Genomic DNA, 102,433 nt, shown 5'->3' on the forward strand with positions numbered 1-102,433 from the left:
AATCTGTCAGGCTTTACTTACCATAAAGCCCTAGTTTTTTTTCTTTATTAGTCACCAATATGTTTTCCAGGTTATACCCCAGAAAGTTATTCTTCTGAGTAGCAAATGATAGAAGGAGCTTTTTTGTTGATTGTGTGTGTATGAATGTGTGTTCCATCAGCTGTTCAGTGCTTCATTTTGTGTTGTTTGATGCAGCAATCTTTCAAACTTTCAGGTACTTTCATAGTATTTACAGAGATCTTGGATTTTGGATTTCAATTGTTACATCTAACAGAAGAAATACTATCCTTAAATTACTGGTTATAGTCAAAAGAATAATGAATATTTTTGATCTTTATTTTTATGAAGCTTTAAAATACTGATGGCATATGTAGCTATGCATCTGTGAATACTAACTTGTAGTTGGAGAGTTAGTTGTCTTTCTAATTGCTGAGTCAGTGTTTGTGGCCTGACAGTACATGCCTACACTAGCACATATTCATGGAAGTTGGAAGTGGTCAGGGAGGAGGTGAGCTGGGGTCAGTAGTGGGTATCTCTTGCCCAGTGACTTTCACTTTAGTATTCATGAAAGTCTTGAAATACATTTCAGAAAACATAAATGGTGGGATTCAGAGAAGTAATGGGTATTAAAAAGTGGGTGTGAGTTCGGTGATCAAAAATGAGGTTAAGAAACTGTTTTATTCTAGATATCTTTCTGGATTGATGTTTTTTTCTTAGTTTAAATACCATTTGTCTACATCCCAAGAGAGCTGTGTATATATATTGTACTAAACATGGCTCAGTAGTCAAATTTCAGAAACTTTAATTGGAGAATTGGCTGCTAAGAATGTGTTCGTATTGCTGCTGCAGCTCCATTAGGGATTTAGATTCCTTTCAGCCAAGCATATTACGTTGGTTGCCTTGCTAAATGATGTTTCCTAACATCTGTAGAGTGGCCCCAGGCATTCAGCCTTACCCTTATCAACCATCTTACAGCTGCAGAACCGTTCTGTGGCAGTGTTGTCTGTGCTAGAGTAGTACTGTGGGTCCACTGGCTTGAGGATATCGAGACCCACTCCAGGTAAGTTGCGGAAGCAGGAGGCCAGATGGATTACCACTTGGACTCATCCACAGCATAAATGTAAAACTGGGCAAGCATTCAAAACGGACAAGGAAGTGACTGGCAACTGAAGTTTTTCAAGATAAGTTGTTCACATGCATGCCCTGCACCTGCTCTTCCTGTTTTCTATTTCTGGAATCGAGAAGAAATCAAGGGTCATAGTTCAGTCCGGACAGGACACAAGGCACATGAACGTGCTTCAGGTACACCGAAACCTTTGAAGGATTTGTAAAGCCTTAGTTCAACTACAGTCAGAATGTAAAGTCTGCTATCGTACAAAGAAGACATAACTTGCTAGGTTTTAGGAGGTGGCTGACTATCTGGCAACTTCGTATCTTGGTTTTCATATTGCTCTACTTGCAGTCATATTAATTGGAGCATATATGTGTGTTTTTAAAAAATATAAATTTTAATATGTGGTTTTTTAAGTATAAATTGAAATCAATAAAACTGTTCAGAGCTGGAATGAAGCCCCATGAACTGATTAGAAAAAGGCAATTTTTAAAAAAAGGATGGAGGACATGCAGTTTTCAGTATGCCAAGAGTATTTGTGAACGATGTAAAACCAATATAACCCAGTGGGTAGTCTGAAAAGCACGCATGTCGAGTGATACTGGCAAAGGGCTGAAATGCCTCCTGATGTACAGTGATTTCAGAGCTATGCCAGTAGTCTCACTGCTCTACACCCCCAGAGGTGTAAGGTACCAGGCTGCCCCTGGATTTTTCTGAAGTGGTTCAATGCAAGCAACTCTGTGTGATTTGGGTTCAGACCTGGAAATTATTTGGCATTAGGGTGGAATTATGCTTGCAAACTCTGAATCTCTGTATACAGACTTGGGGTGATTTGGGCTGAATAACATTGATTTTGATACTCTGCTCATAAGCAACTTTAAATGACTTGTGTAAAGGTACTGTGTCTGGGCTGTCCACATACAAGGATTCAGAAGCATTCAGTGGTCGAGTTTATCTCTGCTGGTGGTGTTCTGGAAGTCTGCATACTGGAGTCCCAATGTTATGCTGATGAATTTTGAGATGAGTTTAGTCCTTTCTCTTGTGGTTCAGATGTATATTTTATTGGCTGAAATCTTGGAAATTTAAGTTTAATCTACAGTTACTAAGACTTATTTTAAACCTGCTGATGTTGAGTGGCCCTTTGACAGCAGTGTTGTTCAGGCGGGAGGCTGATGCTGTTACCTTAGAAGGTTCACTGCAGCCTTCCCCCTCCTGGGACAGAATTAGGGCATGTCCACTCCGTCACTGCACTGATGCTGAGTGGTTAAGGATCCCTGAAGGAAGCTACGAGCAGGGCTGTGCAGTTCTTTAGTCTCTCCATTCAGCAGGATCTGATCAATGTTGCGTCTGAGGACATGGAGGTAATTGGAAGCAGCTCCTGAGGAACCACCCCGTGGAAGTCTGCAAACAACAGTGAACATCTGGGGGGGAAACTAAAAAACACTTCCAATCTGCTTCTAATCTACACATCTGAAAACTGTGTTATGTTAAATCACCTTATCTTGAAACAAGCTTGTTTCCTTCCTGTGGCTCCCTCCAGTCCCCAGAATTCTCCCCACACAAAAGGAGCTTCCTCTGCTGCTGCTGTCATCAGGGTTTTGCAGATTAGCCCAAAGAGCTGGAAGCTGTGGTTCTTATTAAAGAAATAACTGCTGGGTAAAACTAACAACAGAGCATAGCTCTGAATGTATCTGAGTATATTAGTGTGTATGTGTTTAGCCTCAAAATGGAAATAAATCTTCTACCCCTCTAAGGTGTAGACTGCCTGCACTTAGAAACAAGGAAGAGGTAAATGAGCAGGAGAACTAAATATAGCAGCTGACAGTAGAGCAATACTAGTGTCTTTCTTTAGAAGTTGCTATATGTACATGATCTTTTTATAAAGAACTTTTCAAGTTTTCTTAGTGTTTATATAGCCTGCTATAACCTTAATCTAAAGATCCAGGCACTAGTTCACCTGTAGCGTGCGCGTTCCTTTGGAACCACGCGTAGAGAAGCATGTATTTTGTAAGACCAGCTGTGTTGTGGGATTTCTTTTTGTCATCCATCAGGTCCATACAGATGTTCTCCACTGCAAAGTGAGAATGACCGCAGCCCTCACTATCAGTGTACCTGACCATCTGACTTTTTGGTCGGTTTGGTGAATAAAATGGCCTTTCTCTATTGGGGCATTCAAAAATCAGACCTCCTTCCTGGGAGTGAGCTGCTTGACTCTAGTGACCTAAGCTAGACTCAAGCCTCTAGGATCTGAACTCCACTCCTTTAATATGTTCACCTTTCCTGATTAAACAGTGTTTAATTCATGTTAGCTTTGTAGTAAGAAAGAGCTCCGTTTGCATGGCATCTTTGTATGCAAATTGTTCTGACAATGCTTCAGCAGAGGGAGATGTGACTTTGGCTACGTTGTACGTAACGTGGTATCTGAAGGAAATGGCTGGGATAGTGGTGGTTGTGTGGAGCTATGAGCAATTCTTTGCAGCCTGTTGCCAATATAATGATGTTTGATTGCAACCCCCCAAAAAATGCATTCCTGCCTCATAACCTGGCAACACGTGGTGCCTCATGGCTTTACAGGGAACTCACTTCAGTCCCTTGGCCCTGAGTGCAACCTGGGACAAGTTCTACCCAAGTCACCGCCCAGGTATCCTTTCTTTTGACACCTAATCACTGCATTGCTCTTCTGCTTTTTAAGACAGACTCAAGGAGGTCAAGATGGAGGGAGACCACTTGCATGGCAGAAGGGAGAAGCAAGGTACCGTTCCTTGGCTATCCAGCTGCGAGAGGTGAGTTATTTTGATGTCTGCAGCCATAGCTGCTTTTTCTATCCAAGAATTGGATGGACCTTTTCCTGACATTGCTGTGAGAATTAAGGATAGCAGAGCTTCATGGTTGCATGCTAGACCTGAGGACAGCAGGCTAACAACAGAATCTGTCAAAAGACCAGGGACCTTTGTATCGCCAGGCAATTGTAGTAGCCCCTATGCCATGTTCTGATGGTTTTGTGATTGACTGCAAGATCTCTTGGTTCTTTTCATCACAACACATCACAACAATGGCAGAAATTCTACAAAAAGAAATTTTTTGATCATATCATCCCTAATGAAATTAGAATGTCACAGGCATCAGTAGATTCTAACAAAACACATTCATCTTTCAATTTATATTCACAGCAAAGCAATGCTACTCAAACTCAGCCTCACTATAGATTACATCATGCTAGAGAAAAATAAATGAAATACATGCCTAAATATATGGCAGCTCTTCAAGGGATCCATTACTTCAGGAATGAGGGCTGTCTGCTTAGAACACTGCGAGTGTAGTGACAAATTTCCAAGAATTGTGGAAAACTAACTCCTTTTTTTTTATGAAAAAGATTGGCAAGCTACTAGCGATGAATAAAAACTAGCCAAGGAAAGCCAGATGGTTGCCACAGCGCCTTTGGAAACTTCTTGTAGAGCTCTGAAATCACAGCCACAGATGGTTGTGATGGCAGGAAGAAAATCCGGCTTTTGAAATCCAGAATAGATTGTGCATCTAGGCTTCCACTACTGCAGCAATGATTGTGGCTCTTTTAGGGTGCTGCTAAATGTGTCTGGCAGCTTGTAGTATCCTACAGTCCTTTGTAAAATATTAGCAAAGAATGGGTAGATCAGGTGTTGAATGTGTTGAAGTCGTCTTCTGTGTTTCACAGAATGGCTGAGGCTGCAGGGGCATCCTGGAGGTTTTCTTTTCCAACCCCCCTGCTCAAGCAGGGCCTCCTAGAGCAGGTCTCAGCACATTAAGTCAGTGCACATGATACATAAAACATTGATCACCTATTTGTAAATTTTCACATATTCTTGTAAAATGGCTATCTATAGCCTGTTCTTTAAGGTTATTATTGGAAAACCACATTTTCATGCCTTCTCTCACAATACCTCAAAATGGGAGGTTTTTATTTCCTTAGTTCCTGCAGTTCTTAAAATTCTTCCCGTGCCTCACTCACACAAAGTGAACTCAGGGTGCTGTCTGAGCCAGTAGCACAGCCACAAATTTCCTCATTCCTGATATTGTTCCCTGTCCCAAGAAACAGCTCTCCTCTTGGTAGGTATCTGAGATGGTGCTCCCAGCCTACTGTCAGCTACCTCAGCACCTAGGCTTTGTTAGCTTCTCCTCCTTATTTCTTGCACATGAATTTACTTTTCTTCAGCTCTAGCGAGTCTAAGTACTTTGCAAAGCTGCTTATAAAATATTTGGTTGTGCTTACATGTTATTTTTACCTGGACAAAAATGACCTCAGTGTAGTTATTGACAGTCTTTAATAATTTAAACTCCAAAACAGCAGGCTGAGGAATGAACAATTCCCTTAGGGCTCTGGATCTTCAAAAACACATTTATATTTATAAGGGCATTGGCTAGCAATGATTGAAAAGAATTGATGGTGATGATTTGAAAATATTTTCTAAAGTGAGTGAAAATATACTTTCAAGTCATCAGTATTAAATCTACCCTTTAACATCCTGAAACACTGTTCCACTTGACATATTTTAGTTCTTTCTTTACTTCCCCATTTCCCCTTAGAGTGGCCAGTAACAGTCCCTAGTTTGGTCCTATTGGTTCTTCTGCTTATCTTGTGATTCCCAGTTAATGCTGCTGGGGTAACTCCTCTTTCAGCTCCTGCAAAGAGAGAAACTGAGGAACATAAACAGCCATTACCTGCCTCAGTTATGTTCTATGCTTTGATGAGAACCCAAGTTTTTGATAATGCCTCCAAGCCTTTAAGCAGTTATTTTGGTCCTTGCCTCTTCAGTAATCACCGTCTCAACAGATCGGGCCCCATTATGACTTTAAAACCTACTAAACACCTTTCCCTCTCTGCTATTACTTAAAATTACATCCTTGCTGATTCACCAGATGTGTAGCTTGCATGTTCCAGCACACAAGCCCACCACTGTGGACCACTAGTACCAGCCTTTGTGTCTCATGTCACTTCAGCTTCTAACTTCAGTGAATTTGTTCCATCCCCTTTCAGGTTCGTGAGCGCATTGGAGCTGCTGCTGTGGCATTCATTGCCTCCTTGAAGAAGTCGTGTCAAGGAAGTTACACCATCATTCCTGCATTTGCCTTGGGTGTGAGTACTCCTCTGTTGCTTTCTAGTTCTTCCAGAGAGAGAGACCACTGCTGTTTCTTCATCTCCTCCCTGTATCTTTTGCTCAGTTATCTTTATTATTTGCCTCATGCATTTAACTCTGTATTTTTCTAGGGACCCAGACATCTATGAGATACCCAAAGTCTCTCCTCTTGTATTTTGGATTCTGTGTTATGCTAATCCTGTCAGGAGACTATGCAGCTGGCCTAAATTTCAGCACTGAATGACCATCGCACCCTGTACCAAAGGTTAATGCTAGGTTTTCTGGGAGTTTCTCTCTGAATGTTTTCTTTCAGACCCCAGCCACCGAGCCTCAGTAAATCACCACCACCCCCCTGCATTCAGATTGATCTAAGGCACGTTAGCAAATATTGCTGGGGTTTTGTTTATGTTTTGTTAGTACAGTTTTGTTTCTTTTTAATTTTCATTCAGATTTTTCTAAGACAGCTTTTTTACTAGCTGTCACCAAATAAAATGAACAAAATGGAAAAGCGTATTTCAGAATTAGATACTACAAGGGCCAAAGCTATCTCCTGGCCACCTTCCTTTTTCCCTGGCACCCGTTGTTTGCAGCTCCAGAGCCTATTTAAAGTAAACCTGCCCCACAGCTGAGAAGTTGGTTGACGAACAGTAGAGTCATATTTACAAGAAAGCTGCTTAACGACAGTCCCGAGCAAAGGAAGAGAAAGAAGCCCTTTCCTGATTACCATGAGTTTAACTCCCGTATTGTAACCCTGTAAATTCTGTTATTCCCATCCCTCGGCAACTCGGGCTTCCGAGGGCGGTGAATGGCGGAGCTTTGTTGGTGGCTGTAGTGGTTGCCAGGGGACTGCCTGCGGACGCTGAATCACGCCATTTACAGTCAGCCTCGAGGAACATTTGGAAATGCTCGAGCTTCAAAATTTCCCTCTGTGGTCTGCGCTGCTGAGAGTCGAGTGCTTTGTGGCTGTGAAGAGCGCTTTAGAAACACACACCGTGATAACAGGGGCGTTAAAAATTCTGGTGCCTCTAGCTGCTAGTACACTGATGGTGCTTTAAAATGTGCTGGTGCTTCTTGCTCCTCCGATGCTTGTGTTTTGAGTCAGTGCGCAAGTGGTGTGAAAACAAGTTGTTGCAAGTCACATTACATGCTACAAATGCGTATTTTCCACACTTGTTTGTAAGAGGCATGGTTCTGAAATACAATTGCATTTGTGTATTTGAATCTGAGCTTTCCTGGATATATTAATTGGAATGTAATTTTTTTTGCCTGCTGTGTGAAGGCAACAGCTTCAGGTGCTCCAGAAATGAGAACTCAGCCTGCAGTGGGAGCTTTCGCAAGGGGTCTTTGATGAAAGCCAAGTAGCTAAAAGAGAGCTGACACCAGAAACCAGGGCACGGTTTGAAGGAAGCACCGCAGGCCGGGCTGGGGCTGACAGGGAGGGGACACAATTCCTGAGGGGAGAAGAAAAGCATTCGGCCTGGGGGCTATGAGCGAGGGCGTCTCCTGGGCATGGGCCTCCCGGCGCTTCAGGGCAGGCTCCGGGACTCGGGCCCCACAGCCGGGCTGGCCCTGCTTCAGGCCGCGGCCCCCGCTCCCCGCAGCGCCCGGCCCCGGCCCCGGCCCCGGCCTGCAGCACCCGCGGCGGCCGGCGGGGGGGGCCGGTGCTGCGCCCAGGGAACGGGAACGGGCCCGGGCCGGGGAACGGCACGGAGCGGGGCCGGGGCTGGTCCCGGGGCTGGTCCCGGGGCCGTGCCCCCAGGCCGAGCAGGCAGCGTGCGGCTCCCGGCCGAGTCCTGCGCAGGGTGAGAAACCGGGGCTGTTGTAACTGTGCTCCACGGTGCAGGACAATCCCCACACCCCTTAACTGTCTCACGGTTTGTGACCCCTACATCTGACAAAGCAACTGTTCTGTGATTTTTAGGAGTTTCTGGAGGCATGCTCCTACAAACGGGTCTGATTCAGGCTGTGAAAAGGAGGAAAATGTTCTTGCGTTTGTATTCTGGCTTCTCTGAAGGGGTTGTGTATTTTTCAAATATTATTAAGTCCTTTTTCTTTTGACTATTCATTAACACAATCATCCTCCGCTGTAAGCACCACAACAGCTTTAAATTTTATTTAATGAAATATATTCACAAGACAGGAGATCACAAGGCCTGGAGAAGTTAAATTATAGCAGTCTGTCTCTCTGAAGTGTTGAGAAATAATTAATCATTCCCCTTCTCACCATACCTGAGCAGTTGTTATGCTTAAAAGCATGCTGCTTGTCCTTCCAGCTGCAGCAAACAGTGTCCCTGCAGCCCCCTTCTTTTTGGGGGCGAAAAGCTGAGACAACATGGTTCCCACAACACGAGGTAAGTGTGATTTAACTGTTTGTACCCGCTGGTACATCCTCTCAAGGACCGTGGAGAGAAGTGGCTGCACCAGGTTGTAAGGGGCAGCTCACAGAGGTCAGGTCCCTGGTATCGTGTTGGTCCACAAGGTTAAGGATCAAAACATGCCTGATTATTAGCATGCTTAAATAGCACGTTCAGGAGCTAACTGAGGGCCGTTCCTGTATAATAAATGGGATCCGTCCAAATGCAGACCTGGAGGTTTGGGCTACCCCTGGTGTCTTTAATAAGGGCAGGGAGGTTTTCCCCCATGAACACTTCCCCCTGTGGGGCTGGGCTAATGAAGCAGGCAGCGAGCAGGGGTAGTGCAGGCAGGAAGGTGCCATCTTCCCTCGGGCTGACCTCGCCTCAAAATGGCTGATGGGGGGTGACCAACTCGGGGCAACCCCTGCGCTCCATTGTGGGGGAAGTTTCCCTTTCTCAGATGCCCACATAAGGTCTCACCACCCTCCCACTAATGTATCTGTGATTTATTGCCATGTTTCCTGATTAACACTGACTCTACCTACACAGCTGCCTACAATAAAGATCCTTGTGAAGCAAATCATTAAAACTGATCTTACGTGGGACAAGCAGGCTGCTGCAAGGAACAACATTGTCTGTCACTGTAATGGATTGCTTACAAACCGCTCAGTTCCTACAGGCAAAACAACATCTGTCCCTCCTGACAGAACGGAGCTGCGCACACGTGTGCCCACATCCCTTCTCGAAAATAGGGGTGGGAGATCCAGTGGTCAGTAAGAAAAAGAACTGCAGATATGATTTGCCTGATTTGGTAAGATCCAAAATGCATTTTGTGAGCTTGCTGTGATTAAACAAGGCATAGCCAAAATGCATTTTGGAGTGATTGATGCATAGAGAAAGACTTGTGTGTGACAAATAGAACACGCTTGTTCTGGGGATAAATAAAAGGGTGTAGTCATCCAGATACAACTAAGAAGCAGAAAAACTCAATTAGAATTACGGAAGAACCTCAGATTACCTGGAATTATTATTTTTTAACTAAAATAAAGTAAGTTATTGTCTCTCTCTCCCCCCACCCCACTGGGAAACAATTTGCCTGCTGAGCGATTGCTGGGGGTGCTGAACAGCAGCGGGCCCAGGGGCTGCTAGCCACGGGCTGTAGCCACTAGCCACGGCCCACGGGCTGTAGGCACGGGCTGCCAGGCGCGGCCCCGCCGTGCTCAGCCCCGCCGAGCAGCGCTGTCCCCTTGGCAGCGCTGTCCCTAACAAGCCACCTGATGCTGTGTGGGGACAGCGGCGAGGACCGAGTGCTGCTTGCCCCTCGCTTCGTTTTACAGGCAGCGGGCGTGAGCTCGCGCACAGCCCCATTTTTTCCGAGATTTCCCCTTTTTGCCCGCCGGCGCTGAGCGGGCACCCAGCCGCCCCCGCACCCCCCAAGCGGCCACCTCAGGGCCGGGCGGGGGCACCCTCCGCCTCGCCTCCTCCCGCCCCCTCCCGCCTCCCATTGGTCCGCGCCGGCCGCTCGGCGGCTCCCATTGGTGGCGGGCGCCGCCCGTCACGGCGGCGGGGCTGTAGTGGCCGGGGCGAGGCCGCGCCCCGCCGCAGGTAGCAGCGGGGCCGGGACGGGGCCGCGCCGCGCGGGCTCCGGGAGCGGCCCCGCAGGAGCCTCCGCGCCCACCCCCCGCGGGCGGCCGCTGCCTTCCCCCCCTGCCCCGCCGCCATTTCCCGTCCCCGCTCCCCTTCGCCGCGCTCCGCCGGGCCGGGGGGCGATGAGGCGCGGCTCGCCGCCGCTGTAGGCGGGCGCTGCCCGGCGGCGGGGCCATGGGCTCGGCGCCTTTGTCTGCCGAGTGAGCCGGCCCCGCTGCCGCGCCCTCCCGGCGACATGGACGTGACCGTGTCCGAGCTCCTGGAGCTCTTCCTGCAGAGCCCGCTGGTCACCTGGGTGAGTCCGGGGGGCAGGCGGCCGGCGGGCGGCTCCCGAGGCACCTGCCTCGGCCGCGGCTCTGCCTTGCCCTCCTTCATCCTTCCCTCCCCGGCAGGTAAAGACCTTCGGCGCCCTGGCGAGCGGCAGCGAGGACAAGCTGGGCATGTACATGGAGCTGGCGGACGGCGTGCTGCTCAACAGGATCATGCTGCAGATGTGAGCGGGGCACGGGGGGGCTGCCTGCCTTCGGAGGGGGACAGAAAGAAAGGGGCGAAACGCGACCCTTCGTCCCCACCGGGTGTGCTTTTGCTGCTTCAGCTCGCCCTGGTTTTGCAGGGTTTTAGGCAGCTGCCCGGTGCTGAGCGTGCCCCTCGGGGGAGGCTGTGCTGCAGGGTAAATAAGGAAACGAAAGCGCCTCATCGGGTGAAGCTTTACTGGGGAGGTCGCAGCTGAAGCGTGTCTATGTGGTCTTGTGAGATTTGGCGTTAAAAACAGGTTGGCAAAGGGAAAACTTCACTTTGGTAGCTGCTGTATCTCTCAGGCAGCGCTGTAGAGATATGTCTCAAGGAAACTTACAAGTAGGTTAAAAGCCCGAACTGAAAATAACTCTTTTCTCTTAACACTGAAGTAAATTGTCGCTAAAGCATGCATTTTTAACCACATCCTTTCCTGCCACTGCTTTGCTGCGCGCAGATCCTGGCTGTTTCTGTTTCATCTCTGTAATTGCTTTTAATACTCTGAAACGCATCTGATGAAGAGCTGGCAGGGAAAGGTATTTGACTCGCAGGGGAGGAAGCTTACAGCTTCACCCAGTTCTGGCACTGCCCTCTTCACAGAATGAAACCGAGTAAGGCTCACCCAGTGACTTGTGATGTTAGGCCAACTTCAAGCACATAAATGAAGAGCGCATATTAGGTATTAGGGTCTTTAAATGTTTTGTTTTTTTTTTTTTTGAAAAGTAACAAAAAAAAGTGCGAGAATCTGTGCCCCACCTGCTCAAGTTGGCAAGTTCTGTTATCTTCTGGTACCTGGCTGCACCAGCTCTAAAGACAATCGAGCTTTCTTCTGGTTTCGTTATTGCTAACGTTGGAAATTCTGTACTGGAACTTGGACAGTGAAGATTTGAAGGTGCAGATTCATGATTCAGAAAAGGACCCAGATCGGTCACCCCACTTGGGGTTGATGCAGTAGTGGTGTAAAATGGAGTAAAGTGCTAGTTGTAAAAAGAAGATGCAAATTCTAGCATTTCTGAGGAATAATTATGCTTCCAAAAGAGAACTTTCTGCAAATTGGAGCCTTGAGCATGAGCATTCAAACGCAGATTTGTACCTTTTCCAAAGTGTGGGAAACAGAACTTTGCACCAAACGTAGTGGTCATATATCAGAGCAAACCAACCAAAGTGTCAAGGACCCACAGTGATTGTGAGTCTGCTGCAGATTTAACTAGACTGTTACCGTTCTCTAATGTGTGAAAGAATTAATTATTTCAAAACAAGGAAAATGAACTTAGTCACTCCCAATTTTGGTTACTAAATGGGCAGAAGATTTGTGATATTTAATGACTGTAAGATTCTGAAGCGAGTGATAGATTTGAGAAGTGCTTTATCCGTTGACAAACACAATAAACAAACTTAAGTATTCTGTAATTGGCCAGTTGTAATATCTAAGGTGACATGAAGTTGTTCGGGTCTGTGGAGCAACATAATGGTGCTCTGGGGACAGGGAGTGAGCAATAAAAGCTTCTTGAAATGAGGAATTTAAGTGTATCGACTAACAGGGACGCTAGTTGGAGTTTTCTGGGTTATCATGTTGGTGAGAAATGCCCTGGCATGTTTACTTGCCTTAGGGAGTCAGGAAAGTAAGTCTGTTTCTTCCAGAAGATAGATCTCTGCCAGCAGTGCCACAGTGTTCTTGAGGGAAGCACAGGCAGGACTGAGTAGGAAACTGACCCATTATTCACAATTGAAGCTTTTTTTCCCCTTTTTAGGCAGCTTTGGCAGTGTTTCTAATGATGGCGGGGGAGCTTGAAATTAAGACGTTTCTACTGAGAGCCTGAAGCTGTTTAACTAAGGAAAGATCCTGGCTGTATTTATGTATTCTGACTGAGCAGGGTGCTGTCTGTGACCTCCATTTGTTCTGACCTAACCTTTAGAACTTGCGATGCAATTACTCCTTACCTGTAGATTGGGAAGGCTTTTCGAGGAGTGTTTCTGCCCTTCAAAGTTTTCAGAATAAAAAAAAACAAATGTGTTTTTAAAATGCTTGCTCACCAGTTTGGCAAACCTTGGTCCCTGAGGATGACTCTTAGTGCTTGGCTTGAGATTTGTTCCTGGTGAAATTGTATTAATGAGGGCCTTTAAGAAATATGATAGAATATGGTATGCCATGATACCCTTCATTGCCTGAAAGCACGTGTGCCTGCATACATGTGCGTGCACGCAGAGAGTCAAATAGCTGCCCTCATGTTGTGGTTAGCTGTATTCTTGCCTGTGTGTTGTTTCAGTTTTAGTTATTCAGGTTACTCTGTTTGCCTGCTTACTGCAGCACAAATAACACGGGCATATGACCCTACATCTAGACACTGGGTGTGATGCAGTGCTTTGCTGCAGACCAACAGGTTTCTTCTGATGAAGGTTTCAGAAGCCAAATTCTTTTGAATTTCCTTATTAAAACTAAAATGCTTGTTGTCCTCCAGCTAAGCAGAGTTGAAGTTTCATACGTGGCTAGAAAGTCTGGTGGCTCTGTGAAGAAATCCAGATATACCTGTTGAGAATGAGTTCACTCAAAAGCAGGGCTGTTTGAGGTGCAGGGAGGGCTGTACTAGTTCAGTCACTCTCCAGTTCCTGTTGTAATAGGTTGGATTTCTCCCAAGTCTGGCAACTTGGAATGGGTGGAGAAGATCCCAATGCTGTGATGTTGTGGCGTTGATGTTTTTAGATAGTGGGTTCATATCAGCAAGGCGACCATGTCACTGGGGAGGTGGTAGGTGACGTTTGTCCCTCTTCCTGCCTGTTGGGTCCCTGCTGTGTGGAAGGAGTGAAAGCAGGGCTGTGTCTTCACCCTGTTCTCCTTAGAGATGAAGCAGGCTCTGGCCATGCCCTGGTCAGTAGACAGCCAGGTGCAGGGCTCTGCTGCATGGCTTTTTTAGATGACCCCTGATGGCGCGAGACCCTTCTAAAAAGGTAGCTAGAGATTGCATCGCTTTGAATTGTGGTGTTTATACAGGTAAATCCAGTAGGAAGAGGCATGCAGCAGCCTTTGGATTCCCGCTTGTATCTTAAAGACTTAACTTTTTCAAGTCATTTTGCTGTAAATGGGTGGTTTCCTCTTCCTGTGTTCAGTCCACGTGTCTACCCCAACATGTTCGTGCATGGAGGCCGCGTTGACTTTGCACATTTACAGTGGCAGGTTAAGGCTCTGTGTGCGGAAGTGCTTACGTGAATGTTCATAGGGGATCTGCTGTGTTTCTGGCAGATTTGTGTGTGTCAGGTAAATGAGCTTCTCTGTGGGCAAATTTTAAAGAACTATCTTAGGTGGTTGTGTATCACTTCCTGGTATGAACGTAGCACGTGGTGACACTGAATAGACTGCCTTCAGCGTTACGGTTGCAGCTGTGGCATAATACCCCTGAGTGTAAGCAAATATTTACCCTGTTTAACTTCTTATTGGAAGCTCTATTTGGGAAATTATGTGAGGGGTTTATACGTTCAGGCATCTCAGCGCTCTAATATTGACTTGTTCTAATCCCTCTGACTGTAGGTTCTGTGTTCCTGTTAAAACATTCAGGAAGCAGAAGTGTGCGTCAGGAATACATCTGATTAAACCATTTGTATTAAAACCACATAAAAGTTCACAATAATGGATTTCTTGATTTCATTTGCAGCTGCCTCGGTGTGAGGTAGTCACTCTGCCTTCTTTAATTTAGACCTCGTGACAGGAACAGCCAAGGGGCTGGTGCCTGCTTCGTGTGGTTTGCAGCAAGCAGCATGAGGAATGGGCAGCTAAAGATACACATCCGTTCAACTTAAAATCACGTTCGAGCTTTCTTCCATTTCTCAGGCAATTTAGAATCCCCTCCAGCCTTCAGTGTCCTCGTTCCTCCTTAAGTTAGAGGAGGAAACAGAATTATATGAGAGTTGGGCTAACGCAGGCCTGGTGCATTTGGGGTCAGCGAGCTCCCTGCGGAAGGAGGTGCAGGTGCTGGCTGGGGACAGGGATGTGGGACACACCTGGCATTCTGATCTGTGCTGACATTTAATGACCCTCCGGCCTTTGAGGGCTTCCCCATTAATTACCTTAATTATTTGTCAGAAACTGCTTAAATAGGACTGTCATTTTGAATTCTAGAAACAAAATATATGTTTTTTCCCTGATTTGTTGCTTTTAGTTGATTAATTGTTGGCTTAAAGGGGGTGAGCATTCAGGCACTGGTGCTGACAGCCCCACATCCTCTGAGCCTCACGGTTCAGCTCCCACCTCCCTGCCCTTCCTTTCCTCTTCTTCAGGCTTTTTATAGGGGTGAAGGCATACAGATCAGAGGACTTATTTGAAATGCTTGTGTATACAGTGAGGCCCGAGACCTTCCTTCTGGTGGTTTGGCTTGTTTTTTTTACTTGTTTGGTGAGGGCCGCCCATGGTCACGCCTGTCACACTGCCTCCGTCCTATTTAGTGAAGATCTTTGATCGTGAGGAGTAGGTGGTTTTTAAAAAAAACATCAGGGCTGCAATTTTTACTTTTGCATAAGGGAAAGATGAAACATCAGAACTGGAAAAAATAAAATCTCATTGAGGTTGGTTTCACTGGTTTCCTTCAGATACATTCAGACACTGATTCTTTTGGTTTATCTGGTTACTGCTGCCAAATATCCCTCCTCAGTTTTCAGTGTGACTGCTGGGAAGAGTTTCTGCCAATGAAGCTCATTTATGAAGGAGCGTCACTAACTGAACAAGGCTATAATATGTACAGTGTGGTACCAGCAGCGCTGTGTATTCGAAGATAGAAACTTATTTAAGCACAGAATTTGCCCCTTGTGTGATTTTAGCCAGGCACTTTTACCCATTTCGGACTTTGTTTCATCTTCCCACCTTCCCCTGCTGTAGATCAGGTTGTGTAGTCTGTGGTGTTTTGAGTACGTTGCTGTCTCTGGCTTCTTAGCTTCTCTGTCTCGTGCACTGAAGTCATCTTTGCTTCTCTTGAGGTTGTGGCTGTGGGATGCTTTTGGCACCTCATTCCTTCCTAGGCTTTCTCTCACCATAAGCAGGACACCTCAGACCTGCTGTGTCAGCGAGTTGCCCCTTCTGATCCAGGGTTTAAAATAATAATTTGAAGAAAAGGATGATTAAGAAGCAGTGGGATGTTGATTGATGAGAAGGAATTGTTGGTTTTCCCTGTGGAGACAATAAGCCATGTGGTAGTTTGAAGTATGCACAGTGCTGGCCTTCCATAGCTTGTGCAAAAGGGTCCTTTCTGAAGGCGTCTGAAGGATGAATTTAGCTATACAGCCTATTCAGAAATCCCAAGAGTCATTTTGACTTCTGTGTCTGTGAGAAGGCGGGATGCCACCCGGACTGCGCTTGGCTGCAGGTTAAGAGAACCCTGAGGTCAGGGCATTAAAGGCTCTCAGGGCAACTGATTACCTTTAATGAAGATGATGGGATAAAAGCCGTAGGATTGCTTCTGAGGGCCCTTGCTTGTGTTAGTGAAGAGATGACCAGCTTCAGTGCCAAAAGACAAGCAGGTCTCGTGTTGAAAGCAGGATTTTTCTGTCTTACCTACTTCTGAAAGCCAAGTCTGTAACTGCTGACGAAATCGCCTCTCCTTTGCTGTGTCTGGTGGGTGTGTTTTGTGGCTTTTGCCATGTTTTGAGAGTGTTTGGGGAGCGTTGTGTTTTTAAACAAGCTTTTTCTGGCTCATCTTCCAGTCCTGCTGGTGCACCTTGGGGCTGGAGTTGTGGCTGGGGTGGCCCAGCAGGAGCTGCTGGGTGCACCATCTGGCTTTGCATGGCATCTGAGGGGCAGGGGAAGGGCAAGGGGGGCTTGGAGGCTGAGGCAGCATTTTAGAAGAAATGAATTTCAGGGCTGGGGAAACTTAGGGGGAAGAGAAAGCAAACCTTAAGTGGTTGAGTCACCGGAACTGCTGTACAGAGGGGACTCGGAGTTAACCGCTTAGTACTATCTCCAATATGTGTATGAAGTGTATTGTTGTGAAATTGTAGGATTTTATTGTTTAACAAAGTGCTTTTTAGCAGATAATGTGTGAAAACAGCAGCATTTTCTTTCCCCATTGTTCAGTACAGCAGCTGCTGCCAAATAGTTGAGGCTTTCTCTTCCTGGCTGTAGACCTGGCTCTGCTGCCTGCCCGTGGAACAGGGGAATTTCAGTTTGCCCTTCTCCTTGGCCAGCTTCTCTCTACTGAAAGTTTCTTCCCTTTTAGCTTCCTGGTTTGTTGTCATGACCTTGCCTAGAAAGGCTAAGCTTCCAGCTTCCTTCAGGATCGAATTCTGTCAACATCTGCTCTGAGAGGGCTTGGAGACACAGTAATCTCCAAGCCATTTACACTTCCCTTGCTGTGTTGCTGAAGACACAGACATTGCTTGGCAATACTGGTATGGCTTCCACGCCCCTATCTGAGCATCAGTGAAATGGAAATGTTCACACTTCTGGTGTGTGAAAACCAGAAACTATTTGGAAATCCTTAATGCAGATTTTACTCTAAAAGCTTGCTAGGCTTGCCTCTGTTCTCTTTTTCATACTTGGTTACAGTACCAATCAGCACCCCAAATCCTTTCCTGGTGTAAGGGCTGTGGAGAGCCCTGCCAGCTTACATCAGTAAACTGTTTGAACCCTGGTACATCAACTCTGTCTCTGATTTTATCTGCTGCCAAGACAGTCTTCTTTCTGTCTCTGGAATCTCCCTCTCTATATTTATACATAAAGCACTGCTTTCACTAGAGGAGTGCTTTGGGATAATTGTGCATTTGAAAAGAAATGTAAAAGCTCTCTGACATACTCGTGAACTTCGAAGGATAATTTTTTAAAATAAATATTGGATCAATTCCTCTCTTATTTCCTTGTCAGTGCTAGAGTTCAGTATTTGGTCCTGGAAGAGCTGTGAATGGCTTAATTAACAGCCAAAGCAGGGCTCTGGGAGGCAGGTGTTTGGATTGCGTAGGAGTTTGCTGATAAGAGCCTTTATTATGGGTAAATGCTTGGCTTTGATCTGTGGTATTGGCAGATAAAGATTTTCAGGTTTTCTTGCCAACGTGTTAGGGTGCGCACAGAGGATCTGACGTACATATATTAATCATTTGCAGCCTTTTGCCTTTTTTAATGTCAGAAGTAAAATTGCCTTTGGTACAATTTTGACTGACTTCCACTAAAATCTGACAAAAGCTTTAGATCTTTCCCTTATCTTCACATGACTTTTTTTTCCCTTGTCCTAGAATCATATGTCTATTTGAGTCAATATTTATTTGAAATATAAAAACTTCGAAGCCTAGAAAAAGAAGAAGACTTGAAGACTAGAATTAGAGCTGTTATTTATGGCACATGATATATGAGAGAGAATCTAACATGATGATTTGGATGTAGTAAAAGTGCAGTGCTCCTTTTTCCCTCCAGTTCCTTAGTGTGTGTAATATATATGCGTTTTACAGTTTGCAGGGTGATCATTGATCAGGGGTTAACACCCTCCTCTAGTCCTAAAACCCTAAAGCCAAGGTTTAGTTGTCTTCTCTAGGCTTCCCTTTCTTTGGATAAGATAAAACCATTATTAACAAAGACTGTTTCAGTTTAGTGTGCACACACTAAATATGCTCTATGCTTCAAGGAAATGTAGGGGAAGGAAGGAAGCTGCCCTGAATTGCTGTGTGGGTTAGCTTAAAGTAGGTGACATGCAGGAAGACTTCCCAGTTAGAAGACTTTGGACATAGGTCCAAAGGTAATGAGCTTTCTGTATCATGAATTAATATATACGTGTCACACATGCTTATGTCAGTTCACTTAATGAACAAGTATTTTAAGGGTCTTCCTAATAGTGCATTAAGGAGATGTTAAGTTTTAGAACCAAGAAAACGAATAATAATTGATTTTATTTTTCTTCTGTTCCTAGAGATCCTCGGCCAACCAACCAACGTGTTAACAAGCACGTGAATAATGACATCTATCTTCGGGTTCAAAACCTGACCATTTTAGTCAGAAACATTAAGACTTACTATCAGGTAAGATTCCTGCTCTTTGCTCCTTGATCTGTGGTGATTGTTTTATTGTTTCAGTTAATGCAGGAGCTGGTGGCTTGAAAAGAAACTTGCCACGGGAAACAAGAGGAAGTTATGTTAGTGTAAAAGTATTTTCAGCCATGCTTTCCTTATCAAATAACACTGTGCCTACCTTCTGTATCCCCCATGGCCATAGGCTGTGCTTCTGACCACACTCTTATCTCTTATTTTTTTTCACTTTTTTTGTCAAAAGAAGGTGTGCTTGGAGGCTGTGATGCCTCTTGGTGATACGTGTAGTAGAAAGACTCTTGTGGAGGTGGGAGAGCTTTACTGAAATTGATAGTGCTTTTGGGTATAAAATGTGTATAAAACAAGTAAATTTCTCTTAACAGAATTGCCACCAAAATTCATTGTGCGGGATTATCTTCAATGCTAGATTTATATACAAACACAAATTCATATATTAGGAAAAATGAATTTGATCTAATCTTCAAGACAGACTTCATGCACTGCACTTTTTTTTTCCTTTTCCTTATCTTCAAGCGTTAAGCTAGTTGTAAGTTCTGGCCACCTTCTGCTTGATCAGAATTAAATGCAGTAACAACTGTAAATTCTCACAAATAGTGCGCTTCTTAGGTGACACCCTTGAACTGACAGTCAGTGTTCCTCTACTGTAACAGTGTTCTCCTAAAGCCAGGGTGGTGACAGCTGAGCAGTTCTGTGGACTGAGATACATGTTGGGGTCTGCTGGAAAGCCATAGGAGTGAATTCAGTTGCTCTAAATAGAATTTCAGCATGCACACTGCTGTGTATATTTTGGCTCCTTGCTGAGAGAAGTAACTGTTCTGCTGTTGCCTTTTATACAAGTTTTGCCAAATTTGAATGTTGCATGGTATAAACCAGACTGGAAAAAAAACAAGGATTGTTGAAATGCTCCTGTAAATATGCCTCAGTGGACATTTTGCCCTATAATGGGCAAAACTAAACTGAGTGTGCTAATCCTGGACACCTTGCTTTTTCTGTACATACAGAAGAGATTGTGTACTCTCTGTCTTCAAAATACAGAAAAGATGCAATGCTTAACCACAGTCATGTCTTTTGATGCGACTGTCTTCCAGAGCCCCACCTACTGCTTCCCATGTTACTGCCACTCTGCTTCTGGATTTATTGCAGGAAGCCTAGTGGAGAGAGAGGGACTTGTGAAAAAGTCACATGGATGAGGAAAATGGAGCGTGTAGCTTAGTTTTGAGGTGTGGGAGGACACTGTATTTCTGAAGACATCTGACCTGTGTCTCTGTTGTTGAGAATAGGAGAAGCTGATACAATGTGATGTCATTCCTAAGGCTTGTGACTTCTAATGGGAAATTCCATTTGGTCATAATCAGAAGCTGAAGCTTATTTTTTCAGTTTCTCTGCTACCCACTGAACAGTGTTGGTGTATACAGAGTCTACAGTGAAAAAGGACTAAATGTGGGGACAGTAGACACGACTAGGTTCTCTCCTTCTTTCCCCATCCACTCAAGATTTACGTTCTGAGAATCTGGTTCTTCGGGTCTTGAAACTCTAAAGTTTTTTATTCATATGAGTTCTTTGTCTTGATAATCTGACCTCTTCTAATAGTATATGAAGAGAGAACAGATTCAGAAAAAAAGAAATGTGGTTCACAATTGTGTGATATGTTCTTTGGTGTCTTGTTGACCTAGCTGTTGGACTGTGTAATCATAATCCAATAAAGATAGGAACTGCTGAAATAGGTTAAGATGCAGAGTTTTCGATTAAAAACAGTAGTTGAGGCTTTCAGGAGGCAAGGAGTGATATACCTCTTGTAGCCCAGAAATCAAGTACTATCAGTCTTGCTGCCTGAAGACTACGTATACTATATGTGAACAGAGCAGTCATGAGAGCTGATCATTATTTGCATTTGCTCCTGAGAATGTGTGATTACCATCCCTGGAAGTCTTCAAAAGATGTTTAGATGTAGAACTTAGGGATATGGTTTAGTGGGTACTGTTAGTGTTAGGTTAGAGGTTGGACTCGATGATCTTGAGGTCTCTTCCAACCTAGAGATTCTGTGATTCTGTGATTACAGCAGTGCTTCAAATAAAAATAGTCTTTCGGTGATGATGACACTGTATAAGAAATTTATTTGTCCTTGTCACTGTCAGATGTTCAGGGTCTATCCAAGATTTCAGTGCCAATCTGAGGTTCCCTTTCTTGTGATGCTGTGTGTGGCCTTCAGCTCGCAGTAGTTTGGGAGGAGTTAACACCATCTATATTGTAACTGAGTTCTCTCTGTGATTGATGTAGAGTACATCACGTATGTACTAATGTTAGATATTTAGAGGGCTTCTATTGTTTTAGAATTTGAGATAAGTAGTTTTGATTAGTGTTCTTTCAACATGCAACTAAACAGTTTAATATAGATGGCTTGGAATATCTATTGTTGGGCCTTTTCTAAATATTACAGATTCTTTTAAAACGGGTTGAAGTTGTGTGCATTGTTTGCAGTAATATTGATATATTAGACAAGGTTAAAGTGAAAATTCACACGTTGTGAATTTTTGTTGCAGACTAGAAGTGGGAGGGAAAAGTTCCTGACAAACAATGGGAACATGAACTTGCTGCTTCCTCAAGGGAAACGAGCTCTAAAAATACAGTGTTGGCCTTGACACTTTACATTCCCTTTCACTTAACGGACCCGAGTCAAGTTTATGGCTTAGTTACTGAATTTGATAGGCTGGGTCTCCTAGAATGAGAAAATGTCTCTTCATGCAGTACAGAAGGACACTGGTAGGAACGAAGGAGTATTGGTCTCTGTGTGCTAGGCAGGAACAATCAGAGAGATGGCATTAATCCATGGTACTGGAATCCATGTATCTGAGGAAGGTGACATCAGTGGCTACGAAAATAAATGTGATATTCAGAAGCTAAGTGACGCTTCAGATCATAATTGCAATGAAGAAGCGCTTTTCCAGTTCAAATAAACTCTCATTTTTGGAAGCTCGATAGCTGAATTTGTTCATTAATAACTTCTTAGAATTACCTTGTTGGTTTTCACGTACACAGAACCTGATTGTTGATGGCTGTGAAGATAAATGTTAAGTTTTTTTAAAATGCAGAGACAACTTTGGTTGCTACAGTTGTGTGTTTGTATATATATATATATATATATATATAAATATATACACATAATAAATATATATATTTATAGCCAGGTATGTAAGAATGGTTACTCTTGGTAACAGGCAATAACATCTCTGTGTTTCTTGCTGTTTGAGCACTTGCGCTTTGCAGGTTTGTTGCTGGCCTGAGAGCCTTCTCTTTGGAAATGAGGCAAATTACTCATTTTGCTGTGGGATTTCTTGAGCGTTCAAAGGAATCTGTCATTAACTGTGTTTAATAACTGCTAAAGCACTGGGCTGCTGGAGAAATGGCAGGCCATAAAACTTCTGGAGTTGGTGCCGTGCCTTAGCAAAGGGCTGAGCAACGCAGAATGTGTCTGCTCACAGTATGAGGTTTATGTGTCTCGTCTTGTTCAGACTGAATTGAGGCCCTTTAAGCCAAAATTGAGAACGGTTTTGTGTGGAACAGTGTTGTAGAATGAGAAACAGCCCCTGCCTGAGACTGCAGTGAGGATTTTGGTTTAAAGGGTCACCAGAGAGCTGAGTGTACCGGAGAAGGGACACTTGCCCACTTTTCACTGGGATGGATGTGCATCCTCATCAAAGGGTGAAACCTACCCCATAATACTGCAGCTAACCCGTGTATGTGGAACTGACTGACCTGCTGCCTTGTGCTGGTAACACGATTGGGAACAGCGGTCTCATGCTCACACTGGCATGCCTGGCGTGACAGAGGTGAAGTTGCCTTGCTATTCCTGAGCGTTCTCTTCACCTTGAAATGTTTCTGTTGTGGGCTTCCCTAAGGAGCCACTGCTCCAATTAAATTGGCTTGAAAACAGTTCAGGTGCGAGTATCACAAAACCTAGCAATGTTTGGCCTCACTGAAATACATGTGCTTGACCCAGGTTCACACTGAGTCGTGTCCTTAATTGCCCCAATACCTTCTGCTGCTTTTCTGGAGGTTGATTAATCCCAGCTGTGGCAACTGACTTCATTGTGGTGTGCAACTGTTGCTGCTTCTGGCAGAGTTTGTTAGCAATGCTTAAAAACAAAATAAATAAAACCCACAAACTGCAACAGCCTGTGCAGGAGTTATTGTTGCTGGTTCTGTCCAATCCAACAAGGAAAGGAGAAAGCTCAAAAATTGGGAGTGTTGACCCATCTCTTTGCCATGCTGTAGAGAATGTATAAAGCCTGTGGATGCTGGTACTCAAACTGTGTGTGAGGAGCTGCCCTGATCTCACAGTGCTTGGAGAACATGCTCATGCTCCGTTTTGGAAGAGACTTAGGCAGGCTGGGGGGGAATCTTGAAGTGTCTGTGTTGTGCTTCCTCTGTTCCTGTGTCAGTGCTTGGATTCAAGAGTTTGTTTTTTCTAGCAACTAAAAATCACTTTGATACCAGTTTGCTTAAAAAATAAAAGAAAGCTAAATTAACAGGATTGATGTCAGCTAGTTTCTTAGCCTTCAAAAATGCCAGTAATCCCTCTAACTGTATATGCTGTACTCTCAAGCAAAAATTCCTGCAATTTACATAAAAACTTGAAGCTAGTGGAGAAGAGAGGGGGGCAAAAAAAGAATGTTATCGTCCTTTGGCTCAGCCCATTCATGGGTATGATGACCACAGACAGAGCATGTGGAGAAGAAATGCTGCAGTGTGGTCATGGCCGTGTGTGTTGCCTGTAGTTTCTGTAGTTGTGGCCACTGAATGCTTAGCAGATTGATTCATGTTTCTAAATAGGTTGGAAATATATCTTTATTGAAAAAGAAAAAAAAAAAAAAGCAAGCCTATTCGTAAGAGTTCTGAACTGAGATATGACTGAGGCCTGTGCCTTGGTACGAGCTTGAGTAAGAAACTCCTATCCCTTAGTATTTTTATTAAAGTGAGAGTATGGGGGAGTACAGATGGAGACATTCACTGAAGTTTTAGACTTGCTATCACCTCAAATCCTACCCTCCATGCCTAAACTAACTTAGCTGGGTGCAGAGAGAATGGTGAGCAATGATGCCATACTTCCTAAGGTGTGTCTCTCAGGCCTGTGTTCTGCTTTTACTTGTCTGCTCCATATTGCTATAAAACAAGTACAAGCAGCAGGGGTTTTTATCAGGTAAGTAACAATGTGCAGATGAATTAAAAGGAGTTAGCCGCCTGGAAGCTTGGCTGTCGCTGTGGGCTCTTTGGTACTGGGGCTGTAGTAGTGCTGTGACGGTAACCTCCATCGCAGAGGGGCAGTTATGTCTTCAGGCTGGGTCAAAAGCTGTTCTCCCTGTGGGTCAGCTGAGGTCTCGCAGTACCAGTAGCTTCCAGATCAATGAACAACTGCTGCTTCTGTAGCTGAAGCACTGAGTCAGGCTGAGAGCTTTTGGTTGGGCTGCAGAGAGGAGTTGAAGCTTTGAGCTCCAGATTTGGGCACAAGTTTTGAACTGGCAACTGTATTGGAGCTATAAATAAAGTCCTGGAAGTGGCAATGTCCTTTTCTGTGAGCTGAAATCTTTCCCTACTAGGCAGGCTAATTCTAGTGGCCTAGGGATCCAGTCTTTAGCAAAGCAAACACCAAAATGCTAGAAATACACATAAATGCCCATTTTCTGAAGTGGAAAAATATCCCTCTCTCTGAGGGGAAGGATTCATGCCCACAGTGGCCTACTGAATTAGATGATAAAACTGAACTTGTATTTTTGCTAATCTTGCCCATTTGCTGTGTTAAATACAACGTGCCTGGGTGACTGCTTTTCTTTGATTCCTGTTCCCTAGAAATCTTAATTTAGCAACTTGGCAGTGTGTGGGGGGGGGAGCCTTTCATCATCTCAGGCTTTAAATTCCAAGATTATTAACCCAGAATGTCAAGAGCAAGACATGAAAAGCTGCACCAGATAAGCTCTTTCTAATTCAAATACTTTGCTGATCTCATGCACTCTTAAGTGTACGTTCTCTCCCTCTTCTGTCTAGCCGAGTGGGCTGTATGCATACAGCCTCCTGAATCGTGTCTGTGTGGGGAGCTGTGTTGGTGCACCTACCACAGGTAGCATACAGGTTTCTGCGGCCTTATGTTGGCAGCTGCACGTACAAACAATGATGAGGAGCCACTGAGGTGCTTTTTTTTATATAAGTGTACAGTAAGTAAGTTAGGATAACAAAGAAGTCAGTACTAAGACTCTGTGTCGGAGATGCTCAGTGTTTCGCTAAGGCTGTAGGCTGAGACTGGGGGGATGCTGCCCCAGTTGCTGATGTGACCTGCAGTGTGATGTTGTCAGCACCACGTTTGTTTCTGCTCCTATTTTTTGTTTAATTTTGCTAGTTGGTTTGAACGTGCCGCAGGCGTGGACTCTTTGCATGTGTGTTTATGCAGTGCTTAGCTCCAAGAGTCCTTCTTGGTTCTGCAGCAACAAGTATTTTTGGCTGGGTTTTCTGTTCTGCAGTAGCATGATCACAAAACGTGAAGGTTGTACACAAGGCTGGCGCTGTGAAGTTGGGCAGTTATTGCAGTGGTGGGTGCTGGGCACGTGAATTACTACTAGCCATGGGGTAGGTGTCCTGGGGGATGCCAAACTGGTGATGTGGCCTCTCCGTCTTGGGCCTTTGCCTGGAAGCAGCAGCACTGCTCTTCTGCAAGTGGAACGTAGGACCCATCGCCAAGATTGTAACCTTTTTATGTAGGTCCTGCTATCAAGCGTTTCAGAGAGAAAAGAACTGGCAGAGAGAACCATTTCTTCCCTGGAGCTGAAATAAATTTCTGCAGAAGTCAGTTTGAAAGGTTCCCAGTGCTGTGAGAGCTACCATCTCAGGTGGTTAGAGGTACGCTGTTGGACGCCTCGTTGGGATGACTGGCTGTGATTCTGGGATGCATTTCAGCTGATACATTGAATTGTGTTAGAAAGTTTAATGGAGGACTGAGCTTTAAAAGACACATCTTTCCCCTAGAGGCTCCGTGTGTATTTTAATACTGAATGAAACAGTGACCTCAAACAGATGGAAGAGAATAGGTTGGCATTTAAACTACTTTATTGCCTGTAATTTCCTGGAGCTACGATATGGGAGAGGACAGAATAGGCTGTTGTTGCTTCCCTTAATAAGCTAGAAGGGTGTGAGCTCCTGGTGCAGACAAATGAAGAAACCTAGTTAAGGAGAGAGGAACAGTGTCCTAAAATAGAAATACATTTATTTGTGTGGTGGTCAGAACACTGGGGCAGTGTTCCCAGGTAGGGTTCAGAGTGTTGTCAAAGGCTGGTTGTCAAAGATGTGACTTGAAAGCATCATCTGTTAGTGCAGGCTGGCTGGGGAAGGGAAGGTGTCAGCTACTGGCACTACCTGCTTCTTGGCCTGGTCCCCAGGTTTTTAATGCATTTTTGCTGGCATAAAAGAACAGAGTGAAGATGACCCTATCATACAGGGGGCTGACCGCTGTAGAGGCATAAGTACAGGGGCAGAATCAAGTGGAGGCAATCTGTAGAAGTTTCACAGTATGGAATAGCTCCATACAGCAGTAGTTACTTTACACCTGCCCAAACTTAAAGCCAATGTCCCATTTTGTGTCAGCTGAAATTTTGCTGATGAGAGAACTGAGTTTTTTTTTTATAGAGGCTGACGATTTCAGGTATGTTGGAAACTGGGCTGCTTGCCCTTTGATAATAGGTTTGAGATTTATTTTTGCTAAAAGACTGTAATCAAAATTAAATAGTGCATTATTGGTTTTGTTTCTGTAATAGATTCGGTGTCATTTAGACCTTTTAAAAAAATATTGAAAGATGAGAAGATAAATTCGACAAAAATGTAAGGTATGATTGCAAAACAAATCCCCGAATTGCATGGCAGTTACTTAAACAAGGGGTTTCTGCTTTTTAATGGCAAGTAGCAAATCAAGGTGATTTATTTTCTTATATTTGCACATTCTGTCTGTAAAGGCCTTCTTTAATCCAGGGTGGCTTTCACTGAGATTGTCACATGCTGTGCTGTGGCACACTGGCTTGTGTCCTCAGTCTTGCTCTTACACAGCCCTGTGTCTGGGGTAAGGTTTGGGGTCAAGGCTGGTTCCTGTCAGTTCCAGAGACGTCTCTGACCCTGTTGAGCGAAGATGTCATTGCTCTGTATCTCAATCAGCAGGCCTGGGCTTTCTGTTCTAATTGCATGTAAATAGCTTTTGTTGGAAAGGTTTGTAACAAATGCACCTTACCACACACTGCTTTCTTAATAGTTTTTTTATACTGTAAACAATACTCTTCTACACTGTCTTGATCTGAGGTGGTTGCTTGTGCTGTGTTTGAAAGCAGCAGGGATCAGCATTTTGAAGGAGCAATCATCAGTTTCAGAAATTAATGGGAGATCTCAGAGCATTTTATTCAAGTGCAGAGCTGCATTTCCTTCTGAAAACCAAGTTTGGGTTGCTTGCTAAAGGTCTGCTTGAGCTTTGTGTTGACCCTCGGGACTCCCAGCAAATGTGAGTGCTGTAGGGCAGAGAAACCTGTGGAGGCTGTGGAGTTGGCTGCAGGAATGGCTGCATCTGGCCTGCAGAGCTCCTTGGTTCCGAGGCAGGAGCAGAACTGGCTGCTGGGGGAGGTTTTAGCATGCTTGTCACCATGCTGAAGACAAACCACAGGAAAGGGTGTTTTTCTTTCTGTACGCAGGGTGTACGGGCTTTACAGCAGCATAAAATAGGGAAGACATCTGCTTGTGAACACACTGAAATTGCAGTGCTGTCACTCGCTGATGCATGCATCTTCCACTTGCAAATTATGTTTGTTTTCCTATAAGGTAGGATTTAAAAACAAACAAACAAACAGCTCTTCTATAAAGAGTAGATAAAGTAGATTTTTTGATTGAGCACTAGACTCATTTTCACAGCTATTTAGGTGAGCAATTTGAATGTAAGCCACGTGAGAGCTGCTGCCTCTCCTGTTTCACGTTATGATTGAGAGAGAGCTGAAGGGGAGTTAAGCTCTTAAACTCTGCTGGGTCCTCATATGGCCACTAAAAATGCCTAAATAAAAACCTGCTCAGCAGACTGAAATGGTCCCTGTGGAGCTGTCACTTGTCTGTTCTCTTTCATAATTAGCATAATTAAAAGTCTCTAGATGTTTATTTAATTTTATTTTTTTTTTAGACTGAGAATGACATTGCTAGAGCCTGTTAGGTGATCAAGATAAGTGACAGGCATCTGCTCCTTTGGGGGGGGGACAGCGGGGAAGACTTGTAGCCTTTGTACAAAGGAAAATCTGGTATGAATCCCATTTAAGTATCTTGGGGTATTTAGTATTTTAAAAACTTTTAAACAACAATAGGTAATGGTTTTCCTCTAGAAAAATGTCACTTTTGATCACTGACATTAAAGAATTAATTAACATTAAGAAGGTCTAATTAATCTGCTGTGAAGTTTAGAAGCAAAAGAAGAAAAATAAGTTCTCTGTGGCACTTTAAGTAGTTTTTCTGTTGTTTTTTAATGGTGAATGGATATGTACTATATCCACTGGAAAGGTATCTGTAAGGGTGTCTGACATCAATTTCGTATGCAGAAAGCCCTGTTTGTTTGGTGTGCAGTGTGTTAGAAGAAAAGGGGAGGGTCGTACTGAGGTTAATGCCTGGTTTATTTTGGAGCAGCTGTGTTGCAGTAAAACTAAGTGGCTGGAGTCCCGAGGGAGGCATAAGCATTTACCACTAGAAACTGGAAGGAGGTGAATTTCTCTTTAAATTTTGATATCAAATGAAGAGTTTTTTATATTAAATGCAGAATTGAAGGATCACTTCTCAGGATACAGATCGCAAAGAAACAGGATCAGTCCTGAGAAGTTATCTTAAAAGTGAGGTAAACTTCACTTGTTTTTAATAAGACTTTTAATTTGACTAGTCACCTTGAATCTCGCAATTCTGTAGTCACAATTCAAAGCAGAACTGCAGTTTAACTACAAGGAATTTCCTTTTAATATAATCTGTTTCTTTTTTGCTTCTTGGATTTTAATCCTTCAAAAACAATCACCCTTTATATTGTCTTTAATACAAAAGAGCTGTGTCAGTATCTTTTTTTGTCTTTGTTTCCAAGATTTGTGGCAAATACTTATCTGAACAGCACGTGGATGTGTCTTTATAGTTGTACAAGCAGAAGGTACGAGTTGGTAGTGGAGGACTACAAAAGCTGCCATTATTAGAAGCCTTGCTTACACTTCAGTGCTCTGACGCTTAATCTGGCTCCCAGATTCCAGTCATGCAGAAGAAACAAAACCAGAGTGCTCCATTTTAATCTCAAGCTTGGGTGAGCTGCCCTGTGTTTCTTCCAGTATGCATTTCCTTTGTAGCCTGAGCCAAGATCTTGATTTGGAAAGGTGATTTTGATCTCCCCTTTTCACTTAGCCCTTTCTCTTTATAAATTACTGGGTCTGCATACTCAGAATGGAGGGATTCAAATTTCAGATATTTTGTTACTGCTTGAAGTCTCGTCTCAATAAGATTCAAAATCAGTTCGGCCTCTCTTTTTTTTTTTTTAAACCTTCTCAGTTGCAATTGCACTTTCTTTTTATGGCGTAGGACCCGATTATAAGCAGTACTGACTTGATGCAACTAGAGACGCTGAGCACCTTGCAGATCTTTAGGCGGTTTTGCTTTGATGCCCTTGGACGTTGTGAAACCAAAGCCGGCTGCCAGATCGAGGTTTGTTTTGGCTCTTCTCCTTGACAGCATGCTGCAGCCTCTACCAACGTCAAGGTGCTTATTGCAATTTGCCAGTACTTGGAGACTGCTGTGTTTAGCAACCATCGGACGCCCACAGAAGGTCCCATCCTGACGTCTTCTCCCAGCCTTGAACCGCTCAGAGAGGTGCGTCCAGCTCAGAGCTGGGCTGGGCTGCCTCAGTGAAAGGCAGCAGGTTTTCTTGCTGAACCACTCTTTGCTTCCTGCACGCAGGCTTTGCAGTCAGAAGCATACTCTGCTGCCCATTTATAAAGGACAAATCGCTTGAAGTTGGTTTGATTTGTTTATAAACAAGTAGAAACGCGTTTGTAACCAATGGCTTCATCCCTTTTGATGCTCAAATTTATAACGCTTAGCATCCAATTCATTAAGATAAAACCAACTTGATCTTATTGATACAGAAGTCTGCAATCAGGCTGCTTTAATCTTAATTCCTCAAAGGCCTCTGTAATCCAAGAAAGTTAATAGGGAAGAATAATTTAGTTGACTACATGCTATGGAACGATGCTTAAAATACAAACGGGTTCCTGATTCCCCCTGCTTTTTGTAACAGATTATGATACAAGGCCCAGTTTACAATTTGAGTATAAACCGGGATTTTGGCTGCTCCACCAACTGTATTTAATACACAGAGCTCTGAAGGAGGAGAGAAGCAGCTATATTAAATGCAGCACAATTGTTTAAATGAGCTTTTTATAAAGCAGTTTTTAGCATACTGCTGCAGTACCATGAAAGCATAGGCCATAGCTTGCCAGTTGGGTACATTGTACTTTCACGTAGGTGAATGTGCTGTTCTAGAGCAGTTGGCTGACCGGTGTGCCGATCGACGTCATCAGGTTAGCCCTAAATTTAAGCCACTACAGCCACTTTTTGGAGTCACGCTTTGGGCAGTTTGTGGTTTTGTGTGGTGTAGCTGCTGGAGACGTGCAACTAAAATGTATACATAAGCCAAGAAAAGGTGGGGAAACACTCAATCATTGTCATTTTAGCCCAATGTTAAGCCATATTTAAAAACAAGAACAAAAGGAAAAACAAACTTTTATTGAAGATTTACACTGAAGTCTGCTTTTTTTGAGCTGTCTCCTTTTACTTTTTTCTCTTAAGTAAGAGTAACCGCACCGTGTGGCTATATGCTCTGGCCTCACAGTTGCTTTCTTGCCATTCTCTGTCTGCTGCTGCCAGTGATGGGGAGTGGTTGACAGCCTCAATATTATTTCTCTGGGCTGTGCACAACTATTGTTTTTCTTCACTGGGATGTTAAGGAACGGTTCCTGGCCTATACAGTACCAATGCATTGTGTACAACCAAGTGTACAAGTGTGGACACTACTTTCTCACCAGGGATGACTGTTGTACTGTCCAGTTGTCCTGAGAGCTATTGGGAAGTGCACCTGGGTCTAAAGGAAAGTGCTGAAACTGCAGGAAAAATAGGTATTTCATACCTATCAGCACAGTTGTGAGGAGATGTTTGAGGTGTCCAGTGCAACAGTTGTCTAATGTTTGAAATAGACACTTATGATTCTACAATTAAAAAACTGCTACAAATAAATAGCATGTTTTTCAAAAAAAATTCGTTTTCATGTGCTGTCGTAACTGATGTCTTATTCCACTTTTAACTAGGACAGTGATTATTTTTCTTATTTTTCCCTATTTCCCACCCCTATCCTACTTTCCCACCCTCGAAGTGAGATGTTTAATTTGGTCTGAAATGTTTTCTTTGGTGCACTTCTAAGAAAAGCAAAAGAAGTGAGTTCCTGGTTTTACAAAGCAAGAAAGTGACATCAAAGTACCTTATTGTGTCTTATGTGAAATATGCTCAAAATAGCAAATAATGAAGTGAAACCACTGTCAGAAGAGGCTGGGAGCACCCTGCCCCCATCATACCTGCACTGGGTATATTGATGACTTCTTGGAAGAAGTGGAAAATCTCTCTCTTCTCTATTTATCTCTTCTTTGCTGGGTGCATGACCAGAATCAGTCTAACAACTTTTAAATTCTTGCTTTATTGGCAGTGTCTTTGTCTAACTTGCCTAAAGCACATCCTGATGAACTGAAATGTACAGCTTGCTTCCCAAGTTTCAGAAACCTGCAGCATAAGCCTTCAGTCTGATGATGCCTGTAAGAACTGGCTCTCTCCATCTGTTGAGTGGTGGGTATCTGGTGTTTCCAGGCAGGGTATGTGACATAAGGCAACAGAAAATTGGCCTTCAGGAGCAGTGACCCCCTCATCAGAGGCAGCGTAATGCCTTCGTGCAGGAAGGCTTACACCTTCCCTGCTTCAAGAGACCAGTGTTTGCTCTCTGTGCTGGTGTCCCGCTGCTTTGCAATATAAAAGGATCTCCCATTCCACTTTCATTTAATGGCTTGAATTTCTACAGTGAATTGGGCCATCCAGTGTTCCCCCCCCTCCAAGTTTGGGTGGTGCAGTCATGGTCAGCTGCTACAAGGCAGCTCCTCCCCACGTACACAAGTATAATAAACTTCATAGTTTATCTTAGTAGGTACTGTGGGTATCTAGCTGGCTAGCATAAGACCTGCCATTCGATTATTCTGTGTATATGCAAAGTAGGCAAAAGCCATGCTGAAATTACAGCGCTGCTCTTTTTGCTCAATGCTCTGAAAAGCCTACTAAAAGGGTATCCTCTGTTCCTTCTGCTCGTCTTAAAGGATGTTGAAGATTTCTGTACTTTGGTGCAAATATTAAGGCCTCAGGGAACTTGCATGTTAATAAAAAGGTAGAATTTAGCTCTTAGATGTTAACTGAGATCCCTCACTAAACTTAAAACAATTATGAGGCTGGAGAGAAGGGGAAGTTTTTGTGGTGGTTTGAGCGCTCCCAGTTTGTTTAACCATCATCCACTCTGTGTGGTGCAGACCCTTTGAGTTCCTCCTCTTTGGCTTACACTGCTGCTCTATCAAAGAGAAATTATGAATTGAGCAAACTGGTTTCCTGGCACTTAAGAAGTTTGTGGTTAGCAGAACAACTAGGCTGACTAATGTCATACACACGCAGCAGCATAAAATCATCTCTGTTTGCAGAGATGAGCCTTTTTTTTTTTTTTTAAAATGCATCATCTAAATAATGATTAAACAGAGAAAAAATACCATTTTTAGAAGAATTCCTGCCCTTCTAAGGGATGAAATAGAAGAGGGAAGAGTTTAACTACTGCCTCTCACCTTTTAATGAGAAGTCATTAATTTTCCTTTGAGATTCAGAGCAAGTCTGTTCCAGTTCTCATCCCAAGACATATGCTGTATGCCCCCAAGGGTGAAAGCAGTTAAGTTACAAGGAGTATTATGCAGAGTAGAAATAAGCAACCTGCCGAAGTAATAACCTCCTAAGTCTTTGCATGAATCAGGGCTTTAAAGTGGTGACTGAAATACGAGGAATATGTCATCTTTGAGATTAACAAGACGGCTGCACTTGGGAGAGGAGGAATACATTTATTTTCATGTTCTGCAACACTGATCTTCATGCAGGAAGATTCAGACATGAGTAACCACTTAGGCTGCTGGCTCAGTTTGTGGGATAATACGGCTCTTCTGCTGAGGCAGAACAAGGCACAGGTTTAGCTGAGCATGCTTTATTATGCTGTAGCTATGATGTTGTGAAGTCTGATTTCCTGACTGCATTAACTGCCTGAGATTTTTCTGAGACTTCTTCCGTTGCAGCACAGTCCATTAACCAGCCCCGCCATTAACCTGCTTTCTAAATCTCGGAGATGACTGTTCTCTGTATCCTGTTCTCTAGCTTCATCTCAGACAAGCAACCCTGGTGAAATGGTTTGTAGGATGTTTAACGTCCTGTGGTACAGGAGCACCTCCTGCTATGGAGCAGTGGCTAGTCCTTGGCTACTGGATTTCCTGCCGGCTGATCCAGGAGGAGCTTGGGAACACTGTGATTCACTTTGAAGAACGGCCGTGAATCCATGTTTCATGCCTATCTGGACTTGAGAATTCAAACACTGTCTGCTGCGTTAGCCACTGGACTGCTGCCTTCCTCAGTTATTTGTATGCACGTGAAGAGAAGCACATTTGATGAAGCAGATGCTTTACAAACACATCAAAACATACATTTTAACATGTAATTGCAAATTTATTTAATGAAAAGGTTACCCTTCACTAAAGATTCTGTATTAAGAGTTCAGAATTTAAAGTTCATGTTTGGCTACTAAATGCATTTCTTTAAAATAATATAAAAAATCCAAGAGCTGTCCAAAGGAAAACTAAAGAGCTTACCCACCTAGCTCTGTGTAACTGAGACAGCTCTAATCTATAGCAAGGAGTGGTGAGTTTCAAAGCAGTGGAAACCACTTTGCATTGTGTGCATTCATAAAGAGGCGCTTATTAAAAATGCATTTTTAGTCACCACCTGTTATTTGTTTAATATGCTGTGTGCTTTGCTGCACTGTTGTATTTTCGTTGCTGCTCTTTTCCAAAGTGCATTATTCATCGCTTTGAACCATATGGGCAGAAATATATTCGGAACATCTGATTTCTGTAGTGGCCATTCCCAAAGGAAGGGCTCTAATGTCCGTGTTTGTGACTAACTAGCAAAGCCTTTCATGTTGTGTTTCTGTGAAGATTTCATACCTTCTGCATACCGAAGACGCAATTAGGAGACTTACATCTGTGATGCTACAAGGAGATAGCAAGGGGGGGGCTGCGCTTGAGTATGTAGCAAAGGCCTCTTTATTTAAAGTGATTAATCAAGACCTCTTTGGGGGACATTGGAGAGCTTTCTGCAGGTCCTGTGTGGCCCACAAGCTCTGCTTTCTTTCACAACCCCCAGCTGAGAATAAGCACATGTTGGGCTTAGTTTGGAGCAAGGTATCTGCTGACCTGGCTCCTGCCTGCTACAGTGAGCCTTGCTTTTTCTTTGCTGGGAAGAAAATTCAGAGTTTCACCAAAACTTGTAAACAGTTCAGCTTTCCTGGCCCTTTACCAATAGGTTTACAGCTGTGTGCATTGGGAGGAGTTGATTCATGGGGAGCTGATTTAGGAGAACAAGTTTAAAACATGAACCAACTCTCTCAGCTTCCCTACAGCGCACAGCCTTTGTTTGAATTGTGTCCCTAAAGGAACAGCCAATACCTGGTACTGGTCTGTGGTCATGGAGCATCAGCTACTACATTTGTGCTCTCCTCCTAAAACCAGGGTATTTTATCAGAGCAGAAAATGTTTTCTGAGTTACTCTTCCCTGCTTTCCTTAATGGCTCCCAATGTTCTCCAATATGGAGGTAAAATGGGGAATAAAAAGTCTGATGAAACGTGTACACACAGAGCAGCTATGTCTGGCGTGTTTTGCAAGATACTCGCTCTGATGGGGAGGAGGGGGTCACAGCAAGGGAATAAGTGGGTGGCCAAGTTTCTTTTTCTCACAGTTTGATGTGAAATTCTATATAGCGTATCCAGCGGGCAGGTTTCCTTCCCGTTCTTCTGCACTCTGCACGTATCTAAAACCCTACCCCTGAACCTGGAGTTTGGCCGCTCTGAGCTGAATTTTGTCAGCAGCACCATTTGAAGAAGCTTGCTCAGTTCCTGCCCACGCTGTGCAGAGCTGATTTCAAAAGGGCTGCTGCCTGTACCTTGGGAGAATGGCTTGCAGTCAAAATTCAGAAGGAACCGTGTATCTGCTCATCTGAAATGCAGCAAATGTTCTTTTTATTTCCGATTTCAGTTGTGTCTCTTTCTGTATCACTGCTTAGAAATTGACATCAGTGACTGCACATCACTTCAGGGCAATTTTTTTTTTTTAAATATTGTGTGTTCATTTTCAATAGTAAATTTTGGAGACCCAGCAGATCTCTCATATTTACACTAGCAGTAGAAATTGTGTAGCTTGGAGGTCATAAGTTCAAACTTCAATGCCTGATCTTAGGACCCTGTATGCATCATGCATCTTACCATTGTGGAGGTGCTGAACATCTGCAGCTTATGCCAAGATTTATGGGAATGGTGAATTCACCTAGTGCTACCAAGGTGCCAGAGCATCTAGGCTTGCATTCAGGTACCATATTATAACTCTTGGTGTTTTTTGGTTGTTTTCTAGGCTGTAAGCGTCTGCTCCTCCCTTTAAAATTAGTGGGAGCCTTGTGTTTCCTGAGTGCTCAGAAGTAAGACTCTTAGTTCAGCAGCCCAGCTCTGAAGCATTAACTCTTGCAGTAGGTTTGAAGAGCACAAATTGTTTCGCTGCCGCATGTCTGCTGGTGAGTGGCTGCACGAATTCCCATAGAGCTCCGGTTTCTGAGCAGCCATTCATCACTCAGCCAATTCACGATGCTCTCAGCAAAGAACAGGTTTGTCCAAGTAACTCAATGCCGCTGCCAGGCTATGTTTAAACAATGATGCAGAGCAATTTTAAGAAGTTACGTGGAAAGCTGTTAGTAAAACAGAACAAAAGAATCCTTACCGTACCACTTAACGTCAACATTTCGGAGCTTGTAATGGGCCTGGCATTGCTCGTTTCCCTGGTGTGTGGCTCGATCTCTTTGCCAAGGTTTTGTGCTTTGCTGAGGTGAAGTGTGTAAACTCTCTCTAGATAAAATGCTGCTTGTGCAACCTTTCTCTGATTTTTGTGCCCCTTAAAACTTCATCTGAGGCTGCCTCTAGGAGTCAGACTTTCTCTGGACCATCAAGAAGCCTCAGCACGCTGAATTCTGCTTGGCTTAGGTTTGCTGCTCAGTAGTTACAGCAATAGAGACTTTGGTGTAGCTTTTAAAATTCTAATAATTCTTCTTACAGCCTAACACAACCTGCGTGGGCTGGAAGACAGGAGGTGCTCCTGCTCTCTGCAGCCTGACGCTTGAATCCCTCTTGCCAGCAGCAGTCTTTCAGCAGGGTTTTACCCTCCCCTGCTTTTCTTTCAGCTAGCTGAAAGGTCAGCCCGGCGGAGTGGCACTTCTGTTGTTTGTGATCGGGTGGATGGCGAGCACAAGTCACTCGATACATCAGATTGTGTTTCTGTTATGTTGCTAAAAAGTAAACCTGAGCTGTGATGGTGTAGGTAAGGGATCCACATGTGAGGGAGCTTGGAAACTGCCTGGAAACATGTGGGGCTGCCACCTTCACATGCCGCTAAAGGACTCTGAAGATTAAGAAGTATGATTGAAGAATGACACTATAATATGAAAGGCTTTTAGTTGTATGCATAACATTTTTGTCTTCATCCATTCAGCTTTATCTGGGTTTTAGCCTGAGTGGCTGCTGGTGTTTGCTGTGTTTAGTGGTTCTCGTTTTCTTTTGAAACGTTTTGATTGTTTTTAAGCTTTTCCTCAGTAAACGTGAAGTTGTGAAAGTCACATTTGCTTTCAGTTATGGGTGAGGCTTTTGTTACGAGCATGTGATCTGTGAGCTTGTCTTTCAGGAAAACACTGAACATCACAGCTCAAGAGGAAATTGTATTTTGTTGACACGGAAAATCCCATGGTCAGAAGCCTTACAACTGGCATAGCAGGAGCATTAGAAGTTAATCTTCCCTGGATATTAATAATAACACAGCAGCACATCGTACTGCTGTTTCTGTGACAGATGGCAGCAAGAAAGGACCTTCTAGGATGCAACTGCACCCTTCATGTTTTTTTTTCCTTAAGATATCACAGGAATTCCTAGAGGGCTGTATGCCTTCAGCGTGCCATGACCACCTGCAAATATTGATGAAGAGAAGTCAAAAGCGAGGAGAGAAAATAAGCCTTCAAAAAGCACAGAAAGCACTTGATGCTGTTCTCCATCAGAGGCACGTAGTTGCTGCTGAACTCCCTGCTACTGCTGCCCTGAGGGAGAGCCCTTCAGTGGAGGGCTGCGGTGTGAGGCAGGTGGGGGAGCAAAAAGGGCAAAGCTCTGCTGAACTCATCAGTGGTACCAGCTATGAGTTAGCTGCACGACTCACAGTAGATCACACAGATCATATTAAATGCTGCTAATCGGTTGTTTTGGATACCTAAAGGAGCACTGTTAAGGACTGACAGGACTGGAAGCTCTTCTTGCAGAAAGTGTTTGCTGTTGAGGACATGTGAGCACAGAAAATCCAGAAGGGGAGTAAGGGGGGTGTCAGAGCTCCTCACGGCGCAGGGACCCTCTGTCTTCTTCCTGCCTGTTTTTTGTGTTTGTTTGTTTTTTTTTGCTATTAATTTTTACTGCAGCTACTTTCTCTGGTCTGTTTCTATTTTTGTTTGTTTGTTTCTGACAGCATTACAACCACATCCCAGTCCTAATGGTAAAACTGGCAGACGACCCAGTGGTTGTTAGGAGTATTTTCTTCCACAGAGCACTCAGGTTACATTGTGCAAACCACACATGAAATTCTTTGCATCTTCTCCACCTCTACAATGCAAGAAGCATTGCAGGCCTCTGAAATCCTGTGTGTTACCTGCCAGTGGTAAGGTGACTGCTGGCTGTGAAGAGAAACACCCTGTAGGCTTGTGCAAGGTAGAGCCGCTTGGTCTTTGAGCTGGAACTTCTCCCTCCAGTGTCCCTAGGGAAAAAAACTTGAGGCTGTTGCTTGCAGCAGCAGATCTCCTAGCTCAGGGGTGACTGGTGTTCGCTGAACTCACCAATATCAGGTAATGCTGGTAATGCAGCGATACGTTGTGGTGATGACAGTGGGTGTAAATTCTTCTACTTTAAAATAATTGTAAAGCTCATAGCATCACCTGCAGTAACACCCCTTAAAGTTTTCTAGGAGCATTTGACAAGGACATGCCTGAACCCAGAGGCCTCTCTCTACATGACTAGTATTTGAGTTTTTAGTGTTCCTGGTAACTGCTGGGTGACAGGAGTTTGCCTGCAAGAGAGCTCTCTGTGAGCAGACACCATGCCGTTGCCGGAGGTGAATAAGAAGCGAACTCACGTAAACAGATGGGGAGTGTTCATGAGCAACTTTGTTTTAGCCTGCAGACATGATCAGTAGCATCACCTTTCTTTCCCTCCCTGCACTTCTCCCAGCCACCTCCTTTGTCCCAGGGCATCTCACTGTCTGGCTGGGTGTCCTTGCAGGTGGGGACCGTGTGTCCCCACAGTCTCTCTGTTGTCCCCCAAGGCCAGCCAAAAGCTTGCCTCCTCTCTAAATCCAGATGTGCTTCTGTGCTGCTGTCTGCAGGGCCCGCCTCTTGGCCATGCTGCCTTTCCATGTTGGACTGGACAGTAAGCTGCTTGGCACGATGACTGGGTTTGCATGTTTTCTGAAACAATTCCTCCTATAAAGCAAAAAGTCACCAACGTAAGCTGCACAGGCACAAGAACATTTAAGCTTTTTGGAAAGTCATGTTGGAAAATCTTTTTAAAAACGTAGGTGTTAAAAGTAGTTTAATTTAAACTTGATTTTCTTCTTTACGCTTACGTATGTGTTTTGGTGGTAGAGAGGAGTGTGAGAGAAGTGCTCGCAGACCAGTTGCTCAGTTTTCTCTCTGGAATTTCTCAAGTGCTGTCACAACTCTTTTCTTCGCTGGGGAGAAAAATTGTCTTGGGATGACTGTTTTACCTGAGTTAGCCTGAAAGATTTCATGCCTGTCAAAGTGGACAATGTTAGCCAATTGTTAATTTTGTTAACCATTAACCTGTGTTTTATCACATAAAATCCCTGTAGGTCATCAATGAATGGTGTCTGTACATTTACTGATCCTCAGTGCTGGGTTTAATTTTCTTAGTTTCTCCAGCACCATCCATGGAAATTGTTTACCAATGTAACGTGAATTAAAATCTTGTTTATTCAGGGAGTATTATCCTGGAAAGGCTCAGCAGGCCTATGCTTGTTTCTAAACATTTAACCACTTTACATTCAGGCAAGCATGAGGACGTTTTGGATGCAGTAATGGCCGGGTAAGGCACTTCTTACTAACAGTAAGAAATACTTTTCTGTGATATGACTTCAAGGCAGTAAAGAGGGGGACTGGGACAGTAGGCTCTTACTCGGCATTAATAGGAGTGGCAGAGTACAGCAGCCTGTTTTGGAGGGAGCTAATGGATAGACTGCAAATTGCTAATGAGCTCCTGCTTCAAACAGGACAGTCTAGGATTTGTAGCAGCCAACCTGCATGCTTGTTGGGCTTTTATTACCCTTAGTCACTGATAAAATTTGACTGGTGTATTTGTGCTAAATTTGATTGTGTCTGCTAGGCCTTCTGTTTGCTACCAAAACCTTGTTCATAAGAAGCAGTTAGAAATCTTGAAAGTATTCCATTCTTTTATACTGCCTGCCTCCCTCCCATTCATTTTTGTAGCTTTACAGGTTTGTTTTCTTAATTAAACTTTGGTTTTGATTTGGCTTTTCAATACTTGTGCTACAGAACCTCAAAATGCTTCATGTTACAAACACTTCTGGGATTAGCAGCGTTTTACGGAGCTTGTCCCAAGTTGCATCATTCTTTATCAGGCAGCATTTATACTAGTAAATAACCTGATGATGCTAGGACAAGTGCAAAATATGTGTGTGCTTATGCTACGTAGCTTCTGCCCATCATTCCCCTATAGGAAGGTAGTAATGCTCTGATGTGTAACTGGTATTCCCACTTGTGCCCTTCTCTGACTCCTTCCTTTCACTGTGCTTCTGGCTGCTGCTTCCCTTGGGCACAGTCAGTGTCTCAGTGATGGTCACATCAGTGGGCGTGTTGGAGCTCTTGGTGCTTTGTCTCATATTCTGGTTGGAATACAGATTTCTGGATCTGAACACCTAAGTAATCCCTAAACTTGCTATGTGTTTGCTCAAGTTAATATTTTTGCTTTTCTTCATGACAACATAGAAACTTTATTAACAGATTCAATGCATTTTATCTGAGCTATTACCATGTACCCAGCTAGGTGTTTCCTGTGTCTCTTCCCTATGAACATAATAGGAAAAATACCCAAGATTTAGAAATACTTGCCATAAGAGAAGTGGTAGAAAACTTATCTTATACATAACCTTTATAGACATCCATTGGGTTGGTGTTTGTTTCTTGACTGGAAGTTTCATTTTAATATTGTAACTTTTGTTTTCATTCCAGTGAACAAAGGACAGTGGAGCAGAGCTTATCCCCAGGAGCTCTGCGTGGCTAACGTAATTTGGTATCAGGCTTCAGTGTTACAAGCTGAAAAACACTTGATCAGTTTTAGAATTCAATGTGAAAACTTTTGGCTTTATTATCTCAGCAAAATGTCCTTAAACTGTGTTTGGGAAAATTGGCTTGCTTTTTATGTAAGTGACTGTGCCTGGTGCTGAGTTTCAGAGGATTCGGAAGTGCTTCAAGTCTGCTCTGATGGGCCGTGGTGTTTCTTTTTCATGTGTGTTAGGCTGAATTATTATGGCCCTTAGAGACCACCACAGATTAGCTGGAAGCGTGTAGAACAGATGGATTGCGTTTTAGCTGGTTATATTAGTAATGCCAAGTGACAGGCCTTTAACGCACCACATTCCTCATTCCCTGTTACTGCATAAACCACCCCAGGACAGCTCTAAGGTGGAATAAAATACATGTCAAGAGTAATTTGTCTGGACACTGTCATAAATATCCGAAGTCACTTGCACATGTTTTGAAGAGAGAAGTTGAGGATAAATCAATAAGCTTTTCATTTTCAGCAGGTAGGTAAATCAGTCAAAGTGCTGCTGGCAATAGGAGCTGGGGGACACGGTGCTCCGCAATTGGATTTTCTCTTCTCTGGGTCAAATCAATAATGCCTCTAGGCACAGCTACAGGGCTCTGTGTTGTATTAAAATGGGTGATTCATCTTGGAGTCAGCCACGCTAGGCTAGGAAGTCTGCCACCATGTAGCCACTGAAGATTTTGCTTCATATTTTAGAAGCAAATGTACATATTTACATTCAGTTTGATTAAAAAAAAAATATATATTGCTTCCTCTGCAGCTGGGGCTGTGGGGGTGACAGCTTCCATCTTATTTATTCCACTGGGCTTGAAGTAAAACTGTGTCCTAAAATGCTTTTTATGTAAAGTACCTTTATTTAAATGCATACAGAACTCTTGTTGTGGGATGTAAACAGTGTGCACTGTAAAAGATTTGAATTGGTCTTAAAGCAAATGTTCTCATCAGGGCTTGCCTTGCTCTCTCAAGTGTGGAGCAATTTTGTTGTATGCTGCTCCGGAGTAGGTAATTTAACCAGTTCATAAAGCAGTGAGAGAGTGCACAGTGGATCACATCATAACCATGGAATAACCACTTATTGTCATTGTCTTCACCCATTGCTTGTTACTGTTTTGTTGTTGGCCTATTGATGCCTTGCATGTACGTGGCAAGGTCTCTGGGTTTGTACAGCTTGCAGTGGATGAGATTTTACTCTGGTCTTGGACCTCTGCGCTACCCTCATACAAATACCAAAACCTGAGCCATAATAGTCCTTGATGTAAGAACTGGGTGGTTGATTGTCTGTTTTTTTGTTTGTTTTTAATTGTGCACTGTCCAAATTGCAGGTGTTTATTGTTTTGATCTGAATAAAACATGATCTTACTCCTCTGTTCAGTGTATTTCCATCAGTTGGTTAGTTACCCACGCCCTGCACATGCTGAGAGTGGTTAAGAGTAGGTAAGATTCCTTCACATCCCCTCCCACTGAGATGCCAGCCTATGACTGTCAGAACTGATCGTTTTCAGCAGATGAGGCAACAGTTATTTTACTGGCTTTTGGATTTCCACATGAAGGATCTTTAGAACCGTGCTTTGTAGTTTGCTGTTTTTCAGGAAAAAAAAAAAAAGCCCTTTTAAGACAGCTAATCCCCTAGTCCATCACCCAATGAATACAATTGTTGCAGAGATGAGCGAGGTTCTTAATCAAATTTTGTCACGTATATAACGTGTTGGCAGGGGAACAGCAGGTACTGAGTCACACACGTGGTGTTGTCAGGTGTGCTGGCATGGTAAGATGCACACAGAAAACGTCTCAACAAAAGATGGGTTTGTGTTTCACTTCCTTGTCATTACCCTGCTACAACTTGTTTCATCTTGTCTCATCTTTTGTGGGACCCTGTCATACAGTTTACTGTCTTGTTGTAAATCGTTTTCCTGACACCACTAATAACTCCTCAGATGATAACAGCAAAATAATAATAAAAAATATCTGAAGTGTGTATACAGCGGTAGATAATTTTTCTTCTTTTAAAATGTAACTTGCCTGTTGTAGACTGCAAAGTAACTTGCTGTCTTTGTTGCATAAAAACAAAACTGGAAATTAAAAAATCTATTGAAGGAAAAAAACTCAAAACATATCTGAATTCACTCTTTAAAATATGTTTTAATGTTAAAATGTGTTTCTTGCCTGCCTGTTCGCTGTTCGAGTTCTGTTTCCAGACGAGCTTAAATTTGACCCTGAGCGCACCTTGTGTAGGAAGTGCTGACCCATCCCATAATCGTGGTAGTGTCCCATGCTGCCATCCCTGCCTGGCAGGCCCTGAACTGTGGACAGTCACAGGGAATTTAACAAAGCAGGTAGGGTCCCTCTCCAAGTGCCCTTTTGGGAGCTCAGATCCATGCTGAGGTTACTGGAGAAAGGTGGTGACAGCGCTGCATAGGTAGGGCTCTGCTGAACTTTCCCATTCCGTGGGTCTGAGTTGCAGTTGAAATTAAGCCTGTTTCTCTGGCCAGGGAATGTTTGCTTTTAGTGGTATAAATAAAGCTGTTGATGGTTTTTCCTCATGGGCATTTCAAGTAGGGAAGCACCATTTGGCTCCCAGTCAGCTGGGCAATTAGCATTTTATAGCCAAGCAATATACTTAAATGGAATGGCTTGGCTTGAGCATTGAATTACAATGGCCAGTCGGCTGCTGTTCTTCTTACATAATTTATTTGGGACTGCTCCTTGTTTAGGTTTCAGACAGAGGTTAATTTAATTCTGCATGAGAAGCTCGTAGTTACTTTACATTGACGCTGTGCTGTACTGTGGCACAGAGTCTCTGTAAACCTTATATTTGCCTGGTGTCTGAGCCATGGGCAGGACAGTTTTACTCACTCCTCTCCTAGCAGTGCTTTCTTTGCTGGAACCACTGGCACGCTTTCACTGGCATTTAAAAATGCAGCCAAGAAATACCTTAAGACCATTTTCTTCCATGCTGTTGCACATGTATTTTGAAGGAGCAAATGTGCATTATGGGCCCAGGAGGTTTTGTTCCTGCAGAATTACAAGGGGCCCATTTACCCCGCTGTGGGTAAATAAAGTGTTAATACACGACCAGGGTGACTTGAGAGTGAGAGTTGCCACTGCCTATCTGCTGATGACCCAAGGCAGACAGCACATACCCTGCGTGTGTGATCTTAGGAAGATAAAAACAGCAAGTAAAACATGCCTCAGCACTCCAGAGACAAATTGGAAGCTCTCTGACCGAGGCGATGAGGTTGCTGCAGTGTTTGTTCATGTTCTTAATAAGCCTAAGGGCTTCACTCAGCACTTACAGTTTTATCAGGAATCTTGTACGTGTCTTGATTTTCTCCTAAAGTGCTCAACTTGTAGAGTGTGGGGGGGGGAATTTCGGCTTTTTTTTTTTTCTTTTAAGCTCTCTTTTTAGCTAAGTGACCACAAATGTGAAGCAAGTGTATGCCAAGGCCTCAGAGGTCAGAAGGCTACTGCCAAGGACGCAGCATTTATATACATGCTAACCTCATGATTCCTGGGGAACTTCAGAGTAGTTTTGAATCCTCAGGGTGCTGGTGTGGAGTGCCTCGCTGCTCTCAGCAGAACTCTGGCTTTGGCAGCCAGACTTGCTCCCTGTTGCTCCTGCCTGCCGGGTGTTTCAGCCTGCCTCTCTCCACGCCGCTGCGGGCAGGCCCGGCAGAGAGCAAGGACTGAAGAGGCAGCTTGACCTTCACATGGATGGGACGCTGTCCCGCTTGATACAGGCTCACGTAACTCCCCAGGCAGAAACCTTTCTGGGCTTTTCCTACTGGGTTTGGGGGGTCTGGCTCAAGTAGCGTGAGTTTTAGCTGCCAATATTTCTATTTTGTGATGATAAGCAATGACCTGCTAACTAAAAGCATCAATTCCTGCAGCCATCACTGCTGACAAAAGAGCTGAGAGTTTGGACAAATCACGTCAAGTTTAAAATATCCTCTTTGGAAGAGAATTAGGCACCGACAGGAGTTGTGCTAACGCCTAATCATGATCTGTTTTGAATAGTGTTCCTTAAACCAGACTGCTGATAGCAACATGATTTTGTCATGGAAATCTCATTAGCAGCAGTTAAAAAAAAAAAAAAAAAAAAGCAAACAGTAGTGTGGGAAAGATGATTCCTAACGTGCAGTTGTTGGCCTCCAAGCTGGTTAATGGCCTCAGTGTAAAGCTGACAACTCAAGCCCTAATTGTTTTAATAATTAGGGAAATTGTTACCATATGTTGTTGCTGTAACCTTTACCGTTTTAATCAAGCTTTCCTTGCACTGTAAAAATGATTAAAAGGTCTCTCACAGGAGAAATTAGAATTTTTGCTTGTATAGTTGTTCTCTGGAGTATTGTGGGTTTTTGTGGGCAATTTAAAGTGCTCGAAAACCTCGCTTTGCTCTGCAGCGGCTCCTGGCCATGCCATGCATCTGAGGAGGAACGAATCCATGGATACACGGCATCCCTGTCTTTGCTCTTGTGACTCAGAGCTGTGTTGGATTCCACATGTAACAGCATCCTTTAGATAATACAGTTGCTTGCTGCCCTTGGGGGGAGATGTCACATTTTATCTGCTATTTATTTCGCTGATTGGGCTCCAGCTGCGTGGCCGGGTTAGCCCAGTGGCTGGTGTAGGGGCTGGTTGGCTCTGTGGAGCGCCTTGATCTGTGGTGAGGGGTCACAGCGTGGTGGGGTTAAATGTGAGGGTTTAAGCAATGTGTCTGAGGCACCATCACATTGTCCCAGCTACGGAATCACTACGTGTCAGCTGAGCCTTAGTAAATTTGTGTGGTTTTAGCCTGTATAAAATCAGGGGTATAATTAATCAGCATCGATGTAAGAGCTTTCAACTCACACACTTCAGCTCACCCTTGTAGCCGGGTGGTGTGTTGGTAAATCTCACTTAATGGAGGGTAGTTCACTAAACTGAAGTAGCTTGATTTCCGTGATTCTTTCCCATCCTGACAAATGAGGGCAGTGGCATTGACCTTCCTTTACAAAGCACTGAGACCTACCGACGAGCTGCACAAGGTAACAGCGTTATCACAAATAATAATCTTAGGTGGAGGCGTTTAAATGATAAAGGTAGTTATCTGTGTATTTTAAACATAAACAGACCAGCGTCTCACCTCTCGCAACAATTGGGATCTTTCAGTCTGAATTAAGAAATCACTCCTCACAGCTCCAGGGCTGTTTCTGCTTGCGTTCAGCTCCTGCCAGATGCAAGGTTGGGGCGGCCCCGGGGGCGTGCAGGCACGGTTATGTTGGATGGTATACTGCAATAATACTGCAATAATTTTACGGGAGGAGTGCATGGGAATGCTAACAGCAGAAAGGTTAGCCCTAATGTCCTTTGTGTCTGCGGGTTAAGTAGCTGGCGATCTGATGATTACACAAAGACAAACCGAATTCTTTATGCATTCCTGCCTCAGTGCCACTCCATGCGCTGGGTGACTGGAAACAAAATTCTCCTTTTTTTTTTTTTTGCCATGGAAATCGCCGGTTAAAGCCCAATACTTCGGCATATGCAAATTTTGAATTTGTTTAAAGCCTCGGTGCCCCACTGTATTGCCATAACAGATACTGCCATCCAGCTCTGTGTGCTTACCAGCGATATGGCTTGCAGCTGCTTGGATAACAGGTGCAAGCAGACTTCTGTTTAACATGCATAAACTATAAAATGCATTTGGCTGATGGCTCAACAAATGCCTGGTCCACATTAGCCAAACTTCACATTGCAGGAAGAGCTGTAGAGCCTGCCTTCTGAGCTGTGCCGCTGAGATATTTCTACTTTATCCGGGAAGTTACTGCTGAGGAGTGTATCCTGAGCATGGATTGGAGGGGCAAAATTGATGTGTGTTATGTCCAAAACTTTTTTTAAAAAAAAGCATCCACTCTGATGACTTATCAGATGCTGCAGGCTCACTGGAATATTTCCTCTTTCAATCACGTTTAATTTTTCTTCCTACAGTAACTTTGAAAGCAGAGAAATAACAACCCAGTAACTTGGAGAGGAAGTGTTCGGTGAATGGGTGATTGTTTTAGGAAATGTGTGCCTGTGCTTTGTGCCTGGCTGCAGTGTTTTTTCCTCTGGCGCTGAGGATTTCACGAGTTTTAAGGCACGAGCCCTCCCCATGGCTGTGGGGGAGTCTGGGATGTGGAGACGAGCGAGGAAAGGGCACCTGCCAAACATTTGGTAGAGTCATATGGGGAACCTTTGTTTCCTGAATCCCAGTATGGTGCTTTCACCATACAGCCATTTTCCTCCCAGTCTTTTTATGTGAAATATATACTTGCCAGCATCATGTTTTATTCCAGTCATCATAAATGGGTGCTAGTAACCGCAGGTTGAAGCTAGGAACTGTACTGATACGCTCTGTATGTTACTAAAAATTACTTGAGTGTGTGGCTGAACACAGCATGGTATGGAGTTCCCTTTGCAGTGTGTTTATTTGTCCACCTTTGGGCATTTTGCCTGCCCCAGGGCTCGTAGCTTTTCCTCTCTAAGCCTGCTCAGTCATTTCAGAGTAGCTTCAGGCAGCTGACATTTAAGCGATTCCGACTGAACAATGCACCTCCCTTCCCTTATCTCCCCCCAGGATAAAAGGACATTTAAATGAGGTTCACAACATTATTAACCAAATGTGTTTTTTCTCCCCATTAAAAACAAAGGAAGCAAATCCATTTTCTCTGAGCAGTGCAAGAAGTCTGTTCAATAGCTTTTCCCCCACACCCACTTCCCAAGCCCATCATTAGAATCTCAGCCCCATGAAATAATTTGACCAATTATTTGAATTACTCAAACTTCACAGACAGGCTTAGGTGCCTTTGATGAACCCGCTGCGTTTGTACGCCTTGGAACATGACAACAGCTGTATGTTGAACATCAAATGAATACAGGTCATGCCTGGGGTAAAGGCATGACTGATGGGTGTGCCTGGCATGGCTGTGCATTTATTTTGATTAGTACCATGGGACCCTCCAAGTTTTCTTTCTCCTGCATTGTTAAAAGAGGCGATTAGTGTATGTTAGCTGTGCAACCTGATGCCATCTTCAAATAGGGATTTCTCTCTCAAGTGGGGCTTCCTCTTGTGACCTCTGAACTGCCAGTATATTAAAGGCTTTGTAATCGATGGAGCTCTATATTCTTTGTGGCGTGATTGATTGGGATTCCTCCACACTGAACTTTGTTGTTCTCTTTTCTTTAGGAAGTCCTCCAGCAGCTGATCGTAATGAATTTACCAAATGTTCTAATGATTGGCAAAGATCCTCTTTCTGGTGAGTAGTATGTTGGGTTCTTCACCTCCCCCCCATGCTGAGTGAAGTCTGTATTTGTTTTATTCTACTTCTCTGTATATACAAGTGCAATATCTGACATGTTTGCATATGTTTTGCAAATATACACCTATATACACGTGTGATAGCAAGTTGTCGCCAAAGCAACAACTGTTTGCTTGGAAGTCACGTCTCTTCACTTGTTTCTGCAAGTGACCAAGAGCACAGTCTGCTATAGAAGACCCATTTGTCCTCCTAGTTTCTATCTCTGCTGTAGCACAATACCAGTGCCAAGGACAGTGGATCTATTTTTACCAAAGAAGGAAAAATGAATGAACCCTGTCAGCAGTGACGGGGAATGACATGGTAACCAGCATCTCCAGAACAAACAAATGGCAGAAACCTTGGCAGAAAATTCCATTGTGCTGCTCTTGGCAGCTGTAGCGTATGTACATAGACAAAGGGATTATATCAGAAAAGAATAATAACTTACAGATACCAGGTCACTGAAACTCAGTCTTGACACTTTTGTGGTAAAATCAAGCTGAGAGTAAGGTACTCACTTCTTCAACAAGCACAGTAAACTCTGAAATGCCAGTCTTATTTTTTCTGCACAGGCTCCTGTTACAGCTACAGAAAATACAAATGTAAGAGCTGTTGCTTTTCTCAGTCATATGGGCAATGGACAAAAGCTGGGGTGCTAGCTAGCATCGAGAGTGCTTCTGAATAGAGACGTCTGGGCCAAAAAGGCAAACGCTGCTGGCTGCGTCAATGGGAAAGGCTGTCTGGCTTCTTGTAGTGGCTGGTCCTGAGTGACAGCTGGCAGGAGGCTCGTAACAGTAACCACAGCATTGGTTCCTGGGGAAGCTGCACACTTGAAAGCTGTCGTGTACTTATGTATAGTTTCCCACCGTTGACTTGGTGCTTGCCAGCACCTTAAATCAATCTTTCTTTGAAGAAAGCACCTGATGTGTCTCTTGTAGGAAAGCTATTGGCCAGCTCCTCTAATTACAACCAGACGTTTGCCTTACTTTCTGACATCTTTTGAAATGTGGTGTTCTCGTTGGTTTTCTTATTTATCTGTCCCTGACTTACTGCTGACATTATTTAATAGAACATGAGAAGGAGGATAAAGAATGTGAGAATATAACAGCGAGATGGCTGAAAATGATGGGGTGTGTGTGTATTAAAAACATGAAGCTCTTGTTTAGCCATATTACATACTGCTTTTGAGAACCAGTTACAGCTTAGGCACTACACAGGTAGCTGTTGTGCAAAGGAAGACTTGAGATGTGCTTGCTCCAAACAACATAAGCAAGTAGACTTCTGGGGAGAGGATTTCAAAAGAAGCTTGTCTTAATCTTACCCTTAGAGGTAAAGGAGAATGTGCTGAAGAAATGGTTAGGGAAATAAAGAACTAGGGCAGTTTTCAGAAAGAGACCTGGCTCAGGGCTGAGGGGAAGCCTGGAAAGAAGCAATAGGGAGGAGAGGTCTGCAGAACAGTTACTAAAAACAATAGAAAGCAACTCACAAGAAAACCTAATGCAAGAGTTGGCTGTGTTATGTGTGTGTGAGTGGTCACTGTTGGATTGATGTCTCTGTTGCTGAGTGTTTTGCAGGGAAGAGTGAGAGGAAGGCAGTGACACATGGGAGGAAAAGAAAGTGAAATGAGATATTCTTTCTGTCAGTGAGAGAGCTAAAGGAGGGCTGGAGACTGAATAGAAATGTGAGGACAAAGCAGTCGTCAGCATGGGAAATGGTGCTTTTGGCATGAATACAGAGAAACCCCAGGGAAAGCTGACAGAGGAGTGAGGAGGCTGGGCATGACAGCAGTATGGGGAGAAGAGATGAGGCAGATATGAATTATCAGAGGCTAATGCTTAAAAGTGATGAGAACAGTAGAGGAAAAACCTCTTTCTGTCAGCGGTCCAATTCAGGACAGAGTTGGGGAGGTAGGGGAAGGAGGGTCCTGGAGGGAGCATCTGCTGGGCAGTGCTGGGTTGGGAGCTGTGGGGAGCAGCTGAGGCTGGAGGCCAAAGTCAGGCAGGCAGACTGGCAGGGGTGGATCTCAGAGGCATTCATCAAATCCCAGTTTTTGCTTTCCCTGCATCATAAGTAAGGCAATCATACCATGGCTTGAGTTGGAAGGGACCTTAAAGATCGTCTAACTCCAACCCCATATCTGAATGAAAGATACCTCTTGCCTAGAGGAAGAAAAAATTATCATATAATCACATTCTTGGAATACATAGTGTGTTGTTGCGTACTGTTTGAACTGGGATGGTTCCTAATGACTGTATTAATTCCATAGATCCTGGACCAGAGAGCTGCTAAATCATTCCATATGATTTGATCTGTAATAATTTTAGTGACTTCTTCCTTGTAATGTGCCCACACAATGTTTTACTAAGCATGTTTTTCAGAGCTGTCTGTTCACCAGTGCAATCTGCAAATTTCACTTTGTCCTAAAACACCCAAAAGAGGTGTTACATGTTTTAAATTATGAACTGCAGAGCTCTAAAGCTGAGAACGCTGTTCTTGCTATGTAGCTCCCATTTGGCACTCAATATTTGGGACTACTCAGGTCTTCTACAGCTGTATTTGGAACATGGGACTGTTGAAAAGACAGAGCCACTGCTGCTAAAAATGCTGTTGCAGCTGGGCGTTTGCACAGGAGATGGTGCATGTCTACTAGGTTTAGGGGCTTTATGAGCTTCCATGTACTCTAAATCATTTTGTTCCAGGCTGTGGCAGGTTTGCCTGCTGCAGTTCATTTGTCCCATAAGCATTACAATTACAAAAACTAGTTTGTGAGAAGATGAAGTCTTTGACTGTTTTCTAGAAAGCAAGGAGCTGAAAAGAAACCTGAAAGTTTAGTTAAAGAGTTTAGAAAACTTCCAGGAATCTGACTTGCAAAGTCATGCATCTGGCATTACAGGACTTACTCCTCTCACTGTGCTGTGCAGTAGACTACTATTACCATTAAAATTCCTCTCTGTTTTTGTCTTCCTCCAAGTTTTTTCTTGAACAGTCTTTTCAGTTTGCTACTGCACCACCAATTCCTTGTGTTCAATATGAAAATCATCAGCATATTTTTCATCAGACATGGTTCTTTGGGGCAGGGGGCATTTAACTTCTTTCAGAACAAGAATAGAAATGAGGTCTTGTTTGCCTTATGTAGGCTCATTTCTGCCTCTTCAAAACAAAAACTTTGGTATTTAGATCCCCTTTTCACTTTACATGCGAAGTTTGTGAATGAGCAAGCCCCAGATCCCTGCTAGTAAATATCTATAGAAACTGGTTTTCATTAAAATCCTAAAAGATGTGTGCTCCCACTGGGGTATTTTTTCATGTCTGGTTTCCTTCCTCATTTTGTTTCATAATCCTCCAGACACACAAAGGTTCATAAAGTATGAAGTTAATAACAAAACACTGCCTCAATAGCGTAAATTTAGAATTCAGGCTTTTCTTATCCAGGATGTTGCTACAGCTGCGAAAAACAGCAGTTGTGTGCTTCACCCCTTCCCAGCTTCTCCACAGATCCGCTGGCATGTAGCACTACACAAAATATCATTCCTCTTGCCTGTTGGAGGAAAGTTAACATTAGAAAGTACATGAAGAAGCTACACAAGCTCAAAATTTCTTGTGCTTGGGCTCCTTCTCTCTCTTTTTTTTTTCCATTTTCTGTTACATCTTTCCTTCTCTTCCAACCCCCCTCTCATTTTTTTAGTATCCTCTATCATCTCTGTACCTTCATCCTAATTCTTTGTTGTCTCTTAATCTCTTTGCCCGCCTTCTCCCTGAATCATGCCATCTGTTTCTCACCCTCTGTCTCCTGCAAGAGCAGAGGGGCCTCCTGGCCCGGCGGCACAGGGCGGCTCCTGGGGCACGCAGGTGGTGTTGGCTTTTTCCCCTTTCCAGACAACCCGCTGCCAGCAGCAGATGGGCTTTCTGCATGTCCCCAGGTTGCTGGCTCCATCGCAGGCCCAGATATGTAGCCTGCAAGCAGCTGCCCAGGAATTCTCAAAAAGGTGTTAAAAAGGAAGCAAAAAAAAAAAAAAAAAAAAAAAAAAAGACAAGCAACGCATCAATTTTTTTTTGTTAGCACCTCTGTTTAGGTGCTAATTGAATGGCTTCAGCTTGTGGATATCTGCCTGTCGAGAGCTGCCCCAGACCTAAGCACTTGCTTCCTAGGTTAAAGGAGCATGCTCCTGGTAAGGTCAGCTAATAAGGCTGCCAAATGTTAGCTTTTAAACAGCAGCAAACTACCAAACTCATGATTGCCTTCAGTCTTTTACTTTCTCACTGCTTTCCATAAGCTGCAGTTGAGCTTTCCCTGCCAAAGGGACTTGTGTCTCCCTGGGGTTCTTTTTCTGACAGGAGAGCTCAAGTGAGGACGAGGTCTCTAAGTGGTGTTTGCAGGCAAGGTCAGTCCCTGATGGGAGAACAGGCTGACCTCGTTAAGTCACCCTGCTAACAGTATTTCACCTCACAGGGTCATGCAGCATCACCAGTGCACATCTGTCATCTCACAGAGAGGAAAACAAAACCTATTGCCTTTGACCCAGACAGCATGGTTTGAATGGCTTAAGTAACTCACCTGGCTTTGGGATATATAGATGCACTTGTTGGACATAATTTTCTAAACCGAATAATTCTGAGCCACCAGGCTCACCTGGAGGACAGCTGTGATGCTGTGGTGCATGGGTTGGGTTTGGGGACCCAGAGCTGGGGTTCGAGCACCTGTCTGGCATGATCTGGAGTCAGCAGGACCTGCTCCTTCGGTGTCCTGGAGCAGGTGTTGCAGTAAGTCTGGGAGAAGAAGAGGGACACCGCAGTCACCTGCTCTCCTTCACTTAGCAACTTGCTCTGCATTTAATACCTAGTCTGGATCTGCCCTGAAACTGATGCAGAGTGAAACCAAACGCTGAAACTTTAACAGAAGCTACACTTTGGGGGGCAGGGCGGGGAATTCTGACCACATGCAGTGTCTCCTTGGGCTAGTGGTGTTGCTGCAGGAACTATTCATGAAGTAGCAGATCTCTTGTGTTTGTTTGTTTTTGTTTGTTTTTGTTTGTGTGTGAGAGGTACTGAAATGTTATTTGTATATTAGATTGTAAAATTTCAGAAGGGGGTAAGTCAGGTATGTTGCTGGGGGAGAGGGGCCAAGGAAGATTACATGCTTGTGGAAAACAATTTTCAAATATCCTGTAAGGAAAAGAACAATAAAGTTGTTGAGAAGTTGTTAATCAAGTAAGGTACATCTAAAGCCTCTGCAGAGCACTTCTCTTTTAAAAGAATATGAGAAAACAAATTATTTCTGAAGCTGTCCATGTGCAGTGCTGTGAATTCTTGGGCTGCAAGTAGGCCCTGTGGTGGCTGTGGTCAGCGTGGGGCCATGGGGCTGCGGGTCGGTGCAAGGCCGGCCGCCCAGCCTTGGTCCTGCATGTGGCGCTGACAGGCTGCTGGCCTAGCCTGGGGGCATGGTGTTGGTGGGGGACACGGGGGCACTCAAAAGTCGCCATCTTGTCTGCTCAGTGCAGGGGATGAAGTGGGAATGTTTATCCCACAGTTATGTACCTTGTGTCAGGAAACAGTCATATAGGGATGAGAGAGAGCTGTATGTGGCCCATTTGTTTCTCTCCTCTTCCCCTGTGTGGATGAAGACTGGCTTTTCCTGAACATCTCATTTTGAACCTCGGTTCTTTTATAACTACATCATTAATTTTGATCCTCTGTGAAGCTCCTTGGCATCCACCTCCCTGCGTCTACCTTTGATATACATAATTTTCTTTAACGCCCAACAATCCACACACAAATTTTGTTGAAAGAAGATCTGGAGCTGGCTCAGAGCCACGCCGGTTCCCCGAGTGTGGCTTCCTCTCTCCTAACCTTAGGAGGTGGCACGGGGCTGTCAGCCGCAGCAGGGTCCCCTGTGGTGACAAACCTGTGTGTCCCTCCTCCCCCCCACAGTTCCTGAGCATATGGCTGGCTGCCTCTCCTCCCTTCTGCAACGCTCATTTTTCATCCCTCTTAGCACATGGGGCTTGCGCTTCAAAGTGAGAACAGGCTTTGATGCAGAACAGAGGCAGCATTAGTTGCTGAAGTATCTCTGCTAAGGAGAGGATTTATGTGCACAGAATGGCCTTCGCTATTGGGGAACGCTGAGCAGTAACTACAGACGCAGAATTTAGGATGTGTTTGTCTTTTTAGAGCAACTGTCCTTTGCCTTCTGCCCAGGGTGTGTTTTGTTTTTCACCCTTGTCAATCACAGACTAAGGGACAAGCATTGGGCATGTTATGCACAAACCATTTTAAGGAAAAAAAAACTCCTGCATGAGTCAGAAAAAAAATCTTAGAAAATGTAAGTGAGGGTAGCACATGGGGGGAAGTCTCGGATTTGGGATTTTAAATAATCCATAAGAGTTGTACTGTTAAATGGAAAGTATGGTAACAGTATAATGGGCACATATAGCAACAGGCATTTGTTCAAAGAAGGTATTTCTCTTGAGGATATTTTGGAGATGATGATTTGCAAGTACTTAATTTATATTGCATATACATACTGATTCCCTTTTTTCCTCTCTAGGTAAAAGTATGGATGAAATTAAGAAGCTGCTGTTGTTGGTTCTGGGATGTGCTGTGCAGGTGAACATTTAAAGGCTTGAGAAATACTCTTTTTTGAATCTTCTCAATCTTTTGTTATTTCTAGACTGAGAAAATCCACCCAAAGATCACTGCTGTATGAAAAAATCCCCAGCTCAAGATAAATTGTGAACTAAAATTGTGAAAAAACACAATAGGTGAATGAAGTAGATGCAGGGAAAAAGACAGCACAGGGACAGGAAGCACAGTTTGTGACAGAGTAACCTCAATGTTACCAACACTTAAATCAGATGCAGGATGTGTGCTCTTGCAACTAATTAGCCAACTTTGATAACAGAATGTGAAAAGATAAGCTTCGAACAGTGTTCTTGATATCAAGATTGGTGGTTTATTTTCTTACTATTTGGAAATGCGTGCGGAGCAGTACACAGTGGATGCAAAACAAATAGATAAGCTAACAGTCTAAACGTTTGTTTAATGAAGCCTGATTTTGTTTGCATAATGATTTGATTGGATATTATATGTAGAAAATCTAAGCTGAATAACTACTTTGTATATTCATGTGGGGATTTTTATGTGGCATTTGTTAAAATAAATGGACAGGCAACGTATGTGGGAAAATCCCCAGAAACAGGCGACAGTTACCAGATAAAGAAATCAGTGTTCTGCCCACCAAACCTCCCTGGTAGTAAACAATAGATGCATGGTGGGCTAGCCTTTGCTTATAATTGACCTTGTTTGTAGGTCTGCCTAGTGTTTTTGTCATGCCTTAGGACACTTACCCTGCTCAGCTGTGTCAAGTCAATTATGTCAGAGTAACGCTGTCTTCATATGGCTGCTCTGAACTTCATCTCGGTGCTACATTGCAACACAAAGAACAGAGGTCTGATTTGGCAAGCTGCTGTGCATCCTCAGTCCCCATTTACAGTTCCGAGGTTCTTCCCAGTAAAATGAATGGAGAGACTCAGAAGCAAACCCCAAAGGAACACTGTAAATGACAGAAAAAGCAGTTTTAAAAACCTTAATGTTTAACTTTTCTATTGCCTTCCTGTAACAACTGTGCATTGTAATGCTATTAGTGTACAGTTCCTGATATATTGATAGCAGATGTCTGACCTTAAAAACTTTTAGTGAAAGATTTACTAAACTGGTTGTCTGAGATGTCACTCATTTTTATCCAGAAGATTTCCCAACCCTACTTTTTATCTAAAGCACATGTTGATTTTGTCCAACAAGCAAAGTGAAGCATTGATGTGAATAGTATCTAAAGAGATGCATCTTTTTTCATTGCCAAAGCCATGCAAAATGCAGACAGGTTAAATGATGCACTGTAAATGTAGGTCTTGTACTCACCTGGTTTATGTTTGTGCAGCTCCATTAATGAAGCTGTGATAATTTCCTCCAGCTGTTGCCCCACCTCTTGGTCTCTTTGCATTTTTAACTTGTTTATAAAGAGCAAAACCAGACTTTTAACTTAGCCTTACTTGTACCAGCTATAAAAGACTTGAAATAATTTACAGCATGATTCAGTGCATGCTCCATATGGAGCAACGAAGTGTTATACCTTCTAACATGGCAACATGTAGATCTTGAATATTTTGTCATTAGCAATGTAGCAATTTATTTTTTTTTTTTTTTGGGGGGGGGGCAGCTGGAAAATGTTGTAGTAAGTTTTAGGATGTAGCACTGTTTCAGGGAGTGTTTTCTTTTAACAGTGTGAAAGAAAAGAAGAGTTTATTGAAAGAATAAAACAGCTGGATATTGAAACCCAAGCTGCCATCGTGTCACACATTCAGGAGGTGGGATTCTCAGTATTTTCTATTTTGATTTTTTTTATCCTCTCCTTGACTTGACACATCAATATTTTTGCTTTAATATGTTGATGCTTGAAATTTCATGCTGCATTCATGAACTTCAGAGAAAAAATAATTGTTCTGTGGATACGATATTGTAATCAAATTATAAGGTGAAAATGTTAGGCATTTTTTAAAATGGTAGACATTTTTTTTTAAATGTGCTTGCTGCTTATACGCTGTTTAGAAGATATTGTTGTAAGGATGTGTGTGTAATATTTTCAGAAATCATGTCTGGCTTAGGAGCTGAAGACCCGTTTACAGTAATGATGTGGGCACATAGTCCCTTACTTCTGTGACAGATGACACAGGTTCCTCAGGGGTGTGCTTGGGTCAGTGGGGCTCCAGCTCAGATGGTCTTGAAAATCATCTCTGCAGCTGAAATTAGACATATACTTTGTTTTTAAAGAGAAGCCTGATTCAATGACAGGTGTATTCTTAGACTTCTAAGATTTCTGTAAAAGGAAGGACTAGGTGTAGCTGTGAGGAACCAGCTTGCTTTGGAGACCCAAAGAGAGCCCTAAGGAAATGCCCTCTGCTTGGGTGTGCCTCACTGGGAAATGGGCACTGGGTGAGGTCTGATGTCCTGAGGTGCAGGTGTAAAAAGCTTAATGCACTGCGATTTAAGGATCAAATAGTGGAAGTCTAATTCAGGAACTTTTCCATTAACATTAAAAAAAATAATCTGCGTTAAAAAAAAAAAAAAAGATAAGCACATAAGCAGGAACATTCTTTAACTGATTGAGGTTGAGAGCCTTTCCGCTTGCACTGCATTTCTGCTAAATGATTCATATGAAACCAGTGTGAGTAAGGTATCAGTGAACAGAAACACTGCTAGCAACGACCAGAGATGTGTCGAATAGTCTGATCCTCTCAGCTCTATCAGCTGCAAATTGCACATTCATTGGAAACAGAGCTTCTCAGTCTTAGCAGTTCCTTCTAACTTCTGTAGTGACTGCTGCAGTGCTTGAAGTAAGACAGTTTCTAACGCATTTGTCAATAGGACTTGTGCTTGCCTATACCTGACCACTTCTAAAAATCGTCAGTCTTTATACTTAAAAAAATAAATAAATAAATACTGGAAAATGCCGGGTAGTGTCAGAGTTAACCTAGTCAATGTCTGTTATTTCCAACCTGTTTTTGGTGAAATGTGTTATGTTTCTTAACAGATCAGTAGGAAAACCTGGGAGATGCTCCACATACAGCAAAAAAAATGTATTAAAAATCAACTAGTGGAAACTTTTCTTTTTCCCCTTGTCCCTAGGTGACTCACAACCAGGAGAATGTCTTTGACTTGCAGTGGCTGGAGCTCCCAGACATGGCCCCAGAAGAACTGGAGTCTCTCTCCAGGAATATGGTTTTTCACCTCAAGAGGCTTATTGATGAGAGAGATGAGTGCACAGAGGTACCTTGACTTCTCTATCTTTTATATAGTGCTGATGTGGAGCAGCACATGCGGCTCTCTTCCCTCTGTTGTCTTGTTTGTTTGTTTGTTTGTTTGTTTTAAACTGGGTTTCTATTTTTTCTATACCTTTGAACTACACCTCTGAAAATCTGTAGAAAGTTTCTTTTTCATTCACATATAAACACTGAAGTGTGGTGAAATTATTGGTAAGAAGAGTGCATGCAGTAAAGAGACCAAAGCATTTGAAGTTGACTTTGTTTTGAGATTTTTATCTCTGCATGTCTGCTCAACCGTTCTTCTTTGTGATTGCTTGCCTATCTCTCCAGTGATTTCTACCATCAAGGGTTCCAGTGTATTTGCTTGCTTTTTTTTTTTTTTCCAGTGTGTAACAAGGTCTATCTGTTGCTGACTCATAAATTCATCTTACCTTCAGATCTTTGCAGGAGGCTTCTCCCCTTCTTTTTAGCCTGTTAATCTTCTGTCATGCATTTGACTTTGTGAACGTGTTAGTTAAAATTGTTAGTTGTTACAATTTATATGAGTTCTCCAACAAAGTAGGCTGCTTATTTTGAGCACTGGAAAGGAAATGTTTTAGTGGTCTGAGGATGGTGGAGGTTGCTCATCTCTTCTGTGTGACCTTCCCACCTGACTAACAGTTGAATTCTGTATAATGACAGGCTAATAGTTTTCTACATTTGTGCATCAATTTTAGATGCTTGAAAAACAATGTTTAATTATTACTATATTTATCCCACTACCCTACGTGCTTCTCTGTATTTCCAGGTAATTGTAGATCTCACACAAGAGAGGGACTATCTACAGTCTCAGCAACCCCCAAGCCCTCTGAAAGCACCAACTCCAGATTCTTCACCAAACACAGCTAGCCCTCTTTCTAATGAAGACAAGCAACACATTGCAGTTGAGCTGGCAGACACAAAGGCTAAACTGAGAAGAATTCGACAGGAGCTGTGAGTCACCAGTGACTTTTACTTCTAGAGAGACTTGTGCATTAAGTCCTGTGCATCCTGAAAGTGCAGTTGTCTATCAGCTTCAGTATACTGACTTCTACAAGAGCTCTCAGCATCTTGTCTTTCACAATTTTATTCATATTAGTAGGCAACGTATATGGATGTTCCATCTTTCTTAACTGTTAAGTACAGGGTGATGGCTGCTTTTTGTCTCTCATCTCTCTCTTCCCCATTTTAAAATGCTAGTGGTTACCTGCACTTTTAAATTATTAGTGAGAAGTCCAGAGGACAGTAAAGGTAGCTGTGATGTCAGTAGCATCATTAAGCACCAGACTTAGAACAGTTCTACTTAATATTAAAAAAAAAAAAAGTTGCAGTTTCACATCTGTGATGTATGTGGTATCACAAGAAAACATACCTTACTTCTATGAAGTTGTCATGTCCTCAAGGAGGCTCTGTGTTCAGTATATACTAGGAGGTTTCTGTCCTTCTTTCCAGTTTCCCAGCAGGATCCATGCAATCAATATTGTTTCAGAACAACAACAAAAACATTCCTTACTAATTTTTTTCTAATCCTTTTCAGGGAAGAGAAGTCTGAGCAGCTTGTTGATTCTAAACATGAAGTTGAGCAGCTCACCCTAGAGCTGCAAAAAATAAAACAAGAGGTAAGGTGGGCTTAATTCACTGTGACAGACTTCCCTATTTAAAAATACCTCTTTCACTGTGAAACTAAAAATGCTGTTCTGTGTATTTTTAATTAGAAGAACTCGAGTTACTCCAGCAAGCTGTTTGACAATTATGACTGTGGCATAGCGATGATACACTTTCCACTTAACTGGTGAGAGCAGTCTCATCTGTTTAGCTTGCAAATAGCCCAGTAATGCTTGCAAATAGCCCAGTAATGCCTGAAGCTTTTGCAGCATCAGGCATTGGAAATGGCAAAGTCCTGGCAGGCTGAAGTACATATCAGTCTTATAGAGACTATACTGGCTAGTAGGAGAATTTTCTTACTCCTACACCAGGGGAATGTTATTTGCTTACTCTTAAAAACAAACAAACAAACAAAAACAACAACAAAAAGCACCCGTAAGTTTAAATAACATATTTTCAACTTCTGTTTTTCTCCCTGCTTATCCCTCATGTCTGTCAGAATATCCATCTGGCCTCAGATGCTCGCTCTGCCCGAGCATATAGAGATGAGCTGGACTCCCTGAGAGAGAAGGCAAACCGTGTGGAGAGACTTGAGATGGAACTTGTTCGGTGCAAAGAGAAACTTCATGATGTGGATTTTTACAAAGCTCGCATGGAGGCAAGTGAAAATCAGGACAAAGATTTGCTGAGTAATCCTTAATGTTTGGCTTTCCTTGTGTTACCAGTTCATGTGTCATTTGTCAGAGAGCTGACTGTAGCAAAACATGAGAGCAAGTGGAAATTTCATAACATATGTTATAGTTATTGACTTAGCAACATCAAAACTTCTTTCAGTGGTAGGAAAGACTTGGTGCACGCAAGAATAAATACCCATTACTTTTAATAAAGCCTGCTTAGTGCAGCATGACGTGGCTAAACAGGACAGACCTTTTCTGGATGCTTCTACAAGATCCAGACCTTCAGTCTAGCCTTGAAAATTTACTTAGGTAAAATGTCTGTGTTCCAGACTTGATCCTTTCACCAGCATCTTAAATGTCATATGTAAATGAGCTAAATGAATGTCTGGCTATTTTTCTGTAGGGCTCTGTAGCAGCTGCAGCTGTTTGTTAAAGTGGATGGGCATTCTGAAGCATGACCTCAGATGACAAATTCTAGCCACCCCTTTTTTGCAGCTGTTGCTTGTAGTAGAAAGGGAAAACTTGGTTCTTCCCTAGTGCCCTGAGTAGGTTATCTCAGTGAGAAGTGTATGCCTGTGTTCCAATAGTAATGACAGTTATTCATCTTAGTTACCTGCAGCTATGCCCATCCTGCAATTACTAGATAATTTAGGTTGGAAAGGACCTTGGAGATGATCTAGACAAACACATTGCTCACAGCATGGCTGACCTTAACTTTAGGTCAGATTGCTCTTATTTTTTTCCTTTCAGTCCTTTGAGCCCTCCTCACCTAAACTGTCAAAAATCCAGATGTGTAATGCTTCAGCCAAATTCCAATAAATATCCAGACTTGCTAAACACATTGAGGTTCTGTAATTGATCCCCCCCTTGACTATAATTAGATAAAATCCCCGGTCTGAGATAGAAGAGCAATGTTGAGACTCACGTTTGCCAGGCTGGGAACACGAATTATTTCTGCTCTATAAACCCTACTTTGTAGGTATTTCTTTTTCCTCTCTAACCTAAGGGGCCAGCTAGCTCTTGGTTCTTATGAATAGGTTCACAAAGATGGCTGGTTATTAGATGCAGTAATAGCCTGCAAAAGCTTGCCTTCATGCTCAGGAATTCCCAGTTTACATTAGAGGGTATGAAGCCCTGCCTCTCTCTGTCTTCCTCCCTCAAGCTGGCAAATCAGTCATGCATTAACCTGCCACAGTAGCTCTCAGGATAGTATCCTGATCGTTCTCTTTTGACTGTGCACTGAAGTTGCTTAGTTTCTAATGCAGTGTACCTTAGTAATGTAGTGTAGCTTAGTGTAGTGATAGGAAAGGGGGAATGGCTTTAAACTAAAAGAGGGGAGGTTTAAATTACATATAAGGAGGAAATTCTTCACTCACAGGGTGGTGAGGCCCTGGCACAGGTTGCCCAGAGAAGCTGTGGATGCCCCATCCCTGGAGGTGTTCAAGGCCAGGCTGGATGGGGCTTTGGGCAGCCTGGTCTGGTGGGAGGTGTCCCTGCCTATGGCACAGGGGCTGGAACTGGATAGTCTTTAAGGTCCCTTCCAACCCAACCTGTTCTGTGATTTTATGATTCTACCTCCTGCTCAGAGATTTTTAGCTGGAGCTAGGAGAACTTACGTTTTTAGCCTTGTCTTCATCTAAGGGCATAGTTATTTCTTTTGTGGAGTTCTCATCCTCCTTGCTTGTCCTGGAGCCAGCAGTCTTCTGTTCTACTGTCTGCATGCTAATCTTGCTGTCATTCAGTAAAGAGACCTCTGCTTCAGTTCCTATTTTGTTCAATTTTTTTCGCTCCCTCTTTCTACCCTGGCAGTTTTTGGTGAAAGCGTTGAGTACTGGAGATGAGTGTTGTCTTTCCAAGGATACCTCTCTGAGATATGGGACAAAGAATATTTCCCATCAATATTGCACTTTTCTAAGACTGGGGAACAACGTGGCCTATAGCAAAAGTTGTTGCTGCCATAGACACTGACCTCTTGTAATATGTGGCAGGATTGCACAGCTGTTTGTAGGCTGTTCTTTGGTCTAGGATAACCAGAGTGTTTCACATTCTCACCACTCCCTCTCTTGATCAAGCCTTGGCGCAGCCATCCACTGGCAGGTTTGCGCAGTGGCAGCATGAGGCAAAGTGCACTGGTTTCATGCTGGTTCATTCAGGAGGTTCCATGGGGCACTAGCCTGTCTTTGTTATGGTCACAGAGTAACCCAAAAGCTGTGCGTAGTAGCCAGCCAGTATCCAGCTCTCCATGGTCCGTCAGTTTTCTGTCGGTCTCTCTCAAGTCTTGCACCTATCCAAAAAGAGGACTAAAGGCTGGGATTCAGTTCAGTGTCTGCTCAGATTCCTCTCAATCCCTCAAAAGCCTTTAGGTTTACCATTCCAAGTTGTGTAAGATTTATACAGGGATGCATGATGCTGGAGATTTTTACCACTAGACTGTACAGTGCCAATTCATCTTGTGACATTTACTGGTTGGCTTCCAGAGCTCCAGGTCTTAAGACCTGAGCTAATTTCACACAGGCTCAGCAATGAGTAGGTGTGTAAAGGACAGCGTAGGACATGCTAATATGATACCTTAAGGCTCATAGGGTCTTGACAAGGTTGTTAATAAGCAGTGCCAAATCAGTAAGTGAGACGAAAAATGGTTTTAACTTTGTGCATCAGTGCAGAAAGCTATTAAATGGACACTCTTTTCCTTCCTGCTGTTCACATACACATTTGGTAGTTTGGGCAAATAATATGGAAGGTGCTCTGTGTATGATATTGTGATGAACTTTACGAATTGTGAGCAAGCTTTTAAGTAATTTCTGAAAGCATGTAATGCAAATCATTTCTGGCAGCAGTAAGAGATTTAAGGAGCTATTGCAGAAGGGAGTGCAAAAGGAAAAAGTCTTTTTCTATGTGAACCTAATGCGTGTAAGCACGTGCATTGTTTTCCTTCTCTATTTCTTGACAAGGTTTTTCTGAAAATACCTTCTAGTTTAACCATTGTCCAAGGAACATGGAGATGAATATGCTCTAGACATCTTCCTCCTGGGGTGGTTTAATGAGTTCATAACTGTGAATGTGGAGGAGCAGGCTTAATGCAGGGCTTCCTCCACAGAGGTGCTTCTCTTCAGCAGAAAGCTTCCCTCTGGCATTCCTCTCCATTGAACTTTGTGGTGCTCCAGAAGATCAGGCTATTTTCAGAGGCCAGAGAGTCTGCCTTGCCCATCGTTCCTCCTTCTCAGTGCAGCCACGTTGCCACACAGGATGATGGGAGGAATTTCTGTGAACATCTTAAAAAAGCAAAAACATCTCTTGTGTGTTTTCATATAGCTGTCCAAGGCAATGTTTGATTGTCACAAGATGATAACTGTATCATGGCTCAGTAGGGGCAACCTCTGAACTGCCAAAGGGAGTGGTTTGAACTGTGTTTAATGGCTAGGTCTGGATGTGTGTGCAAATTCTCTAGTTTCAGATTTAAACGATCTGATTGCTACTTTAGTTTCTGAAAATGTCTTCCAGTAGCAACACACCCTGATTGTGCAACCACTTACCCCCAGAGTTAATTGTAACCATATGAGCATGTGATGCTATTCTTAAAGCTATTTCAAGGCACAGTGATCCAGGATAGGAACACAATATATAATTTATTTCAGCGACATAATTACAAAAGCAGGATTATGTATGTTGCATATTAAACCATCACAATTTAATATAAAGCAAAATAGGCTTGAATCTCTTGCTTATTTAATTCAGTGTGTTTTCAAAACAATTATTGCTGTTGACTTTAAAAAAAACAACAACAACTCAGTTTAAAAAATAAATTCATAGCTGCAAAAAACAACACATAATTCTGGTGAAAGCATCACCACACAACCACCTGCTGAATTTTTGACTAACGAGTAATTTGTAGATGGACACGGTTTTAGGTGGACTGTCCTATGCAGTGAGCTCTGTGAGATGTTAGTGCTGACATGTTGTAGTTAGAACAGTTCTGCCTTCCAGGCTTTGAGATGGAACTCTGCGAAGATCCCATGGAGTAATTATTTAAATTATATGAACTTTCCAATGTTAAGGCAACCTCAGATCATGGGTATACCAGTGAGCAATGTTGACCTCGCCATAGCAGGCATTCCCACCAGGTTATTAATTTAAGATTTCATCAGAACTGCTTTGAACTGACGTGTCCACCCCTCCTGGGCACTCAATGGAAAGTGCTTGTATTCTGTATATTGCAGCTCCCAGTGCTGTGTGGTTTGTACCGGAGCCTGGATGTGTGTGTGTGTACTTGGAAGATAGCTTGACTCTTCATGAGACTCTGAAATAACTAGTTCCTGCTTGGTAAGCTGTTTTGGGCATAGTTCTGAGGCTGTGTTTTTGAGGTCAGACTCAACCTTCCTGCTTAGGGCTGTGGTCAAGATTGAGTGTGACAGTCTAGCAAAGCGAACTGATGGTGGTGTCGTTTCGTTACGGACATTCTGGCAGATTAAATGACATTCAGCACATTTTGTGTTGTGTACTTCCTCTGGTCTGTCATCTGTGTCAGCCTTTTCGCCCACCCTGAAGTGGCTTGGTTAGATCAGACTTGGCCCTAAATGTTGTTTTTGTAAAATTAGCGTTTCATTATTATTATTTTAGTTACTTGCAGACTCAGACATTTTAATTGTGGTAGTTGAACCACTTCACAAGCACTAACAGACTTGTCCTTCTTAATGCTGCTGTAGTGAGGAAATTATTCTACTTGTATTTTGCAAGTTTGTAGCTGACCCAGGGAGAGATCAAGGGCAATGTGGTATGCGTATGGTAGACTTCCATACTATGCCATCTACTGTGAAGATGCAGGAAACTACTGAGATTGCTATATAAGGCTCTTAAATCATGTTTTCCCTCTAGTATCAGGAGGCAAGGGGAGTAACTGTCACTAGACAGTCTTAACTTGTGCTTTGCAGCTTTTTTTTTTTTTTTTTTTTTTTTTTAAGATAGCTGAGCCACATGAGGCTTTTTAAGTATGATTCTACCCCCCAAAAACGCAAAGGTTGTTGCTGGTTAAGCAGTGAAAGCAATTTGCTCATGCCTGGTGATCTTTCAGGCATCTACTTGGTTTGGATGTTTGTGGTCTGAGAGAGCAGACATGAACACTGATGTCAGCAGAGACTTTACATTTTGAAGACTGTTGTCCAGGAATAAACTTGTCAAGCCATAAGCATTTCATCCTGCCTGCGTAAACATTTTGTCGTCTTGCATGTTTAATTGAAGCAGAGGAAGGGAGTGGAGGAAGGGAACAAAGGGCGAAAGAAAATGTCTTTAGAAATTGAATGGTCTGCCTCAAACCCTATTGTAACGCTTCTGGGCAAAAATCCTTCCTGTACCCATTTAATCTTTTAAATGCTGATGTGTTCCTGCCACAGAAAATAGTATTTATGATTCAAGGCTTATGTAAGTATCATAAAGAGTAAAAGCAGTGAGGTGCATTATAACTTGAAATAACATATAATTTAATAAATGTGTTTAAAACATGAGCAAGGACACATGGCCAGATTTTATACTTTGGACATTTCTTATTTCTGGAGCTAAGATATTTGAATGCACGGATCTTCATCTGTTGTTTTGCTAAGAGTGCTCTATAATTGTTTCTAATGCTGTGGCTGCAGCAGAGTTAAACTTTTACTCAGTAAAGAGATCCAACAGCTTTAGTGGTAAATGACACGGCTTGTGCAGTTAATACTCGTGTGTTTATTTGGGAAGGCAGGGTGGGGGATGTTAAGTGATAAGTGTAAAACAACTTCTGTTTAACTGATTTAAAATTCTGTTCATGAGAGAAACTTTGTTGAACAGACGTTTACATGTAAGTGTACTGAAACAGAGATAAGGACATAGTGATACTGATGGATAGTGCTCCACAACATGCTTTGAACACACTGTAACATTTATTTAAAATAAATGTAATGTAATTTGTAATTGGGAAAACTGAGTCAGGGACTGCAGTGAGTTGGGTAGGGAAGAGGCATTATGACAGTGTAACTGATCTGAACAATTATTCTGTCTTCTGTCTTTTTGATGCACCTCTTGATCTAGCCCTGTAAAAAGAAAAAGGAACTCCGTTAGTATCTAAAATTCAGGAAAGAACAGTAAGGAAAGCATTAAATTTACTTTCATTAGTCACTCGTGGGTAATTAAACATGGAATCATCTCCCATTAAAATATCAGGTTAAGTCATTTTTATTAAACAAAGAAAAAAGTCATTTTTTTCCTGTATTTTACAATGTCAATTTATGAAAGTCACTTGGTCTTTGAAAAGTCACTTAATGTAAAGAGATTAACAATGTTACTTTTTCTCTCTAGGAGTTAAGAGAGGACAACATCATATTAATTGAAACAAAGGCCATGCTAGAAGAACAGCTGACAATGGCAAGAGCTCGTGGTGATAAATTGCATGAATTAGAGAAGGAGAATTTGCAGTTGAAATCTAAACTTCATGATGTAGAGCTGGTATGCCCTCTTTTTTTCATTGTGTTATTTTTAAAAAGTTCTGTTTTTATTCTACGTCCCACAAGTTGATGCCTGAGAAATCAGTGGAGACAGGCAGATAAATCAATAGTGCTGTTAAAGATGTCTGTAGTTTGAACTTTGTGTACGTGCATTCTTAAAATATTATAACATTAACAGTTTAAATATTGCCAGTGCTACGGTGTGAGACAGTTTGACAAATCTGATTTCATGCAAGGAGATATATCACAATTTTAAAATGGAGATTGCTATCGTATATACTGATAAAGTAGATGTTAGTATCTATCAGTTAAGTAGAAATCTGTTAGATGCAGAAAATTAAATCTACTGCAGCAATTGATCTCTTTTTTTGCTGGAAACAAAACCCACAGCAATCACAGCAATTTTAAGAATCCATTGCTGCTGTGATGAGAAACGAAATTTTGGAATTTTTTCTATGACATAAATTAGAGATATGGTCTATTGCTTCATAGACAAGCAGATCTAAGAAGTGGCAAATTGTGTACAAACAAGAAATGTTAGCTTTTATAATCCCACTAATAATAAAAATACTTTTTCATCTCTCTCTTGTATTTTACTTTACAGTTCACCTTTTGCCACTATGTTTTGAATTATTGTGGGTTTAACTGTATAAAAACAGGGTATATTGGAAACAAAGACATTGAAGGTGCTGTGTTTATTGACTTCCAAATAAAGGGTAACATGAAGCTTCAGCATTTCCAAAGTGGCTGGTGATTTTGCATGCTGCTTCTCTGGGTGACTTGATGAAATTTTGGGTAATATTTTCTCAAAATTTGAGACCCTTGAAGTATGGCTTCAGGTCTCACAAATGTAAATGACAAAAATAAGTATTGGAAGCAATGGTAGCCTCATTTTCTGGATTTGTTTTCTGGATAATTGAAATACCCCAAATTATGAGGCCAGTTACCTACTTGCTGGATCCACATTTAATATGAGTCGGAAGAAGCTCAGTAGAAGTCAAAGTTATATTTTCAGTGTCTCCAGAATGCTGATGCATTTTGAAGAGCTTAGCTCAGGATACATCTTGAAGCCAGCAAATCTTACCAGTCCTGTTTTCTTACCAGTTTTCATTCATGTGTGTCTTGCACAGGATCGGGACACAGACAAGAAGAGAATTGAAGAACTTCTAGAAGAGAACATGGTCTTGGAGATTGCTCAGAAACAGAGCATGAACGAATCTGCACACCTAGGCTGGGAACTAGAACAGCTGTCTAAAAGCACAGATCTTGCAGATAGTGAGTACCAGCTGATGTAGCTGCTGTTGTGCTTCTGTTTGTGGTCTCTGAAAGAGTGGAGAGGTTACTTCATTGCAAAGGGAACAAGAGACTCCAAGATGGGTGGTTCATTTTGACAAGTTCCCTTGCTGAGCCACCTGACTTTGAACATAGTTTGGGGGAACTTATAAAATGCATTTCTCCTAGCTTCTTTTGCTTTCTTACAAAAACATTAAAATGTCTTCCTTTTATTTTGTTTGTCACTGAAAGAGTGACTTTAAGTTAAATGATAACAGAATATATATATTAAAAAGCAAGGTTTGTAAATGACACAGCAGAAATGCCATACTGAACATGGGATATTTCTAAATGAATGGCTGTGAGGGAGTCTGTGATCTTTAGTATTCTTTAGTACAATTAGTACAGACAATTAGCACAGACAATTAGCTGGTCTTTAAGTTCCAGGAAGTAGTGGATGCTGAAGTCATTTATTTTTACTGGGTACTGAAAAATGTGTATGGGTAGAATAACTGGCTGATTATTTTTTTTGAATGGTTGATTTGATTTCTGTAACTACCACAAATGTAACTAATGCTCAATTCACTAGTCAGGCCTTATCATTGTTTTCCATGTCTAACATTCATTCTGTTTATAATACCAGCCTAAACAACAATGCTAAGGGGAACTTGGGAAATACAAAATATTTCATGCAGTTCAGTGTACAGATTTTATTGATTAATTAGTCACCTGATTCTGCATATTTGTCTTTGTGTACCAGAACAGTTTAATTGAAGACAAAGGAATAAATTTGAGTAATCAGATGTTCAGTTTTACTTAAGTTTTCACTAGCTTTAGGAACTGCATCATCCTTGGTGTTTTCACAAATAATTCTTAGTGTTTTACTTTCTGCCTTGATTTATTTCCTCTTGTGGAAGTATGAAAGGGTATCAAAGTCTATTTTGCTATTAAAATAAAATATGCAGCTAGCATGTTTAAAGTGGCTTCAGGAGAGTTAGGAAAGTAAGTAGCTTTTAAGATGGTTATCTGTTCAGGTACTTCCCTATTTATTAAAGGTTTTAATTATCATCTGTAGAAAGGGGTTCTATTTTAAATAAAGTGTTTACTTAACAGTCAAGCTGAAACGATAAGGATCTAACTGCAATTATCTTCATAAAAGTGAATCTTAAGGACCTGGAAAAGAACATATTTGTGAATTGATTAGAGCCACCTTCTGATTCTCATGTTTCAACAGCTAGAAAGTCTTTTGTGTTTGAGTTGAATGAATGTGCTTCGAGTCGCATACTGAAGCTAGAGAAGGATAATCAGAGCTTGCAGAACACAATCCAGGAGCTGAGAGATGCCTCCTTGACCTCCAGAGAGAGCAGTCTAAAGTTTGTGGAACTGGAAAAGGAAAATCAACAGCTTAGCAAAAAGGTAATCCTTGTTCACAGGAACAAACAGAGCTCTTGGGTTTTTGAACACAGTGTGTGCAGAGCTTTACAGCATTCCTGAATGATGAAAGATTGGAGGGAATTCACCAATGTTCTTCAGTAAGACTGTGGATGTTTTGGGGCCCTTCTATTTAATCTTATTCTAAAGGTGGTATATTCTATCAACTTCTACTTCACTACTTAAGTACATCATTGTAAGCAAAAGTGATTCTTCCTATTTCATATAAGCAGTACTCATTTTGCAGTCAGACTGTATTGTCAATTTTGTCCCTTTTGTTGTCTTACAGCAGTCAGTAGTTCTTGCTCTACCAGGTGAGAAAGCCCTGGCCACACTGAAATTATTTTGTTCGTTTGAAAGTTTTAATATTTCTATGCAAGTCAAATAAAACACACAGGTGAAATCAACTTAGTATGTTTTTAAAGAAGTCTTATTTTCTGTTAGTAGTCCTGCATCAGTTCTTTCTCCTTGTCTGTTCCTTTTGGCTCTTAGATATTCTCATTCTCTGCAAAGATCTGGCTTCTTTTAATCACTGGTAACAAATATGCATGTTGTCACTTTTTAAACGTATATTTATATATATATAGAGAGAGAGACATATATATATATATGTCTGTGTTACACTCTGTTATTAACTTATTACAGTTAATTCAAATGCCCGTGTCTCTGTGAAACACAGTGCTTGGTTCACCTCCAACTGCTAGCTCCGTTGTTGTCTGGCTGTTGACTTGCATTCTGAATTCCGATGAATTGAGCCAAATGCCAGCAGGGAAATGATGCTTGCTATTCTGAATAATTTCCTTGTCAACTTTTTCCACATTCCTACCTTTCCTAAATCACCCAGGATATAAACCCCATTTATCTCTCCCCCATTGCTGCTGTGTCCTGTGTGTATGACATCAATACAAGAATTCCACTCCTCTCTGGCCTGCTTATGGGGCAAGAGAACGCTTTACCAGGACAAGGGGAGAAGGAATCTTTATATGAAATGCTGGTCACGTATTACTAGATCAAAACTAGAAGAGAGTCAGATTCTCTGCCAAGGAGAACAGGGATCCATCACTGAATCAATCCATCTCCTGGAAAGATTCTTTTGCCACCAAGTTGAGAGACCAGTTCTGCTTCTTGCCTTTCTTCTGTGCACAAAGAAAAATGCAGGAATTCAGTTCAGTGTACTCCTCCTTCCACACTCCCATTTATGACCTGTTGTATATGAATAATTCACTCCAGCTCTAATTTACATGCTTAAAATTTGAGATCAAGAAGTATAAAGCAGTCAGCAGATACCTGTGGTATACAGCAATTTAAGTAATTTAAACAGCTGTGGTCAACCTTTGGCTTTGCCTCAGGCACATTCCTGTGGGCACCTCCAGTTATGGCACTGTTTTGGTGCCAGCAGTTGTGATTCCAGCATTAGTCTGATGTTTTCAGTGATGATGAATGCATTGACATGGGAGGGTCATCTACACGGCTGGTAGTTAAATAAGACAACACGCAGTAGTGGGGAATGCCTGTGAGGTGCGAAGGGGCCGCTGTACGCATCGGACCAATGAGAGAAAATGGCAGTTAAAAATACTGCTATCGAGAGCAGCTGAAATGTGTGGAAGGGTGTAAATCAAGCTCTACTAGAGAGACAAAGAGTATGATGGGAGCTGACTTAAGTCTGTAAGTTCTGACTCAATACCACAGGCCACTCAAGTTGCTGACTAGCTTCACATCTCCCATTCAGGAAGCTTTGGAAAAAAAACCCACAGTATTATTCTGTACTCTGGGAGACATGCAGTTATGTCTCAGTGTGCAGAAACCTGATACATAAGTAAAAATAGTCCTGATTTGAGGTGTTTGTTTGCATTTGCATTTTTAAATCTTTGTTTGCTCCACCATACTTCTGTATTTCTCTGACACATGTATCGTCTTAATTAGAGGGTATGGCTGCTCACTGGGGAGGTCTCTGTGACTAATGACAGAGTGGTTACTCTGCAGTAGGTAGAGGAGAGGGCAACAGTTCTCAAGGACTGTTAAAGACACTTTGTATGAACTCTGATTTCATTCTGGAGTTCACAAGCAACAGAGCTTGTGAGCAAGAGAGAGAGTGATTTTGTCAATTTAGTGTGCCTTTATGCATGTATGTGTATTTATTTTTTTTAAATAAACTTTCCTGAGATACACATAGTAAAGTCATTTAAGATAGTTAAGTCATTTAAGAGTCAGATTTCATCCGCTGTCCGAGAGTTTCAAGAACTGTTACCAGAGTATGCTTTGCTATCTACTGCTTGCAAGGATCACATTGCCAAACTAGATTATTTAAATAGTACAAGGGGAGATGATATGAAGGAAAAGTCCTCTATATCTGTTTATTTCTTTCTCTCAATGTTTTGAGAGAAACTCTTAACAGAAAATCATTTCTTGGGCACAATCTAGTAGAAGCCCAAGTACTTGTTTTCCCTGCACTTCTAGCTCCTTGGACTGAAACAAGTTGTAAATGGTAGTTTCTTTCTTGTCTCCAGTATTCTAGGAGGTGCTAATGAAGACCAGCTATTGCTGAATTACTGAGTTTATGTTCCAGCCTTCTCTGAACGGCTCCTTTGAGACCAATGAACCTTAACATGGTCACATTTCTAAATGTTAAGCCATTCTTATCTTCAATCTGAGCAGCCCCTGCTTGTTTAAACACTTCCTGTAATGAGGCACGTGTTGATATAGGCAGAGCCCAGCCTCTAGCTATTTCCCACTTGTGAGAATTATTGTTAATACCTTTTTCATTGACATTTTCACTGTTGGCAAAGTTTCTAATACCAACACACACAAAATAAAAGCCAATATTTATGCACAGCTGAAGGTTTTCACAGCACTTTACAAGGATAAGAAGGAGTATTTCCTGAAATGGGCAGCCTACCTCTTGGAATCTCTTGCTTCTAAATACTAAAGTGGTGCTACTTCGCTGTGCTCAGTTCATTATTTGTACAGCTTTCAAAGTGAGGGACTAGGAAGCCATCATTCATTGTAGGGCCCTTATTCACAGATCATTGAAATACAGCATTGTCACCTGCTGGGAAAATGGGACTGACAGATCACTGGGAGAAGGAAGGTAAACTTGGAAACTTCAGTGCTTTTCCTCTGTTCCCGACTGTTTAAATCCTGTTGTTCAGTGAATTGCTGTAATAACAGTGTCCACTGTTTGGGTAAGGCCGTCAGTGATGGAGAAGACAAATCACTCAGAGAGGTGAGCACCAGAAACTGTAGCCACTGACAGGAGCAAAACAGTGCGCTCAGGCAGGTGAATTGTTTTCCACTGCTGTACCTTACTGTGAGAAAATTCAGCAGTACCTTTCACCCTCTTAAGACTGGCAAGCAGCAGAAGAGAAAGATTTGTATCTGTCAGCCATAGTCCTCATTTCATTTCTTTCATTTCTTCAGAATACTTTAAAGTTTGAACTGTCATTGTATCAAGCTGTGACTGATATATTTTTGTGTGTTCTCTCCACACAGATTGAGAAGTTACAAAATCAAATTGAAAAAGAGAAGCAAAGTAATCAAGATCTGGAAACCTTGAGTGAAGAATTGATAAAAGAGAAAGAACAGCTACAAGTTGTCATGGAGACACTAAAAGCCGACAAAGACAGACAGGTGAAAACTTTACGAATGTAATCTAAAAGCATATGCTCAGTAGTGGAAATTTGCTGATGCCATTTAGAGCCTCTGGTTCTCTCAGGGATACAGGGCAATTTGAGAGCTATTACATGTAGGCTCAACTTGTTCAAATGTAGGTAAAACGTTTCTTTGTGCAAAAAAGCCCAATATGTTTTGGTAGCTGCTACTTCTGTTGCCATAAGGGCATCTTCAGGCTGTTGGTTGTAAGAGCAGATCTTTTCTTCTTTGGGAAAAAAAAAACCTGGATCCTACTAAACAGGCACTGACTGATTTTAGGATGTGCAAATAAAATCCTGTTTTATTGCAGAAGAATCTGCCACCAGTTGGATGTCCTGAATGCTTTTTTTTTTAAGACCACTTAGTCTATTTTAAAAAGATGTTGGGAAAATATTTACATTTTCTGGACTGATATTTTAAATGTCCTTCAGCTTTTAATATTGTGTTGCAGTTCATGTGCAATGCCTTGAAACTACTCTGTTATAGGTTCATGCAAAGTATCATCTGCATTAAGTAGACCAATGGCTAAAGAAAATGCATATACAGATCATTGGTGGCTGGGATGTGTATTTTCAATATTTATTGGAATTTACTCCAAGATTTGTGGGATGGAGGTTAAATACAAAATGTTTTATGTAGTGCTTTTCATCCTGAAGCATTCTTACACAGGCTTCTACCTGGGAAACTGCACTTTACCAACAAAGTCATACATTTCAGAGCACATACGGACTCTTTGAGTTTGCAGTTGATGAATGATTCACAGGTAGGGCAAGAAGTAAAAACAGAAGTCAGCCACTGGAAAAGGGCAGATTCTGAGTTTTCAGGCTCAACTCCTGCTTCATTTTTGGGGATATTGTTTAGATAAGAATCAGATGCAAATTGCAGTCTAAATTGCAATTTCTTCATCTGGAATTTGGCCAGGAGGTAAATGTACTGCTTTTACAGAAAGTGTATCTTTAATGAGATCTATAACTGCTAGAAGAAAAACTTCTGGGGTTCTGAAGTCTTATCAGGGAAAATTTGTGTCTTCAGATCCCAGAGACAGGAATGTAAACCTAAACAGAAAGGTAACATTTATTCGGAATGATTCATAATGAAACATCCTCTCTGAGGTGTTCTCTGAAAGTCTATTGTCCACTTTTTATCTCTGCTTAGATCTTGCCTAGTAGGAAGAATACAAAACCAATTTTTAGTTCATTAGAGTACCAAGATACAAGAGGTAACAATTTTTTCATTAGTTTGGATTGTTGGTAATCAGGGAAAACTGTTCTGAAATTTTTCTTGTGTTAAAGAGATGCTTTTGTTAATCAAGACTAAATTGTAGTGTATGTTGTAAGGTGGATGAGTAACATTTGTGTTTGTTTTTTTTTTTTTTATCCTCTACGTAGATAAAGGACCTTAAACAAGAAAATGATCACCTTAATCAAGTGGTATCATCTCTGAGACAAAGATCTCAAGTAAGCAGTGAGGCAAGAGTGAAAGATATTGAAAAAGAAAACAAGATCCTCCATGAAACGGTTACAGAAACTAGTACCAAACTGAACAAGTTGGAATTTGAGAAGAAACAATTGCAGAAGGATTTGGACCAGGTTAAAGAAAAAGTGGAAAGAGTGGAAGAAATGGAAAAAGAGCTCCATCGTCTGGAGAGGGAGAATGAGCAACTCACAAAGAAGGCAGCAGCAATGAAAATAGTGACAGAGAAAGTCGAAGTTCTTGAGCAGGAAAATGGGAATCTGGAAGTGGAAAATAGGAAACTAAGAAAATCACTGGACACATTACAGAATCTTTCTATCCGTCTTGGGGACTTGGAAAGGGACAACAAGCAATTGGATGAAGAAAATCTGGAGCTTAGGAGAGTGGTGGAGACAATGAGATTTACCAGCACAAAAATGTCACAAATAGAGGCAGAAAATAAAGATTTGCAGAGGGAGAAAGAGGACTTAAGGAAGAATGTAGAAATGTTAAAAGCGTTGAGCAAGAAGTCGGAGAGGCTGGAGCTAAGCTACCAGAGTATCAACTCTGAAAATCAGAGACTTCAGCAAATGCTGGAGAACAGCAACAAAAAGATCCAGGAGCTAGAAAAAGAAGTGCAGGGAATGGAGAATGAAAATCAGGTCCTTCAGAGAAACCTTGAGGAGCTAAAGATTTCTGCCAAACGGCTAGAGAGGTTAGAAAAGGAGAACAAAACCCTAGAACAAGAAGTATCTCAGCTTGAGAAGGACAAAAAAATGCTGGAGAAAGAAACAAAACGGCTTTGGCAACAAGTGGAGCTGAAAGATGCTATTTTGGATGACAGTACAGTAAAGCTGGCAGTTGCTGAGAAAGAAAACAAGACACTAGAAAAGGAAATTGCTCGATTCAGAGATTCATCCAATAAGCTGAAAGAATTTGAAAAGGACAATAAAGATCTCATAAAGCAAGCTACAATTGATAAAAGAACACTAGCTACATTGAGAGAGGTAAGCAAAATAATACTACCGTTTTCAGTACCCTTCTGTTCTTTTTCAGCCCTGTGAAGTAGCAAAGAAAGTCATCTGTCCTATGACTGTTTCTTGACAGCCTTACTTGGCGTCACTGGATAGTGTTGCTTTGGAACATGGAACCTTCCAAAAACTACAACGTACCACTTTGTGTCCACAAACAGTGTCTCCAAATGACATCCATCTTCATGCAGAGCAGGGTGTTAACACAGGTCCCAATTTGTAGCTGTAACCAATGACTTCGATGCTTTCTCAAATTCTGACTTCAAAATTGTTTGCTTACACGAGAGCTTCCAGTAAGGGAGATGGACTCTTAACCTTAGAAATGAGAGCACTTGTTGAGGATATATTAACATCCCAATTCTAAAACAGACATAGCTGGGACAAGACCTGTCCCAGGTGACCAACCTGACCTTTTCAGTAACAGCTGCACCGAGCTTTGCTTTACATTTTCCTACAGAGTGAAAGCATCCTAAGCAGCTCTGTTGTTAAGCAGCAGTGATCTCTTCCAGCAGCCCTTTCCACTTCAGCATGCAGCATTCACAATTTTCTTAGTAGTCATCTTTTAAAAAACACACGGTTCACATTAGGACCTTGACAAACTGATGGTGTGTGTGTCAGAGCCTGCCACTTTGTAGATGGCCTGTGAGCCAATACAGGTTATTGCAGCTTTCTCTTATGGCCTGCTGCTGTCCTAGCAGAAATGGGATTCCCTGTGAAAGAACGTTCAAATGAAAATTGTCAGTGCTACAGCAGCTCAGTGAAATGAGTAAGTTTAGTAAGGCTAATGCAATTACTTGGAGATTTCCTTTGCGTTTAGTTTTTGAAGCAGTAGTGTAATTTCCAGGATGAAAAAAAAAAGTTATCAGAAATATTTTAAACAGTCGCGAGTTGTTTCTATCTAGTTTTCCTTAAAAATACATAGAATAATAGCTTTTCTGAGAAGACATCTTTTTAATTTTTCCCTTCTCAGACATCTGCAGACTTCCAGTGATGCAGCACACGCATAAGCATATCTTCTCCTTTTCTCACTTATTTCTACAGATTCTATAGAATGAGCTCATGGATATTCAAGAAGGGACCTGTCTTTAGACTATAAACTAACATTGACCTTAGCATTTTTCCTTGCCATTTAAACATGTTGGCTAAATTTGTGATAGCACAGAACTGTTGACTACTTACAGTTTGTTTACTTTTTTGTATTTCTAGTATTACCTTTTTGTTTGTTCTGCTCTTGCTTCTGTTTGATATTCAAGATTATCTTTTCTTACTTGAAGTGCTTCAGTAATTTTGTTGTCCTTTCCCCATGCCTTGTTTAAGAAAACTTTTGAACAGAAATATGAGGAGTGTAGATTTTCATGATACCTTTGCATTTCAGAAAATTTTGAACATCTGTAACATTGGAACTTGGCAATGCACCAAAAATGATCTGTCCTTTTTAAACAGGTTGGCTGGTACTATATCTTTTAAGGTTATTTCCACACAAAGCACTTTTATGGCGTAAAAGCAAAGCATTCCCATACCATCTTGTAGGGCTCTGTCAAATGCCCTTCCCATATGACTTCTCTTTCTAGTTCTGCTTAAGTTTCTTTAAGAAACCTAAACAAAACCAGAATGCACCCATACTTACTAGAGTAAGTACCAAGTGGAGAACTGCAGTCTCCAGAGCTGTCCTGTCATATATGCAGCAATATAATTATGGTTTTATAATTTTGCCAGTGATTTTCCATATGTCAAAAAGTCAGAGTCGGTAGTGGAAATGTGTAAGTCCCTTGGTGACGAATCTTAACCATGTTATCTCAAGAAATTTCCATACTGAAGTCCTGTCACTTCTGTGTGTGTGTGCCAGCCTAGGCTGGACTTCTGGCAGGGCTTTTCATCCTAGTTTCTGGCTGGACTCAGAGAGGTGGGAACTCCCTCTGCTGGTGCTGTGTTCCCTGTCCTGTACACATCCCATCTGCTGGCAGGTGGGCAGGATGTCTCCTGTCTGGTACATGTCCCTTTTTTTTTTCTTTTTTTGGCAGATGGGCAGGATGCACGTGTTGGCAGAAGTAATTCAGTACAGTGAGCGAGACAAAGCTCAAAGATAGCGTTCTTCAGATTTATTCTGAGTAAGATATAAATAAAAGCAATCAGTTTAATCCAGCCTACAGCTGGCACTGATGAAGAATTTTAACTGAGCTTCTTGGGACTAGGATTTTATCCAATGACTTTTTAGTATCCTTTAAAAAAATCTATTGTGCTAGATAATTATCACTATCCTTTGCAGAGGAACTAATCGTTTAGTCCTGTTACAGGATTTGGTTCTGGAGAAGCTGAAGAGTCAACAGTTGTCTAGTGAGCTGGACAAACTGAGCCAGGAACTGGAGAAGATAGGATTGAGCAAAGATCTGCTGCTACAAGATGACAATGGCAATGATGACACGTGAGGAAACTGAGCTCTTCTTGTCATTCTTTTGACTCTGCAGGCTTTTCCTCGGCCAAACTCTTAGGCCCTTTGCCTTTTGATTCAATTCTCATCTGTCTCACTTCAGTTACCCTTACTTATTTTGGACATAAAGCATATTTTTCTGTAGCAAGCTTGGCAGTACATTGCAAGCTTTGCCAACCCTTTTCTTGGTAGGAAGGAAGAAATGTCATTCTGTCTCCATATCTCCAGTATTATCACAGTACCCTTGTAGAGCAGCTGGGTAGCTATTCTAACAATCCACTGCGTAGATTCCTCCTGGTATTCTCTTTACAGGTAAGAATAGTGTCTAAGAGTAGTCAGGCATTGGAATGGGTTGCCCAGGGAAGTGGTGGAGTCACCATTCCTGGGGTTGTTTAAGGAAAGTTAGGACCTGGTGCTTAGGGACATGGTTTAGTGGGTGACATTGGTAGTAGGGTGATGGTTGGACCAGATGATCATGGAGGTCTTTTCAAGCCCTAACAATTCTATGATTGTAACTGTCCATTAGTTGGTGTGTGTCATGACTTCAAGTAATTGGTGATCCAACCACCTGTTAATATAAACATAGATGTTGCCTAAGAAATTATTGATCGCAAGCCTTAGAGCCATGAATGAAGAAACTCCAATGACACGTGTACAGGTCTCTTGGGTAAGAGCTAAATAGAGAAGCATACCTATATTGCAGGAATCTTTAGGGACTATTGCTGACTTTTCTTCTTGTCCAAAATGTAAAAAAGAGACATGAGAAAAAATTTCTGCAGTGTAATTAAGGGAAAAAATAGAAAAAAATATTCTTAAGTTATGTAGCTCTTAGTTATCTCTATAGGACCATGTTGGTTGTAACCCCTATTCAAATTCCTAAAGCAGCTTCTCTAGCTATAATATATCAGCAGAGATCTGGAGCAGTAGGTGAAATCGAGTTCCTGAAGCAAACACATGCAATGTAACGTATGATGGTATTTGGAATGGATGAAGGCAAAGTCTCCTTTATAGATAGTGGCTCATTTCACAGTGGTAGATATTGGAAAGCTATTCTCATGTCTTTCAGGAAATACAAGATTCTGGAGAGCAAAACTGAATCAGCACTAAAAACAACACTAGCTGTGAAAGACGAAAAGATTGCAATGCTGGAAGCTCAAGTGAAAGACTCCCTGAACTTGAACCAGCAGTTACAGAATGATCTAAATATGGTAAGAGGTTGTTCTGCATATTCACATGCATTTCATAACTGAGCAAGAACAAGTTGTCTGTACATTTTTCCCCCACCACATACGCACACTTCCCAAAAAAAAACACTTTTTGGCCTAGCTGCTTTCTCTTGTTCCATTCAATATAATGGCACCAATTTCAGCAAAATTACTGGGCTGGGGTCTATGACAGAAGTTCTAAAGGTAAGGACCACCTGCAGATCTCTGTTTCTCCATGTTTTTTCTTTATCACCGTAGTGTTGTTTTTCTGCCTTATGTTCCTCAGCCTATGCTTTCATTAACTGTGCTTTAAACTTCCCACCTAAAACCAGCCTGTTTTGTAGGTGACAGTGAGCATGAGTCATAAGGCACCTGACTGGAAGCCATGGACATGGATTTCTCTACCTGTCTGTGTCTCAGCTTCCCCGTTTGTGAAGTGAGGGGAACGATTCTTGAATCCCTTTAAGTGCCTACAGTTAAAGAGAAGAACTTCGCATCCTACATTCATTCATGTAAAATCCCACTGTTAAACCAGTAGTGAAGGTTGTTCCTTGTTGGCTTATGCAGGTAAAGAAGGAATTTGATGCGCTTAAGCAGACTCAACAGGATGGGCAGCATACTCAGAATTCACTGAGGTATTCTACAGAGAAACTCATTCCCAACCACCAGATGAATGACAAATTGGAAACAGGACACCGAGAAGCTACCATGGAGCTGCTGAAACTGAAAGACAGGGCAATTGAACTGGAAAGGAATGTAAGCCTTCTATTTCCTGTTATCCCTCAGACTTCCCTTGACCATGAGTGGGTTGTTGGGGCCTGGCTTTCTGAGTTTACAGGAATCTGGTGGGGTTTTCTGGAGCACCTAACAAATTCCTCTGGTATCTCTCAGGGCTGTGTGGAACTTTAATGTCTTGTATTATATCTCCACTTGGACAAATCCTGGGTGTATCATCTGTCCTGTCTCCATTTAACACTAGGAAGAGTCTGCTTTTTTATATTTATTGCAGAATGATTGTCACTAATTCTCATCTTTGATAGGACTATAAATGATCAGGACAGCCATTTCAGTTCTTCCTGTTATCCCCTTCATATCCCAATCTCCCTTTCAGAATGCAGCTCTGCATACTGAGAAGCAGTTGCTTAAAGAACAACTGAAGCATTTGGAAACACAGAATGTCTCCTTCAACAATCAGATCCTGACACTACAGAAGCAAAACATCTTCCTTCAGGAACACAATACTGCCTTGCAGACGCAGACAGCCAAACTCCAGGTCAGGACAACCTTGTACTCCTGTGCCAGGGGACTGGATTGCAGTCTAGTAGATTGACTAGTAGTGTGGAGAAGATAAGAGCTGACAAAAAAATATTTATATTGGTAGGCTAATGTAGTAATGTAAAGATGAGGTCCATAAGGAGGAGCTTAAATTGAGATCTAAATTTCTCTCAGCTAGGAGGGAAATTGAATCTACAGCTACTATATGGACTTTTATTTATTAAAAATGTAGTTATTTCAAAAGAAATTCTTAAATTAGTTAAATCAAAAGTAATGATGCAGCAAAATCGAAATGTGTTATTTCAGAAGCTACCCTAAAATAAGATATATGCTGTTTATTCTGTTAATGCCATGTCTATAAAAGAGCTTGGAAGAAATGGAAAGAGAACACAAGTCATATCGTCATATCCAAAGAGGCATTGTAAGAATGGGTTCTGATCACAAGTTTCAGATTTTCAGATAAACAGACAAAATATGTAATTTGAGAAAGAGAACAGTTTTAAAGATTAGCTCTCATGTTTATATTATGTGGATTTCCCTTTTTTCTTCAAGCTTTTCAGCTTGCATGTTCTCAGAGTGCTTGGTCTTTACTTAGCTCTCACTTGCAATTGAAGTTTACAAGCGACATATAAAATCAGTGCACCCACCTATCTACTGAAATCAGGCTTGTTCTGAAGTGCTGCTACCATAAACAACGGTGCAGCTGATTTTGTTGAGTTTGGGTGAAATTACATTTTCATTACTGGTACATAAATGTGGAGTAACTTGAGCTTTTGTACCTTATTGTTAGAGATACAGTTAAGATGCGAGTATTCCAGCTCATCTGGGTCTTTAGCCTCCAGTTGTTCTGCTAGTATAACAGTGTTGTTCCAGTTAGAAGGTTATCTTGTTATATATCTGACTGCTGCTAACATGGTGCATACTATGTATATATTTATGTATGCACACAGACACACACACTATGGTGTGTACTACTAGCAATACTGAAATAATGCCCAAGCGTCCATAAATATGTTAACTATAAAACAATGGATGTATTCTTGATTAATTGTATGCAGGTGTCATGTGCTACTGTACATGTCTGTTGCTTGTACCAGTAGGTGTAAGTAACGTTTGATTTTTATTTGAGAAACTTTAGGTAGAAAATTCAACCCTCAGCTCCCAGAGTGCTTCGCTAATGGCCCAGAATACTTTACTCCAAAATCAGCAGACAGCCAAGGAGAATGAAAATGAAAATCTGCTGAAGCAGAAGGAGCAGCTCAAAGCTGAATATGAATCATTGCTTCAAGACCATGAACACCTTGCTTCATTGCATGAACGGCAGTCTACAGAATACGAAATGTTGATAAACCAGCACAGCTGTCTGAAAACATTGCACAAAAACCTGGATCTGGAACACAAAGGTCTCGGAGAGAGGTATGCTCACTGTTCAGTGCAGTTGTGTAGCTGGAATGTATCTGTGTTACCATGTTACTCGTAAGTTTTGGTCTCTAATTAGAAACAGAAACTACTGTTTTATTAGAGTGAGTTGTTCCTTTGAAAAAGTGTTGTCTTGTTCTTGCCATCATTAGGAGATCAGATGAAAATACTTGAAAAGCTGTGGATATCAGGCCTTTGAAGGTAGCAGACCACAGATGACTGATGATACTTAGTGAATGTGCTTGGGTCTTGGGGATGCTTAGTCAGAAGTAACTTAAATCCCTTTGCTACATTTAAGGATCTACATTAGCATAACATACAGCCTTTAAAAAGTTTTCCTGATCTACCAGGAGATATTTTTTGTAGTCATACAGTGAGATCTTTAAGTCAGCTGGGTAAGAGTACCTAAGTACAAGCTTCTTGGAGAACAGTATAAATCATTGAGGATAGTGTGTGCGTTCAACCTCATGACAAAGGAGGCTCTCTGATGGAAGCTGTATTGGGCTGGTTCTGAGAGGGTGGTATATTATTATTTCTTTTTTCTTGTTCTTACAGTCTAAAGCTTTTCCTTCAGGCCCTTCAGTTGAATTGTGAAATCAGACAATTTGTGTATTATTTAGTCACTAGTTACTGTTATTTTCTAACAGTTGTTCATGGATTGAACAATATAAATAATGTACCACAACATGAATGCCACTCTACTTTAAAACTTAAAAAAAAATAAGAATAATAAAAAAATCAGTGGTCTCCCTCAAAATATCTGTATTGAGATTCAGTTTCTGTGCGAGACCACAAGTTGGGTTCATAGCAAGTCAATGGTGATCTTTGAGAGTGGATGAAAACCTGGTGCTAAGTGTTTCTTTCTCAAACACAAAGGAGTGGGCACTATAATGTGCAATAGATTTTTGATGAAGTATAGAAGTGAACCTATTGTGGTTAAAGTGTCCATCAGGGCTGTGTGACAGGACAGCTGCTTGGCTGTCAACTAAATGAGCTGTAAGTGACTACACAGACCTCGTTGCTACTTACCAAGTCTCTCAGGCTGATTAATGGATCTCTTTGATGCAGGCATTGCTTAAGATTGTCATGCTGCGGTGTGTAGAGGCATTTCACTGGATTCCTTCTTTCATTGATGAGTACCGACTATTACCAGCTCCAACCTAAGGAAAAAGTGGTTTTCTAAAAACAGGTTATCTCTAGTGATAAGTGGTCAGATCACCATCGTAAACATTAACAGTTTGGACTTCGTTACTGAGATGTGACTGTCAGTGAGAGATGTCCCAGGGGAGCAGATGGTGACCTTTTGTGTATTCAGAGCAGGTTGATTTTGACAGTTTTGAGTGCAGTGTCCTCCTCAGCAGGTCAGTCTCAAAAGATACTTGTCAAGGTGATCTGTCCAAGGACAGCCTGTGTCTCCATGTCTCCATGTCTCCATTTGGCTGGCAGGAAGAAGAGACAAGACACTTCTTTTTTTTCTTCTTCCTTTTTTTTTTTTTTTTAAAATAATGTGCTATATGCAGTTCAGCTGGGTGAAAGGGACAGAGGGGAGGAAGTTAGAAGAACAGCTGTGAGAAAACCACTTTTGTCTGCCACACTGGAGCATTTAATTGCTAAGATGAAACCTCTCACATTTAACCTTCAGCTAGAATGCACCACCTGCTAAATTTTCCTAGTGCAGTGCAGCTGAGAAGTTTGTTTTTGCAGTGTCAGAGACTGAAGTTCTCTGAGGTTTTGCTTGTCCCATCCCCAGGATACTAGTTTTCCTCAGTTGGTGACAGCTTGCAATCATGGTTCTGTTACTTATGGCAAAATTGCACTCCTGCACAGACTTGGGACTGCACCTCATGTCATAAGAAAGCAACTTCAGTTAGCTTTTGGACTCCCAGCTCTGCGTAGGCTAATGTCAGTGAGGTTAGTGTAGGTCGTGCTGATGCATTCTAACCACAGTCAGAATATTTTCTGCACCTGAGCAAACTTCATTAAACCTCCGTCGACTGTGTCTGCATAATACTAGCCCTGCAGTGTGGATTTAGTAATGGGTTGTGTGAAATGGCCTGTCCTAGCCCAGCAAACCACAGATATGTGGGTTTGACTTAGAAAGGAAAAGAGAGTTAGTATATTAGGACCGTTTACCATTAATAGCAGTTTCTTGACTGCGATGTTGGGCTGACTGTCTCAGCCAGCACAGAAAGGCTGGACTCTTTTGCCTGCATTTTTTTAAATTGCTTTACATATTGTACATTACTAAGGGAAGGTAATAACTTACTAACTGCAATTGATTGGCAGATGCTTGAGCATTGCTTTGTGGCTTACTCTGGAGAGCTCTGTAATCCTGCAGAGGTACTGGAAAAATTCATCTCACTGGAATAACAGAATTCCTGCTGTGCAAGGTTACGTATTGCAGGGCTATGTTACCAATGCTGGCTGGTAATTATATTTATGGCTTCCCCTTGCTACTTGTTTTTTTATCATAGCTGAGCGTTTTTTTTTAAAGTTTTCTCAGTCACAGACACCCACCATCAGTATTTTCTACTAACAAAGCAGCTGAAAGAGTGAAAACCAAAAGGATTAAAGGAATATGATTTCTCAAGTCCAGGAATGGACTGTGTCAGAGATGAAGTGCACATATAAGAACATGTTTTAACAAACCTTCCCATGTGCCTGGGACTGATGCTTAAAGAAATGGCAGGAGTGTGAGTGTTGAATAGCCTACAGGCTGGTGTACCTTTCCTGGTGGTAAAGCTTGTCAGGTGGCACAAGTTCTGCTCGAACACTCCATACTGAATCTGGAATACAGATAACATTTTGCTTGGGGATTTCACTAGGACTCCAGAGATGCAGAACCACTTGCATTTTTGCAGACAGGCTCATGTTTCTTACCTGTCCCTAGCATTTAGCGAAGCAGCTGTAGTCTACCTCAGGAGCTCTCATGCTCAAAGGCAACATGTAGGTGTGGGCCAAGCTGGTAAAACTGGACCAGTATACTGCTTCCCTCTAAGTAGCCCTCATTAAAAACAGACTGCTTGGATAAAAATGAACAGAGTAGCCCTATCAGAGGGAAATGGCGAAAGAATTCACAACACAGTTTCTACAGAGGCAACCACAGTGATCTCTGCCAAGAGATAGTGGATTTTGTCTTCGAAGACTCTGGATTGGCACACAGTTTCTTAAATCCTTCTGGAGCTGGATGTGAAACCTGCTGCTTTCAGGTTCTTCCATTTGTTGTACAGACATTGAATTTGAAATATCCTGCAGCTGAATGAAGGAAGAACAAATAAATAAGGTTAATTAAACTGCACTGCTGTCACTGGGAATGAATACTAAAAAGCAGCTTTTGTCCGGGAGACAGGTACTTTGCTGTGTGGCCCTTCAATGGGCTGGAATTTGGGGCAGGCTGTAATCTGACCCTGGGATGAAGGGAAAGAAAAACAAGTTGGCAAGGGTCAGTGTATTTGGTGCTGTCTGCTGCTTTTGTTTTTAAGTTGTAGTGGCTGCAGAGCAGCTATGCTCTGCATTCATCTCTGCTGAGATGTCAGCAGTTGCTGACTGGACAAGTGCACATGATGCTTATTTACTCTAGCTTGTTCAAGCATTGCTGTGTCTTCCACCCAGCTGCTGTTTCAGAATTGCCCAAAATGATGCTTCTCCGTGACTGGTGCAGGTGTATCTGCCAGCAGTATTTCAGGGCAATATCTCCTTATCATGCTCACAGAATAATGTGCTGGTGAGTTTAACTCCACTGTTTAACTCCAGTGTCTCCAGTGGTTTTTGCTAGTGCCTGCACTTGGGCACAGAACCTGACAGAGGAATTCACCACAGGAAAAAATCTGGGAAGAGATTGCTCTTTTATGAAGTGGTCTCAATCCACCTCGTTCTGTGCAGCATTTCCTGAATGCAGGCAGCATAGCAGCTCCAAGGAGGCTGAGCCCACCTGATCTGTGCTGTGCCACAGTTAGTTCAGTAGTCCAGAGATGGAAATTTAACACATAGTTGAAGGCATCTGCCCTCTCCATGCATACCTCCCTGTTCTCAAGGATTTTTATATAAATTGTATGTACGTGGATAACAGTGGAGGCCCTGTGAGTGGTGGCCTGGACGTGATCAGCAGTCTTGCTCTTGGATTTCTCAAAAGAAAACACACAGAGACACTCAAGCAGGTAGCTTAACCTCTGCCTGAAGGTGTTTTGTTGTCGCCTCTTGCTGATATGTCCTCACCATGTCTGGAGTATGCAGGAGATGATTACCTATGCAGTATGTTACTACCTATTTATATAACCCAGTAGGCATTAAGTTACTCATTTCCCTGCTTTCTTCTTGCTTTTTGGCTGATGCTTTCTGCTTTTCAGTCATGGTCTTGAAACGCGTCACTGACAGTTACTTGTGAGTGGGATTCCAGTTCAATGGTGAAGTTTCTGCTTACCCTGGAGATTCAAATGCTTTTAATGAAATGGTCAGAATCTAGAAATGAATAAGGTTCTGACAATTGTATTTTGATTTGTTTAAAAATGTATTTTTTTTCCAAGAGCTTCCCAGTAGACTTGTAGATTAAGCTGAATTTCCATGCATACTGGGGAATTCTTCAGTCTTGGTAAATCTTTGACCACAAAAATTTGTACAAAACCAAGCAGAAAGGAAAAAATGTTGTTTGTCATATCACCTACTCAAAAATCTTAAACTAGAAGAAGAAAAATGTGTAAAACAGAGCAGAGATTATGCTACTTCTCTTTTGTAGATACAACAGTTTAATGAAACACAAGGCAGAACTGGAAGAGTTGGAAATAGTCCTAAAAAACGAGAGAGAGGTTCTGCAACAAGAGAGGAGATCAAATGCAATAACCACTGGGGAAAATCAGAAGCTGAGGGAGGAGTTGGACAGGTATGGCTCCCTTGCTAAATCATTTTATATATAAATGAGAAGTCAGTTCTGAAAAATACACTGCTGTTTTGCTGTGTTAGCTGTAGCTCCAGAATGCCTTCATTAATGTCTGTTAATGTTTCCTTATTTCTATATTGTTTATTTTTATTTAACGTGTTTTAGATTATCACCTTCATGGACAATGTCAACAAATACTGTTAACTGATGGCCTGATCCTGAGTCTTTTGCTTATTCAAAATAACATCCCACTTCTGGTCCCATTCACAGGTGTTTCTGTAATGAGGTATTTCCAACACCTGTCTTTAAGTAGAACTACAAATACACAAAACTCAGTAATATCTAGAGTTGTGTGAAATGGTTCCTACCCATTTTTTTTCCTCACAAGACAAACTGTATCATGTCTTTTACACAATATGCTTTAGTTCTAGGAGTTGATGTAGCTGCTTATACTCTGCTGCCAAGAAAAAGCTGCTATTTGTTAATATTTGAAAGAGATTTAATTTTTTATATTAAAAATATGCTTAATGGTTCATATGATCGCTGGTAACTGTTAACTCATGCCAAAATCCCTTATTGAGGTAGCACCCAAATTTACAAAATGTGACAGCAAAATGTACCCTCACATTCCTACTTGGCTCTAGCCGACACCATTGGTTCAGAGACATTTTTGATACTACAAAGGTATTTTGAGAAAAAGTTTGGTACGCATAAGGGGTCAAAGTCGTATCAAGTTCAAACAGTGCCAGATGGAATCACATTTAAAAATCTCACGTTCAGTTCAGTCACAAAGGTTTCAGATGCTGTCCCAGTTGTACTGTATCTTAGAACACCGCTGAGCTCTGCAAACATGTTTCCTTGAGCTTCCTGTTTTCAACCCAGTTTCTCTAGAAACAAGGACAGATGTTGCAAAATGTTATTTGCAAAGCTGTAAGGCTTAGCTGGTCTGTCAGCAGATACAGAACTTAACCATTTTAGTTTATCAATATTTAAAATTGTATGCCTTCATGATTAGTAGACATTTTTAGATTTACCAAAAGGTATAAAGGAGTGCTGTTGTCTCATTTACAACATTACGATGTCATATTTATGCTCATATAAGACATTCTTGCTCTTATTTCATGAATGAAGAAAAGGAATCTGTTAATTTTCTTCATTTGTGCCAAATAGAGCTGCCTTTGTATCAAAATGCTTTTAAGTGCACCATGCTTCAGAAGTTCATTATGCGTTCATTACACATCAAGGAAATAGCAGATGCATTTTTCATCTATTTTAATCTATTTTCTTTTAATTCTATTGCAGATTTAAAATATTTTGTAATTCTATTACAACTTTTCAATAAACTCTCATTACTTGCTCAGAGTAAAAATGTTTTTAGGAGTCTTTGGAACTCAGTTACAGCTGCACACTTACAGTGTAGTCTTTGAATGTGAGGTACTTTGTATGAAGTGTTCTTCATAAGTCTGCTGGCTTTTTTGTGTTTAGGGTGAATTTCTTGCACAGCCAACTAAAGGCAGAGTATGAAGGGCTGCATTCACACACTAAAGAGCTGAAAACTTCCTTGAACAACTCTCAGCTAGAGTTGAATCGCTGGCAGGCTCGCTATGATGAGTTGAAAGAACAGCACCAGTCCATGGATATCTCTCTGACCAAGCTGGACAACCACTGTGAGGTGAGTAGCTATAGGTACTCCAGCTGCTGGATTTCTGTTAGAGTGCTGACGTCCAGTGTGTGAAGTTCTTGGTAAATGATATATACAAAGCCAAGCCATGGGTTTGTAATGGCACCTTCATATACTTTAAAGTTTATCAATTTATATCCTAGGTTGCTGTGTTATTTGTGTTAGCTTAATTGTGGTGCACCTTCAGGGAAGCCAACTGCAGAGAAGAGATTCATCTGTCTGTCTTGTTTAATAGCTGCTGTCACGTCTAAAGGGAAATCTGGAAGAAGAGAACCATCATCTTCTGAGTCAGATTCAGATGCTGAGCCAGCAGAATCAGATGTTACTGGAGCAGAACATGGAGAACAAGGAGCAATATCATGAAGAACAGAAACAGTACATGTAAGAAAACAGAATTGTGAAGCATGAAGAAGTCTTTTAGACAAGCAGAATACTAATCATCTATCAGTAGAAGAAGGACTAGCAGGGGGATGATCTATCTACTTGATATATATCTAGAGAGGGGGACGTTTAAGAGAGAGATGTGATGGGGAGGCGCTACAAAATTTCCACACAAGGATGTTCAGGAGACACCTGTACAAGCACAGCTCTTTTTAAATAATATAGATGAACCCATGTGGAAAACTTAGCTTTCAAAGGTGGAATGCTAGACCCATTGATGTTTCTCAAATGGTTCTGAAGAACTTGGAAAATAGCTGAATTGCAGCAGAAATGTAGTCATATTAGAATATCATAAATCTACTGTTACTTTTTCAACTTTCATGCTTGTTGCACAAAAGTCACTGACTCAGCACCAAATTTGATAGGCTTTTGCATTTACCCTCTCTAAATAGTGAAATGAGCTCAATAGTGTTCTGAAGCTTATGTGGCAGGAAGGTATTTCATTCTCAGTGGTCTTTTGCTGCTCTTGGTCTTCAGGGTTTTGTTTGTGCTGAATTTCATCCAGATAACTCAGAACGTGCTTTTTTTTTTTCTTCACAGTGATAAATTAAATGCCTTAAAGAGACACAAGGAAAAACTTGAAGAGAAAATAATGGATCAGTACAAGTTTTATGATCCTGCTCCAAAAAAGTAAGTCCCATTTGGTTTCAGTTCTGCTATTGATTTTGTGAGGGCGAGAAGGGCTCTCCATAGTGGGAGATAATTGAAATTTCATCTTAATTAAGGACAAACAGTGTCAAATCCACTTCTTTCTTTACTCTTATTCCACAAACTGTTCCCAGAAGCTGCAGCCATGCTTTAGGTTGTTTTAATAGAGAGCGCAGAGCCTTAACAGTGGTCCTGCGTTTTATTACTGGAATCTGAAATGGTGTTAGTTGGAAAAGAGTCACTTTGCCCTGCTGTACATCATGTTGTCGCTAGTAGGCTGACCACAGTGATTTGAACTGGTACATGTCCGAAGAGATGAAGACTCACCCTTTCACTTTTTAGGAAGGTGAAATTTCTCTGGGATTGTTTTGTTTTAAATTTGCATTGCAGCACAGTAGTTAACCTACATAGATCCAAAGCTCAGTGATGGACTTGACTTAAACCTGTAACTGAAAGAAGCAAAGGCTTGTGCATATCAGAAGGTATTGGTTTCTGTGCTTTCAATTCAGAATGATCCCAACAGAAATATATGAGAGTCCATTTTATCAGTAACTATGGCATATGAAACTGTTAGGTGAAATACTGTGCACAGATGTATAGATAGGATTTGTGGGATTGTAGAGGAAGGGACTACAGGAGAGACTAAGAAGCTTCAGTGTTGATAGGTCATTCATTCCTAGTGCTAAAATGATTCTTGAGCTGGTGGTCAAGTAGGAATTGGAAGTTCTTGCTAAAGCCTTAGAATATTGTCAGTTGCTGCCACCAGCTCTGAATTCATGGAAGGTGTAAGATACTGGATCCTCATTAGTAGTAATCTGTCATGCTTCTCAAAACTCCCACTAGGGGACAGTCTTGCTGTCTATTACAAAACAGCCTCTTACAGGTGTTTTGAAACTGCTTTATCACCAAGGCTGGATTAACATCCCAGGAAAATGCAGGGACCCTATATAGTGACTAAGCAGCAGTAGGACCTTCAAGAGCTGCTGTTCCATAGAGTATATCAGTCCATCAGAGAGAAAACATATATATTAACAACAACAAAACAAAAAAAAACAACCATAATTCTACCATAAACAGATCTAACTGATACCCTTAGCAAGAGGAAGAATTTGTCCTTAAAGCAGTTTTCATTATTTAGTCTGTTCTTGTAATAGACCTTTTCATACAGTTGAAATATCTTGGTGTGGGTTCATATGTGTAATTTAGGTTTCTAGCAGAGGGAATAGTTGTTTTTCCTAAAAAAAAAAAAAAAATCATGCTCAAGAAATACTTCTATAAAATTATTTTGACTTTGAGAGAGAATCAGATCAGAAGCTTCTGTGGAATTCACGTTGTGGCTTTCCAACCAGTTAAAAGCAAAAGTATAGCATGATGGCTTTAGCATAGCTGTAAATTTCTTAGTGTATTTCATATAGTGTTTTGAATCTCACTCACAAAACATGCTTCATTAGGAAAAACCACTGGATTGGAGCCAGAGCCTTAGTCAAACTAATCAAGCCAAAGAAGGAGACTGCAAGGGAGCGGCTGAAACCAGCAGCAGAGAGTCCTCCGTGGCATCCTGAATCCCCAGAGACAGTAAATTCACCAACTGCTTCCCAAAGACTGAAACATCAACAAGAGTCTCAGGATAACACCTCTCAAGGGTCAAACTCTATGGAAGAGAGAGAGAACCCTGCAGGTTCTTCAAATAAAGGTAAACAATGCCCAGCCGGAATTAATGAGCTGAACAGTATGTTTTTGGTCTAAGGTACAGGATATGTTGATACCTCTGTGATACATCATATAATCGTTTTTTTGTTTTTTTGTTTTTTTAAGTAAACTAATATGATTGGTTTGTTTTACGTACTTCTTCTCCTTACAGCATTTATACATACTTTCATAGTTAGTCTGAATGTATTGCAAGTTACTGAGTAAGTTGATGGAAATACTTGATTTACGGGGGCTTTGCAACAAAGCAGTTTAAAGTTGGCCCATGCAATTTTATAGCTTATTACAATGTTCTTCCAGTGGATAAAAGCTGGTACAGCCACTGCCAGGAGATGGCGCACATGCAAAAGAAATAACTTAGAAAATGCTGATTTATTGTAATCTCGTATTGTTTTGGAAGATGGTACAGTGGACTTGGAATAGAATTATTAATTAATATTGGAATAGAATTATTAATTTCTTAATGTAAAATGATGAAATGAATTTTGGAACACTAAAAGGAGCTTAAGGGAGACAAAATTAGTTGTTTTTTGGTAGAGTTGGCTTTTAAAGTAAGTCAGGTATTACTAATTATGGGGAATTTAAAAGAAAGCTCAAAATAAATATCCTAAAGTGTTTATATAAGTTAATACAAAGCCCAAGCTTCATTTATGCTGTTGAGATCACTTCTGTGAGGCTCTATATACAGTGTTTTGTCTTCCAAGGGTACTTTTCAAGAAACAGTTTTGAACTTCATCCTTAAGCAGTAATTCCTCTATTCCCACTGGGAAGTGGGGGAGACAGAAGGAGAGCAGCTGAGGAGGAGAGAGCTGCTGTTACAAACTACTCCAAGTGTCTGTTGGATTTAAGTTTTTTCTTTGATTGCGTTTTACATTTCCTTTTCTCCATACTATATCTTCAAGATCTTTGATTTACTTCAATTAATGCATGTCCCAAATCATCCGTGTGGTTCCAGGATATGTTAGAAGTGTTTATTGTGCATCTGAAGTTCAACCTGGGAATTTGGACTTGGGTTTCTACAAAACAAGTCCCTTACCAGAGATAACAAAGTCTCTAGGTTTTCATTCATCTTGATTTTATATGAAACATGCTTATGTTGAGATGACGTCCATCAGTGCTAAGGCTTAGAAAACGTCTAGGAAATTTGAATGTATATAATGACCAAGTAGCACATAGACCTGTTTGATTTTCTCTTTTGATTAAAACATTTTGTGTGATCTAACAGTTATTTCTTAGTGGGGTTGCTTATATTTTATGCATATTTGTTAATCTATGCATTGAGGTGAGTCAGATTAACTATGACTAAGACATGTTAATCTGAGTCCTGTAAATGTGTTAGTCTGCATAGCCTAGTTCCTTTTTTATTTGCTGTGTAGTATTTAATCTTTATTAAGCTTTATTCACAAGTTTTTTTTTTCACTTTTTTTTTTCTTCTTCTTTTTGGGATACCTGGGTGATAACAATTTAGCTGCGCAGCGCAAAAAGATTGCCTTTTTCAGAAGCAAAAGCAAGGATAAAGAAAAGTCTCCTAAATCTCCACCGAATCATCAGTCTCTCTCTGATCGGCTCCGGTTCTGGTCTTCTTCCGACATCCCATCTTCTCCTAATGAACCTCTTTCTTTCTCGGAATTGGGAGATTTCTAACACCTTTTCTTTAGTATTTATTTTCATCTACTTCTGACAAATATTTTAAACGAAAAAAAAATCCTACGTGCCTTAAAAGAACACACACCTTAATAGAAACACTCAGCATGCCTTTACAGTACTCTAAACACAAGCACAGATTAGTGAACATGGACTTAAGTTATCCTGTAGAAGATGAATCACTATTGTACACTGTGGATCATTTCTTCAATGCAGCACAATTTTAGGGGACCTCATGGCATACAGTTTGCGTATGTATATTGGCTGTGGTGCATGTTATAAGTAAGTGCAATTGCTCTGCGCTTCCATATTTCCTTGCAATCACATACTTGCAGCATGTCCAGTTAAAGTGTTGAACTGATCTGCTGTTGCTATGCTTTCTACAGTGTTACAGTCCTACTAAAGTACAAGCCTAACATATAAGCAGTTTAAAATCCTGGAGATCTTTCCAATATTCTGTGCAACTAAATGCTAAAAATGGCAATTTTTAAAAACATCGTTGTCTTCTTCTAAATAACATATCTATAAACGTAGAGTAAAAGCTACTGGGAAAATTATTCCCTGTAACACGTCTTCTGGTTTGCATCCTAACCTGCTATTTAGAGAGTTTTTACAAATCCAGCTATGAAATTCATCTTGGATTGAGCGTAAAGTTAAGGTTTCTGCTGCTTCAGTCTGGAGAGATTTTTTGGAAGAGACAAGTAGGTTTGTTCTCCTGAGATGGGGAAAAGCCTTCATCATGGATCTGTTGCCTAGAATTCTTACTGCCTGATGGTTTCTAACTGGTCTCTACCTGGTGGCTTCTGAAATGGACTTGTGGCTTCAGTCCCTGCTCCATGTTAGAAGTGCGTACATCCCAGGCAACATGCTCATGGGAGAGCTCAGCACAGAGGCTGAAGGATCTGTCTCATCTCCATTCTCACTCCAAGAAGTGGCACAACCAAGGGCACTGGCAGAGAAGCCTGTTGCTGCCCATTTTGGGGTTTGTTTGGGGTTTCCAGGGCAATTGATAATTCTGGCATATATGGAAGGTGTTAAGTGCATCTTCAAAGTCAATGAGAAATGAAGATTTCATTGTCAGACTTTATCCAGTAATTGCCCCATAGAAGTGCCATCAACTCCAATTCTGAGAGAAAGTGCAGGCCCTGTGCTATGGAGCCCACACAGACTGTGGGGTGCAATGTTGTTTCAGATGTAAGCTTCCAGGAGTCATCTAATATGACAGTAACTTGGCCTGTTTTCTCTAATACAGCTTTGCTGCTACTCTGTGCTTTGAACTGTCTGTTGTCTCTGCAAGTTGTTGTTTTTGACCACTGCGCTCTGCTGTTTTCAGCATTCAATTAGTATTAATTGTGTACTCGCTACAAATATATAGGAAACTAGAATCTTGCATCTCAGTAAAGCTGTTTCCCATAGTGAATTCCTTAATTCTATTATATGGGTGCCTTAAAGCATTACAATTATTGAAGTAACCCACCTCATCACTAGGAACAATGTGTTCAGCTTTCTGAATTTAAATAATATTCTAGTGGTTAGTTTTTTGTTCCTTTCATGTTACGATCCCATGAATTCCACCTAAAAGGCACTGTAGCAGAGCATCGTAAGAGCAACAGAGTTTTAACCTTGAAGAGACTGAGCTCTTGCCACAGCAAAAACTAAACCTGAAAGCAATTACCTTAGTGCGTGAATCATGATAGTTAATTTCCAAATCAATGTTTTTTCTCTTCAAACAAGAGTGTGCCTTCTGTCACTCTTTCCTCATTCTATTTTATTACTGAAGTAAGTGCTTATAAAATGTACCTGCGAGGAATAATATGATGGGAATTTCACACCTCAGTTATTTTTTCTGCATTCATGTCTTTACTCCTTTTCTTCCTCGTTTCACAGTAACTGTTGCATGTATAATATCAACCCTCCCACTGGCACTAAGCAGCCCTTGTCACTCCCACACTTTACAGAGAGCACACACGATCGAAAAACTGGTGGCAGAAATTTCCTGTTCAATACTGAAGTGTTTATGGAAAAGCTTGCAAAGCTAGCGCCTCTGTTGTGCGTTTTTTGTGCCTGCTTGTCATGTTTATATGGGCAGATAAATACAAATCTCCTAGTGCTAGTTTTCATAGTCTCGTATTTATTTACCTCTCTCCCCCTCAGTGTTGGTGGACCTAAAGCAAAAGAGGAATTCCCATCATGGAGGCAGCAATGATAATGTTGAAATCTCAGCAGACTCTGTGGCAAAGCACAGCTGTGTGGAGCTGGGTCCCAGGACTTACTCGACCTCTGCTATTCACCTGCACACTTCCACTCCCATCTCCAGGCTCCAGAGCAGACCGAAAGGTGTGTAGTGCATTTGATCTACCAGCTGTTTGTATAAGTCACGCTACTTTTTAGTTCCTACCTGGATGAAACATGGCTTTTATGGCATTTAAGTACAAAAACAGAGCCCACATATTTTCATTCCTGCGTTATCTGTGTAACGGTGATCAGATACAGGGTTTTCTTGCTCTTTTAATGCCATCAACTTGACATTTGGATGTTAGTCAGTTGTCCCACGGTTCCCTGCCCAGTGACTCATAGAAGTGGTTAGAGGGTGGCTGCTCTTCTAGTGCTGGCTCTATAAAACTCCCATGATCACTTCGGTCTTTTAGTTTTTTATGCTGCTGAATCCATTGGAAACTGACCTGAAGGAATGACCTTTCTGTGTGCAATATCGCCTTCTAAATTTTATGTTCTTTTTAGGCTATAATTCAGAAGATAATCTAAGTGAACAGTCCCCTGAGGTAGAGTTTGCAAGCATCAGACAGCATGGTAAGCTTGTAGCATACACAAATGCTCTAAACTTCTACATTAAGACTTGTTTTATTGCATCCATGTGAGTTGTCCTGGAATGTTTTAGTTAAATAAACCTTATAGGATGAGTTGTAGTAATTCAAAACCATTTGGGGAATGTAGGTCTAAATACTTTTATTTTTCTCTTGAGAAGCTTATGACGGATGTTTTCCCAAAATAATTTTTCAAAAATAATGCTGACATTGAGACAAGTTGACTTGCCCCAGCAACAGACTCTTCAATGCATGTCATACAGATTTCTTGCTGATTTTTCTGAACAATGTTTAATTCCTTTCTTAAGCAAGTGAATCAAATATATACATATATGTATGTATATATATTGGGGATAAAGGGAGCGCATGGTGAGAACAGAGGTGCAGCAGCAGCACTGTCTGCTTAAAGATTTTTAGAAGACTTCATTTGCAGCCTGGTTACCAGCTTCTTCCAAAGAAACAAACTGAGAAGGAGACAGGCATCTTACTGCATGCACTTATTTATTATCTATGTTACTTTTTTTTATAGTTGCTGTAAAAGCATATTTCTTTTGTGCAAAAGATCAAAGTGAGAAAAAATTAGGTGATCCTGAACAACTTGACTTGACAAACAAGAATGATTTTGACTGTGTCCAGACTGTCATCCTCTGTGTATTATGTTGTTAATGTTTTCCAAGTGACTTAGTTGCACGGGTCCTATTTTCAGAAGGCAGGCTGCAGCCAACTTCTTTAGAAAATCAACAGAACTTCAGATCTGTTTGTTAAATGCTGGTTTCATGTTTTTCAGTATCCAGGCCAGACAGTCTAGAGAGCAGTCGAAATGCATCCAGCAGTAGCTCACCACTCAATTTGAAAGGTAAAGCTTTTACAGCTGAGTTCTAGCAAACAGGAAGTGAAATTACATGAAATTGTATGCAAAATGCTGTTTTCCTTCCAGTTGAATTTGAAGACGGTTGTTTTGAATTTGTAATGATTATACAATCTGGACATGGCTGTCTTGGGAATCAAAACAATTCTGGCACGAAGTATTTTTCTAAGACTGATTCTGGCAAGGGATGGTTGTTTAAGGGAGGCAGTCTAGTTTTGCTTTAGTCTGACTGGCATCATATTGTGGGAAGTAACAGGCCACTCTTTAAATTCTTTGTACAGCAACACGTCTCTGCTTCTTACTCTGAACACAGCTTATGTAAGTAATCAGTGCACTCAAGACTTGCTAAACTTCTTAGTCCTTGAAGGGTAAATGAGGTCTAGCATTCTGGAAAAATCTGCTTTTTGCTATCCCACTGCCAGGTTCAAGTAGTTGTACTTGTTTAACATAGGGGCCTAAAGAATATACTGAAAGACATTTGCTAGTACTGATTTTTCAGAGTTTTGACTGCCTTGAGTTCTGTGGGAGAAGACAAATATTGCCTGTTGGGAAGTGTCCCTAGGTCACAAAGTTCCTACTTCAGTAACTACTGAAATGAGGGGAAAATAGTGACTTCAATGATATTTATGGTTTTTCTCAGGTTCCTTAGATCATATCCATGGTCGAACTGAGAGCCTCAGCAGTGAAGATATGGTGCCAAGCAGAGAGGCACCAGCCTTGCTCCGAGACAACTATCCCTATCACTCTGCTTCTGCTGTCTTAGGCCCTAGCAACAGGCCTGAGTCCTCCTTCCACAGGAATGGTTTGCTCTCTCATGATGCACCTCAGAAGAGTGCTCCGTCTCAGTCTTACACAGGCAGGCAACGGTCTGCCTCACCTGGCAGTGAGATGGTAACCTTGGAAGAGTTCCTGGAAGAGAGCAGCAGGCTATCCCCACCAAGCGTAAGTAGTCATTCTGAGGTGCTGCAAAACTGATCAAAAACTGATGCATGCAGGGGCATGAGGTTTTATGAACACTGGGAAATACAAGAAGATCTTTGTATGTGTGGAACTTGCAGAGAGGTATCGAATCTTGCAAACTGACAATTTGAAGAATGAACCTGTTAAAACAACTAAGCCAAGATTAACTTTTGAGCAGTGTTTGCTGATTTATTTTGATGAAATGGCTATGGCAGGTCATGCAAATAACACACTGCAAGTAGTATGTATTGGACTGCTGGGACTTTTTAAAAACAAACACTTGAGGTTAAGCTTTCATATTATAGCCTCAATTCTGAACTTCAGCTATTCTTATTTGTAAAAGAATGAATTTTCTGTGTGATTTTCAGCTGCTAAATCCATAATTACATATGAAACTGATAGTTTTCACCAGAAATGCAAAATATGCAGTTATTAAAACCATTTCCTAAGCTGAAAATACCATTGTTGCATTTGAGAGCGTGTTCTTTTTGAAGGAAGTTTCCAGTGCTTTCACCATGCTTTGTGTGCTGACTGGCACTGTTCTCTTGGTTCTGTGACTGCAAGAAAATGCCACACTCTGAATGCTTGGTCAGAAATAAAATACTTGTTTTCTAGATGGCATTTGTCTTGTACTGCTTAGACATGCTGTGCAGTAGTGAAATGGTGCAGTATCAAGCATGTTACTATCTCAGGAACAATTCCCTGATTGTGTAAGTGAACAGGTATTTCTGTTCAATGAATACCTTGGTAACAGCACTGAAATCAGCAGAGCTGTACTGTTTTATGACATCGGTAAATTATAGTCCTTGAAGTTTCAGAGCATTACTTAAATATGCTTCCTATTCACTAATTATCCAAACAAATTTCATAGCTTTTAGACGTGTTTAAAATTTGATTTGATTTTTTTTTTTCTGTAACTACCTGACCATGTTTCCATTTTCATTCTTTCTGTCATCCTTGTTCCTTTTCAGCGTCGGCGCAGTTTAGGGAGTGAAATGATTTCATTGCACCAATTTCTGTTAGAAGCTGATGCACTGTATCCCTCTTGCTACTCCCTATGTCTTCCCCTCCGTCAGGAACCTTCGCAGTCACTCGAATCGGTCCTCAGTCATTCATGTCCCGACAGCATGAGGCACAGAACAGGCAGGGGAAATAGGAGATCCACTTCACTGTATATCCCCAGGGTATCCGTTGTTCTTGCTATGAAGGCAACAGCTTCCAACTTACCCCACAGCTTTTGCTAGCATATTAATACTTATAGAAGCGTACTGTAACTCTCAGCTATTACTTAAAAGACTAAGTTTGTGAGATCACTCGCATTACTTGCTCATAAAGTATTCCAGTGCTTGTACATAAACACACTTGTTTTTGGAGAACAAGTAATTCTGTGATGTTAATGTGCTTAACAGCAGTTTAAAGTGAAGTAAAAATAACCTTAACATTGTAACATTTAGTTGAGCATAGAAATTTTCCAGCTGCATTTGAACTGCTATCACTATTGATAGTGTTCACTTCTGGCAAATACGTTCTGTAACTGGAAGAAATGGTTGGTGCTTTAATGAAGTGAATATATTAAGTTTTAACATGCTCCTTAGGGAAAAAGAAATATGTTTCATGAGCTTGTTTTAGTGCATTTTTCATGAAGAGCATGTCCTTTAACTGTTCTGAGCATGCCTCCTACTAATAGTCCAGTGGCAGCTGATCAAACATCACCATTTTGATTTGCATGGACTATCCCAATGAAATATTCAATATACATTTTCTTTTACTGCCAGGTTAATTGTCTGACTTGAAATTTGCAAGCTAATTGTGGGCAAGCAATCATTTCTCAATTATTATAATGATTTTTTGGTACATTTCATTATGTTGTACGTGCAGCTTTTAACATATATAATATATTGACTGGGAGAGGTGACAGAAATCAATAGAGAAGCTATGAAAATTTCTTGTAAAGCTAGCATATCTACCCAAGTTTTTTATATATATATTTTTTTTTTATATCCCTGATATTACAGTAGTGTGTTACCCAGAGTAATTGTATTCTGGAAAATGACAGCCCATCTTTTTTATCTGCTGATACCAACGGCTGCTGTCATCCATATTACAGTGATGTTACAGTGACAGTGGCTGATGTCAAAAGAGCTGCTGCCCAGGTTACTAGTGGGGTGAAATTTTCTAAGTTTATGACAATTAATCTGGCAATCAGGGCTGTTGCAATTAATTATGATGAGCATGTTACTCCTTGATTTGAATTTATGTCCATTGTATGCATTTGTATCTTCCATTCCACGCTTCAATATAAGATCCATGGTTTTACGTGGGTCTCTTGAAATGCGTGGGAAGGAAGATTATCTGAATGAAAAGCTGTGCATGATTCTGTGCTCAAGTCGTGTTGTCATTAATGTAGCATGTGCATGTTTTTTCACACCAGGATACCTCCAATAACAGAGATGATTTGCTGAGTGATTATTTTAAGAAAGCAAATGAGCCTTCAGCTACTGGGAACCTGCTGGTTCAACCATCCAGAAAGGAGGCTGCTAAAATGCCCACTAGTCATGCTTCTCCAACTGTAAAGATGGCCATCACCAGTGAAGAAGGAAGAACGACTAAGCCTGGAAATTACATGAAGCCAAACCTCAGACAGGTCGAACCCGAGCCTCTGGCAAGCTCCCAGGGGTCCCTTAAGCTTCCTCACACACCACAGCACCAACCCACAAGTGGCATGCGGCAGATGGCACAGCCGCAGCAGCCTGGAGCTGTGAGCAGGAGGAGTACATCACTGAGCAGGGCGTTCAGCTTAGCCTCTGCAGACCTCCTCCGAGCCACCGGCCCGGAGACATACAGGCAGGAGAGCCCTCAAAGATCAGCAGCAGACCTGCGTGGGGGCAAGGATGCTGTCAGTCAGACTTGTAGAGCTTCTGTGCCAACAAGCTCCCAGGCAACCTTAAGAGAGAGGCCCCAGTCTGCAAAGGTGGCAGGTTCCTTGCAAGGTGTTGATTCTCGTTGTCGGCAGCTTGACGCAAGGCGCCTTTCCCTGGCCCCACCAAAAGATGAGAGGCCACTCTCCTTCCATCAGTTTTCTGCCTCACCCACTGCGTCCACCAGCAATCTGAACATGCAGCAACAGGAGCGAGTGAACCCTGGGCAACACTACTCACCCACACCACACACTCCCTCTAAAGTCAAACCTAAGCCAACCCCTCGTACTGGGGAGGTGGCCACAGTGGCCTCGGTTAGAGCTGTTTCCAGCAGCACTGAGGGAAATGCTTCCCTAGGGCAAGGCCAGGGCGATGTCCTACTTACCAAGTGCCAGGGTAAGTTGCCAGAAGGCAGCTGTGGGGCTATGGAGGAGCCCATGAGAGGAAGCAGCTCCAACAGCACTCCTGGGTCTCCAGACCCCCAGGGGGATCAGCAGACGGTTTGGTATGAGTATGGCTGTGTGTAACCAATGGATGCAGCTAATAGTGTTTGTCATTGATACCGGGTAGCATTTGTCTTGACACTGTGCCAGGTCTTAAAAGGCACTACCTGCATGCTGTTCTGAATGTTCTCTGGGTACTGTTTTCTAGTTGGACAAAGTATGATTAAGAGAAACAAGGAGCAAAACCCCAGCCCTTTTTTTTGACACTGTTGTGCCTGAAACAAAGTGGAAGCCTGACCTAATCCCACAGCAAGCTTGGAACCTGATTCTTACAGGTGCTGAGCATTCCTCACTCCAGGAGAAGCTTAGCAGGGTCCTCTGTCATTGTTGCAACTAGCAACCCTTCTACCTGCATTAAAGAAGAGTTTCACAGATGATTTGTTTGTGCTGAAACCAGCTCTGCTATTGATAAATAACTTAAACCCTAGTGAAAAGGTCATATAAAAGCCAAACTTCTCCCCAGAAGACATAACCAGACACTTGGCTTAAGTAGCTTAATAGGAAAGCTGAAGATCAAAAGTGTGTGGCGTTAGCCATGGATCTGTTAAAATCAGTTCTTCTTGCCACAGCCACATTGGTGATGCATAGAATTCAAGGGTCATATCTTAACCTTCCCCACTGGGACTGTCAAAAGACAGAGAGAAGGGTCAATGTTATTACCCCACTGCCTTCCCTACATAGCTGCAGCTCAGTGAGTTTTTGACTCTGAAAGCCAAGTGGTGCTGCCTTTTGAAACTTGTTTTATCTTTTATACACACACTGGAACTAATGCAGCCTTTTCAGGGGAGATGTCATTTCAATTGTAAAGGTGGCATCTCATGTACAAAAGTGACTTGTAAGTATGTATATAAGGAGCTCAAGTATTGTATAGGAATGCTGTGTAAATTGTATTATTACATCTGTGTGCATGACAGCCCTAAGTGATAGTGGGATTCAGTCTCTTAGAAATCCCTGCTGTGTCTCCCAAGAACTTTGCTCAGTATAGAAAGCAAAATAATTTTGTATACATGTGAAAGAAATATACTTTAAAAAATCTATTTATGTGCAGAGAACTTCCTTGTACGTTTCTGTCCAGGGTGTCATCAGTTGCTTATGTATATATGATCAGATGCATATCTTTAATTCTATTTCATGTTTGTAAAGCTCTTTTTCTTGGAATAGACTAAATCCTCCCTCCTCTTCTCCCCAGTAATATTTGTTTTGCTGGTTCTGATTTAATCTAGTGAAAGCTAAAACTGATTCAGCTAAGGATGTTTTTGTTATCTAGTATGTAGTAATCCCATTCTGGAAACTACAAAATTGTTTATAATAAAGATTGAAATAAAGCAGATTGTTGTACTGTTTTTTTCTTGGAAAAATATATGAGATTCATGATGTTGGATGGAGAACTGTTTGCAATAGGTTTGTGTAAGCCTCAGCATTGATTCATATCTCTGTGCAGCAGAGTTGCATTTGTTTTTACAATGTTGCCACAGAAGACATATCAGAAATCTTTGTTTGACCGAAGCCTTCTTATTGAAGACTTTAGTCAGACTAATCAGGCAAATTAAGTGGCTGTAGAATTGGACTATCAGATTTTTAAGCTTCTGTGACCACTTCAGATAGTGCTAGGCATGCTTCTATCTTCACCAAGTTTGCGTTTGTGCAAACTGCTTCATGCTTAACTCTCAAAAAGCCTTACAGAAGTAGGAAATCAGTCATCTTTGAACATGAAAGAGAATGACAAA

At 41.8% G+C, this 102,433-nt stretch overlaps 1 protein-coding gene across 4 annotated transcripts; it reads left to right on the forward strand.

Annotated features, from left to right (window-relative positions):
- Positions 1–10,167: 10,167 nt before the first annotated feature.
- CCDC88C (coiled-coil domain containing 88C) lies at positions 10,168–102,034 on the forward strand. Of its 4 annotated transcripts, none has more exons than XM_068682947.1 (31): positions 10,168–10,518; positions 10,616–10,716; positions 18,611–18,719; positions 47,787–47,856; positions 54,443–54,501; positions 56,175–56,258; positions 57,577–57,717; positions 58,501–58,685; positions 59,269–59,350; positions 59,836–59,994; positions 66,335–66,481; positions 67,611–67,755; positions 68,987–69,168; positions 72,673–72,810; positions 74,220–75,290; positions 77,609–77,736; positions 78,809–78,950; positions 79,515–79,703; positions 80,059–80,220; positions 81,361–81,638; positions 86,374–86,517; positions 88,000–88,186; positions 88,431–88,576; positions 89,177–89,266; positions 90,736–90,977; positions 94,790–94,972; positions 95,375–95,443; positions 96,245–96,313; positions 96,966–97,267; positions 98,257–98,428; positions 99,717–99,881. In XM_068682947.1, the coding sequence occupies exons 1-31, from the start codon at positions 10,459–10,461 to the stop codon at positions 99,728–99,730; spliced, it is 5,250 nt and encodes a 1,749-aa protein (XP_068539048.1). In that variant the 5' UTR covers positions 10,168–10,458; the 3' UTR covers positions 99,731–99,881. The 4 variants fall into 4 exon arrangements, with proteins under 4 accessions (XP_068539048.1, XP_068539045.1, XP_068539047.1 ...); XM_068682944.1 differs by having other exon boundaries at positions 10,169–10,518; positions 98,257–98,469; positions 99,717–102,034; XM_068682946.1 differs by lacking the exon at positions 98,257–98,428 and having other exon boundaries at positions 10,169–10,518; positions 99,717–102,034.
- Positions 102,035–102,433: the final 399 nt, after the last annotated feature.

The sequence above is a fragment of the Anas acuta genome, chromosome 5 (genome assembly GCF_963932015.1).
Source record: "Anas acuta chromosome 5, bAnaAcu1.1, whole genome shotgun sequence".
In the NCBI taxonomy this organism is placed as follows: domain Eukaryota; kingdom Metazoa; phylum Chordata; class Aves; order Anseriformes; family Anatidae; genus Anas; species Anas acuta.

What these genes read in the sequence shown, in the direction of transcription:
- CCDC88C (XM_068682944.1), top strand. Translation starts at nt 10,459, where the DNA reads ATGGACGTGACCGTGTCCGAGCTCCTGGAGCTCTTCCTGCAGAGCCCG. An exon ending in GACAATGGCAATGATGACAC is followed by an intron (nt 77,737 to 78,808) that starts GTGAGGAAACTG and finishes CATGTCTTTCAG; the next exon opens with GAAATACAAGATTCTGGAGA. An exon ending in CTTCACTGTATATCCCCAGG is followed by an intron (nt 98,470 to 99,716) that starts GTATCCGTTGTT and finishes TTTTCACACCAG; the next exon opens with GATACCTCCAATAACAGAGA.